At 50.4% G+C, this 144,179-nt stretch overlaps 2 protein-coding genes across 6 annotated transcripts; one reads left to right on the top strand and one right to left on the bottom strand.

The window, feature by feature from the left end:
• Nucleotides 1–805: 805 nt before the first annotated feature.
• AGPAT3 (1-acylglycerol-3-phosphate O-acyltransferase 3) lies at nt 806–88,965 on the bottom strand. 5 transcript variants are annotated; one of them, XM_061167478.1, is made up of 10 exons: nt 88,869–88,965; nt 65,999–66,060; nt 22,400–22,626; nt 16,661–16,830; nt 15,891–16,052; nt 14,950–15,103; nt 14,370–14,472; nt 11,680–11,755; nt 6,680–6,878; nt 806–6,080 (listed from the first exon to the last, which is right to left on the bottom strand). In XM_061167478.1, exons 3-10 carry the CDS (start codon nt 22,575–22,577, stop codon nt 5,992–5,994), a joined length of 1,131 nt encoding a protein of 376 aa, XP_061023461.1. In that variant the 5' UTR covers nt 22,578–22,626; nt 65,999–66,060; nt 88,869–88,965; the 3' UTR covers nt 806–5,991. The 5 variants fall into 5 exon arrangements, with proteins under 5 accessions (XP_061023461.1, XP_061023465.1, XP_061023463.1 ...); XM_061167482.1 differs by lacking the exons at nt 65,999–66,060; nt 88,869–88,965 and adding an exon at nt 52,442–52,463; XM_061167480.1 differs by lacking the exons at nt 65,999–66,060; nt 88,869–88,965 and adding an exon at nt 51,747–51,868.
• Nucleotides 88,966–137,665: 48,700 nt separating this feature from the next.
• Nucleotides 137,666–138,447, top strand: LOC133073665 (translationally-controlled tumor protein). Its single transcript, XM_061167483.1, has one exon. The coding sequence runs from the start codon at nt 137,777–137,779 to the stop codon at nt 138,293–138,295; it is 519 nt and encodes a 172-aa protein (XP_061023466.1). The 5' UTR covers nt 137,666–137,776; the 3' UTR covers nt 138,296–138,447.
• The last annotated feature ends 5,732 nt before the right edge of the window (nt 138,448–144,179 follow it).

Consider the following 144,179-nt stretch of genomic DNA (forward strand, 5'->3'; position numbering starts at 1 on the left):
GTGGAGAACCCTCAGTCCCGAGTGGTGACCCAGACCCCGGGGGGAGGAACGCCCTCAGTCCTGAGTGGTGACCCAGATCCCAGGGAAGGTGGAGAACCCTCAGTCCTGAGTGGTGACCCAGACCCCGGGGGAGAGGAGAGCCCTCAGGGCAGGTGGGCTGCGCCTTTGCAGACAGTGTTCCCCTGCCCAGGGCTCTCAGACCCCCAGCTCCCAGAGTCCCTCTAAGTCTCCAAGCCCTGGAGGCCTGGATCCTATGAGTGGACCACCCTTCCAGTTGGTGGAACTGGAGCCCAGAGACCGCCCGTTCTCGCCCCCTTCCTCCGAGCTACCACCAGACACTTCCAACACCCCACTGAGGTTTCAGCCTCTGGGGAGCACTTTCACACCCACTCCTGTGTGACTGCCTGGACCAGGCTGTGCTCAGGGTCCATGCAGGGAGGAGACAGGGGGCAGGGGAGCCCCCAGTGCAGGCTTGGGGTTTCATTCCATTTCCTAACGGGGCTGTTCCTACATGAGCATCTCAAGCTCTCCCCTTGCTGTCTGGGGTGTGTGCACACCTGTGTGTGTGTGCGCACACCAGTACACATGTGTATGGGGGGCCTGTAGGTATGCGCTGGTCCACACATGCTCTGACTTCAGGATACACTTGCAAAGCCAAGTCTTAGGTAGATACGTGTGGGTCAGGAGAGCCTATCGGAGCCTGGCTTTCCCAGGTTGCGGGGCAGATGACCCACTGCTGGCACCAGCCCCAGAGCAGAGAGGCATGTCTTCAGGGCTCTTGCCCAGAGCATAAGTGACACCATGAGTCTTTTAGCTCGATTTATTTTCACAAGACAGACAAATCAGACCCTGGAATAGCTCTTGGTTCTGACAAGAGTTTTTTTCTTTATAAAGAAGGGTTCCTGGGTTTTCTCCACAGAGTGAATTTGCTTTTACAAAAAAATAGTTTTTGATATATACATGCCTACTTTGGAAACCCTTTTGTCCTAGATGGCTTTTCAGACTGGTTTTTAGGCAGAGGGGTCAGTGAGCATGCTTTAGGCACCAGCTGATCTTTCTGCCTTGCTTTCGCCTGACCGTCGCTCTGCTTGAGTTCCCTTCCGAAAGCAACTTTCACGAGATGGGGAGGCTCAGAGAGTGTCATCACAGGACGGTCTGGAGAAACAGTCCAAGCCTCAGGGCACCTGCAAGGCGGGGAACCCAAGGGCCAGGAAGTGCCCGGGAAAACCCTCCACGGGCCAGCAGCACAGGGCCAGGAGGAGGCAGGCAGTCACGGTCTCATAGTGTGGATATTTTATCCCTCTCTTTCACAGCAGCAGTTTTAATAAACAAGCATGACGCCCACAGCATCCTATCTAGAAAATACCGCCACTCAGGCAGGCTGGAGCACACCCGAGTACAAAGCGACCTTTCCAGCACACGGCAAGTGCAGCCAGTTTTCGCAGGATACAGGCGGTTAGAGTCCAAGTTAGCTCCCACCCCCACCCCCCACCCCCAACAGGCTCCCAGAGACCAAAAATACCGCTCTCCTCCACTACACAAAGCTGTAGCAAAATTGTAAAAACGAAGTGTACAAAAGGAAGCATCCATATAATACATTTGCACCCTGTATACAATTTATCACCCTTTGAAGCTGGCCAGCGGTCAGGTACGGCAGAGGATCAATAATGGAAAAAAAGAACGCCGACATTTGTCCCACACATTTCGGTCGATGGTTTGTGTTGTTTTCCAAAGAGAGAAATTTTCATTTACAGTTAACAGTACTTGCTGACGATCGTGATGATTCAGAAGCCAGTTGAATTTCCTGGTATGTAGGCAAGGAACATTTGATTGTCACCACATACAATTCTGAGACAATAAATACGAGTAGATCAGATGCATTTCTTCATGGCATCAAGTAACTCCAGTTTAATACAATTTAGTGCATTTCAGTATCTCATTCACAGTTCAACTTCTGTCCAAAATAATTTGCAAACAAAAAGTTAAGAAACTGAAAAGTTTATAGGAAAAGAAAACTCCAAGTAAACTTGTCAGCACAAAGCTTCAAATTTTAAAGCAATTCAATTGTCTTTGAAAGGAGGGTGTGGCTGCCGCCAGCCTGACTGGAGTCAACTGCCCTGAGTTCCTGGGTTCCCCCGAGGGCTCTTATTTCCTTCCCCGGCATTTGTGGGAATACCTCCATTGCACTGAGTCAGCTCGTGGCCAGTGCTGGGGGTGAACTCAATTCATGCATGTCCACCCCTGCATCAAGCAGAATGCAGTGTGACATCACCTACCCAAAAAAGGTTCCAGTGTATTTGTGTCCTGGCCCTGACATGCAAGGATGCGGAACCCACAGGAAAGTCTGCCTGCCTGCAGCACCACTCACGACCCAGGACGTCTGGGGGTGTCAGGGCTGTGGCTGGCCCCAACGGCACTGGGGAGAGGCTTGCCTTTGCCTGGGAGCTAACTTGCTAGAGAGGGGCAGGCACGTGGAGGGGGGACATGCCGTCTTCAGAGGGAAGCAGGTGGGCACATTGGGCTGACAGTTTTAACCCCTAAGCCTGGTTACACTGCCAGGGGTTGGAAACCGCATGGCGCCACTGCCTGCCATGTTGCGTGCCAGGGTTGCATGCAGCTGTGGTGAGAAATTCACAGCACACATCACACAAGGGTCAGTCAGCTCGGCTGAAAATCGGTCGGGCTCCGAAGATTTATGTGGCTTGTCTCTAGGTATCTCAGGCAGAGACAAAGCAACATGCAGAGAGGGACTTGTTCTTCACTTCAAATCTGACACGAACAGGGGTCACATGGGTGTGGACCACTTGGAGACAGCTCCTGACCTGCACATAACTGCATGCACCACGCTTCTGGAGGTGGACGTCAGTGCTCAGCAACTGAGTTAGAGTGAGAAAGAGCTTGTGCCATGGTGCGCACAGGGGTGGGGGGTGACCGGGCGAACAAGGCGGAGATTCCAGACGGCCCCGGCAGGCAGACATGCCTGCGTCACCTTTACAGGCAAGTACTACTCATGTCACTGATCCAAGTCATTACTGAGCAGTTCATACAGAGACCATCTCTTCAATCTGACTCTGCTTCTCGGGGTGGGGGTGGGGGGGCTGTGGCTCAGACAGGGCTGTGCATCCAGCACGCTGTCACCAAGGAGCCGATGACCAGGGTCACTTCTTTGGGGTTAAAAACCCTGTCAGTGGTCTCCCCTGAGCAGGTAAGCCTTTCCCTGGCGTCTGCTCACCTGTTCCAGGGCTGTCACAGGGCCACACTGGCGCAGGCACCCTAGAAGCCCCTGGAACCCTGCAGAGGGACTGTTGGACACGAAAGGAGGGCCCAGGACCCAGACTCTACTTGCCAGGCAGCACCAGCACACGTGTGTCAGCGACAGAACATACAGCACCGGGGCCTGAGCTGAGAAATACACCATCCAGCAGCCTGGACTCAGGACTCACCCTTCATCCGGCACCTGTGGGAGGGACCCAAGGCCTGAAGCTGCTGCCTTTTGTATCTCCAGTGGGAGTGGGGCTGGCTCTGGAAGCTGCTGCAGCAACAAAACTACACCCCCAGAGGCTTAGCAGACCCCTTCCCTGCAGAGAGGCTCAGCAAACCCCTCCCCTGGCAGAGTGGTCAGCCAACACCATGGATTCCTGCTCCTGCTCGGCCCGACCTGGGGCCTAGTGTGTTGAATCTAGAGTGCACCCTCTCTGGTGGTGACCAGGAGGACTGTCCCAACATTCAGACTGATTTTGGACAATGACAACATCAGTAACAAAGGGGGTAAAGGAAAAGAAATAAGAAAAGCACTGTTCTGAGATTTATTAATTTAAAAAAACTAAAGGAACCTCCCCCTTTTCCCTCTGAAGTGGATGAAAAGCAGGATCCACCCCTCCAAAAAAGGAAAAAAAAAAAAAGCAAACATTTACGGTGTAATTTTTATTGCTCTCAAAGGGCTTGGTATTCAAATGCACAAGCTAATCTTCGTTAAATCAGAAAGAAGTCACTGAGATTTAAAACCTACATGTGGTCTCAATCTCCATTCACCCAGGAGTCTTCACAGCTGGTTACTGACTCAGTATAGAATTTACATATTGTGTATCAATTTCAAGGGGAGGGAACTTAGCTGGGAAGCAAGAGCTATTAATTAAATGGTGAAAGATCTAAATTTGCACTTTCCAGGTAATGTATCTTCACAATAGTGCCCTTCAACCTTCCTTTAAGCTCTTCAGGGATGAGTGGATTAGCAAATGACACACACACAAACACACACACACACAGGTGAGCAGCATGTTGTGTGAAGAAAAACAAGATGTAAGGGAGCCGCTCACCCCAGTGGAAGCGGCCCTACTGCGTACCAGGCTCCACGCCTGCAGGGAAGCGGGAGGCGAGCTTTGTGGCAGAGGGCAGCTGGCCTCCACACAGTCTCAGCGCCCAGCCTCGAGAGGACGTGCGTGCCTTTACAGTCACTGCGAATGAGCAGAGCTGCGGGTCCTGTCCCTGCGACCTTGGGGCCATCACCAAGGTCACCAATGCAGAATTTAGTAGTGTCACTGTAAAGGCAATCTGCTGTTTCCACAGGTCTCCCCAAAATTCAGACTTAGGGCCAATGCATAATTATTTTTTCCAATTTGGTTTATAATTTTGCTCATTCCTCTTTCTTTCATCCCCCCCCCCCCCCCCCCCCCCAGAAAATTCAACCTGCCTCTATTCTGAATGCTGGTTACAGGACAGCAGAGATAACACCCATTATTTTTCTTTCCCTTGCTAAAAAAGATGAGGGGAGTGTGACTTTAAAAAAGCAAGTTGAAAGTTTAAGAAGATAGTCGGATGCAAGCTTGTGGCCGAATGACGTGGCGGAGCTGGAGCGGCGGCCCAGGTCCACTCTGCCGGGCAACCCCAAGGCTTCCAGCCCGGCCAGGCCAAGAGGCCTGAGAGTGCACGAAACACCTCCCCGTGGCTGCAGGCTGGAGGAGATGCTGCCTGGACACTAGGGACTCCGCTGCCTCCCCCAGAGGCCAGCATCCTCCAGGACGCACGCACTGCTTGGAAGGGAGGTGGCGGAGTGGGGAAGGCTCCCCACCTCTGGCTTCCATCAGGTCAACTGTGAAAACAAAACCTCTGAACAGCTCCATATTAACAGCCTCCAACCACCTTTAGAAGACAGGGTAATGGTGACACCACCTTTTCAAAGCATCTGCCAGCCCTGCGGCAGAGGTCTCCCTAGCGCATAGCGCCCCTGGCGCACCGGCCCTGCTGGGGCTGGGGGGCCGGCCCCCTGCAGCCCTGCCCCCGGCGGGATGAAAGGCCGCTGTCCGCCAGGAGCGAGGGGGACAGAGGAGCTAAGCTCCGGGCATGGGCAGAATTCGACCTTCCGCCGCGTTTTCTCTGGCTCCACTCGCTTTAAAACGGATTCGAGGTGTCAGCATGCAGGCTTAGGGAGGCGCTCCGGGGGAGGGGGCGTGTCCCGCCGCAGCCCCGCCCAGTGTGCTTTTCGCCAGACCACGTTCCCTCCCGCCCGGAGGCCCGGTGCGGGTTGGTAGCGGCCAGTAGGTGCTCTGGGGGCCTGGGAACCCAGGCACACAGTTCTCAGCGGGAGCAGGGTAGAGCGTCCGCAGTGGGTGCAGGGGACGTGGCGAGGGGCAGGGGAAATTCCCAAGAAAATTGATAAAAACCGAAAACGGGATCTAAGCGCGAGAAGAGAACGTTTCCAAAGCCTCCCTCGGGCCGGGTACGCCCCCATATTCCGGGGGCGGGAGCGGCCGCCCTCCACCGCAGGCACCCAGCCCGGCTCTCCTGCGCAGGGGCGAGGCTGGCGTCTCCATCTGCAGGTCTGCTGACCGCTTTACTCTTGGCTCAAGTTTTATTGGTCAATATTAGTCACCAGTTAATAAGAAAAATAGTTTCTAAGTGTCTTTTTCCCCCGCACTAGGTGTGTTGTTCTGTTTTTAATTGAGTTAATTGGATACCACCGTCAGGTTATGTGTGTTCAATCACAGCCATTAATTATTCCTTTTTCTTAAATTCTTGGTTTCCATAGCTGGAGCCTTTTTCTATTTCAGTCACTCCTATTAGTCGGCGGACTCCAAAGGAAGCTTTAAAACAGGAAAAAGGCTAGGTTAGCTGATCGCCTTGCCATCAAGCCGGGAAAGTCATTATGGGGAGGCCTGCCTTTGACCTCAGACTTTCCTGGGGGCGAGGGGCGGGTCCTCTGCCCTTCTCCCACCCAGTCAGCCTGGGGGTTGGGTAGCAGGGAGCAGCAGGAGGTGTGGGCCCATTGAGGGCTGCAGTTCTCAGCCAGGGCTGCGGGGCTGCAGTGCCCGACACTTAGTGTCCGTGCGCGTCTGCTACAGCGCGAGCAACGGCAGTGTCCTGGGGAACCTCGGCCCAGCATGCCAGCCCATGCCCCCAACCGCCCACGTGCAGACCCAGTGGCCAGGACCCTCCCCACGCAGCTCTCCGCCCAAGATGCCAAGCAGGCGGCAGGCCGGCTGGCCAGCTTTCTGGAGAGATGGCCCTGGAATCTGGTGGACGTCGTCACGGCCCCGTGGCTCAGTGGTCAGAGCTGCTGTCTGAGGCTGGCAAAGCTCGGGCCTGATCCCAGCTGCTGGGTGACTGGCTCCAGGCCTGGGCGTGGCCACCAGCACACGGAAGGCTCCCACCCTTGAGTCGTGCCATCATTCCCCTTCATTACCTGCCCCGACAAACCCCAGGAACGTCAGGATCAGGAGTGGGGATCCACTGGCAAAGACGCCCAAGACAAAACTGAAGAGAGGAGATAAGAGGAGCGTGGCCCAGAAGAGGAAGTTGAGGAGCGTCCATGGCCGGCGGGTGGGTTTGAACTGCTGCCCCGGGAACACGCCCTTCTGGTTATATGTCTCCTGCAGCGCATCCTGAAAGAGTCAACCGGAACAGTGGCCTTCATGTGCTGTTGTCATAACCCCAAAGCAAGAAATGACTCGACATATACATAAAGTGGATGGACCACATGACATGGGCCACGGGATGAAGCTGACATGACCTTCATCTGTGGTTGGCTTATATCAAAAACTTGAAAAACATAAACCCTTCGATCAGGCAAGTTTCCTCCTAGGGAAATGATCAGCCAGTGCCTGGCGCACAAAAGGCACCTCCAAGCCCCAGGACTACAGCATCTGCCGGGCCCCGCACCATCTCTGGCGACACCTCCAGAGCAAGGGTGGCAGCCACCGCTGCTGGGAGTCCATGGCCTGCCAGCTGGGTCACCCACAGAAAGCTGCTTAACCTCTCCTTCCGCCGTGTCCTGGTGGCTAATGATGGCAGGACAGAGGAGCATGTGAGGACATGAAAGCATCCTCAACAGGGAAACAGGGCCACACTAAACACCCAGAGTGGCAGCTGCCTGACTGAGCAGCCGAGATGCTGAGATAGACTTCTCTGTAGCTATGACACGCCACGTGCCAGCAAGGAGATACACTCATGATAGTCTGAGTTTTCTCAAGTGCCTAAGTGCCATACAATTCCATATAAATAAAAATACGTATGACGAGGCGTGTGTCTGGGACCAAGTCTGGAAAGGCTTGGGTCTCACCTCTCCTCACCTTTTTCTGTTTTATTTTCTGCATTTAGCTTCTTCAGCTGTGTTTGGCATAACATGAAAAACAGGGCGGGGGTCTTGACAAATAGGCAGTGTCACAGCCTCTTCCAATGTGTCGTCAGACACCAGCTGCCCCTGCCAACCCAGGGGGCGTGGGGCGGGTGCCAGAGGCCTGAGAGCTCAGGCAGGAGCAGCTGCGACCCTTACATCTATGAGGATACCTCAGGGTGCCCACACGTGCACCCCCCCACCCTGAGGGCCCTTCCCCGTGGGGTTCTAGAACGTTTTCAAGCCTGTTGGTTCAGCCCGCTCCACTCTGCCCGCCTGCCCCTAAGCAGACAATGCAGACAGAGGCAGTCTGTGTCCCGACCTGTCAGCCATTCCTCACACACAACCGAAGGCCAGTGTGGTCTCCTTCCCCAGGAGGGTTTACGCCTGCACCCCGTGCATGGGCACCTCTAGGACAATGTCTAGGACCACTCCTGCACTGTCTGCTTTTCTGTGAGTAGCATCACAACATATGCCTACCGCAGTCTGCTTTTCATACACCTACTTTCTTAAGATTCAGTTAGACTGAGAATATGCATGCAGTTCATTCAACTGAATTCCAGCAAATGGATAAACATACATCATGTATCTACTTTCTAATAATGCACTTTTAGGTTATTTCCCACTTCCTGCTAAATAAGCAAATAGTGTTGCTGGGAGATGTCACTCTTTGTAAGAGGTTCCAACTTTTAAAAACTAAACCTGATCCTGAGACACACTCTCCTTTGCACCCTCGTGCACACGTCTTTCTGCCCATCCACCACGGGATGCACACACACCATATACCTTCTTTCTAATTAGTCAGCCTTGCCCAAGGTTTTCCATTTTATTAATATGTTTAAAGAAAATCTTTTGGTGCACTGGATTCCTCTTTTGTAGCTTGTTTTCTGCTTAAATAGTTTATGCTGTTATTATTTTCTTTGTTCTCTGTTTATTCTATTTCGTGTATGTTTCTGTAACGTATGTTTGTGTGCATGTGTACACATATATATGTACATACATTCTTTTTATCTATCCCATCCCTGACTTGTGTTTCTTGAACCTGATGAAACCCGTGTTCTTCAACTCTGGAAGTTTTATGGTTATCCCTGACAACTGCTCTTCATCATTCTTCCCGCCTTATCCTCTGGATGGTCTAATTGCTACATTCTGGACATCTGTTTAGCCTCTGGATCTTTTAACTTTCCTTTCATGTTTTCACTTCCTCTGTGCTACATACTGAGTAATTTCCTCAAAACCTTTGTTGTTGTTTAGTTGCTAGGTTGTGTTCAACTCTTTGGGACCTCATGGACTGCAGCATACCAAGTTTCTCTGTCCTTCACTATCTCCTGGAGTTTCCTCTCATGTCCATTGAGTCGGTAGTACTATCTAGCCATCTCATCCTCTGCCACCCTCTTCTCCTTTCGTCTTCAGACCCAGCATCAGGGTCTTTTCCAATGAGTTGGCTCTTCGCATCAGGTGGCCAAAGTATGGGAGTTTCAGCTTCAGCATCAGTCCTTCCAATGAATAGTCAGGACTGATTTCCTTTAGGATTGATTGGTTTGATCTCCTTGCAGTCCAAGGAACTCTTCAAGGGTCTTCTGCAGCACCACAACTCGAAAGTATCAATTCTTCAGTGCTCAGCCTTCTTTATGGTCTGAGTTTCACATCCTTGCATGACTACTGGAAAAACCGTAGCTTTGACTATATGGACCTTTGTCGGCCAAGTAATGTCTCTGCACTGTCTAGGTTTATCATAGCCTTCTTTTCAAGGAGCAAGCATCTTTTAATTTCATGGCTGCAGTCACCGTCCGCAGTGATCTGGGAGCCCAAGAAAATAAAATCTGTCACTGCTTCCACTTTTCCCCCTTCTATATGCTATGAACTGATGGGACCAAATGCCATGATCTTAATTTTTTGAAAGTTGAATTTCAAGCCAGCTTTTTCACTCTCCTCTTTCACTTTCATCAAGAGGCTCTTTAAGTCCCTTTTAACTTTCTGCCATGAGGGTGGTGTTATCTGCATATCTGGGTTGTTGATAATTCTCCCAGCAGTCTTGATCCCAGGTTCTAATTCTCTCTTCAGCTGTATCAAATCTTCTATCTAATCTGTTAACTAAGATTTTACTGTCAATTACTAGATTTCTCATGCCTGTATATCTTACTTGGTTTTTCTTCTAATCTGTTCCATTTTTAACAGGTCTCATTCTTTTGTTTTCAATCCCTTCTTCTTTTAAAAAAATATTTGTTAATTTTTATTTTTGGCTGTGCTGGGTCTTTGTTGTTGCACATGATCTTTCTCTAGTTGTGGTAAGTGGGGGCAATTCTCTGGTTGTGGTGTGCTGGCTTCTCATTGCGGTGGCCTCTCTCGTTGCAGAACACGGGCTCTAGGGTGCACAGGCTTCAGCAGTTGTGGCACATGAGCTCAGCAGTGGCACATGGGCATAGTGGCCCCAAGGCATGTGGAATCTTCTTGGGCCAGGGATTGAACTCATGACTCCTGCATTGGCAGGCGGATTCATACCCGCTGGACCACCAGGGAAGTCATCAATCCTTTTTTTTTTTTTTTTTGCTTAGTCATTTCAAGCAAACAGCTTTGAGTCTCTGCCTAGTAGTAGTTCCACAGCTGAAGTTTCGGGAGGGTTTAATTTTCTGTCTGCTTGTCATGCTCGCCTATGGCGGGTCTCGGTTACGAGCGCGTCTCCAGCAGAAGTCTTGGCAGCTGAGTCTGGAGTCATGTTCTTCTAGCTTTACATGTGCTTCTTTCAGGGACTCTACAGAGATTCACCTGGAACCACTTTTTTATGCTGATATTTTGATTTTGTTCTTGAACTATGTTGTTAGTATAACGTCAACCCCCCACCTGTTTAAGGACAGTGCTGCGATTATGAATCACCAGGGAGATGTTTCAAGACTCAGAGGGGAAAGGTAAGCTTCAAAGTCACTCCCTGTGCTGGCACGTACATTTTCCAGTTTAGCCTCCATGAGGATGAAAGTCCAACAGGGTCCCAGCTTCATTAGGGTCTTCAGTTCTAACTTCCAGCCCCGAGTGAGGTCAAGTCCATGTCTTTTGTTTGCATGTAGGCACCAAAACTCAAGACCACAGGGTGGGCGGACTAACAGACTCCATGAGCTTCCACTCACAGCCTTCCCAGCTGACTCCCAGTCCCACCTCCTCTTTTGCTCCTGAGAAAGTTCCCTTACTTTTTTTTTTTTTTGCACTTGTCAGTGTTTAAAAGGATATGCATTTTATTTCTTTAGTTTTAGAAGTTTGCTTGAATTCCTCTTAAGATTTATATGCTACACATTACTTGGTTGCTGCTGCCTGCGTGCTCAGTCCAGTCTGACTCTTCGCGACACCATGAACCCACCAGGCTGCTCTGTCCATGGGATTCTCCAGGCAAGAATACTTGAATGGGCTGCATTTCCTACTCCAGGGGATCTTCCCAACCCAGGGATCGAACCTGTGTCCCTTGCATTGGCAGGTGGACTCTTTACCCTTGCGCCACCTGGGAAGCTCCTGTCATCTGGTTAAAACCCTTGTAAAAGGGTATGTGTTTTATACTAGAAGGACTTTCTGATTATCTGAGCCTCTCTGTTGCTGAAGATGAGAAGCCAATCCCCTGTATGTTTGTGTGTATAAAACAAACCGAAGAGCCAGGAGTGAGACATGTCAGCGGAATGGAGGAGGGACTGGGTGGGGTCACTAAGAAGACTGTTGTGTCATCTATAGTGTGTCTCTTACATATTAAATCATATGTATACACACACACACACACATAAAATGTGTGTCACATACCTACAATTTCTTTTACACACAAAAAATGAAACAAATGTGATAATATATTATTGGCAATGGTTATACAAGCATGTGATACCCAGTACACTTTTCTCTAGTTTGTTAATTTCTTGAAAGGAAAAATGAAAGACGCAGAAAAGGACTGGAAAGAAGAATTTGAGAGGGGCACAGCACTCTGTCTCTAGAGGCAGTCAGCATGCTACCTGCCTGCCCTCTTAGCTGCCCCTTGGGAACCTCTGTGAGACCCCAGGGGTAGGGGTGGAGTGGAGGTAGGGGGGGCTGGGCGCCTTTACCTTCTCCTGGTACAGTTTATGAAGCCACTGAGCTGCTCCCTTCTCATCCATCGGGATCTCTTCCAGAGGAAATCTCCTGTTTCATTAAGAAGATTGAAAGCAAAGTGAATTACCAGATGACATCAAACTGAAACAGGGAAAAATAATTTCTTATGCATCAGGGTTACTTGTCAGTCCTGCCTTTTCTATTCAAATCTGACTCTCAATTTCTAAGAACACACAAACATCAAAATAACTTTTCCTTGAGCAGTGTCCGGTGCCTCGGAATTATGCAGGGGATCACAGAGGGCCCCGGCAGGCGCTTCAAATGTCCAGGAGCGCTGAAGCATTGCACGGGGACACTTCAGGAGTGTCCCCATGGACAGGAGCAGTTAGCTCCACTGGGAAGGCTGACCGTTCATGAGCCTCAGCAGCAGGTTTGGTCTTTCAGTTCGTCTTTGGATGTGATCATCGCTGAGAGTGTCTTTCATGAGGCAAAATAAACTTCATCTTTCGCAAATGAAATCTACTTGCCTGAAAAGCTGAAGAGATTTTGAAAATTTAATCTCACCTAACAAACTGCTGACTTCAACTGGGACAGTGGCTTATGTATAAACCATATCACCAGCTGAATTACCAGCCCCAGGACTGGAGGGGTCTACCTGGCAAGACCCAGACCTCTTTCCAGGGCCCTGCAATACTGAAGGATCGCCAGCAGGGGCCGCCAAGCGCACGCAGGAGCAAGAGTAACTTAACCAGCCGACCGGGGTCACTGCCTATTTCGGATGGCCCAGGGTGAGAAAAGAGACAGGAGAAATTTCCACAGCCAGAGGCAAATCTCCTCTGTTGAAGGAATATCAACCTTTTTTTTTCCTCTAAAAGTTGAGAACTTTGGTTTTTGTGGGTTGCACCTGTCCATTTTACCATATTCAAAATGAAAACAGGATTTTTACAAGCACACACAATCAGACATCTGACCACACATCACGCAGCCCCCGGGAGACTCCGCTGTGCACTCAGAGGACAGGAGAAGACTGCTACCCCCTAGTAAACAAAACGGTTTAGCTCTGTGGACCCGGAAGGTGTGGGGCACCTGCAGGAGTCCCTGACCACACAGAGAGGGGTATCATTTGAAGGACTCATCACAGGTACCATCTCGGGAAGGAAAGGAAGTCAGGAGAGGTTTGTCCACAGAGAGATGGCTGCCCACAGTGACTGTTCTCCCCTAATTGCACAGATACCACATACAGGTTCTGTTGTATGTCTGCTGTATGAAGCATGAAATATATAAGAATTTTAAATGATGAGATAAATACAAATATGAATACTATCTCCCAGAGTCGACTCAAGCCACTTTGAGGATGCTGGCCCCAACGGCCAGCATGGACACAGGGGAGCCTCAAGCCACCATCCCCATGGCCCTGGCCCTGCCTAACCACAGGCCCCTGGGGCATCTTCTTCAGTAGGGGAAAGGAAAGTGAAGGAAAACTCCAATGGGTCATGTGAACCTTGACTTGTTTGATTACAGGTATGTGCTGGACTCACTGGAATATTGCTTTTTCCCAAAACACCCAAATGGTACATAATACAAAGCAGTAAGTTGAAACTTTCCAAAATTCTAAGAATATATCTATTAAGATACTGAATACAGCCCCCCGTTTTCTGCAACAAAGGAGAAAAAGAGCAGATTACAGCACCAGTCCTCTCCCACTGGAGCTGAATGTCCAAGCAGAGGGCGGTGCAGCCTGGGGGCAGGTGTGAGCACCAGCCTGGAGCTGGACCAGGTAGGTCCCCCCCCCTCCACCAACCACTTTGCCACCTGCCGGCTCTGACCATGGGCATCTGGAACACCCGGAGCCCCTTACTACCCAGGGGCCAGACCAAGATCTGCCTTGAGGGCTCCCTGAGGAGGACTGGGACCTGCCATGGCCCCAGAAAAATCACCAGCCCCTGGTGGCCACTACTGTGTCAACTGCACCCCACCCCCTGCCACCGGCCCCCCTGCCCCCCCCCCCCCCCCCGCCCCCCCGCCAGACTTTTTGGGTGGTTTATCTTCTTTTCCTGGGGCAGAGAAACGTGGAGGTCAGAGTGTGGCTGTGAGACAGGGATGACCTTGCAACACAACTCAAGTCCCCGACCTTGATCTTTTGTTACAGACATGGATCCCACCATCCCAAGCAGCCCTGTGTTACCCAGCTTGATGTGCCTCGGTTTGGGCTGCCACTAAGCCAAAGGAGTTCAGGCTGGCTAGGATAGAACCTGCCGACTCAGCCCGCGGTCGCCAGGAGAGGGAGGCGGAGGACATGGCCCTGACCCAACCATCACTCCCAGGTGGTCTAGATGGCTGTACACCATGAAAAGGGGACCACATGGGCAGGCTGCTCAGGATGGGACTGCTTGTCCTTCTCCTGCCTATGAAAAGCCTACTCACTGCCCAGGCTTTAGCTCTCTAAAGCCTCTTCCCCAACAACTCTGCTCCCTCCAGCGGGCGGGGTCACGCCTCCCTTAGAGCTTCTGGAACCTTCTGCTGCACCTCGCGCCGCCTCCTTTGCTCTGTACGGCCCCACCGTGTGCGGGTCCTGGAGGGTGGAATGCCCCAGCACCTCCACGTGGGGGCGTCCGGGAGAGCTGAGGAGCCGCGCAGAAGGTGCGCGCGGGCTCGGTCCCGGTCCCGCCCCCCGCCGGCCCCGGCCCCGTGGGCAGCAGCTCACCTGACGCACATGTCCGCCTCGTACTTCTTCCCGTAGAGGATCCCCAGCAAAGACGGGTTCTTGTTTCCTCGGAAATTCAGCGTGACGTCATACACAGCTGCGACTGCAGGGAGGGCGCAGAGGGCAACAGGTGACATCCGGCAGCTTGGCCCGCGGCTCTTCACCTGGATGCCCGTTGTGAGGGTTCCCATCTCTTATTGGGGCATTTAGTTGAGTCACTTGTGTTTAAAGCCACTGTCTGGCTGTTTCCTATCCATCCTGCGCTTTGTCCCTTTCTTTGATTTTGCTGTCCTTTTGGATTAATTGGATATATATTTTTTCCTTTATAAGGTTTTCAGTTATATACTTTTAAAAAATGATCACTTTAGTTGTTTTCCGTTAACTAGTATTTATATCACCTCAAAAAATGACACAAGAATCTTACAACATGTGAATCCACGAACTCAGATCTCCTTTTAATGCCACTGGCATTCTATATTTTACACAGAACTCACTGATCTGGTTTCTGGCAAATCACTGATTTCACCTCTCACTTTGCTGGGAGTCTGGGGTGGTGGTGGTCGGGGCGGGCAGCTCTTACCTGTCCCGCGGAGGCACTGGACCGCGGTGGTGAAGCCCTTGGTCCGAGGCAGCAGGTGGTACTTGAGGACGGGCAGCCCCTTGGAGGCGGCCACCTCCATGCTGACGCGGTGCTTCTTCTCCGTGAAGCGCGTGCCCTCACAGTACAGGAGGAACTAGGACGCGGTGGGGGACAAAGGCTGGTTAGAGATGCTGCCGTCACATTCCGTACGTGACTCCTCACAGGCGGCGGCAGCACTGCGCCTATTCCCAGGGGGCGAAAAGACGCTTCCTGGAGAGAAGTCAGACTCGGTGTCCCTGGGCGCCAGCCTCCGGACGGCTTGTGGAAAACAAAATCTTCCATCCCTCTGCCTCAACGTGAGTTACAGACACCAAATAAATAAACAGCCGGTTCACAAAGAATTGCCGTCAGAGACCAGAAAGAAGAATCAGAAAGAACTGATTTCAAACCGATAGATACTGATCATTTCAGATGGCTGTCCATCAAACTCCAACCAAGGGGCTCAGAAAGGACCCCCAGGGCCTGCTCTGCCCTTGAAGGGTGGCTGCTTTAAGTGCAGTGCAAACCTTCTAGGAATTGAAGTCCATGCTGACCCATGGAACTGTGGCTCACGAGGGCTTGTCCTGACACCTGACTCCACAGAACAGCCTGGGTGCCTGGGCAGACTCTCTGCTAACATTCCAGGGGTGCCCTCAACTCAGCCCAGCAGGATCTCCTCTGTGTGGGCCCAGGTGTGCGGGGCCCACCTGGGGCAGGTGGGAGCAGGTGGCCTAAGAGGGGTTCCCAAGCCTGCAGTTGCATGGGGCTGGGCCGTGGCCCTGCTCAAACAGCCTCCCTGGAGCTCAGAGGCTCTTGTTGGCTTTACAACTAATAATCTGGGCTGCATTCCTGATGCCCAAGGTAACACAGCTTGTGTGGCCTCACCCCGCCGCCTCACTCACCCACATGTATTCGGGGTAGTCGGCCAAGGACTTCAGGCCTTTGATGACGGTGTCCCGGTCTTCCTCCCACTTCCGTTTGCAGAACACAATCTCCAGGAAGTACCACGTCCAGCCGATGAGGGGCACGTAGAGCAGCTCCCTTTTTGCCAGGACTTTGGAACTCTGAAGGGAGGAGGAGCAGCTGGTGCATCATGGCCACGAAGTCCCCACGGGTAGCACCCTGCAGGCAGCCCTCAGGACTGGCTGTCATTGGGAGACCCTGACATTGAGCATGATGCCACTGGGATGGGCAGGGCCCCAGAGCACGGGTGTCACTAGATGAGAATCAATGGGCAGATCTGGCTGATGCTGGTAGGCAGGCATGTGGGCAGGAGGGGAGCCTAGAGGGTGTACTGGGCCTTCAGGGCTGCTCCGGCTGCCAGGCTGGGGGCTTGCTGAGGATGATGCCAGGGCCACCACCCACTGGTGTTCCCTGCAGGGGACCCCTCAGCCTTTCTCATCTGAGGCAGCTGAGCCGACGGGGGAGGATTGCAAAGGAAAGGCAGTAACACCTGATCTCAGGAGGGAGCCCTGGGGCAGCCTGCAGTCCCAGAACCCATGTGGTTAGTCATACTCACATGCCAAGCTCAGAGGGACCAGGGGCTAAACACAGAGCAAATGAAAACCCAGAGCTCTTGGAGACTCCAGACCCTCCAGGGAGCCATGCCAGCCCCTCCTTGGGACCCCATGTCGCCCACCCCACACCCTCCTGGGACCCCTACGTTGCTCACCCCCAGCACGCCGAAGCGTTCGCACATGGTCCACCCACAGAGGAAGTCGATTTCAAAGTTGTGGTTGAGGATGATGACTACATGCTCCTTCCCAAAGCTGTCCACCGTGGCCTGGTCGGTGAACAGGGTGCACTCCGTGCACGACCACCACTCCAGCAGCATCACCAGCTCTGCGGACACATGCGGGGACGTCGGCCAGGTGCAGACTGCCGCACTCCGGCCCGCCCTCCCTCCCTGCTCCCTGACGGGGACGGGGCTTGTACAGTATCAGCCAGATTGGGACTTTCTGCTGGAAATGAGTTTTGAAGGTTTGTGTGTAATACATTAAGTTTTCTAAATGTATAATTATCTCTCTAAGCAAAAGCAGGGGAGAAGTCAAATGGAAGCAGAAAAAATGGGGGACTTCTCCGGTGGTCTAGTGGTTAAAAATCCACCTTGCAATGCAGAGGACATGGCCCTGGCACACAGCAACTAGAGGAAGCCCGTGTGCCACAGTGAGGACCCAGTGTGGCCAAAAACAGAAGAAATGGAAGAGGAAACCCATTTTAGGTGGATTTTTTTTTTTTTTTGTAATCAACATATCTAAAGGACTTAATTTAAAATATTTTTTTCTTAAAAATCAGATCTTCACTTTTCTTAAAAATTAAATAACCCATCGGATGAGATGGTGAACATGACATTCACTTATTAAGAGAATACAGCCTCATAATTATTATTATTTCATTACAAGGTATTGAATACCAATGGTATACCAGGCACCCTGCTTGTAAATGACATCAGATTCTAGCAGACAACTTGAGTTATTGTTATTATTCCCAAAGCTCAGAGAAAAAGTGGTGGAGTTCCAATCTCAGCCCCCCAAAACTGAGTCTGGAGCTCTGTGGAAAGTTTCAGAGGAAGCTCAAAAATATAGAAATAAGTGAATAAAACCGGGGTCCCCCCTCTGGGGGTGGTCTTTGGTTGACATGTGTTAAGCACTGTTACTCTTATTCACACTACTCTTTACAAAGAGTTGAGGTGGACACCTGTATCGTCATGTACGACTATGGTCTTCACGCGTGCTCTGGACCCACGGGGCAGCACACATTGTGTCCCCAGATGAGGAGGCTGGGGAGGCGGTGGGCACCCAGCCAGGCCATGTCACACCCACCATGGCCAGGCATCCTGAGAAGGGTGGCCTCAGGCCAGGAAGTGCAGCTCCCAGGCTCAGGATGGATTTCAGAGAGCCTGTCCTTTGCGTGCTGGACACCAACCCATCGGTTTTCAGAGAGGACCAGCCCTGGGAAGGCTGATGAGGCAGGACAGCCCAGCACTTAGACAGTGGGCTCCCGGCCTGCTTCCCTGTTGGCAGGAGACAACTGTGGCTTCCTGAGAGGCTGCCGGGGGACCGGACGGGACTTGGCACAGGGGCCGGCTTCTCCTTCCCAATGAGGATCCCCACTTGCCCAGACAGAAGTGGGGAGACACACAGCTCCCCCCACGTGCTGGGGTCTCAAATTCCTCTTTTACACAAGGTGGGACAGGATGGAAGGCCAGTTCTGAGATGACACCTGAACACTCTCAAACCATGGAGAGGAGGGGCCATGAAAGGGTCAGCTCCAGGACACACTTGCCATAAGCTCCATCAAGGGACCAGGGCCCTGAGGAGATGGAGGCCCATCAAGAGGGGCAAACTATGCCCCTGGGATAGCCTGGCCAACATTCAAGTTGTGGATAAAGGTCCAAGGAATGGAAAGACAAGAGGTCCTCCACAGATGTTGTTCAAGGATGATTTACAGATGGCCAACATGAGAAGATGCTTGGCATCTCTGGTCATCAGGAAAGTACAGGCCAAAGCCATAGCAAGGCACTGCGTCACACTCACAGGACGGCTGTCATCCAACAGATGGATGACAAATAGCACGTGCCAGTGAGGATCAGAGGGCCTGGGACGCCCAATGCTGCAGCTGCGTCTATCCTCCAGACAGAGTAACCAGATGACCCAGCAATTCCACCACCAGGGAGATGACCAGTAGAAATGAGAACAGATGTCGGTGAAGAAACTTGAACATGGATGTTCGTGGCAGTGTTATTCACAAAGCCAGAGAGTGGAAACAGCCCAGAAGGGCGACAACTGATGAAGCAACGGGCAGTACACATCCCTACAGGGCAGCATCGTTCAGCCGAAGTGGGAACGTGGGCCTGACACACAGCAGGACACAGATGAACCTGGGAAACACGGAGCTCTGAGTGTGGGGAGTCAGACAATGACCACGCAGTGCATGATTCCATCACATGAACCATGCAGAACAGGCAAAGCCATGTAGACAGGAAGTAGATCAGTGACTGTGGGGCTCGGTGGGGGAGAGATGGCAGGGGGGAACATGGGAAGGACTATTCCACACGCTAAGTGGGTGAATTTCACCTCTTTATAGCTGTTTAAGAAAAAAGAGGCCCAAGGCTAGGCTGACCTGTCCATCTGAAAGCATGGGTGGCTGCTGGGGACTTGCCAATGCCCCCACCCACACCCCCACCCCAGGCAGCAGGGCCCCGGGACTGGGACAGACCCAGGACCACAGCCTGGTGACGGCCTGCTCCTGTGCCTCCTCGGCTTCCTTCTGGGAAGCCTCCATGTGTCAGCTGGTCAAGTAAGAGCCGGTGGCTGAGGTTGCTGCCTCTAGAGCAGTTTGCTTGGGAATGAGGAGGCATCCTTCCTTATGGACATTCAACCTGAGGCCTCCTTCTGCACAAATGTCCAAGTGCACAGCGCGGTCCTGTTAACTGCAGGGTCCAGGCCCTAAGTGGGCTCTAGAACTCACTCCTCGTGGGTAACGGACACTTCACACCCATCTGACTGCAGCTCGCCACTTCCCCTCCCCCAGCCCTGGCCACCACCGTTCTCTGCTCCGCTTCCCTGAGCTTGGTCACATGGATCCCTCAGAGGAGGAGTCAGGCAGCGTTGGTCCCTCTGTGACCGCCTGGTTTCCCTCTGTGTCAGGCCCTCCAGGTTCATCCATATTGTCACAAACAGCAGGATTTCCTTCCTCTTAAGTAGTACTCCGTTGTCCATGTGGATGGCATTTTGCTTGTCTGTTGGTCTGTTGATGGACACAGACGCCATCTCCACATCCCAGCTACTGTGAACAGAGCCACGGTGAGTGCACACCCTCACCTGCAGCCTCAGGACCCAGCACCAGAGGTCTGGCCCAGGTGGGGGCCTGCGAGGAGGAATCAGCTTCAGACAGACAGACACAGGCAGCCTTCTGCAGATGTTCTGAGCCCCCTGGAGAGTGGGTCTAGCAGAGCCGCCTGTGGAAAGGCGGCGTGTTGAGGATGCTCTGTCCCACCAATGGCCAGCATGGCCTGAGGGTGGCTTGGCCCATTTCGAGATACATCGTCTCCCCGTGGATGGCAGATGACTACAAACGCAGACAGGACTGACGACATGATTCTGCTCATGGTCAATTTGGACAATATTTATTTTCAGCTGTGCCATGGGGCTTGCAAAATCTATTTCCTCGACCAGGGATTGAACCTGGGGCACAGTAGTTAAAAGTGGTGAGTCCTTAATTCTTAACCACCATCTCCTCCAACAGTGCTTCTCCTTATTCACTCCTCGGGGACAGGAATCCAACACCCGTTTCACAGACCTGCATGCTCTCCTTACCTCCTTTAGCTCCTGTTTCATATTCTTCATCTTGTCACTCTACTGGCAGTCAGGGTGAGCTCTTCATATTATTGTCCAGTTCACCCATTCGCTCACTAGCTGTGTCTAATCTGATGTAAGATTCACTAAGTCTTTACTTAAAAAAATTATTATAACTACAATTTTTATGCATAGAAGTGCTCCTTGGTTCTTCTTCAAATCTGGGTATTTTGGATAGTCTTTTGTCTGAATCTTCCGTTGTATATTTATTGTTTTCTGAGTTCATATATGATTTGTTTCAATCTATGTGATTCTACTGAATTAGAGACTAACTCAGGCCAAGAGCACATTTCTGTTTGCCTCTGTTGACCCCATGGGCACTGCCAGTCTGCTCATTTCAGCAAACTTCCAAGGTCCTGGCTGAGACCCAGCCCATCTCCTGGAGCTGCCAAGGCGGGGCCCTGGGAAGCAGTGCTGATACCCCTCTTAGTGCCCTCTTCTGCGGAGAGGTGGGGGTGTGGCTGAAGGATTTCCTTTATTTATGGCCTTGAAAAGCCAGCTTTACTCAGAGTCTGGCTGTGCGGAAGTGCTTTCACTTCAGAACACTACTGCCAGTGGAGGCTGTGATTTTCACAAGTCAGCATTTGCCCTTCAGGCATGCACTCATCTGCCCTGGTGACGCGTGTGAATAACTCACCCGCGTGTTCTGCATGGTAGTATTTCTAATTCTCCTTCTCACACACAGGAAGGTGGCCTTTTATTTAGGAAAAAAGCAGCTGGGAACTGAAACTTTCGCATGTTTATGGCTGGAAGCATGGGCGGGGCTGCTGTCCCCTCTTGGGGGCACGCACACCTGGGCTTGGACACCTCACTACCTGCTCAGTTGCCCTCCTACATTGGGGAGGGGGACATCTTGGGGACAGACTCATCGCTTCCCATAGGACATAAAATGTGTACTACCTTCTCTTCATTGTTAAAGAAAGGTGTTCTTATGCTAAGTAAATTGCACACAGTATGGAAAAAGTAGCAAGAGTCCCTCCCACCCCCACTCCTGGGACAGCCACATTTTCTGTTCTGCCTTCCACATTTTCTAAGGAGGGACAGCCACACGCCAGTGCAGACACATCACACGTGTCTTTAAAAGTAAATCATGGTAGCACCTCTATACTTTGTTTTTTAGCTTCTGTTTTCATCTAAAAATCTATCTTGAACTTGGTTCTCTATACCAGGAAAGAGAGATCGCCTGCTGGTCTTAGTGGCCGTGTGGGCCTCCATCCAGTGGACACACCACAGTTAGCGGGCATTTTGGCTGCTCATATTAGTTAATATAAAACTGGCATAATGAATATATCTGTGCATATACATACTTTCATAGATGTCTTTCTAGGTTGCCTTCTTATTTGGTGGAATAATTAGGGTCAAAAAATAGAACTGTTTAAGTTGCTGATTGTTACAGGTCCAAAGAAGTGCCTGGGAACCCTAACCCGCAGTGTGTTCCCCTGGCCAGCGGTGGGTGTTGTCACCAAGCTTCCTAGTCTCTGACAGGTGAGGGTGACTCTACACACACAAAGGCACGCACATCACAAGTGCACACAAGTAACATCTGTGCATGCCTAAACATTTAATTAAGAGACAGGTAGGTCCCTTTCCTTCAGAGAAAGATGCTGAAGTATTTACATGTGATAACAGGCCACTCGCGGGGAGTGCTCCAGTGCTGGGATCTGCAGGCCTGTGACCGGCCACGTGCCGGCAGGCGTCAGGCCTAGTCATGGTGCATTGACAGTATGACTGCTTGTTTTCAGGTATCCAGAGTACCGTGTGAAACCACATGGAACCACCTTCTCTGTGGGTCCAGAGGCTTGGGAATCGGGACACTGCGTGGTTCAGCCCAGTGAAGAGCTCAGGCTGAGCACCCCATACATTCCTCACGGCCAGGAGAGGCCCCCTAGTTCCCGGCTGTGGAGCCCCCGGCCATCCTGGCTCATCGTCACAAGCGTTAACCCCCACGGGCCCCTGCACCGGTTTGTTTGGGGCTGTCCAGCAGAAAGCTGGCTGTCCTGACTGTCGCCAGACCCCTCCCCCGCCATGCCACGCCCAGTGCACGCAGTACTCACGGCTCCAGAGCGAGTAGGCGAGGCGGCAGTTCAGCCGGCGGTACAGCTGCTTGTTCACGGGCCAGAGGACCAGCGTGCAGAGCTGGATGGAGTTGATGACCAGCCCACTCACCACGAAGACGAAGCCGATGAGGAGGTGCACGACGAACTGGGTCTTCAGGAAGGCGAGCAGGCCCATGGCCACAGCTCAGTAGCGAGTGCAGGGTCCTTCACTGAGAATGGCCGTCCTGCAAAGACAGGGCAGTGGTCAGGAGGGCGCAGGGACCCCAGGGTGAGGGGCAGCGAGTGGAAAAGGGGTTCACAGTGGTCCTGCCAGAGCCCAGATCCGCAGCTCCCACAGCACCCTCAGGCCCTTCCCTCCTGAGAGTGACGGATGGACGTGCGGGGAGGAGGAGGAGCTGATACATGGTTCACACAGGCATCACGTACATACACACCCACCCCAACACCAGGTACACACACCACGTACACACACACACCCCACGTACACACACACACACCACACATACACCATGCACATACCACATATACACACACCACATACACACACACCCCAAGTACACACACACCACGTACACATGCACCAACATCAGGTACACACACTACATACACACACACACCACGCACATACCACATAGACACACACCACATATACACACACCCCAAGTACACATACACCATGTACACACACACCAACACCAGATACACATACCACATACACACACACCACGTACACACACACACCACACATACACCATGCACATACCACATATATGCACCACGTACACACACACACACCACGTACACACACACACCACACACCATGCACACACCACAAATACACACCACACACACACACATACCATGCACATATACACACCATGCACATACACACAATGTGCACACACAAACACCACATACACACACCATGTACACACCCACACACCACACACACACCACACACACACATCATGTACACACAAACACCATGCACATACCACATATACACACACCATGTACACACACATACCATGCACATATACACACATACCATGTACACACACACACACCATGTGCACACACAAACACCACACACACCATACACACACACATCACATGCCACGTACACACACACCACACATACCAAATACACACACACACCATGTACACACACACAACAACACCAGGTACACACACCACGTACACACACACCCTGTACACACACACACACCACATACACCATGCACATACCACATATACACACACCACATACACATGCACCCCAAGTACACACACACCATGTACACACGCACCAACACCAGGTGCGCACACCACGTACACACACAGCACGTACACATACACACCACATATACCATGCACATACCACACACCATGTACACATACCATGTACATATATACACACACAGCATGCACATACACACACACCATGTGCACACACAAACACCACGTACACACACATACCACACACCATATACACACACACCACACATACCAAATACACACACATCATGTACACACACACCATGTACACACACACCACACACATACCATGCACACACCATATACACATGCACACATACCATGCACACACCATATACACATACCACATATATACACACCATGCACACACCCTCATATATACAAGAAAGAAAGAAAAGACTAGAAAAATGCATACAAATATCAATAGTGATTAGCTTCCCAGGTGGTGCTAGTGGTAAAGAACTGCCTGCCAACACAGGAGATGTAAGAGACATAGGTTCAATCCTTGGGTCAGTAACCCCTGGAGGAGGAAATGGCAACCCACTCCAGTTATTCTTGCCTGGAGAATTCCACGGACAGAGAAGCCTGGCAGGCTACAGTCCATGAGGTCACAAAGAGCTGGACATGGCTGAAATGGCTGAGCACAGCACGGGCATGACGGGTAATTTTTCTTGTTTTAGCATCTTATTTAAAAAATCAAAACTACACATGAAATCACTATAAAACATTCAACTAATGCCTTTCAACTCACAAGCTGTTGTGGCTTTTTTAGCTGAAAAGCTTTCGTTTTGGTCTAAGGTGGAAGGGGTGACCCCCCAGGGACCCAGTCAGCTTCTCCCCTGCTTCCCTTCAACACCAGTTTGGTTTCTTGGTTTCAAACGTGAAGCCAGAAGCTCACATTTCATGGCTGCACTTGTTCTGTGAGCTGCCCTGAAATCCCCCTGTGGACAGAAACAGAGTTGGGCACATGACAGCCTGGCAGTTGCTGGCCACCACTCCGGGTCCTCCAGAGAGGTGCCCACATTCTGGGGTGATGGTGGAGCAGGCTCAGGAGGCCCCCAGGGTGGGCCATGCCAGGCTCTGCAGGGCACAAGGGGCCCCACTGCTGTGTGGGAGACCAGGCCACATGACTCTAGAAGGTGCCCTCCGTCTGCCCTTGGGTCCCAAGTGGCTGCGTGGGGGCGTGGGGGGGGGGTGAAGTCTGCGGCCATGTGGCGGGATGCTAGGAGGACAAGGAAGGAGCTGAGGCCTGATGCCCCCTTCCCCATCAATGCCCTGCCTCCCAGTCAATGCTTCCCCACTCCTGCCAGCACCTCTGGGCATTCAGGCACTGGATCAATCTTCCTTTTCTAAAGGTTCAAATAAAGAGGCTCACGTGGTATCCATCCGTGGGCCCAGCCTGGCCGCCATCCAGCCTCTGATAGGAGCACCATCTCCAGTTTGTCCACTCACCTGTGCACCTGCAGATGGCAGCAGGTGTGCAATCTCTGGCCCCACACTTTCCCTACAAGCCTCTGTGTGAACACAGCCCTCCACTCAGGAATCCATTTAACACCTCCAGTCCCAGTCCAGCGCCTGAATCTCTGGTCAAGGACGTCCATCCACAGAGGCCCTATGAGCCACAGCTTTCTCTTGGACCGGCTGCTGCAAGTGCGCACCCCCATCTGGAATGGCCGTCCACCCCCGCCCAGGGCTCCTGGTTGCAGTTGACTGTCCCCCCTGCTGCTGGCCACTGGTCTAGATTGTCAGTCTGTCCCCAGTGCCTGGATGTGGGCCAGACCCTGTTCTAAGGAGCATCCGCAGTTGCAGTTAAGGCCCCCCACCTACCCACCCCCCATGAGAGCACACAGTGGCCACAATCTGTTTAGGCATCCCTGCCTCTCGCCCACAACCTCTGGGCCACCCGGGCCTGAATGCTTTAATAACACGTCAGTCACACATGCTAACTTAGGGGGCCTTCGATGACAGTGGGCTTACCAGCCCCGCCCCCTGCAGAAGAAACCCAGCTGCTCATTCAGTTCACACCCTCCCCAGCTCCCCACAAGGCCTGCAGACTGGCAAGGGGGGAAAGCATCAACTCAGTAGCACCCAAGAACACCAGCTTGTGCCTATCCTTTGAAAATATTTTCACAACGATATATATCACAAGACTTCCCTGGTGATCCGGTGGTTAAGACTTCACCTTCCAATGAAGGGGGTGCAGGTTCAATCCCTGATCAAGTAATTAAGATCCCACATGACTCACGGTTGAAAAACCAAAACATAAGCCAGAAACAATGTTGTAACAAATTCAATAAAGACTTTAAAAATGCTCTACATCAAAAATATTAAACAAAAAAAAAATCATGTATCACCAGACAAATTATAAGTCGATTTCTACATTTTTCAACCCAAGTTTAAATATGCAAGGGGAATAAATTCTGGTCCATTGTGAAGTTTCACTTTTTAAATATACAGATCTGGACTTCTCTGGTGGTCCAGTGGTTAACAATCCTCCTGCCAGTGCAGGGGACTCAGGCTCGATCCCTGGTCCAGGAAGATCCTACAAGGCACAGGGCAACTAAGCCCATAGGCCACAACTACTGAAGCCTGTGGGCCTAGAGCCTGTGCTCCACAACAAGAGAAGCCACCACAAAGAGAAGCCTGTGCACTGCAACTAGCGCGGAAGCCCTGCTCGCTGCAACTAGAGAAAGCTTACAACACAGCAACAAAGACCCAGCTCAGCCAAATGAATAAATAAATAAATAACACTTAAAGGAAAGCCTAAATATATAGATCTTCCTTAACTTACAACAGGATTACATTTCAGTAAACCCACCATAAGTTGAAAATATCATTAAGTTGAAATGTGTTTAATACATCGAACTTCCCAAACATCACAGCTGAGTCCCACCCACCTTAACTGTGCTTGGAATACTCACGTTCACCTACAGTGGGCAAAATCACCTGACACAAAGCCTATTTTATAACAAAGTGCTGAATATTTCTTGTGATTTACTGAATACTGTACTAAAAGTAAAAAACAGGATGGCCATCTGGGTCCAGCATGGGTTGTTCATCCTCGTGATGGTGGGGCTGCTGACGGGGCCGTGGCAGCCCCTGTCCAGCATCAGAGAGAGGACCTGACCGCATGCCACCAGCCTAGGAGAAGGTTAAAATTCACAATTTGAGGTAGGGTTTTTTACCGAATGTGTATTGGAAAGTCCAAAAGTCATGATCTGAATCACCATAAGTCAGGGACTTTTTTCTTTTAAGTGTAGACAGTGGGATCTAAATGCCACCATGACTTGTTAGCCACCACCACCATCCATTTTCAAAATACAAAAAAAGCAAGCTTTTCTTTAAAAGTCAAGAAACGCATTCCATTTTCTCCTTGATTTTGTATTTCCACTGTACCTCCTCTACAGAAGCTTATTAGAATATAAATTATGATCGAAAGTCTTTTATCAATCACATTAACCTAACATTATATAACAAAAATACATATGAATATTTAAATTTAATTTTTACATTTCATGTTTATGGGCTAAACTTAAATTTTTCTTCTGGAATATTTGATGAAAATGCACTCTGAAACAGTTCAGCCTATGTCTTCTCAGAATCTGGGCATTTGACTGACCATAAAATACCATGATCATATCTGAGAAATTTAACCCCGACATAAGCATATTGTCTAATATCCCATCTGTAGTCCAGTTTCACCCACTGTCCCCAAACCACCTGTACCTCTTCTTTCCATCCAGGCCCTGGTTGAGGGGCGGCATGACATTCGACCACATGCCCACCCCCCACCCCCACCCCCCACCCACCGTTTTCTGACCTAACACCCTTGCCCACCCACTTGAGAGCCAGGGCCAGCTGTCCTGATGTCTACGGGACATCCCTCTACAGGATGTCTGGCTGTTCCCTTGTGACCGATTCAGGTTCAGAGTGTTGTTGGGGGCTTCTGGCTGCACCCACTGGGGCACTGCACTTTGTCCTGTCCCTGCCGCCACCTGGTTAAAGGTAGGGCCACTAGGAGTCTGCAGGTGGAAGTACAGCTTGCTGGGCTGAGCCCACCATCTGACGGGAGATGCTGAGTTAATATCCATCTCCAACCACCTCTGACCCCACAGTTTCAGTCAACGCCTCCTCCCGCCTAGCTCTCACGTCATGGACCAAGCTTGTTCTGATCCAGAACCGCCCCCCTGTAATGGATGCTGTAGGGACCATGCCTGCCTATGTGATGTGGTTTAGCCTAATGACACAAACGAGATGCTTCAAAACCACAGCAATGCACAGCTCTTTCACTGAGGCTGGTACGTGCTTTTAGAAAACACACGGTATGTCCTGGAATAAAAGAATGCATGTAAGGTAGAGATCATGAGGCATAATAGGTATCCATTCATCCCCTACTGCCCCCAGAAAGAAAGAAAGTAAAGTCGCTCAGTTGTGTCTGACTCTTTTTGACCCTATAGACTGTAGCCTACCAGGCTTTCCATGCACGGGATTTTCCAGGGGAGTACTGGAGTGGGTTGCCATTTCCTTCTCCAGGGGATCTTCCCGACCAAGGTAACCACTATTATTCCATAAAGTTTTAAGATAAACTATAGTGGGAGATGGGAGGGAGGTTCAAGAGAGAGGGTACCTATGTATACGTATGGCTGAGTCACGTTGATGTATGGCAGAGACAAACACAACATTGTAAACCAATTATCCTCCAATTAAAAATAAAATATACTAGCACCTTTTCATTAATTCTCAGATGCTGTTGCTGAGCTGGAGAAGAAACCTGAGCCTAAGTCCTTCACTGGATAAGGGTTTAGGTTGCTCCAGAAGCCTGGCACCTGCACAGCCCAGTCCTGAGGGGTGTGTGGTCCCGGACAAGCTTCTCAGGGCAGGGGAAGGGCTGCATTCACACTCCTCAATGGGGAGACACAGGGTGGGACTGCCCCTCACTTCGGGAGAAGAGGCACAGAGCAGAGGCGGCCAGGTGGGGAGGGGGCGGGGCCAGGGGCTCGGCAGGGCTGTGCTCACATGGTTCCGGGCAGGTGGATCCCAGACAGATGCTGACCCCAGCCTCCCAGGAGCCGCCGGAGTTCTGATACAGCAGGAAGGGCTGGGAGCCGAACCAGACTCTCCTCCCAGCCCCTGCCCCGCCCCAGGCCCCTGGCGCACAAGCAGGCCCCTTGTGGTTCTGACACCACCCCTCCAGGGTTGTCCTGCTATTTCTGAGCCTGGGGTTCCTGTGGCCACATTGCTCAGGGCTCAGGGTGGTGGGGGTGAGAGCCAGAGCCAGGAGCACCGGGACCAGCTCACCTCCATGCCCGAAAGAGCCCGGCCCGCAGACCACTGCCAGTCCTGACCTTGGCACTCTGTTACAAGTGAACTACATCACCTCACAAGGGTGTGTTGGGGTCCTAACTGCCCCCAAGCACCCTGGTGAGTGGCTGCGTTTGGAAATATGGTCTCAACAAAGGCAATCAAGTTAAGTGAGGTCACTAGGGTGGGTCCTAATCCAATCTGACCTGCATCCTTATAAGAAGGATGACCAGGAGAGGACATGGGGGAGGCGGCCTCCACATGCAGTTTCTCCCTTCATAGTCTCCAACACCCTGGCCTTGGCCTTCCAGCCTCCAGGACGGGAGAGCTGACAATTGCCGTTTAAGCCCCCGGCCTATGGTGTATGTCACGGCCCTCCAGCAGAGGAACACACCCATAACAAACATTCAGGCCTCATACTCAGATCCTGCAATGCCCATGCTCTGCTGCCCAGGAGGCCCAGCCTCACCCTGCTCACATCCCCCGCACCAGCCTCAGGCACCACCAGATGCTCGACAGACTGGTATTGGTCCCTTTGTCTCTCTTCCTCACGAACTAGCCAGTCAGACAGCGCGGCCTTTCAGATTTCCCTCCCAGGCACCTCCCCACTACCACCATCTTTCCAACAAACCCTTCCCACAGAAAATGAAGTTGAAGTCCAGGGCCTGCTCTCTCCCACACCACCCAGAGAGCTGCTCTGCTCCATGCAGGGGGGTGAATGCCTCTCCGCATGTGGATGACCACTTTTCTACTCACACACAGGGCTCACGCCAGCCCTCCAGCCTCTGCCAATGCAGTCTACTCAGGCAGCTGGAAGAGTGGTGCCCGATAGGAAACTGCACCCCCAGCCTCAAACATCCGGTGCCGCCCCACAGGCAGGCATCTGGCTCTGTGTGGGGGCAGGAACTGGCCACAGCGCTGGGGGCACTACTTCAGCTGCCCTGCTGCCCCGTTCCTGATAACAACCCTGGACCAACTACCGCTCAGAGCTGCGGTCAAAGGCTGGCAGCCTCATCCTGCCCTGCTGGGGCAGTCTCTCCTGAGCAGGGCTGACTCTGAGCACAGTGGTCAGTAAAGGGAAAAGACATTAAGCACGCCAAAAGTGCCTCATTTTTGTGGTTCTAGATAGGAAGTCTGGATTACAGGATTAAAAAGAGCTGTTTAGTTATATGCCATCCAAATTCAAAGCCCACGATGAAAGGGAACTAAGGCTATTACCTTCCCTTCTTCCTTCTTTCTCTTCCTCTGTCCCATCCACTCACTTACCATCTACCCACTCACTCACCCATCTATCCATTATCCATCCATTCACTCATCCCTTCATCCATCCATCCACCCACCCAGCCATCCATCCATCATCCATCTACCCACCCAGCCATCCACCCATCCATTCATCCATCCACCTACTTGTCCATCTACCAATCCATCCACCTACCCACTCATCCACCCATCCATCCATCCATCCACCCACCCACCTATCCATCCATCCATCCATCCACCTACCCACCCATCTACCAATTCATCCACCTACCCACTCATCTACCCATCCATCCATCCACCCACCCATCCACCTATCCATCCATCCATCCACCCACTCATCCACCAATCCATTCATCCACCCACTCATCCACCAATCCATCCACCTACCCACTCATCCACCCACCCACCCACCTATCCATCCATCCATCCACCCACTCATCCATCCACCCACCCAACTACCAATCCATCCACCTACCCACTCATCCACCCATCCATCCACCCACCCACCCACCCACCTATCCATCCATCCATCCACCCACTCATCCATCCACCCACCCAACTACCAATCCATCCACCTACCTACTCATCCACCCACCCACCCATCCACCCATCTACCAAGGCATACATCCACTCATCCACCCATACACCCACCCACCCATTCATCCATCCATCAATCCATCCACTTACCCAGCTATCCACCTACCCACTCATCCATCCATCATCCATCCACCCATCCACCCACCCACTCACCCATCCATTCCCCTATCCATTGGTCCTGCATTTGAGTGCCTATATGCACAGCAAGCAGAGCAGACCTGGTCTGCTATGAGGCTGCAGGACAGAAAGGCCATGCTGGCTGACTGCATGAGGGGTGGGTTATGCTGGGGCAAGCCTTATATTTTTGTTTTGCATGTCGATAGTTCTGTTGTTTCCAGTCAGGAAATACTGAAGGAAAAAGTCTATGAACCAGACCGACTATTTGAAACAGGACAGTAGAGAGACATTATCTCAGGTATTTTTAAGTTATCTTAAGATAATTTAGGTGGCAAATTTGCCAACTAATTTTATCTTAAGTTGGCAAATAATCTCAATTATTTACTGTTCTGAACACAACCAAAACCAAGAATAAACCCCATTTCTTTCTTTGCAGCTGGCCAGGGTACCAGGGAGGCAGAACCCTCACTCACAACAGACGCCTTAGCTCCTTGATGGGCTCCTCCTCACTCTCGCTTTTAACACAGCTCGGACACTCAGGACTGGGTGGTCTCCTGGCCCACAGCCAAGCCGAAGTGCCAGATGAGAAAAGGAGGGGCAGGGGGCGCCGGGGGCAGGCATCCTGCTGACGGCAGCAAGAGGGCAGAGGCAAGCCCGCAACCTGAGACAGCACACCTCGGAGGGTGTCCGGTGCTGGGCCAGCTCGCAGACCCAGCGGACCCATGGTGACATCACGGATGAGAACATAATGTAGCAACTGTTGTCCACAGTGACCTTGCCCTGGCGCCGGGGGCTATGTCACGGTCACCATGGCACTGAAGGCAGCTGGGGATCAGAGAAGGCATTTTCAGAAGTCCAACAAAAATTTTAGATTAATCCTAGTTTTGAGATTTAATGGGGCTGGTTTCAGTTCTTGGGCAAATCCACTTACAGGGACCACCTTATGTTTCAATAAGGCTGAGAAATTCGACGTATTTCTTTGCTAATAATTGTCTGTTGCTGGTCCGACCCCCATCAGGATATGAAATCACCAAGACACCTAGGAACTGAAAAGGAGGAGTGAAACCAGCAGTGTCTGCAGGTGGAAGGTGTGTGCCATGTAGACTCGAGAGAACCCACTGTAACCAAAGTGCCGCTGGAACCAATATGTGGTTACAGTCACATTGAAAGGAATAAAACCAATACAATGCCAGAAGTCAATGTCTGACTTAAGAGATTCAGGCCACTGGTCCCAGATGGTCATTTGGGACAATGGAGCAACCTAGGAAGCCATGCACGGAAGATGCAGCCCGATAGCTCCTCCCCCAAGGTCATCTGGGGCCCAGGCAGCCTGGCAGCTCCTCCCCCCAAGGTCATCTGGGGCCCAGGCAGCCTGGCAGCTCCTGCCCCAAAGGTCATCTGGGGCCCAGGAAGCCTGGCAGCTCCTCCCCCCAAGGTCATCTGGGGCCCAGGCAGCCTGGCAGCTCCTCCCCCCAAGGTCATCTGGAGCCCAGGCAGCCTGGCAGCTCCACCCACTGTGGTCATCCAGGGCCCAGGTAGCATGGCAGCTCCACCCCAGTGGTCATCTAGGGCTCAGCGAGCCTGGCAGCTCCACCCTCTGTGGTCATCTGGGGCCCAGGCTGTTGGGAGCTCTGCCATCTTCAGTGCATGTCTCTCTGGGCTGCTCTGTGGTTCCTCTCTAGCAGAAAGGAATAAAATTGGAATTCCAGTACCAGGGATTCCCTCTAAAGCAAGACGGGTGGCAACAAGTGCTCAGTGACCAGAAAGACACAGAGCCCTGCTGTATGTCCAGGCTGCCAGAGAGCACAGCCCAGCGGGCATGCCTCCAGGTGAACACACGAAAACAGAAGATACAGTGGAGAAGGCCCTGGGTACCTTTGTGATGAAAAAAGATGAAAAAAAAAAAAAGATGAAAATACCTACTCACAAACTTCAGAAGAAATCAACAGAGCTCATATGAGTAAACCTTAGGACCAGAAGGCGACGAAAGCAAAGCTAAGCAAATGGGAAGATGCATGCCGTAGGGGTGACAGTGCCCCCAGTGCTCACACCCCAGTAAACCAGCACTGCTTCCCCATCCAGATGTGGGGGTCTGCTCCCCGGCCCCTGGAGCTGGGCTGGCTGCAAAGCTCACCCCTAAATAGAATGGGGTGACATCCCATGGCTCCTGAGCCTGGGCCTTCAGAGGCCCTGCAGCTTCCCCTGCACCCTCCAGGCACCAGGGGAAGAGACTTCATCTAGCCAGCTGGAAGGTGGGCCCACATGGAGCAAAGATGGACCCATGGCCCCAGGCAGGTTGCCAGCTGACTGCAGCCACACATGAGACCCCAGGTGAGACCAGCAGAAAACCGCCCTGCTGAGCACACCCCAAAGCGCTGGCCCACAGAATTGTGAGATAAGAAAATGGTGGTTGTTTTCAATTGTGACCTTTTGGGGTGGCTTGTTAGACAGTAACACATAAATAATACACAAGCCATGCTTTCTAAGTTAATTTAATAGATGTAGTCGAACCCTAAATAAAATACCAAGAGGTCCTCTGTCCCTCACCCCTGGAACTGGAAATGCTGACTCTATGGTCCACATGGGAAAACAAAGAGGAAAGAAAACCAAACAACCATGAAAAAGAACCTGGAACAGCCGCAAGATACCATCACATACGACGAAGCCTCTGCTGTTAAGGGTGTGTTTCTGGCCTGTGACGAGACATGCAGGCCAATGACACAGAACAACAGTCTGTGGTGGACAGTCGGCTGACAAGGAGGGGGCCTCCTGGAGTCCCTAGGCAGCTGGACCAGGTGACCCTGCAGTTGCCAGGGAGAGACCAGACAGCCGAGTGTCCTGAGTGTTGCTACTGACTAAGCAGATGACACAGGACATGTCTCACATGACGTCTCACATGGCAGACTTTCCTTTGCACTTGCCTTTAGGCAAACTTGTATTTCTACTGTGTGTACAATAAAGAGGATGCAAAGTTAACCTAAAACCATCACTGGGCTCATGAGACTCTTGGAATTCTGTATCTCTCAACCAAAGGGGTAAGAAAAGTTACCATGAAAGGATATACTGCGTGGCTCCTTCAGGGCTCCCTAACAATCCTCCCCAACCCGGGAGAGCTCTGCCATGGCAGCAGCGCCCATCCCTGGGTCCAGGAGGGGACCCCCAGCCCCAGATCTAAGCCATAAAGGTAACCTCACCCCCAGTTCGAGCGACTGCTCCAGGGATGGGCATGAGGCTATCTCAGGAGCATGAAGGGATCCATGTGAGAAGGAAGGACCTGTGCTGTGGGCAGTGGCATTTGTGAGCAGCTGAGACTCTGCCAGCAGCTGCCATTCCAAGAGGCAGAGGGGACACGAGTCACAAGCATTTCAGTGGGCATTCCTGTTACCTGTGACCCAAACCCTGTGGGTGCACTCTCACCACGTCCGTTCCTGCCATGCACACAGGTCTGGCGTACAACACACGGTGCTCCAGCAAGGCTGACTAAGGGACGCCTGTGTTTATTACGTACATGTGTGACGTGTGGCAGCATGACTCCTGAAGCTCGCACCACTCGCATGTCATTACAAGCCGCCTCAGGAAAAGCTTCCTGAAAGAATAACGTCATGGGACAGCCGATGAAGCCCTTCACCAGCCACTCTCATCGGAGACTTTCCACACCCTGTCACACTCTGGACGGGCGGGTGCTGCTGGCTGGGGAGGGGCTGTGCAGGCTGGAAGGCGAGGGCTTGGGATGCAGGACAAGGGAACTGTCATGTTTGCAGCCCCTGTGGGAGATGTCTGGGGCACCACTGCAGCTGGTGAAGGCTGGACAGACAACTCTGGCTGCCCAGGATGGAGGCAGGTGCCCTGCACAGCCAGCATCCCTCCTGACCACAGGCTGGAGGAGTTACATGGACTAAAGGGTCCCTGTGCCCCTGGGCCACCAGTGAAGGAGGCCAGAAGCTCCCGCCAGGCCCTAAAAGGGCCTGCAAACTGCACCCCAAGGACAAGGCGGGGGGTGGGGGGAAGTGCTGTCATGTCCCCAGGGGGCTTCCACTGTGGAAACAGTGCCCCCAGGCAGGAAGCGGGGTGGCTGGCCAAGGAGAGGGGAGGGGCTGGGACAGATGCCCAGGGACAGAGGCCTGAGAGGGCCCCCTGGGCCCCCCTACACCCCGCCTACCGCACTCTTTGAGCTCCAGAATCGATCGTCTTTCCTAGGGTGTCCTGATGGTCTTACTGGTCTGGGCAATGGTGACTTTTGGGGCAGGAGATGGGAGGGAGGTGAAGGGCTCCCAGCTTGATGACTGCACAATAGGCCTGTGACAAACCTCTGGGCCTGCGGACACTGCAGGCAACCCGCGCACCAAGGCAGCTGCCCGCCTGCATGCACACACACATGCACACGCACACACACGCGCACAAGCACACGCACACATGCACATGCACACACGTGCACACGCATGTGCGCACACACACACACACATGCACACACACACACAAAACAGGCGAGGCCACCTTGGATGTCACTTTGTGACAATGATCTGCCCTTTATAGTGATGACATTTTACTCTTAGAGAAACAGGTGTTTGCTTTATAATTATTGTGACCCCATGGACTGTACAGAATTCTCCAGGCCAGAATACTGGAGTGAATAGCCTTTTCCTTCTCCAGGGGATCTTCCCAACCCAGGGATCGAACCCAGGTCTCCCGCATTGCAGGTGGATTCTTTAGCAGCTGAGCCATAAAGAAAGCCCATTATTCAATGAATTGGTTGTTAATTCACTTTTCTACATGGACAATATATTTCATAATTTAAAAAATTATATGGAGTCTTGGTGTCCCCTTAGGAATGCAGAGAGCTTGTCACTCCCACCCTGCCACAAAATAATGCCAGACAAACTGCAAGTTCATGACTTTTCTTGACCCCATTAGAGATGTGAGGTTATAGGACAACCAATTAATAAAACATGTGGAGCAAGGTGGGTGCCTGCCAGGGGCAGGACTGAGACCCAGCCCCCAGAGCAGTCATGGGAGGAGTTGGTCAGCAAAGGCTGCTCAGCTGGGGAGTTGTGGGAAGGTCTCTCCTCCTGCAGACTTTTCCTCCATGACCCCCAGCGAACCCCATGCAGCAAGCCTGGGAAAGCTTCTCCTATACACTCTAGAGTCTGCAGGTCATTAACAAGAGATTTTTTAGTAAGCAGAACACAAACCTCAAAGGATGAATAAGGTCATTTACAAAGATAAAAAATCCTGTCACGTTTCCCATTAAAGACACATCATGACTCCAACAAGGGGTAAACTCAATGGGTTTCAAATGTCCATCTGGCCTCTGTCCAGGGCGGTGGAAGAGCCCACTCCCAGGTTCCTGGGCAGCCCAGATCCAGGGTGGTTTGGAAAAGGCCAGACTCACCCCAGTTCAGAGGAGGAGGGCCACCTGTCACTCAGCAGCTGCCTCTTACTTGAGTTTCCTGCCTGAACACCAGCTCAGAGCATCTCAGATACACACATGCTTCGAAGGACATAATCACACCTGTGAAACGTTAGGTAGAAAGTGAAACAAAAACTGCCACAAACACTGCCTGCCTACTTCCTGTGGGGGTTGGCGCCCTGAGGTGCCTCCTGGTCTGGTGCAGAGCCAAGGTGCCACCCTGGGATGTCAGGACCCCAGAGGGCAAGCCGTACGCTGCTCCTCTCTTTTCCTACCAGTAGCCCAACTGGAAAATGGTAAGAGAGGTGTGGGTGGGGGTGGACATGCTGCCCTCAAGGCCGTAGCACACTCCCCACCCCCAGGGCAGCTCCATCACTGCATCACTGGTATTGGGGTTTCAAGGACAGCAGCCCCACTGGGAAGAGCCGGTGACGAGTGGCTGTCCAGGGGAGGGCTGGGGGTGCTGGATGCTGGGGAGACCTCTCCTGTTTGTGCGTGTTAGGGGGGCAGGTGCTGAGAACCAATGGCCCTCCCCTCCTTGCTGCACCCCTACAATGAGCTTCTCACCCTGAAGTCAGCTTTTCCAGTAAGATGTGAAATGCTTGTGGAGTCTGATGAGATTTTATTGGGGGGGGGGCTCCCACCTCTGCTGGCTGTGTCTTCCTCGTTTTCCTCAAATCCACCTAGGTTTACACCACACCCCTTTGGTCTCCAGTTTACCCCTAAGGATGCCTCTCTGTAGCCTGCAAGATCAACAGCAGTGTCCAAGGATGGGTCCATGGCACTGGTGCCCATGACAGGCGCATCCTTGGGGGGAAGGAGACTCTGAGACCTTGGACGAGTTGCCATCAGAAGTTTGCTGGGAGCAGGGCTGTGTCTGAGGAACAGGTCTTGCTCTCTGTTCTTTTGGAGGAACCAAGCTCTTTCTGTGATCCCTTTTAGATCATCCTGCTTAGGGAGGACAGGTCAGGGGTTGAGGGAGGCGCTGCCTCCAGGGCAGACCTTGTTCCACAACGTCCTTCCCTAAACGTCAGGGCAAACCAGAGGCAGCAGCCTGACTGCCCCGTCCCACCCAGCACCCAGCACTCAATGGAAATGGCACAGGAACTGACAACAAATACAGTAGGTGAAGGTACCAGCCACACCTGGTACCAGGGAGACTGGTGGGCAGTACAGATCTGTCCAGCAGTGACAGAGTTAACACTGACGCCTGAACAAGAGGGCATGTGATGACCTCTCGAGCTCTTTCTAGCGCTGGACTTTTCTCCTTTTTCAATAGATGCTTACAAAGCACCTGCTATGGACGGTCACTGCTTCTGTATCCTAAGAGATGACGTCACAGACCACCTACGTTCAGGACACGATGCTCTACTTGACACAAAGACCAAGTATCAAAATAGAAAAATGAACTGAGTGGAAGAAAAGAAAATTAAATTCATGAAATGGCAAAGATTCACTGAGGACTAATTTAATCTATTAAGTGATCTCTATTACCGTGGCAATGATTTCGCAACATTTAAAATGTCAAATTGCTTACGAAGTTTTAGCCTCTTCTGGTCAGCATAGAAACTCCAAGCCCTCTACACTTGGCACTGCCGATGGAAGGTCCTGATGGGGTTGGAACGCTCCCCACCTCTCATGAATGGCCCCACACTCTGTCCTGTTCCCTTTGGGAAAAGAACCAGGAATGATTATCCTCTCTGAGTTGCTCTTTCTTCTTTCCTGCATGACTCTCTCACTCCTAGTCTACGGATTTTTCTAAATTGTAACATATAGACCAATGATGGGTCTATTGACTAAACCGAGAAATAATAATACGTTCGTACTACAGACACTTTATTTTCATATTAAACGTGCCGAAATGGTCACCTCACTGCCGGTAGCATTCTCTTCCTGAGTGCTTTCAGGTTGAAACCTTTATTTAGGTCAATAGCAATGGAACACAACAGGTTTTTTCTCTAGGATTTGAAGCTTAAGCACAATCCAAAATGTGGTCACTTTACAAATTTCACAGAATTTGAACCCTGGGACCAAGAACAGCAAAATTGAATTCCATGATTCTCCTCTTATTGTCCCCTGGACCATTTACTCCCCCTCACCCCCTGCATTCACACAGAAAAGGCTGAAAAAAGTCACACTATTTGCAAGAACTTGTTAACTCAAGCTATTTGTAACCTCCTTATTGCTTTCCTTAATCTCTGCCTACACTTCTGTAAACACCCCCTTTACTAATCCTGGCTTCACACCTTTGTTTTCTAGTGGTATGCTGACTCGTACAAAGAATGAAGACAAAGATTATGGTAACCTCATGATAGGCAAGGTTTCAGAAAACTTAACTTCCACTCATCCTTTGTGAAAAGATTACTTGAGGATGTAGTCCAGCAAAACAAGAAGGAACCTAATGAAGATTCCTTTTTTTAAGAAAAAGGAAAAACAGACCAGTTATGCAGCGAAAAGAATTGCCAGGATAACACCTTTAAAGATGGCCTGGAAAGAAATTGGTCAAAATTAACATAGCACATCTTTCAAGAAGAAAATAGAACTTGTTCAACAAAGAATATAATTAAGGAGCTGGAAGTTTTGGGTATTGAAGAAGGAAATGTTTCTTTTCTCAAAAAAAAAAAAAATACAATTAAGATTTTCAAGTAATAAAAAATGCTGTGCAAGGTAACTGTGATCCAAATGTAAGTCAAATTAACACGGGCACGATTTCCCACAATTGCTTCACAAGTTACCTAAAACTTCCTTCTCCAAGCAGCAAAGATTTAATGGCTTAGATTTCTAGTTTCTCCTTTGTGGCACTTATAGGAACAAAAAACTTTTTTAAATTTTACTGTGAATTCTATTTCTGGACCTTTAATATTTATAATTAACTTATAAAAGAAACATGGAGAATTTAATTGCAATATGAACAGAATATGAACATCCTAAACCCACATTTTTTACATAATGGAGGTCAAGAGATTTCTAAGTTGATCCAACAAAAAGTGGTAAGTTGAGAATATTAAAGTTTTAAGGCAACAGTAAAATAACTAAAAATAACAGTATAACTAACAAAACTTAGTGACAGCAATGGACAGAAGATGGGAGGCATGTAAGCTGACTAAATCCCTCATCACTCGCTGCGAGGACTGGACAGGTCCCGCTGCCGAGAGTGGGGCGTGATCTGTCTTACACATTGAGAACCAGTGCCTGGGACACAGTGGGTACTAAGTGGAAATCTATCAGAGAACTGAATGAAATTTAAGTGAAGAAACAGAGGCACGTGCAAACTGTGGCGTGAGCCCCAGGACTCAGTCTCGGGGCTCCTCCTCCGAGCAGCAGAGCTGCTGGGAGGCAGCTGGAGAACCACCTGTCTTTTCAGTCATTTCTGCTGCTTGATTTCTTTTAAACCAGTGTACGTTGCTATTCTTATCATCATAAAAAAGTAAAGAAACCTCAGTGCACAAATTAACATTGACTATTGGGGTTGAAAAGAGTCGGATACAACTGAATGACTGAACAATAATGAAATGATAACATCTTTAAAGATGAAAAACAGATCCTCTTGGCACTTTGTCAGGCAAAAAGGATCTGAAGAAAGCTTCAATCCCACCAGTGTCTCAGTGTTCCCCCTCAGCACCCAGGACCCCACATGCCTGCTGAGGTTTTTCCACCAAAAAGGAGGAGCCTGTGCTGGTGGCCAGTGTGCTGGGCCCGGGGCTCCTGACACTGGACTCTTGCCCCCTGTCTCCCCTGCCCGTGGCCTCGGCACATGACGTGGTCATTTTGAATGTCAATTTCTGGTCTGAAGATGAGAATAAAGCAACCTTTAGCCCAGTAGCATATGGTGGCTCTGAGGGTTGAGAAGGGTCCCTCTCATGCTTATAAATAGCTGAGATCTGAAAGATCCTTTGTAAGCCAAGTTTTAAAGTGTATTCAGGTTCCCAGGTGAGCAAACAAAGGTGCTATTTTCCCTACAAACAGCAGCAGATATTTGAATCATTTTGAGCATTTGTAAAACCGCATACTTCAACTGCTAATCCCAAGAAATGGCTTGTACAACAGGGTCTCACTGTCACATTACTTTGGGAAAGTCTGTGTGCCCCACTTCTTCTGGAAGGTAACTGATATGCGCTCTGAGGCTGGGCAGGGAAGAACAGGAAGTAACTGGTCTGTCTAGTTAGTGTCCCAAACTGTGAGCTCATGGGACCTTTTAGAGCCTCTTGCTTGCAAGTTTCACTAATTCAGACTCACTTTTCCTCCTCACTCTACATTTGTTGTTCTTGTTCAGTGGCAAAGTTGTGTCTCTTTGCAATCCCATGGACTGCAGCACACCAGGCTCCTCCACCATCTCCCAGAGTTTGCTCAGATTCATGTCCATTGAGCTGGTGATGCCATCCAACCATTCCATCCTCTGCTGCCCCCTTCTCCTTTTGCTTTCAATCTTTCCCAGTAGCAGGGTCTTTTCACTCTATATTAGTGGGGTTTTAATTATTATGTACACATTTCATTTCAAAGAGTATGGTTGAAATCTGATTATTTGACATGGTTATAAATCACCAACATGAAAAACAATTTCTGTTATAAGTTCAAACAAGGTTTTTGGTGCTAGAGTTTTTCCTCCCTGAAATACCCCAAAACCCCAGAGCGATAACCACACTTCAGCTAAGATGACAAGGAGGGAAACTTACCACCAAGCCAGGTTTGGGAGGCTTCCAACCACACCTGTCCAGACAGGACCAGTGGGATTGTGGGGCTGAGCACAAAAAGTAAGATTTCCACCAGGGCAACCACTGTGAGTCTGCATATGCTATACACAAGATGCTAAAATGTCTTTCTCCTCTCAGGGTATTTCTCAGTGGCAGGAACTTTTTTCTTTAAAAATGAGGAAAATTCCCGAGCTGATGGCTCAAACAGCTTTCGCAGTAAGGTCAAGGAACTCACAAAATATTTTCAATACGAAAGAAGGGCAACACAGCCTTCCTATTTTCCTCTGAAGACGAGGTTGCTCCCGCCTCTGCCTCCACCAGAGCCTCCCTGTTCCCGTGGCGTCCCCTGCATGACCCGCTCCTGGGTGGTGGGACACCGTCTAAATGGATTCATTGGGCCCACCCAGCATTTTCTTATGCATTGTAGTGGGGTCCTGGGAATTCGTCACCTGGGTCTGAAGTAAGGCTTCCTGAGAAAAGCAGGCTCCATCCTGGCCACGGAGCCCAGATGTGGTGACTGTCCCCCACCTCACTCCCCGGTCAGAGGTTCCATGTGGCATTTCCCATGACTGCACTGCGCTGCCAGACCAGACTCCCCTCATAAAGGGGCCCCCTCACGGGGTGGGGGCCCCTTCTCCCCCAGACCATGCTGGCCACATCCAGTGCCCTTGTCAGTGATAGGTTCACACCCGGCTCGAGTCGGAGCCCGCTACGAGCAGAGTCCCAGCCCACGGAGAGGATGAGATGAAGCGAGGCCTCTGTCCTGGGCTCTGGGATGCGGCAGGGCCTGCTGAGACTGCACCACCCAGGTCCCGCCAGGGGAAGGGCCTCCCGCTGGACTCCCTGTGCTGTCCCCAGGAGGGGTCCAACATGAGCATGGAGGCTGCCACCCTCCCCTTGGAGAGCACACCTACCCATGAAGATGCAGCGCCCTCTCACCGAGCGGGACCCCCCCTAACACCCTCTGACACGGAGCTGAGCTGTGGTCTGTCTGAGCAGTGAGCTGTGGGCCCCAGTCCCCCGTCTGCAGGGGGCCTGAGCCGGTGCCTGCCTGGAGCAGGACACAGGGTCACTGGGGAGAACTGCTGAGGAAAAGGCAGTGCTCACGCCCAGTGCTGACCAGGGAGGACAGTTCCGTAGACTCAGAGAAGGGAAACCTCGACATCCCTCCCAGTTCTGAGCCTCACGGACTCACTGGGGGCTGCCGGCCTCTCTGGTCGGATCACGGCTGCTTCAGGAATGTTCCTGGAACAGTGTCTCTGCCTGTTTATGGATCAAGTGACCTTTTGGTGGCTGGGAGAAGCGTCAGAGGAGGGCAGGTGGGAGGACAAACCAGACTAGAAGGCAGCCAGCTCCTCCCCTGTCTTTGCAGCCTCTGACCGGGGTGGCCACCAACCCCTACTACCCCCAGCCCAGTCCCATGCCCAGCAGGCCTGTGGCCTCGGGACCCGCACTGGCTGCCCCGTCCCTACCTGGACTCACCACTGACCGCCACGGGGTGACAGACACACCCACCCCCACCCCGGGGCACGCGGACGGCCCACGCAGAGGCTCCCTGGGCAGTGGTACGGCACACCTGTGCTATGGTTCTTCACCCTCAAGTGTTCCGGAGTCTGTGATAAAGTAAGTGGCTGCTGCTCCTACGGGGCCACTCCAGACCAGCGACTGCTGCTACTCACCCTCAAAGAGGCCAGAAACCCATTTAATAAGGGACACAAGTCTAATGAGGAATTAGGGCTAATTCCTCCCCGCACTAATGTGTTTATCTTTTGTTTCCGTGTAATCCTCACCTGTAAACAGCACCAGTCCTGTCTGCAGAAGCTCTGAGTGCGAATGCCTCCACGCATGAACTCACCCTCAGTTTGGGAGGGGAGGGTGGTGGCCTGGACGGCTGGGGTCACGCCTACCCGGCCCCAGGCCTGGCCCCTTCTCCTCCTCAGAAACAGAAGCAGCACTAATCGGATCTACAGGAAAGATACCTTCCAGATCAGGAAAACCAATTCCAAACCAGACTAAGGGTGTCCTGAGGAAACCAACCGGGATGGAACCTTCAGAGGGGCAACGTCTCTCCAGGGGGTGTTACCCCATTCTCAGATCTAGCACGTAAATAGCTCTGGATCTGGGGTCTGGCCTTGTGCACGGCCGCCCTGACAGCTCCCACCATCAGGCGAGTGCTGTCTTGTGTGGGTCGCTCCTGCCCCGAGGTGCCATTACCATCAGCCCTGTGCACTAAGAGGTCGTCGCCTGCTGGGACGGGACATTAGCGTGTCCTGTCTCTACAGACAGAAACAGGGCTCGGAGCTCCCAGGCCCCCAGCCTTGAGAGGGGCCAGACTGGAAGGGGGCACCCAGAACCTCCCTGTGTTCACCGCAAGAACTGGTAGGCATGCCCGTTGCAGCTGCACCCAGGGTGCAGGTGACCTGCTATAAACCAGCTCAACATTTACGGCTGCAACAAGTGGCGTCCCTTTGATGGAAACCACGGTTGTCCCACTTAATTTACAGACCACGTGTGCAGAGCTCCCACCTCAGGGAGACCACCTTTGCCGACTTGCTTCCCTTCGTCTGCCATGAGGGACCACTGGTCAGCGTGGAGAACACAGCGTGGAGAGCAGCAGCAAAAGCACAAGTAAGCATGGCCCCCCATCCCCCACCCTGACAGCCCGGCCTGGGCACCAGCCATGCTCACCAGTAGAAGTAGTAGGCCAGAGCCACGGCCAGCAGGGTGGTGCAGACGCCCCAGAACAGGCAGGCTGAGTAGCTGGCCAGCATCTTCAGGTCCTTCTTGAGTTGGTGAGAGGAGCCTGGCGGCCGGGGTGGGTCAGCCTCTGACCCGAGGATAACTGGAGGGATCACGGCCAGGACCGCTCTGCTGGGGTCTGTCGGGCTGCAGCCACTGGGACCATCTGCCCAGCAAAGAGGGCACACGGCTTCTGGGTCCCACTGCCCACAACAGCCTGCAGGTCTCAGTGGCCAACTCGGAGACAAACTGGAGCCGCATGGAAAACTTGGGCCTCTCCTCAGCCACCGCGGGGGCTTTGTGGGTGCCCACTAATCCAGTAAGCGGCTTGCAACCTGGAGCCGCGGTAAGCAGGTGGTGTCACGGGGCTCGGCCAGGAGACAGGTCAGTGAGCCCCACCCAGCCCCCCACCTGGACTGTGGATGGAGGACACACGCAGGAACCCCAATGGCACAACAGCCCCAGCCCCACTCAGCCTACGGCAGGTTGTGCGGTGAGCTAGCCGGTCGGGCTTGGCCTTCGGGCTGACGTCCTCTGTGTGGGGCCGAGTCCTGGATGCCAGGCAGGGCCCAGAGACCACACGTGCTGCCCAGTGTCAAGCGCAGGTACTGGGTGGGCATGGCTGCTCCAGCACTGCTGTGGGCACGGGTCCCTGTAAAGAACCATGGGGGAAGATGCCCCACTTATCCTTGGGGGGGATGCAGAATGAACCTGACCCCTGAACAAGCAAATGTGGGGGTCTGTCTTCTGACGCTGACACCTCCCCAGCCTGAGACATTTGAACCTGCTGTGAGCGGCCAAGGTGAGATGGGGTGACCCAGGGACACAGGCGGCCCTGCAACACAGGGCCTGCACAGACACAGGCGCATGAGGCACAGAAAAGGGGTTTCCAGAGGGCTCTTCACGCTGTGTTGGGATGGAAGGACAGTCATCGCTTTCCACATCTTTGTGGCACTCAGCATAAAAGACCGTCTCCTGAACCGGCCGTTGTCCCAGCCGCTCTGGCTGCCTGCCTGGCCCCCTCGCAGCCCTGTGTCCTGCTTGGTAAACACACAGCTGGAGAAGCCCGATCGGTCCGAGCTCCACCGTGAGGCTTCAGGGTGTGGACGGCCCCATGTGAACCGAGGCGGCTGTCCCGGGCCTCTGGAGGGGCTACTGTAGGGCTCCTTCTAGACGCATCGCTCTGTCAGTCTAGCCTCAGGCTCCAGGCCCAAGGAGCTTCAGGGGAGAAAGCGGTCATCGCTCGTCCGCTGAGCGCACAGGCGGGGCTGCAAGCTCTGCCCAGCACCACCCCACTGGCTAAGGCTTTCCAGCCCTTAATCCCCAAGGCAGAGGAACTGCTGACCTGGGAGGCTGGCTCCTCGGGAGACACTCAGAGCCCCAGCAGAGGACACAGTCTCTGCCCTCCTGACGAAGAACGACCCAGCCCCTCCCCCAGAGCGGTGCACTGACCTATGGCAACAGAGCAAGCCCCCAGCGTCTGGCAGGGCCCCCGGTGCATCTGTTCGTGTGATTGTGACCCGTCACTGAGCTGAGGCCTCCCTCAGGCCTCCAGGAAGGGCACAGGCAGCCCTGCCTTGACCCTTGATCAGCAGCACCTAGATTTGACCTTTGCCCTAAAGCCTGTTCTCATTTAAATAGCTATTTGTGAGGATCTTCTGAGCCTCAGTAGGTTCTGCCCTGCTCCAGAAAGGCTTCCCAGCCCTCTCCACATGCAGCCAGAACTAACCACACATCTGAAGCACAAATCAGGCCATGGCCCCCCAGATCACCACTGCCAGCATCCCAATGTGCCCCTTCGATTCCAGGCCTTGGAGACACTCCCAAGTCCTGTCCTGTCCCCAGCCTCCTGCTGCAGTCACAGGGCTGGAGCCAAGCTCGGAGGGTGGGTGGAGGGTGGTGTCCCTGAACACCCAGGGTCTGGCAGCGGCCCCTGAGGATGGCCACATGGCCCGCGAGGCAGAAGGTGAGACAGAGCCCTCGCGAGAGTTAGGCCCCTTCCCCGGCATCCACAAGCCCACAAGCTCCCACCCCGGAAACTAGGAGCCAACAGTCAAGTGGAAAGTGGACACGTGGAGACACGCAGTGGCAGGGGGCGGGAGGGTCATGTTAAGTGCTGGGCCCTGTACAGGCATTACTTACTGAAGGACCAGCATGCTGCTGCTGACTCCACTGTCCCAGGGCTCCATGTTACTGGCAGAGCCAGGATTGGAAAACAGTTTGGCTAACGTGGCCTCTGAGCCAGACACTGCCCCCCAGCTGCTGGCTGTACTCCAGATGCCCAGGGAGGAGCTGAGCGTGTTCTGTCCAGCAGTCCCCAGGGGCCGGGTGTCCTGGAGCTGGTCCACACAGCTCCACGCCTCAGACGCTTATGAAATCTCAGCCCACCACCCTCTACCCTACACTAGTTCCCCAAAGACACTGTCAACCCTGGTGCCCTGGGCTCAGGGCAGTGGGCAGCAACAGGCGTTGGTCTTGGAGGAGAGGCGCTCCAGGTTCTCTGCCCTGCCTCCAGTTCTCGGCTGGCCGGACACCTCTGCCCCAGGAGGGCCTCTCACTCACCGAGTGGCTGCATTTATTGGGTTAACAAGTTGAGGAGAGGCCGCCCCCCCCCCCCCCCCGCCCCCGCTGGGGAGGCCTGGCTGTTTATAAACAGCAGCCTGTTTATCCAGTGAGCTCAGCACCAGAGCTGGGGGAGCACCCTCAACAGGGGATGCGTTGCCAGAAGTGCTCACCCACGACTCCCCAGTCCTAAAGGCCTCTCTGGGCTCCCCTCCTCACAGAGCGCCCCAACGCACCTCATTCCCCGCCCAAGGCGACCTCCCTGCTGACCGCTTAGACATGAAGCTCCTGGCGTCTTCCTGCAGCACGAAACTGGAAAGGGCCTGAGTTTCTGGGGCCTTCTCCATGGGTCCCGGAGGAAGCAGGGAGGGGTGGCGTCTGCAGCCCCAGCATCCCCAGAGAGGATGCTCTCACCAGCTCTGGTCTGTGCGCCCAGAGGGCCCAGGGCCACGTTCTGCTGGGAACTGGCCTCGGACACACACGGTGGCGCCAGCGGCAGGCCACCTCCCACCCACACATCTGGAGGTTTTGTGTTTCACTCTTCAACCCGATCTGCCCTCCCACAGCTTTAAATACGTGAATAAATAACGTAAATAACAAAAATAACCCCCACACGTGAAAAGCTCCTGGGTAAACGAGCCGGCGGTGGCGGAGGCCCCAGGACAGAGGCCAGTGCTCTTGGGGACCAGCTGACACAACACCCTTCCAAACCACGCGGGGACCTTGGAGAACACGGGTTACTATGCAAACCAAACACAAGTAAACAGCCTGAGGCGCGAGCCCAGGAAAACCCATGGCCAAGTCTCCAGGGCCTCGGAGGAGCCCAGGACCTCTACCTCTCACCTCCCGAGACCTCCATCAGCGCCGTCCACACAGTGGCAGTGACCCGGCGGTGTCTGTACAGGCTGATCAGGCGAGCACGGGCAGAGGGGCAAGTGCCGTAGGTGGCCCGGGATAACATGGGATCCACCTGCAGAGCCTTCCAAAGACTTGGGACCAGGCTCTCTGGCAGCCCCTGGCCACCTCGGGCATTCAGATGAAGAGAACACACTTATTTTTCGGGGGCACTATTTGTCAGGCTTCAAGAGGCACTTGAGAGTCCAGTGCTTGGAAGCACCTGTAAAACTACCTGCTGGTCCTTGAAGCAAGATGACAGCACAGGAAGAAAGGAAACCAGCATGTGGACAACTTCAGTTCATTAGGAGATAACTTTAAGTAGCCCGGTATTCTGCATGGAGTTGAAACACACCGCTCTTAGTAAATCTCCTGGATTCTAGGAATTAGTACCACCCGCTGGACACTCACCCAGAAAGAAAACTCCTAGGATGAAGGCAATTTTTAAACAAAATACAGTTTCAATCATGAAATCTTTTTGAACAATTATTGTGATATTTAAAAACTCATATGAATCAGCTTGCTTTGTTCCTAACCATTTCAGCTAAAACCTGCTGTTAACATTTCTAACCTTCAGCTCAGTGACTGCCACATATACACCGCAGCCATCCCCAGGCTGGCTTGCACACGACCTTCACTCTGGTCTTCATGGTCTCCTGATGCAAGAAAACAGACATGGGAGGCTGTGAAAGCCATGACACCGTGAGCCTCAAGGCTCTTCCTGTGATACTTACAGATGTCGGAGCACAGGAACAAGCCAGGTGTCTACACCAAGGACCTGCCCAAGTGACCGAATAGTTTGCATCCATTCAAATGACAAGGAGAGACAGGGCAGCAGCTGGGCAGGCTTGCTCACCCCTGGGCGTGCTGAGAGAACAGAGCAAGCATGCGACAGCATTGCACAGACGCACTGCTCCTCGTGGAAGGATGCCCGCCCTGGGGCAGGGCAGTGTCTCAGATGAAGAGGAGGAGGGCGCCAGGCTGGACCTGGACCTCCCACCTCCCCGGGCAGCACCAAGGGCTGGAAACCCAGAGGGGCGGGAACCAGGAAGTGGGTTCTCACCAGACACCGAACCTGCTGGCACCTTGATCTTGAACTTCCAGCCTCTGGAACTGTGAGAAATGAAGGCCTGCTTGTGTCCACCCCCAGGCTAGGGGAGTCTGTGACAGCAGCCTGAGTGGCCTGAGCATGGTGGCAGGAGACTCTCGGGCCAGTACAAACCTCTCCTCTTCTTCAAAAGCAGTGGAGACCGTGGACAGCACCACCTGGGTTCAAACCTGGTCTTGTCACCACTACACTGCGTGCCCCTGAGGAGTGCATGTGCCTCCCTGGGCCTCCGTGTCCTCATCTATACAGTGGGGATGGCAGTTCCTATGTCACCAGGTTTCGAGGGCAAAACGAGCGACTCGTGCAAAGCACTTCGACTAGGGAGGTGGCGGGGGTGGGGTGGGGGTGGGGAGCCCAGGGCCCAGTACTGCTGGCGTCAGCGTCACTGTGTTCAGCCTGGTGAAGTCAGCTGCAGGGTATTTCATCATATGGATGCAGTAACCACGTCACCCTTCTCCTACTGAGGAAGGACACTTGGGTCACCTCCGACATTTCTCCTTGACAAGCGATGCTACATTGAGCCTCCTTACAAGGATCCTGGAGCCCTTGTTGAATATTTCGGTTAGACAGAGTTCCCAGAAAAAAAGGCTGGTCAAAGCATAAACAGAGTTTATATTTTAAAAGGTACTGCTATCTTAGTCCTCAAAAAAGCCGCAGCAGTTCCCTCTCAGACCAGTTGTGGACAGTCCTTTAATCAATTGACACGTGCCTTCTGAGGGGGTGTCTAATGGGACAAGAGAAACTGCCTTCGAATAAACTTCTGTGCGCTCACAACCTGGTCTCTGCGAGATGTGGGCCCTCGGTGGGACTGGGTGATCCCACAGGCTGTGGTCACACTGGCCACAGAGCCCGGCCCGCGTTCGCTCAGGTGCCAATGTGCCCAGGATGTCAGTGCACTCCTGTGACTCTCAGCTCTCTTCCCACCCCTGGAGGATGGAGAGCCTGAGGCATCCCACTGCTGGGGCGCCTGCCTGTCTCTGGCCTGAATCCGCTCCTGCTTAAGCCCTGCAGACTGTCCCAGGCTCGGTTTACTGCCCTCGTCCCGAAGCCCTGCGGGTGACGGTGTGACGGCGAGCTGGTCCTGCATCCCCCCTGCCGGCCTGACTCTCACCGGCCGACCGAGCATGGCAACAGTGGAGCCTCATCCTTCACCGGGGGCGTGTGAACATCCCGCCACCCGTTAGAGTCACAGCCAGACCGGCCCGGCTCCTCCTGGGAAAGGACAGGCTTCCACAGTTCCAAGGGCACGACCCCGCCTCCTGCACCCCACCATGTGTTAGCCTCCAGGCTGTCCCTGCCGCCACCTAGGGCCACAGCGGGTGGAGGGACACCGATGAGCAGGCTTGTCCCTGCCTGCTTCCTAGGACGCCAGACTACTAGGAGCCTTCTCTCGGGGACCTTCCTGCCTATCTGTGATCAAAAGATGTCTTCTCTGATGGGCACACACATGCTATCAAGTAGGAGCCCTCCGGTTCCCACCTAGGTGCCCCTAACTGTGGGGCCACCCTGGGGTCTGCTGATCTAATGCTCAGGCTCTGGGGACCTGTGTGGTTGAACTTGCATTTTCTGACCACTAGGAGAAACTGCCAGGCCCTCCGGCCACTCCCACTGTCCTCTGAACACGAGTGGTCTGGTGTCAGCCTCTCCTTCCCGCCCTGACCTGCAGACTGCCTGTCCTCAGGCCTGCCCAGCCCGAGTGTCCCGGGGTGGCCCTGCCCTACAGTAGGGGGCCGCAGTCGCCCACGGCTGGTGGGCTGGCCTGGGGCTTAGAATCAGGAAGTCCGGCTTTGTAGGACACCTAAGTCACATTCAACAGATCAGTGACACGCTGTCTTGTCTCGTCGCGATGGGAGCTACAGTCTCATCCTGCCCTGAGCACCCAGACACAGTGCATGTTTTCTAGACTTTGCAAGCTGGCTCACAGAACCAGCTCTGTCAGGAGAAAGATCTGACTCCAAATGCACACTTCACATGCTTGGTGTCAGACTTCTCAAGTGACCCTGACCTCCACGGGACTCATGCTGTTTGTGTGTCCGGGAGTGTAGGCCTCCAGGGCACCTCCACAGCCCAGGCCTTGGCCTTCCCCACGGCTGGCACCTAGAGAGGATGGGTACCTGGAAGAGCTCACCACTCCTTGAAACAATCAGATCAGGAAGTCATGGGCGCTGAGGCCAGGGGGAGTTCACGTGAGTGGATGACAAGATGCCCCGCCCAACACTCACCTCTACCCAGCCCACCTGACCAATTTCAGCTCCAGGGAAACTCAGCCACCAGCGAGACCACACAGAATGCTTCTCTCAACTGTCTCTGTGCTTCTTTTGTGGCACAAAACCCACCACACCTAAGTACTTACTGGCCCAAGTTTATCCTCTCCACACCAGAGCCCCTGGGCAGGGACCCACCCTCTGGCATCTGCCTGCTTCACACCCCTGATTCTGCCACGGGCATGAACACACCTCACCCTTCAGAACCGCTTCCTCCAGCCCTTGCATGTTAAGCTAACATAATCCCCAAGAAATGACTGTGGAGAAAGCAAAGGCAGAAGTGACAGCCAATCACCACCCCTCAACTCCAACACCCGCCCCGCTTGCCTGCAGACTCGGAGTCCGTCCTGGGCAAATCGGGGAGGCGGCACCCCAGCGGGCTGGCCCAGGATGATACTGTGAGCCTGGGGGGATCTTAAACTGCATTTAAAAAGTGAAAGGTAAAATTCACTTTAGTGATGTATTTTATTTAACCCAATACAGTCAAAATGTCATCATTTTAACAGGCAATCAGTATTAAGGAGGCAATAATGAGATGTTCTGTATTATCCCTTCATCCAAGTCTTTGAAGTCTGTGTGTTTTTAGCTCTCACGGCTGCTTAGTTTTCAAGGTCTGAGGCATCGCACGTTGGCCCGTCAGCTCTGCCGTTCGGTTACTCGTGTAATGTTTGCGGCAGATGAAAGCTTCTGATTACCCTGACTGGGAGACGCTACCGACCAGGAATCACTCAGTCGTGACAGCCTGATGCAAGCAGGGTCAAGTGTGGTGCGCTGGAGGCAGGCACAGGATGCGTGATCACAAGACCTCTGGGTCCCTGGTCCTTGCCCGTCTTTTGAAGCTCAGGATGAGGACAGACAAACCACGAAAAATTTCCGCACGTCAAAGAGGAGCAAGTTCTCAAAATTGGAGGCCAGCAGAGGCGGGGAGGGCCCCTGGATAGACCACTAACCCAGCCCCCTCTCCTGCAGCCAGAGCTCAGAGAGAGGTGAGCCCACAGAGGGTGCAGGCTCGGAGACCTGAGATGCCTGGCCCTGACCTCCTGTCCCCTCTCCCCAGGAGGACTTGGAGCCTCTTCCAGAGGGAAGGAGGGAGGCCCTGTGGGGAGCAGCTCCCAGCCATCCTTACCTGGGGTCTGGGTGCCAGCCTGCAGGACAAGTCCCAAAGGCCCTGGAGTCCCGCGAGATGGCTTTTATCCTGCCCTCAGCCCCGCCCTGTTGGCGAGGCAGGAGCTCCTAGGAGGATGGGAAAAAGGATCCTGCCTCCTGCCTGTGCCCGGAGATAGGGGCTTTTCACCCATGACTCAGACTCTCTGCGAGCCAGGGAGGCAGAAGCAGCCAGGAGGGTGGCCTGGAGGGCTGCTGCAGGGCCCAGGGGAGAGTGCGCTGTTGCCCACAGCTGCTGGCCTGGCCCCAAATGCGGTGAGGAGCCAGAGACTGTGGCTGCCGCCTTCTTTTTCTTATTTTCAGAGACTGGAAGCTGGGACTTGACCAGCCCCCACACTGAAAGAAGTACAAGTCCATGGTGAAGAGCCACCCACGCAGAGAGCAGTGCGGAGCGAGGACAAAGAATCCAAATTCAGGCCAAGGGTCAAGGACACACACAGTTCCTGGAAAATGACTACTCTGCCAAGTGGCAGAAGGAGCTGCTTCTGTACCAACTGGACAAACATCCTGTCCACGGGCTCAGGCCCAGCCAGGAAGGAGAGGGGGCCATTGGGAACCCAGCGTCTAGCCAGGAAGAGGGAGGTGGAGGCCACTGAGGGGAACTTGGGGAGGGCCCTTTAAAAGGAAACAGCCCAGATATGCACTCTTCCTTCCTACCTGGAATGAAGATGCAATGGCAAGGAGGGGAGCAGCCTTCTTGAGACCAGCAGGTCACAATTGGGAGGACAGAAGCTGTGGACTGAGGAGTCAGAGTCCTGCGTCCCTGTGGCTCCATGGAGCTACCACCCCTGCCGTGGACTGTCTTACTGTTAACAGGAGAAACACTGACCTGTGCTGATTTCTTAGAGCACCTGCACAGGGGCTGAACCTGCTCCCAGCAGATGTGGAAGTCTGGGGCAAAGGTGATTAAAGGGTAGACCTTGAAACTGTTACAAATTAACCTGAGCGGTTTACAACTCTCCAGGTTCATAAATGTGGCTCTGGCTTCTGTACTACCATTTCAATCCTGTTTACACTGGAACAGGGAGCTGTGGAGGCCATGCCCAGCATGCACCGGGTTCTCAACCCTACCCTTCCGAGCACACACACCCGTGTTCTCTTGGCCTCACTTGTCCTTTCACAGCATAAATGCCCAATGACAGCTGGTCCTCTCGGGGACAGTTGCATCATGGGTCCTGATGTCCCCACAGTGTTGGGAGGAGAGCAGAGGCTTGTGGTCGGAGCAGACGAGCTCATCCACCAGGGCCCAGCTGGGCGCATGGCACCCTGGTCCCAATCATGCCGACCAGGCCTGGGATCCATGCACAGTTGGAGGCTGGTCACCCAAGAAACTGCCACCCCATCCCCTCACTGGAGCCCCAGGGCCACCCTTCACCCTGCAACCCCACTCCCAAGGACAGGAGCCCCCAGCTACAGTCTCTGGGCAACACTTTACAACTTCTACCACTTGCATAGATTTTTTTATTCCAAAAAGTCAAATGCAAGAAAACAATGCCTCAGACACCCCTGTACCCACATTGCCAGGTAGCAGTGCAGGGTCTGAGACAGACCCCAAATCCAAAAGGGCAGCTCCAGGGAGACGAACTGTCAGCCTCGGACAGGCTACCACACACACAGACACATGTGCACATGCAGACACACATGCACACACAGACACGCACACCCAGCCTCCAGCTCCTCATCTGCAGAAGGATGGCTGGTGCAGGTACCCCTGAGTCCCTGATCCCAGAGCCTGTGACCCCCGCAGCAGGGTCACAGGTGGTGTCTGAAGACAGGGTTGAGAGAAGAGGCCCCTAGCCCCTCACTCCCACATAGGCTCCTCCTGCCAGGCCAAACCCAATCCTGGTAAAACACAACCACCCTGGGCCACCCTCCTGGCACCAGGCATGTTCCCACACATTCCAGCTCAGAGCACAAGGCAGGATCAGCACAGTGCCCTCCCCACATCTCCCGCGGCACTCGGCTGGGGGTGGGGGCTGAGGCACCGCACACCTGCCTCCTACCCTCCCTCCTCCCCCACACACTCATGTGTACCACACACATGCTCACAGATACATCCCACATGTGTGTGTACCACACACATCCCCCACACATGTGTGTACCACACATGTGTGAACCACACCCACACCCACACATGCACACACTCACCCCCTTGCAAGCCAAGCTGCTCTCTACCCAATGCTGCCACCCAGCCCACCCCTCTCCCGACCTTCACCTGAGTCCCCCACCAGCCTGAGTCATCTGGGGCCTCCCTGTTCAGCGAAGGCTGTGACCATGCCAGGCATCTGCTGGGGGCCCCGCTGAACCGAGAACTAATCCCCCTGCCCCCTGGCTGCTGGGCCTGCCATCCATACACCCCCTGCTCCCCACTGGCTGCATTGTGTCTACCCAGCTGTCCCTCCGTCCATCTGACCCTCCTCCAGCCCACTCCTGCTGGGGCCCACCGTCCCCTGCTGCCCCCCTGGGAGGGGCTGCCTGTTCTCCCGCAGCATCCACCCCACCTGCCACCCTGCCACACCCCAGTCAGGCTCCTGTCAGCAACTGTCACCTGGCATTTTGGTGTTCATCTGTTTATTACTGTTGCCTCAGCCCCCATCCCACCCCTGCCCACTGGAATGCAGCCCTGGAAGCCGGGAGGGGCCCCTAGAAATTGACAAAGGACAGAGGGTCTGGACATGGGTCTTTATCACGATTCATGTTTCTCTGTGTCACCTCCCCCAGGAGCCCCTGACCACCCAGGAGCCTCTGTTCTCACCAAACACTGAGGTCTGCGGGCCGCTCTCCCATCCCTGACCCCGAGCAGCACATGGGATGTGGCTGGCGCTTCACTGAGTTAGCGATTGTTGAATAAGATCTCAGCTGGACCTGTTCCCAGGCTCGGTGCTTCACCCTCCCCACTGGGCGACTGACCTCCGACTGTGGCGGTCTGTCCTAGGGGGCCTGGGCAGGTCCACGGTCATGGTGGCCAGGTCCCCTCCAAGCTGACAAACCCCAGTGGACACTGAGGGCCCATAGCCACAGAGCAGCAGCCCCTCCCAGCAGCCACGGGAGCCCGGACCAGGGCCTGTTCCGCAACCACTGAGAGGCAGGTTCTTTACAAGCAACCTGACCTCTGAGACAGACAACACGTGTCGCTGGTTACAGCATTTTTCTAGTGCGTATGACACGAAGTACCTACAGCAGAGAGAAAACATGCAAATGGTCCTCCCTGGCCCCCAGCTCACTGGCCACCAACGCTCCCTCCTTCCTCAGGCTTCAGCTCCTGACACCCAGATCCTAGGAGAAGGATTCTCGTTTCACCCCAAACAAAGAAACCTACTTTCTCACAACAACCCAGCAAGGGTTCGTTAAACCTTCACGAGAGTGGCATCAAGACAAAGAGGTATCCTCACACCTGCACCTTCTGCTGACCTCCCAAGATGTCCCCCCACCCCACCCCGCGCTCCTGGGATGTTCCCCACCACATGCACCCAGCACTGTAGCTGTGGGACATGCTCACCTCCCCTGACACCCACTGGCCCATCCTGAGGCTCCAGAGGCCAGGAAACGACAGGCAAGATCCCTGGAGACTCACTCGGAGAACCAATTGCCTGGGGCTGGTTACTGATAAACAGAAGCACAACCAACAACTGAAAACAAGCTGTCAAGGTGCCAAATAGTGGAGCTGCTCCAAGGTCCTTCTCTGCCCCAATAAAGCCAAGTTCCTGGTGTCCCCAGCATCCCTGAGCCCCACCCTCACAGAGGAAGACACACACACGGACACACATGCACACACACACACATGCACACACGTGCACACATGTACACACGCACACACACACACACGCATAAGCCAGTGCAGGAGCTGCCCCAAGAAGGGCCCTGTGCTCGGGGGTGTGGGAGGCAGGAGTGTGGTGGCTGAGGCTGGTGACCAGCATGGACTTAAGCACCTGCTGGGCTGCTGCGATATGAACTGTCAGCATCTGTGGCAGAGAAGGAAGGGGATAAAAAGGCCAGCTGACGGTCCTGGGAGGGCAGGGGTAGGGAGTGAGGAGCAGGTGGGGAGCGACACAGCTGGGGCCCACATGTCCTGCTGCCCACATCAGTGTCATCCTCAGGGCTCCCTGTCCCTCATTTGCAGATGATGCCCAGAGCCTGTCTGGTCACAGCAGGGACTCTCAGAGAGCATAGGGGCAAACACCCGGCATAGTACCACACGTGCCCAGAGAGCAGGGTGTGAAAACACCGTGTGCCCAAATCCTGGTCCTCAAGTTCTCACATTATTTGAGGCATGAATACACTTTGTCTCCGTCTCAGGCATCCCAGAGTCAGAAGGGTGGGTACCACAGGGAGGAGGGAGTGAACAGGTTCAACACGCAAAATTCAAGAGCAGACGGGAAAGCAAAGAAGAAGGATGGTAACAAGATGATTACGAGCAGGAGGTCCAAGCTTGTCGGTGATCGCGACAAGCATACACGGCCGTCTACAAGTCCAGTCGTGTGCTAGACCACAGGAGATGAGCAAAGCTAAGACACAGTACCACAGAAAGACAGAAGCTGAAGGCAAAGGAGAGACACACAAACACCCACAGGAAGAAGGCTGGCCTGACGGAGTAAGAGCGACACATAGGCTTGGAGCTGAGAGGTCCTGGAGCCGAGAGGAGGGTTGGCCCGTGGCGACAGGTGGCTCTGTGCCCAGACCTGTGCCTGAGACAGGACTGGAGGACACTCCCGGGCCACCAGGAGGCCCAGTGAGGAGCTCTGATGTGCTGCAGGGGATGGAGGAATCCAGGCACCGGGGGCTGACCCGACAAGACATGCTGTGCGCTCAACAGCCGGGCAGGGCAGGGGAGGCTGTGGAGGAGGGCTGGTGGAAGCAGGGGGACCCCGTCACTCCACGAGCAGCAGGTACACCGAGGGGGGCCCCGGTGTGCAGGGGTGTTGGGAGCAGGTGCCAGGGAAGGGAACGGCACGGGGAGGGAGGCCACAGGGCATCTTACTGTTGCTCTTAGGAGTAAAACAATAGACATTATCTGAAAGGAGGGGACTCGGGATCTGACATAAATCTACTCATACGAGGTAACCACTAAGGTCAAGCACACCGTCCTGACAGTTGGGTCAGCATCACCAAACACAAAACAAGATACTAGAAAGGCCAAGAACAGACACCACAAAGAGAACAGGTGAGTGTGTCTGTGTATGGGTACCATTCTATCTGCATTCACACCCCAAATACACAGAGTACTGACAGCATTAATCCAAACACATGGATCAGGTCAGTACAAATGGATGAAGATCAGTTACACAAAGGGAAGCATTCTTTTTTTTTTTTTAGGGAAGCATTTTCATACTGGCTTGTGAGTAGCACTGAATCATACACATTACCATATGTAAAATAGGTAGCCAGTGGAAATTTGCTATATGGAGCAGGGGACCCAAATCTGGCGCTCTGTGACAATTTAGAGGAGTGCGATGGGGAGGGGGGCTCAAGAGGGAGGAGACATATGTATACCTATGGCTGACTCATGTTGATGTATGGCAGAAACTAACACAATATTGAAATTATTCTCCAATTAAAAATGAAATAAAAATTTTCAAAAATTCCGCTCTGCTAGGTATAAGAGAATAGCTCAACCAAAACAGTTCAGCAGGATTAAAAACAATGAACAAATATACATGAGGAATGCTCAAAAAAATAGGGTGCAAAATCTTGCTATCAGAGAAGAAAGTGTGTCTACAGCCATACCACCCTGAACGCGCCTGATCTCATCAGAGAAGAAAGTGTCAGGCAAGTGAAATTAAATGACACAATGCAGGACTACTTATAAAGCTAGAAACTAAAATTCTCAAGGAAGATGTAAGTTTAGATCTATAGACCAAACAATGCAGCTTCACATTTCAGGAAGCAGAAATCACAGGGTTACCACAGAAATGAATCAAAGCATCTCCTAGTAATAGGATATGTCAGTACGTTGCTCTGAATCCAGGAAAGAACAGTGGTCCAGAACTAAGAGAGACCTCAGATGATGCCGCCTGTTGAAGTGCAGCTGGAGGACAAGCAGCCAGGCCTGTACTTGATAAGACAGGATGCACTTTCTCTCAGCTGCTCACAGAAGCATTCAGAAACAGTGCCCATGAATTAAGCAACAAACAAATTTTCAACAAATCCTAAACAGGAAGTAAGATGCAAACAATATTGCCTAGAAATGAATTACAAAATCAGGAAACAGAAAAAGGCCTGCTCCCTTGCCCCAAAATGTCAGTGTCCTCCCCTGACATGTTACTCTCCAGGGAAAGTAGAGACCCAAACTGCAAAATTCCTAGAAAACACACAATGAAAACAAAAGCAGTGCTTAGAGGAAAATTTATCACATCAAAAACTTCATATCTTTAGAAATGAAAACATGAAAATAAGACAGTTAAGCCTCCAACTCAGAAAGTTAAGGAAATTAAAAAGTAACTGAAGGAATTAATAAAAGTAAAAGCAAAAATGAGTTAGGAAAAAAGTACTCTAATTAATGACTAAAGCTTAAAAGCTGGTTTTGGAAAAAAAATCAATAAAACAGGTAAGTTCCCTATGAAAGTGAAAAGTGAAAGTGAAGTCACTCAGTCGTATCCGACTCTTTGTGACCCCATGGGCTGTAGTCCACCAGGCTCCTCCTCCCATGTGATTCTCCAGGCAAGAATACTGGAGTGGGTTGCCATTTCCTTCTGCAGGGGATCTTCCCGATCCAGGGATCGAACCCAGGTCTCCCGCATGGCGGGCAGACACTTTAACCTCTGAGCCACCATCTAGATGGTAAGTTCCCTATAGCAAGAAAAATAAACTAAGGAAAGGCAGAATAAAAATACACAAACTATGAGGGAATAACCGTCGAAAGAAAACAAAGTTTTTTTAAAAATCATGGAAATAACTGTACATCTCTATGCAAATAAACTTGAAAACTTGGGTGAAATAGAGAATTTTCTAAGACAAAAAATTTTTTTTCTAAAAACAGTGACCACAGAAAAGATAGAAAGTCTGAGCAGATCTAATTTTATAGAATTAAAAATTAATGAAAGATACCAAACCCAGATGACTCACAAGAGAATTCTACCAACCCTATAAGATCAGATTGTCTTAACATAATTTAACCTTCTCCAGAACAGAGAGAAGGAAGGAAATTTCCAAGTGCCTTTTTATGAAGGAAGTGTGACCCTGAATTCACAATGTGAGAATGAACACAGAAAAAAGGGAATCTGTCTAAACCAACGGTTCTCAGGAGTGATCTGGGAAGCCCAGGGGACCCTAAGACCCTGTCGTGGGATCAGACTTGTCTGTTTTCCAAGCACATCCTTGGTAAAGCGGAGTTTTCATCACTAGCTCCACCAAGCTGCCCAGGAAAGCAAACTGAACGCAGAGGCAGGTAGTCCAGTTGCTCAGTCCTGTCCGACTCTCTGCGACTCCATGGAGAGCAGCACGCCAGGTCTCCCTGTCCTTCAACATCTGCAGATGCTTCAGGGGTCTCCTATTGGGTCATATGTTTGAGAGATTTATTACATTGTAGGAATATAAATTTACAAATAGCTGAGGAAAGAAGAGAAGCAAAAGGCAAAAGAGAAAGGTATACCCAACTGAACATAGAGTTCCAGAGAATAGCAAGAAGAGATAAAAAGGCCTTCTTCAATGAACAATGCCGAAAAGAAGAAAACAATAGAATTGGGAAAGACTAGAGATCTCTTCAAGAAAACTGGAGGTAACAAGGGAACATTTCATGCAAGGACAGGCCTACTAAAGGACAGGAACAGTAAGGACCTAACAGAAGCAGAAGAGGTTAAGAAGAGGTGGCAAAAAATACACAGAAGAACTATGCAAAAAAGGTCTTAATGACCCAAATAACCACAATGGTGTGATCACGCACCTAGAGCCAGACATCCTGAAGTGCGAAGTCAAGTGGGCCTTAGGAAGCAACACTACGAACAAAGCCAGTGAAGGTGATGGAATTCTGGCTAAGCTATTTCAAATCCTAAAAGATGATGCTGTGAAAGTGTTGCACTCAATATGCCAGCAAATTTGGAAAACTCAGCAGTGGCTACAGGACTGGAAAAGGTCAGTTTTCATTCCAGTCTTAAAGAAGGGCAATGCCAAAGAATGTTCAAATTACCATATAATTGTGCTCATTTCACATGCTAGCAAAGTAATACTCAAAATTCTCCATGCCAGGCTTCAATAGCATGAGAAACAAGAACTTCCAGATGTTCAAGCTGGACTTAGAAAAGGCAGAGGAACCAGAGATCAAATTGCCAACATCTGTTGGATCATCAAAAAAGCAAGAGAATTCCAGAAAAACATCTACTTCTGCTTCATTGATTGTGCTACAGTCTCTGACTGTGTGGATCATAACAAACTGTAGAAAAATTTTAAAGGAAAGAGGCTTCCCTCGTGGCTCAGACTGTAAAGAGTCTGCCTGCAATCCAGGTGACTTGGGTTCAGTCCCTGTGTCCGGAAGATCCCCTGGAGAAGGAAATGGCAACCCACTCCAGTATTCTTGCCTGGAAAATTCCATGGGAGGAGACTGGCAGGCTACAGTCCATGGGGTCACAAAAAGTCATACACAACTGAGCAACTTCCCTTTACTTGTCTCCTGAGAAACCTGTATGCAGGTCAAGAACAACACTTAGAACCAAACATGTTACAATGGACTGGTTCAAAATTGGGAAAGGAGTATGTCAAGGCTATATGTTGTCACCCTGCTCATCTAACTTCTTTTTTTTTAAATTACTGTTATTTTTATTTATTTTTATTAGTTGGAGGCTAATTACTTTACAATATTGTAGTGGTTTTTGCCATACATTCACATGAATCAGCCACGGATTTACATGTGTTCCCCATCCTGAAGCCCCCTCCCACCTCCCTCCCCATCCCCTCCCTCTGGGTCATCCCAGTGCACCAGACCTGAGCACTTGTCTCATGCTTCCAACTTGGACTGCCCAAGCTGGAATCAAGATTGCTGGGGGACATATCAACAACTTAAGATATGTAGATAATACCACTCTAATGGCAGAAAGTGAAGAGGGACTAAAGAGCCTCTTGATGAAAGTCAAAGAGGAGAGTGAAAAAAACTGGCTTTAAATGTAACATTCAAAAAACAAAGATCATGGCATCCAGTCATGTCACTTCATGGCAAAGAGAAGGGCAAAAAGTGGAAGCAGTGACAAGATTTTATTTTCTTGGGCTCCAAAATCACTGTGAACAGTCACTGCAGCCATGAAATTTGCTCCTTGTAAGGAAAGCTATGACAAACCTAGACAGCATATTAGAAAGCAGAGACACTGCTTTGCCAACAAAAGTCCATATAGTCAAAGTTATGGTTTTCCAGTAGTCATGTATGGATGTGAGAGTTGGATCATAAAGAAGGCTGAGTGCTGAAGAATTGATGCATTCAAATTGTGGTGCTGGAGAAAACTCTTGAGAGTTCCCTGTACTGCAAGGAGATCAAACCAGTCAATCCTAAAGGAAATCAACCCTGAATACTCATTAGAAGGATTGATGCAGAAGCTCCAATACTTTGGCCACCTGATGCAAAGAGTTAACTCGCTGGAAAAGACCCTGATGCTGGGAAAGATTGAGGGCAGGAGGAGAAAGGGCCAACAGAGGATAAGATGGCTGGATTGCATCACCAACTCAATGAACATGAGATAGTCCATTGGACAGGAGATAGTAAAGGACACAGGAGCCTAGCGTGCTGCAGTCCACCAGGTCACAAAGAGTCAGATACAACTTAGTGACTGAACAACACCAACAATAAGGAATATATAAAACAATAACTCTCTCATATTTTTTTTCAGTTTTGGAAAATTGTTGTTTTTCAGTGTCCAACTCTTTGCAACCCCACAGACTGCAGCATACCAGGTTTCTTTGCCCTTCACTATCTCCTGGAGTTTGCTCAAACATAGTTTTTTATTAAAAACTATTCTTTATGTTAACATGTAATGGGTTTATTGCTGCTGTTTTAAGTGAATCATTAAATAAAGTTTTTAAATGTTCTGTGCCACTGTGGCATGTTGACATTTGGGACCTCTGTCGTGGGGCTGCTGTGGGGCTGTTCTATGCATCACAGGACATCTGCCTTCTACCCACTGGACACCTGTAGAAACACCCAACACATCAGCTGTGTCAACCAAAAGCCTCTCCTGACATCACCAAATGTACCGCTGTGTAGAGGAAGGATCACCCTCAGCTGAGAACAATGGAAATTATAACTCACAAAAGCAAAAGCTTTATACAGTTCTCAAGAGTTTTTTAAGAGTGTAAAGAGACCAAAGCTTTGAGAACCATTGCTCTTTACTTATGAAAATAAATACAAAACTTCCTTTAAAAATTAGCAAACAGACACTAACAGCACATTAAAAAGACAATATGGCAGGACCAAGTGGGGTCTGCTCCATGAATGCAAGGATGGTTTGATGGTTTGCTGCTGTTGTTGCTAAGTTGTGTCAGACTCTTTGCAACCCCATGGACTGTAGCCTGCCAGGCTCCTCCATCCATGGCCTGTTATTTAACAGATCAATCAGATGTGTGAACACAGACTGGACATATGCAATAAATATATCTTAGCAAATTGATTTCATCACATAGTTAACGAAAACAAAACATCATGACCAAATTTGGTTTAAGGCAGGACGCAGAAACTATCTACCATAGAAATTCAATTGATCTAATAATTGTCGATAGAGACTAAAAAAGAAGAAAACATGATTATGTCGTGAGATTCAGGAAAAGCAGCTGATGACACTCAGCGCCATCCATGACTGTTCAGGGACATCCACCCTTGAGGCCCCTAATCCCCAGAGAGCTCACTGCAGCCTCTGTGATGAGACAAGGAAAGAAATAACAGAAATCAGGGTGAAAAAGAAGGAAACCAGCTTTCTTTCTTTTTAGACAATCATAACCCAGAGGTGATATGATTGTCTACAAAATCCAAGAAGCTCTGAAGGCAAGTTATCGGTGACAGTGAGGGTGCAGGTGGGCAGCTGGGCAGGGCCTCCCTCCTCCCGGGTCCCCTCCCAGCCAGTGGTTCCCTCGAGAGAAGCCCACCTTGCTGGGGGGCCAGGAGGGCAGCAAAGGGGTGCTGAAGCCGAGAAGGGGCCCCACATGGACGACGTGATGGGCACGCACAGACCAGCCTCTTTCTAGCATCCACATGCCTCAGCCCTGGGGTCCCTGTGCTTCCACGGACATGCTCCTGAATGTAAATTAACGTGCAAGCCAGCGGGAGACCACTTCAGGCAGGCCGGAACCGAGTTGGGAAGGCGGCTCCAGACCGGACGCCCGTCCCTGGGGCAGCCAGACCCCCTGGAGCAGAGTGAGCCACGAGGATGCTCGGGCTCCGTGACGGCTCCAGAGACTCTCCAGCCTCGGCCCTGTTCACCAGGAGACAAGGGGCCGTCAGGCAGACGACGCCTTGGGGACACGGGGCCTTGTGGCCGAGCAGAGTCAGACCAAGGCCCCCGCCTGCTCGTGCCTCTGCTGTGCTTGCTCTTTAAATGCTTGAAGGAGACGGCTCTGTTACTGAACTCTGGTGACCAGGCGATAAGATGAACGTAACCACATGTGCACATACCCTACGTGAGTCCCGACGAGAGGAACACAGTGTGGAATGTTCCAGAAAACAGACGCTCCTGGGTAGAAAGGTAATCCTGCCTAGGCCACTGTTCTTGTGTAGCCTACTCCCACCCCCACCCCCACCCTACAACCAGCACCAGCCAGAGGCTCTACACGGGCCGGGGGCAAAGTCTACCTCCCAGCAGGTGGGCGGCCTGGGCCGGGCAGGGCCGCTCACGCTGACGCAGTGTCTGAGAGGCTGAGCCTTGCTCTCCGCCAACTGTCCCCACTGCGCTCACCCAACCCCCTCCACCCAGCCCCCGAACAGAAGGATGAGCGTGCCAGTTACACTTTCTGAGAAGACACACATATCTCAAGTCTTGAAAGCACACTCTGTTTCTAAGAAACTGAAAATCAGTACCAGGTACTGTGCTCTGGAATTATCAGTCAGACTTCTTACAAAGCTTGTGTGTGCGTGTATGCAAGTGTGTACATGTTTGTACATATACATATGTCCAATCATGCTCTTTAGAACATACATAAAAGAGGAAGCTACGTCTTTTTAAACGAGGTAGGTCTGTGTGTGCTAAAAGACCCCAAGCAGGTTAAAATCAAGTTCCACAGACAGACGTCATGACACATAAACATTTTCAGAAACTGCATGAATGTTCTCATGTGTATTCTGACAAGTTCTGGAAGGATAAACCACAAACCATTTACAGTGGCGGTTCCCTCCAGAAAAAAAAGTGTGGGATTTGGGATGGAGGAAAGAATGAAATTTTGATTACTTATTAGGTTTGGTTCTATGTTTAATTTTCAGAAGCATATTTCACTTCCTTAATTAAAATGTAAATGTTAACAAAAAATTACCTGCTGGCTTATAAAGCTCCAATCTTCTGTCTTTGCAACCATTACAAGGCCTAATCAATTTGGCTGAACCTGGATAAGATTGTGTTTAAGGGAAAAAGCTTGCCCTGCAGGACACCAGCCTCCTCCAGACACAACTTGGCCGGTCAAAGTCTGAGCCCTTTGCGCGTCCCCTTGTGTCACCTTTAGAACAAAGAGGACCCGTCCCCAAACATGGCCGAGTGGGGGGGCCTCCCACCTTATCTGCCCTCATAGCCCCTTCCTCTGCACCCCAAGCCCCCCCAACCCCATCCTGGACTGGGTTCTGAGGTCCATGTGGGCCATGGGAGCGGGCAGGGAACAGCATTGTTTCAGCATCAGTACCTAAGAAAGACTAAGGAAAACCTTCTAATCACCATAAAACTTCTAAGAAAAGCTAATGGAAAACTTGTATGAGCTAAAATTGCAGTAAGCTACGTAGGAGAGATGTTTTGTTTGTTTTACCATTCATCGGTGGGGGAGTGGGGCGCAGAGCCAGTGACCATAATTGTGCCTGGGGCCGTGTGGCAGGCGGGGTGCTTCTCAGGAGCACTCAGGCCCCAGGGCCCGAGAATCCACACAGCCAAGGTCTGAGCATGCTCCCAGTTTCCTGCAGGGCTGGGGCAGGATGGCATGACCAGCACCAGAGTCCACCAGGGCATGGGGGTAGGAGCAGCAGGGACAGGACCACACACACCTGCCCTCAGGGCAAAGGGATCATTGTGAGCCTGTGTCCTCTTCAGAAAAACACAGGTAAGACTCACTGTTCACAGATGGGAAGAGAATTGAATGATGAGGGGTTAAGTGCTCAGGTAGAAGCCGATTTGCAGAAAAACAGAGGTAAGAGTGACTGATGAGCCCCCTGCTCCTACCCTTGTCCACCTGCCTCCTCGCTCCACTCATCACGCCAGCACACTGTGGTCTGTAACTTCCATTTCTCTGATGACTAAGTCGCACATCTTTTCAGATGTTTATTATTATTAGACACTTAGGTATCTTTTGAGAGGTGCCGGTTCAAGTCAAAAACAAACAATTTGCTTTAACTTTCAATACTGATGACTACTAGCTTATTTTGGGGTGGGGTGGGGTGGGTTGCTATATCTTTCGTGTCTCTAAAAACTGCTAAATTGTATACAGATAACTGAAAGTCATTTCTTTTTGTAAACGTTGAGTTAATCTTGTTGAGTGCTTGGCTATCAGTCTGATCTGGGAATTGTCCAGTAGCTGAAGAGCACAGAGTCTCTGACTGGCTGCTCCTCTTCCCGCTCCTGTTCCCAGCCCTCAGTAGCTACAGAACTTGAGGCCCCGTACACAGAAAGAGGGAGACCAAAATGGACTTCCATCTCTGACCTCCCCAGCTCTGTCCTTCTGGGAAAGGCCTGGCTGATGACCGGTGCCCTTGGACACTCTCCTCCAGAAACAAAGCAGCGCTGACGACACACGGCTGCCGAGCACAGAGCAAAGTGCTTCACGGATCAGAAGGCTCTAGGTGCCCCCACAGCCCTGCTGGACCCCTTCAGGAAAGTCAACCAGCGATGCGTTAAGGCCCAACTGTGCCCACTCAATCGCTTCAGTGTCACTGAGGCTGAGCCCACGAGCCTGGCTCTCCAAGCGAGGAACTTCTGTGTCTGCCAACGGAGCCAGGTCCAGAGGACTGGGGTGGGTCCCTGCCCGGCTGGGACTGCTCCAGGGGCCAGAAATGAACACACGCACACACAACACAACACACGCGGCTAAAGCATCAGGCACCTCCCTCTCCGGACTCACCGGGGCCCAGGGTCAGCAGGGTCAGCGCGAGAATCGTCCTCAGAGGTTTCTAACTTCCAGGCCTGAAAGTGAAAGACACAACATGGTGTAGTTAGGCAGGACTGGAAAAATACCCAGTGAAGGAACTACACGCCGTTATCTTGAAATAAAAAAAGTCTGCGTGTCTGGGAGGCGGACGGTTATGAATGAACCTGATTTCCTGATGAAGTGAACAGTCCGCTAACTGAGGCAAACACCAGGGACACAGCCTCGCGGGGCCTTTCCGAGAGCTGCTACCACCCTCTGCCTTCTAAGGAGGCCTGACAGATGGCCTGTAAATGAACATACCCGGAGAGACAGAGAGGGCATACCCCAGGAAGGGCTGCAGAGCAATTTCAACCTCCCTGGGGGGCTGGCAGGAGCAGCCGAAGGTGGGCTGCCTCCTGCCTCGGAAGAGGAGCAGAGCAGCCTGCAGGTCTCTGGCCTCTGGGCAATGAGGCTCCGGCTCCCAGGACAATGACTGTGCTGACCTCAGCAGCTCTCACCTGCCTCCAAACCCACTAACCCTGCAGACGGGCTCATCTCTAGGTCAGCCGAGCCCTCCTCTAGCACGGCTTAACTTGTGATCAAGGAAGCCGAAACCAGGCCTACTGGCTAAGTTTAGTCCTTATTTTCGTGTGTTTGTTTTAAACTTTTAAACTACAGGTAAAAGTCACCATTTAAATCATTTTGCCATGTCCAGCTTGGTGGCCTTAAGAGCATTCACACCGTTGAGCTGCCGTCATCACCGTCCATTCACAGACCTTGTCCATCTTTCCACACTGAATCTCTGCCCCATCACTCACTCACTCCCCTCCCCCTCCCTGCCTTCTGTCCCTGGGACTTGACTCCTCTAGGGACCTCACATAAGTGGATCACTCAAGTGTTGGTCCTTTTGTGTATGATTTATGTCAGGGAGCACCCTGTCCTCAAGGTTCATTCATGTCGTAGCATGTGTCAGAATTTTGTTTTATGCTAAGTCACTTCATGGGAAATAGATGGGGAGACAGTGGGAACAGTGTCAGACTTTATTTTTGGGGGCTCCAAAATCACTGCAAATGGCAACTGCAGGCATGAAATTAAAAGACACTTGCTCCTTGGAAGGAAAGTTATGACCAACCTAGATAGCATATTAAAAAGCAGAGACATTACTTTGCCAACAAAGGTCCATCTGGTCAAGGCTATGGTTTTTCCAGTGGTCATGTATGGATGTGAAAGTTGGACTGTGAAGAAAGCTGAGCACCGAAAAATTGATGCTTTTGAACTGTGGTATTGGAGAAGACTCTTGAGAGTTCCTTGGACTGCAAGGAGATCCAACCAGTCCATCCTAAAGGAGATCAGTCCTAGGTGTTCATTGGAAGGACTGATGCTGAAACTGAAACTCCAATACTTTGGCCGCCTCATGTGAAGAGTTGACTCATTGGAAAAGACCCTGATGCTGGGAGGGATTGGGGGCAGGAGGAGAAGGGGACATCAGAGGATGAGATGGCTGGATGGCATCACCAACGTGATGGGCATGAGTTTGAGTCAACTCCAGGAGTTTGTGATGGACAGGGAGGCCTGGTGTGCTGTGATTCATGGGGTCACAAAGAGTCGGACTCGACTGAGCGACTGAACTGACTGACTGACTGACTGACTGAAGTTGCTTCAGTCATGTCCAACTCTTTGTGGCCCCAAGGACAGTAGCCTGCCAGGCTCCTCTGTCCATCGGATTCTCTAGGCAAGAATACTGGAGTGGCATAGTTTTCCTCTGCTTGGGATTTATTGATCTTCTTGAAAATCAGTTTTCACCAAATTCACAAAATTTTAGCCATTTTTTTTCAAATATTTTCCATCACATATCCTTTTCAATTTCCTATTTATTATCCCTCTTTATGGTTACACCGATGATGTTGCTTTTTTTCTGCCTCTTTCCTGTGTTTCATTTTAGAAACTTTCTGGTGCTATGTCTTCAAGAATACTGATCTTGTGTCTGCAGCGTCTGACCCACTGTGAACCCATCCAGTGCGGGGCTTTCCTTTCTGGAAGACTTGGGTCTTTTTTTACACCATTCATTTTCTCCTCATCTTGTGCATAGTTTCTCTGTGTCATTGAACACATGGGCCTTATTTATAACAGACATTTTTAACATCCTTCTATCCTAATTCTACCATCTGGATAGTGTGGATCCACCTGGATCTGTTTCTAATTGATTTTTCTCAACTTCTGGGTTACATTTTCCCACCTGTTTGCATGACAAATAATTTCTGCCTGGTTTCTGGACACTGTGAACATGGCATGTTGGGGGGTGAGTTTGCTGTCGTCCTTCAAATATTGTCAGGCCTCATTAATGGATGTCATTAACTTACTCAAGAGTTGTTCAACTCTCTCCAGGCTTCCTTCAAGCTTTGTGTCTATGGGTCCTGAGCAGGCTCACTTCTGGGGAGGAGACTATGGCCTTTGAGGACCCTGCTCAATGCCCTCTGAACTGTGAGGTCTTCCTACCTGGCTGCTGAGGATGCGACTTCACTCACAGCCCATGTGAACTGAGGAAACAGTGATACCCATGCTCTTCCAGGTCCCCTGACCTTGGGGGCATCTCCCACACATGCGATGGTCAACATGGTCTAAGTGCGGGGTGGGGGTTCTGTGCTCAGCTCCCTAGAGCTCCTGGTTCATGCACTCCTATCCTCTCCAGCATCTCCCCCACAGAGTCCAGCCTGCCTGGAGCCCTGGTCGCCAGGCTCCGCTTCCACTGCCCTCCCTGTGCTCAGCTGGCAGCTGCAGGGGAAGAGCTGAAGGGGGCGCCCCTCCTGTGGGGTCACTGTCCAGCACTCCTGCCATGCAGAGTTTGGTTTTTCCTGCTTCTGCTTGGTTTTCCATGGTTTTTCCATGCTTCTGTTTGGGTTTTCCTGCTGTTTAACCCAGGATGTGAGATCTGGTCCAGGTCACCCCATCATGGGTAGAAGTGGATGTTGGGATCCTGCATTTTCATTCCATTTCTCACTCATCCAAGTGGGCACCACTGCCCTTAGCTGAGAGGCGCTGATCATATCGGAGGCATAGGCTGCAGCTGTATAGAACAGTGACGCTCATGACATCTGGAGAGATGACCAGCGATTCTCCTGCACACAGGCGGATGGAGGGGTGGTCCAGGTGGGGTGACAGCACAGGCAGGAGGATGCGGTCAGAACCAGCAGCAGGTGGCAGGACCTCCCCACTCACTGTCCCTTCTCGAGAGCATCACTGGCACTCAGGTACTGGCCATACAGCCTCGTCAGAGCTCTTTCTACCTTCTAGTACAAGCCCCTAGTCAAATAAGTTATTTGCGTATTTTTTCTCATCCTGTCTTTTCACTTTCTTGATGGCATCCTTTGAAGCACAAAGACTTTTAATGTTGATGTTAAAAGCCAGAGAAAAAATCAGACTACCTGCAAAGAAGAGATAGCCTGACAATGGTTTGTTAGCAAACAAAGGATGTCAGAGGCCGGCACACAATGTCATACTGAAAAGACCCAACAGCCAACCTGGATTCCACAACAGGCAAGCCCATCTCCAGAGCAGCAGGGAAACCCAAACAAAAGTGGGGAAAGCTTGCCACCTCAGAGCCTAATGAAAGGAATTTCTAATGCATGTACACTTGAGCAGGAAGAAGTGAGCTCAGATGGAACGTGAGAGATGCAAAAAGAATAAAGAGCAAAGAAAGACGCAGGTACGTCTGCAAATCTGAACAAGACTAATACTGAGGATACAGCAGCAAAGGCTAGTGGGTTAAAAAAGTTAAATATTCAATAACACTCGGAAGGGGTAGTGGGGTGATCTCAGGTCCTTGGGTTCCCCCCAAGAGTAAAGTACAAGTTAGTTTTAGATGTTTGATAAGTAAGAATGTTGTAATTTCTGGAAAACCGTCAAAGGTGCAGAAAAAGTCTGTAACTTCCTAGTGGTAGAGGTTAAAAAAAAAAGAAAGGATCAATAATCAACTCAAAAAAGGAGAAGGAAAGAAAAAAGAAACAGCACAGATAAAATAGTAAAATATAAGATGATAGATTTAAACTCAAATCTATCTGTACTTCCATTTACAAAGGCTCTGGTTAAAAAATTCTTAATTGTCAGAATTTTTAGAAAAGAATATCAAACTTCAATTTAAAATACCATGTTAAAAAAACCACTTTAATTATATTGGGTTGGCCAGAAAGTTGAAAACCCAAATGAACTTTCTGGCTGACCCAAAATATATATGTTTACAAAGTACATCTAAGACTTAAAAATGAAAAAGAGTTAAAAATAAAAGAACAGAAGGAGTACACAAGGCAAATACTACCCAGAGGTTCAGCTACACAAATCTCAGACAAAGCCGACTTACAGGCAAGACACACTAGTGGAGACAGACGATTACTTCATATGACAGACATGTCATGCATGAAGAAGATACCGCAAGTTTAAACTGTGTCACTAATAACACAGCCCCAAACATATAAAACAAAAACTGACAGAAATACAAGAATTCATAGGCAAATCCACAGCGATAACTGAAGATTCTAACAGACCCTCTCTCTGTATTTGATAAAATAGATAAAATAAGTGACTGAAGCTATAAGAGTTGGCAAACATTTTCTGGAAAGGGCCAAAAAGTAAATATTTTAGATTTTTCAGGGCGAATGGTCTCTATTGAAGCTACTCAACCAAGTCATAGTGCAAAATAGCCACAGCAATGCATACACCAATGGATGTGGATGTGATCCCATATGAATTTATCTCTAGGGACTGCCCTGTAGGTCCAGTAGTTGAGACTCTGTGCTTCCACTGCAGAGGCCGCAGGTTTGATTCCTGGTAATTAGGGAACCATGATCCTACATCCCATGTGGCATGACCAAAAAATAAAAGTTAAAAGCAAAAAAGAATTTACTTCTAGAAATAGGTGGCAAGCCAGATTAAGCCTACAGGCTATACTTTTGCCAAGACCTATATAGAAGGTTTAAAACTAATCTCACCAACCACAGAATACAGTCTTTTCAAAGATGCACAGAGCATTTCTAAAATGTGACCATAATGCTAGCCATAAAACAGATCCTAACAAATTTCAAAAGACAGGCATCAATCAGGATATATTCTTCAACCAAAATTTACTGATGCAAAAGAAAAAGGCAACAAAAAAGACACTGGGAAAAATTCTCACACACTTAGACAGTCCATCAACAGAAGAATGGATGAAGCAGATGTGGTGCCGATACAGGATGGGATCTTAGCCCCAAAAAGGAACAGAACTGTACAACCTGCAGAGACGTGGGTGGACCTAGGGACTGTCAGAGTGAAGGAAGTCAGAAAGAGAAAAACATTGTATCATAGCGCTTTTGGAATTTAGAAAAATGATACTGATGAACTTTTTTGCAAAGCAGAAATAGAGATGCAGATATAGAGAATGGTTGTATGATATGGATATGACAGGCATATGGATGTATGAATACCAAGGAGGGAAAGAGGGGGTGGGATGAATTGGGAGATTGGGATTGATGTACATACACTATTGATATCATGTATAAAACAGATAACTAAAGAGAACCTGCTGTTGAGCGCTGGGAACTCTCCTCAGTGCTCTGTGGGAACCTGAATGAGAAGGAAACCCAGAAGAGGGGATGTATGTATGTGAATAACTGGTTCACTTTACTGTACAGCAGAAACTAATACAAACATTGTAAAGCAACTGTACTCCAACAAAAATTAATTTTTAAAAAGTTATTAACAACCAAAAAGTCAATTATGACACTATACTAGAAAAATCTGTTGAATGAAATAGTGGCAAAAACATGTCATTTTGCAACTTTAGGCTGCAGCTAAAAGTTCTTAAAGGGATCAAAGTTTATACTTTCGTGTGGGGGAGAAATTTTCAGAAGGCTGAAAACAAATGACATAAAACATGCTAGAAAAACAAAGTAAATTAAGAGGAAGGAAGGAAATAACTTAGAAAGCAGAAATTAACAACAAAATAAAAAATAGGCAGAAACCCACAAAAGTGGGTCTTTGAAAGATGACCCTTTCAAAGACCCTTTCATGGGTAAAATTGGCCGTGTTTTGGCAGGAGAATCAGGACACAGTGAGAGATGGTGTGGACGGCGTCAGGAGGGACGGGGAGGCACAAGCAGACGCCGCGGGATTTTTCCAGAGGGAATCAGGAGCAGCTTCGGAGCAACAGATGTGCAAACACAGCTAATGGGACAGATTCCTAGGAACAACAACTGACCACCAAATACTGAAGGAGCTACAGAAAACCAAAAGCGCACTATAATCTTTAAACCCCTGAAGCATCAGTTGCGAGCCACCCCGGGAAGCCTGGACACCAGGGCCCCTGCCTGTGCCCTCACCTGGGGGGACCGCCACCCTTGCAGAGGCCCGGCAGCCCCGGCCGGGTCTAGTTGGAGCCTTCTCAAATTGGCTTGTGTGAGAAACTGGCCACTGCAAGTGGAGAAGACATTTAACTGAAAGCGTTTACTCGAGAACCAAGTGTGAACTCGTTCAACACTTGGAACCTGAGCGCAGTGGAGACTAAGAGCGGGCTGTGCGTAAACGTGCTGTCCGGACACTGGAAGCTCCTGCTTGGGTCTGAGCCCCACCCCATGCGGGGCCCTCGGCGGGGGTGCCGGGGGGACACTGTCCAGACCCCAGTCCTGCTTCCATGCCCAGAACTGGGTCAGGACAAATCCTTGATCTGGAGACCAGAGCTCGCATTCCAACAAGGTCTCTGGGGCTGAAGGTTATGTTTGTGAAGGAAACACAGCATCACTGTTAGCCAATCGTTGCGGGGCACAGGGGAGGCGGGGGCGGGACCAGAGAGTCAAAATGCGCAAGCAGCCACTGCGGATCCAGGCCGGGCCAGCACTCAGGTCAGCCCTGGGTGCCCCAGAGCTCAGCCCGGCCACAGGCGTGTGTGTCTCACACACACACACACACACACACACACACACAGAGCAATAAGTGAAACCGCTGAGACAGGGAGATGATCCCTTCTGAGCCCAGTAGAGTCCCCGAGAACAAAGCGGGACAGGCCCAGTTCACCCAAAACCAGAAACTGAGCCCGTGGCATAGATAGCTCAGTGGGTAAAGAATCCGCCTGCAACGCAGAAGACCCCAGGTCGGGAAGATCCACCGGAGAAGGGATAGGCTACTCACCCCAGTGTTCTTGGGCTTCCCTTGGGGCTCAGAGACTGAACTCGTGGCATAAACAGTTGGGGGTCCCTGCAAAGCCCCCGCTTGGTCTTCTCCTCAAGACTCACAAACACAGCTTCGCACCCTGAGGAGCAGCCTTGGAGCTGCACAGGGACAGACGGACGAGGCGCCCTGCCCGCTCTGGGTGCACAGCTGGCAGATGCCTCCCTGGGGCAGGCCACCAGCACCTCTGATGCCCTTGGGGGTGTTTTAGAGGGAAACAGAGCTCCTTGCAATGTGCTGAGCCCTGAAAAGATCCAGCACCAGGGTGAGGGGGGTTGTCAAGCAGGCACGGAAGCCAGCACTTCTGAGATGGACAGATCGGCACCCGGGCTGGCCACAGGCTGGTGGGCGGCAGCCTCTCCCATGTTTCAGAAAAGGGCCGAACACAGCAGGACGTGGCTTCTGCAGAAACAAGACCCACCAGCCTCTTGCTTGGCACCTGACAGGCAGAGGGGACAAGCGTCGAGTGAGAGGTGGTTGCGACCCTTGTCAGCCACCCAAGGATGCGTGCGCCAGTCTGGGGATGAGCTGGCGTGGAGCTCAGCTGTGTCCATCTCTGTACTCCCCACACAGCTCACAGCCCTGGGTCTCTTGGCCACATGCTGTCATCCCCGGCAGCCCCACCGGGACTCACCATCACCCCCTCATGAGGCATCGCTGCTCTGACACACATGTGGTGCCTCATGTGTGACACCACTTTACAAACTGTCTTCACACGTGATGTTTTCTAACCTTCATGATTCCCAGGGGAGCAATGAGGCGCAGAGGGCCACTCCTGAGAAGTGTGAAGTCACCGGCTGAGGCCACTTAAGCCTGTGGCCATCCCACACCTCCACGGGGAAAATCAGTCTACCTGCCACCAACTTGCATTGTGTGTGTGTGTGTGTGTGTGCGTGTGTTTGTGTGTGTGTTAGCTGCTCAGTCATGTCCAGCTCTGCGACCCCATGAACTGCTCCCTCCAGGCTTCTCTGCCCATGGGATTCTCCAGGCAAGAATACTGGAGTAGGCTGCTATTCCCTTCTCCAGGGGATCTTCCTGACCCAGGGATTGAAACTGGGTCTCCTGCAGTGCAGGCGGATTCTTTACTGAGCCACCAGGGAAGCCCCGACTTGCACTGTGGACCTTAACAAACAGGGGACAGTGTGGGTTATGATGCCACCGAGGTTCATGGCAGAGCAGGGACAAAGCCTCTGCTTGCTGGATTTCAAAACCAGAAATAAAGTGGAAACAGAAGACTATCAGGCACCCACAATGGTGTTATTCTCTCCATCATTACTGGTGTGAGTGAAGACAGGCGTGGTCTCTTCACGGTAAAGTCTGCCATGTGGCTCTGCAGTGTCGGGACAGGCAGGACATGCTCCGCAAGCCACCCAGAGAAGCGTGGTGCCCGCAGGACTCACTGCAGAGAACAGAAAAAGCTCCAGGGCTGGCTGCTGACCTCACTGTCCACACCAGGAAGTGCAGTCCTGTGGTCACTACCCAGGGATGGGGCAGGCAGATGGTAAAGGTCAGCAGTGGGATGTGAAGTGAGGAAAGCAGCCCATAAAGAGAGCCTGCACGATGTGGTGTGTGTGCTTGTGTGTGTGTGTGAGCATCTGAGTGCATGCGTGTGCAACCCAGCTGGGTCTCAGGCTGGGGAAGGTGTCCTGGCAAACTGACAGCTGGAGGATGAGCAAGGATCCACCAGGCAAAGGTCCGGGGCACAGCCTCAGGGCAGGAGCCGAGACCGGGCGTGGGGGGGACAGTGAAGACCAGGAAGAGGAGAGGGCATCCTCCGAGCGTCACCACCATCAGGAAGGGATGGAGCGGGTGAGGGACAGGAACAGAACTGGGGTTACTGAGACGAACCCCAACAGCCACAGGGAAGGATTCTGATGGGAGCAGGACTGGAGGTGGTCTTAGGTGGGGCAGGGGGTGATGAGCAACATGGAGGAGGGGATTGTGGGTGGGGCAGGGCCTGGCCTGGACACATCACCACATGAGGCATGTTCACGGGTATGGGAGGGACGGACAGGAGAAGACTGCTGAGGTTGGGGTGCCTGGTCCGAGGATGCACAGGCTGCAGGGGACCGTGTGGGCCCAGGGTTTAGGAAGCAGAGCTGAGAGGACAGTGAGCTGGGGTCACACCTCACAGGTAATTAAAACACAATGGAGTCTTAGAGGCCCACAGCGGACATGAACTCAGGCAGACCCCGCCCCAACAAGACAACAACATTCCAAGTGCCTGACAGTCTTTCCATTCATGTTTAATTTCTATTAAGAGCTCTGAAATCTGATATGTAAGATGTACTAACCCCCTTTAAAAAATCATGTTCTTTCACCTCTACTGGTATATACCACACACTGCAGAGGTATGCCCAGAGAAGGCAATGGCAGCCCACTCCAGTACTCTTGCCTGGAAAATCCCATGGACAGTGGAGCCTGGGAGGCTGCAGTCCATGGGGTCGCTAAGAGTCGGACACGACTGAGCGACTTCACTTTCACTTTTCACTTTCATGCATTGGAGAAGAAAATGGCAACCCACTCCAGTGTTCTTGCCTGGAGAATCCCAGGGACGGGGGAGCCTCGTGGGCTGCCGTCTATGGGGTCACACAGAGTCGGACATGACTGAAGTGACTTAGCAGGAGCAGCAGCAGCAGAGGTATGGCAGTTTTCAGCTACCAAAAACATTGTCTGGATGGTCTGCCTGTTCTAAAAAAACAGACACCACCTCCGTTGCATGGACAACAAAGAAGTCAATGGGAAGTTAAGTTTATTGAGGACAAAATCAGAATCACGTTTTGCAACTGTATCCCAAACTGAATAAAGTGCTTAATGGAGATGTGCAGGGAGGGAGGGCCTCTGAGTTTCCGCATCCTGGACACTGCTCTTGTCCCTGACGAGGCAGTCCTAGGCCAGGACAAAACTCTCCCCAGGTTAGCTGAGTCACTCAGGGCTACTTGCACCATAGTATTCTTTAACTTCCACAATTGCTTTATTTACCAGGATTTGTGTAGGTTCACCTTGGCAATCTCTTCAAGCTCTGAGTTTTGTTTGGGGGATCAAGTTCCTTCTTTGTCAATGACACCTGTAGAAGTCCCCTCTTATGAGTCCAGGAAATAAGCCTGTAATGGTTTATTTCCAGATCAGCCCTACTCCCGGGCTGCTAGGAGATGCAGAGCCCCTCCAGGGAGACAAAGTCTCCTGAACACAAGATCACAGCCCAGGGTACAAAGCACATGAGAACTGGGCTTCAGGGAGTGAGAGGCAGCATAGCAAATCCTCAAGAAATTTAGACTTCGGTATTATTTTGGGTGTTTTTATTATGCTGGCATTATTCTTTGCAGTGTATAAAATAAGTAGGGCTTCCCAGGTGGCACTAGTCAAAAAGAATCTGCCTGCAATGCAGGAGACCTGGGTTTGATCCCTGGGTTGGAAAGATTCCCTGAAGGGGGAAATGGCAACCCACTCCAGTATTCTTGCCTGGGAAATCCCATGGACAGAGAAGCCTGGTGGGCCCACAAAGGGTTGGATAAAACTGAGTGCACATATAAAATAAGTATGCTTAGAGATAAAAGAAGAACTTGGAATAAGTGCAAAGAAAAGAACACCAAGCAAGAGAAGACGCAGGTTTGGAAAGAACTACCAAGGACATTTAAGAATGAGAAATAGGGACTTCCCTGGTGATCCAGTGGTTAAGACACTGTGCTCCCAATGCAAGGGGCCCAGATTCGATCCTTGGTCAGGGAACTAGATCCTGCTTGCTGCAACTAAAGATCCCACATGTGGCAACTAAGACCCGGTGCAACCAAATAAATCAATTAATAAAAATAAGATATTTTTTTTAAAAAGGAATGAAAAACAGAATCACTGAAATGAAGAGCTTAACGTGCAGGTTAAGTAGCAGATTAGACAGAGGTGAAGATGCAGCTGGAAAACTAGAGGGGAAAGTGGAGGAATTCACCCAGAACATGGTGATAAAAAAAAAAAAGGACTAAAAGACAAACACGAGCAAGAGTATGAGACTTGGAAAATGGTGTGAGAAAGTCAAGCATAAGGTAAATTGAAGCAAAAGTCAACAGAAGAATGGCTGAAATTTTTCCAGAATTCCCGAGAGACATAAAACTTTATCCTCAGGAAGCACATTGACTCCAAAGCAGGATAAGTAAGAAGAAACCCACTCTAGAGATGCCACCATAAGAACAGAGAACACTGGATGTAAAAGGAACCACAAACACAGTGGAGAGGGAACATCACTCACACAGGAAGGGCAGGGGGGCCACCAGATGTCCCCTGGAGACAGTAGGAGGTGACATGGTATAATCCTCATCTGTGCCCTCTGCCCACAAGCCTTCTGAGCATATATACAATAATAATTGTATATGATTATTGTATAGAATTGTATATACAATAATATATTATTATATATTATATAATATATATTATATGCATATATATGTATATTAGATGTATACAATAATAATTGTATATAATAATTATATACAATAATAAATGTATAACCTAAAATCCCCATGCACTTAGAAAATAAAAGTACCTTCCATATAGTTCATGGGTCACAGAAGAGTAATAACAGATATTTAAATGCTCAAAAGAAGAGAAGAGGGTGGCAGAGGATGAGATGGTTGATAGCATTACCGATTCAATGGACATGAACTTGGGCAAACTCCAGGAGATAGTGAGGAACAGGGAGGCCTTGCATGCTGCAGTCCATGGGGTCACAAAGAGTCAGACATGACTTAGCAACTGAACAACAAAAATGCTCCAGAACTGAACAACGATACTAAAGTAAAGTTGCTCAGTTGTGTCCAACTCTTTGTGACCCCATGGTCTGTAGCCAACTAGGCTCCTCTGACCGTGGAATTTTCCAGGCAAGAGTACTGGAGTGGGTTGCCATTTCCTTCTCCAGGGGATCTTCCAGACCCAGGGATCGAACCCAGGTCTCCTACATTGCAGGCAGACGCTTTACCATCTGAGCCACCAGGGAAGCTGAACAATGATACTGCTACACTCCAAACTATACCAGACACAGGGCTACAGAGCCAGGAAGAAATGTTTAACTTTAAATTCTTACGATAGAAATAAAGCTTAAAAATTAAGAAACTATGCTTACAAAAATAACAAAGAAGTTAAGCTTTCAACTCAATAACCTGTGAAGAGAGCACCAGGAAAAAAAAAAAAAAAAACCCAGAAAGAGTAGAAAGAAATGATGACAATGGAAGGATAAATTAATGACAGGAGAACGAAAAATGTGATGGACATGAGAGGTGACTGAGAGTCAGCTCTCTGTGAGCAGCAAGGAAACAGATAAACCTCTGCTGAGATAAATTGAGAAAAAAGAAAAACAAAAACAATTTTAGGAATGAAAGGTGGAGTTTAATGTCAGATACCATGGAGATTAAAAAATTAAGAAAATATTAAGACGTTTTTACCAAGAAATTGACAGTGTTATTGACATGGACCCTGGGGTAGAGAGGTCTAAGATGACTCCAAGGTTCACACCCTTGAGTGTGGGCTGGACCTAGTGACTGGCTTTCAACAAAAAGAATAAGGGAAAAGTAGTGGAAGGTGGCTTTCGAGATGGGGTTTACAGCACTGAGTCTTCGACTAGCTGGCTCACACTCTCTGCCCCTCTTGCTCTGATGGCAAACTGCCAGGTTGGACAGAACAACTGGCAAAGACCTGAATCCTGTTGACAGCGTGAATGAACTTGAAGAAGGACCCTTGCCCTGTCTCGCCTTTAGATAAGACTGCAGCCTCGGTGACACCTAGTCACAGCCCGTGAGAGACCTGGGCCTGAGGAGCCAGCTAAGCTGAGACTGGATTCCTGGGCCACAGAAACAGTGAGATGGAAAGTGTTGAGAGCCAGGAAGTGTTGGGGTCACTTGTTACATAGCAACAATGCAGGTCACTCCTTAGAAAAATAACACCAAATCTTATTTTAAAAAGACCAGAAAAGCTGAACAGATCAGTAGCTAGTAAAGGAATCAATCAAAATGTAAAAATCTGTCTACACAAAAGCCAGGCCCAGGCCAAGAAACGACATAAGGAACACATCGCCTCAGTCTCACGTGGGAGGTAATACTGCCCACTTGGACGATGAGATGAGTGTAACCCGGCCCCAAGCCCATTGGGACAGTACAACAGAGGACAGTTACAAGTCCTGCACACTTCTAAACAAAGGAGCAACAAATTCTAAACAAAATCTCAACACACCAAGTACGGTAATGCAGTAAAACACATCATGGTTGAGATGGGGTATTTCCTGAAAAGCAGGAAAATCTACTCATGTACTTTTACCACATTAACTGAAAAAAGGAGAAAATTTTATATGATCAGCTCAACACACACGGAAAAAGTCTTTGATAAAGCAACATCTTCAGTCAAATATTCACGACATGTATCTGGAGAAAACCATAATTCAAAAAGATACAAGCACCTCAGTGTTCACAGCACCACTATTCACAATAGCCAGGACACGGAAGCAACCTAAATATTCATCAACAGAGGAACAGATAGAGAAGATGTGGTAGATGTAAACAGTGGAATAGTACTCAGCCATAAAAAGAATGAAATAAGGCCATCTGCAACCACATGGATGGGCCTAGAGACTGTCATACTTAGTGAAGTAAGTCAGAGAGAGGCAAATACCGTATGATATCGCCTGCATGTGGAATCTTTAAAAATGCTACAAATGAACTTATTTACAAAACAGAAATAGAGTTACAGATGTAGAAAACATATGGTTATCAGGGGATAAAGGGATAAATTGGAAGATTGGAATTTACATATATGAACTATTATATATATTAATAAAATAGATAACTAATAACACCTACTATATAACACAGGGAACTCTACTCAATATTCTGTAATGGCCTATATGGGAAAAGAATCTAAAAAAGTGTGGAACTATGTGTATGTATAACTGATTCACTTTGCTGTAGACCTGAAACTAACACAACATTATGTATCAATTGCACGCCAAAAGAAATTTTAAGAAGAAAGTAGGGGGGGAAAGTATATGTGGTTCCTATTTTTCAGAAAAAAGTGAAATATTTGTATAAACAAGACAACTCTTTTAACTGGAAAGGGGAGTATACAGAAAAATAAGCATTCTCTCTTCTATTTTTTGTAACTTGTTTTAAATGGGTAGGGTAATCTGAGGAGATACAGTAATACGTTGTAACTCCTCCCAGCTACACTATCCCACCCCTTGTAAGAAGTAACCACTTACCCCTTGAGTCTCTTCCCAGTATGTCCTCATTCCAACACTACAAGAGATCTGGGAAGAGGTTCTTACCCCGTCATTCCATACGAGTTGCCCTAAACCCCGTGCTCTCCCCAGCAGTGTCCCTGGGACACAGAGAGCACACACCAAGTGCGCCTAGATGTGGAAGCCGCTCTGCAGACGTGGCCGTGCTTCTCTAACACCCCCCAGCTCACACTCACACCAGCGCACCTTGGCTCACATCTGTGCCCACACCTGGCCCAGGCACTCTCTTTACATTTTGGCCACCCCGGTGGAGCAGGCTGGCATCTCACCAAGCTGTTATTTTTGCATCTCCCTGATAATCAGTGAAGGTGAGTCTTGAATCTCTTCATCTCTTTATTTCCTTCCATCTGTTAGCTCCTTTGTTCCCAGGAGGAGCAACAGGAAGATTCGGAACTAAGCAGCCTCCATGTTTGTACCAAGACCAAACAGGAAAACTGAGCAGATTCCCTGAAAACCAGGAATAATGACCAAAATGCCCCATCACACTTGCATGCAGTACAGTCCTGACGGCCCTGGCCCAGGCAGCAAAACAGGATGGGACAATGCTAAAGGTGTAAGGAAGAAATGAACACTTACTGTCCATGCAGAAAATCCCCCAACTCTGCAAATAATTTATAAGAAAAAGAGACTGGCAAGGTGCCTGGGTAGCAATCAATATCCAAAATCAACTCCCTTTCTGCTCAACACCAACAAGAGTTAGAATTTTTTTAAGTAAAAAAATAAATAAAATGTGAAAACACCACTTATAAAAGTAACAAAAATAAGGACACCTGGGAATAAATTTAACCATAAAGTATGCGATAGTGTGCAGAATAGTATGTAGAGAGCTCTAGTAAAAGCCATGTAAGAAGACTGACATTAATGGAGACACACTACCTTCATGGCAGGAAGACTTCATACCACAGAGATGGAATCCAGCCCCCAGCTGATCTACAGAATTGGTGTAGTTTTGATCTAAATCCTGGACAAAGGTTTTCAGGAAACTCGACACACCCGGCGGAGGCTGGGATCAGGACAACTGTACTCTGCATGGGGACAGAGCCCCTACCTGTCACCACCCAGAAGCCACTCCTGAGGGACGGAGGGCTTCAGTGTGGAAACAAACATTCCAACTTCTATAAGACAACACAGGAGAACACACAAGTGATCCCAGGACTTCTCAACTGCATTCAAAAAGTCGAAAAGGTGGATAAACTCTACATTACATTAAGAATTTCTACTCATCAAGACAAAGTAAAAAGACCAGACCCAGCTAAGCAAGACGCCTGAAGCACACATTAGGACAAAAGATTATTATCCTCCGTACACAAGGAAATACCTCATACAGAACCATATGCAAGGAATACAGAAGGAAAACCTGTCGCCCAACAGGAAAACAGGTGAAGGAATTCACAGAGAAGGAAACGCATCTAGCAGTAAGTGCAGGGAGATGCTTAACTCCATCTACCAGGAAACAAATCCAGGCCACCACTAGCCACATTCTGTATCCAACCTACTGGCAAAACTTTTAAAAAATACTTACTTGGCACATGGGATCTTTAGTCGGGGCATGCAGGATCTAGTTCCCTGACCAGGGATGGAAACGGGTTCCCTACATTGGGAGCGCTAAGTCTTAACCACTGGACCACCAGGGAAGTCCCTCCACTTGCAAAACTTAATGACAACACCAGGAGGTGAAGAGCAGGTGGGTCCACTGAACACCCTGTGGGTGGCTTTGCAGTAGGAGTCTCCCCTATCTCTCTGCATAAACAGCGCAGTGTAGGCATCACTGCCTGGACTTTCCCGCCCAGTGGTCCCCTTCAGAGAACACTAGAGGGCTACACGGCTCCATGTGTGTAACCAAGACGTGTGGACACAGAACATTCTATCAAAGTATAGAGCAAGATTATACTTGGGGGATCATAGCTCAGTTGGTAAAGAATCTGCCTGCAAAGCAGAGGACCCCAGTTCGATTCCTGGGTTGGGAAGATCTGCTGGAGAAGGGATAGGCTACCCACTCCAGTATTCTTGGGCTGCCCTGGTGGCTCAGCTGGTAAAGAATCCACCTACAACATGGGAGACCTGGGTTCCATTCCTAAGTTGGGAAGATCCCCTGGAGAAGGCAAAGGCTACCCACTCCAGTATTCTGGCCAGAAGAATTCCATGGACTGTACAGTCCATGGGGTTGCAAAGAGTTGGACACAACTGAGCGACTTTCACTTTTAACACTTTCATGGAGCAAGACAAGGAGTGCCTTCTGCTAAATGCATTTGGTATCGGTAAACATTACGTTTTGCAGACTTCATCTTTACATGGACCTTGGGAGGGCCTCCTACAGGCACCTGGAGACACACAGAGTTCCTTTGTTCCCTGACTGACACCTCTCTGGGTACCAGCTTCTCCTTCCCCCCACCCATCCTCACGGAACCCCACCCTGTTTCAGCAGCCATGCTTGAGATAGGAAAGACAATTCTTTTGGTATTCATCTGGACATGACATCCTGGGGTTTTGTTATTCATCTTTTTGTTTGTTTGTTTCTCTTGCATGCATTTTGTCCTCATTTAACTGGCTCACTGACTTTACTTTGAAAATTACACAAATATTTTAGACAAGAGGTTGTAAAAATAGTGGCCCACAGTCTAAATTCAGGCAGGCACATTTTCCATTTGCCTGCACAGCTTGTTAAAAATAAATAATTGCATATAAAGATCTAGGTTTCTGGCTGGTTTCAGGAGCCGAAGAGCTAGTGACTTGGGTCTCATAGCTGCATGGCATGTCTGCTGGGGGTCCATGGCTGAGGGTCAGAGGCTAGCGGTCACTGGCTGGAGGTCAATGGGGTCAGTGGATGGGGGTCAGGCAAGACATATCTGACAGAAGAAGCGTACAGTCATCATTCATGTCTGCAAGGCCACCCTAGCCTAGCACTTGTCCAGTCTGTGTTTAGAATTTTCACATATAGCTTTGTTCACCAAAATAGAAACATTTATACCTGATAACAGGCTTCCCTGATGGCTCAGATGGTAAAGAATTGGCCTTCAATGCAGGAGACTTGGGTTCGCTGGGTTGGGAAGATGCCCTGGAGGAGGGCATGGCAACCCACTCCAGTATTCTCTCCTAGAGATTCCCCATGGACAGAAGAGCCTGGAGGGCTACAGTCCACGGGGTTGCTAAGAGTCGGACATGACTAAGCGACTAAGCACAGCACATACCCAATAACTCATTAAAATTTAAAGAAGCGAAATGCCAGGTACAGAGCACTTGGGGCTCCAGGAACATACCCTGCTGCCTTGGAGCTCGGAACCGAACCGCAGGCCACTGATGCACTTTCTACCAAACGTTCTAGAACTTGAGTAACAGTAGTAAGTGCCCAATTTAGGAAACTGAAACTCACACATGTGTGCTCTGACCTTCGTTATCTATCTGCACGCATCTGTTTCCTCTCATCGCTGGACACCACAGCACTCATGTATGGATGAGAGAGCTGGACCATAAAGAAGGCTGAGGATCGAAGAATTGATGCTTTTGAACTGTGGTGCTGGAGAAGACTCTGGAGAGTCCCTTGGACTGCAAGGAGATCCAACCAGATCAAACTAAAGGAAATCAGTCCTGAATATTCATTAGAAGGACTGATGCTGAAGCTGAGGGCTCCAATACTTTGGCCACCTGATTCCAAAAGCAAACTCATTGGAAAAGACCCTGATGCTGGGAAAGACCGAAGGCAGGAGGAGAAAGGGACGACAGAGGATGAGATGGTTGAATGGCATTACTGACTCAAGAGACATGAGTTTGAGCAAACTCCTAGAGATAGTGTAGGACAGGAGGGCCTGGTGTGCTACAGTTCATGGGGTCATAAAGAGTTGGACACAATTTAGCTGTTGAACAACAGCAACACTACTTATTGTAAAGGAGCCAAAATAAAAGCTCAAGGGAACCTACCAGACTGTAGGGCTTTTCCTAAAACTAAACCAAAACTTTGCACGGGCCAAGGGATCATTTTTACTGTCCTTCTACTTCTGTGGAGTCCAAGTCACTAAACGTTGTCTCTGAGGCTGTGACGGTGCTTTGACACACAGATGGCCCTCAAGAGAGAACCTGCTGCCTGGGGGTACAGGGGAGGGCTGCCTGCCATTCCTGGCTGCATGATGCAGGGTGGGGCTGAGGACCCCAGGCTGACCTTCTCAGAGCTGCATCTGAGGCCCATCCTCCCAGACCTCTGACCTGTCCCCCACCCCACCCAGGCCAGGTGCAGGATCACCCATCTTCCGCTCCATACAGCTTCCACAGCAGCCCCCTGCAAATCTCCTGCACTTCCCATCTTGGCATCCTCCTCTCACGGAACCCCGACAGGTGCGGTCTTCATCCAACAATATGATTTCTCTTAGTTTGGCGAAAATCGCTGCTAGTGAATTGTATTTTGCAAGGTATACCAATCGATTACTTTCTCTCTGAACCTAAGGATTAGATTACGTGTATCTTCCTAAGAAAAGGTGCATCCATTCATTCACTCACTCAACCAATCACTCCAGTTAGCCTGGGATGACAGTCTAATTATAAACCGAAGCATGAAAAGCATTAACACAACCATCAACACATTCTCCACATTGAGGGTTGACACCCATGGGCTCACAGGCCACTCCCCAACCCTGGAGGTGCACCCATGGGGCTCACAGGTCTCAGGAGAGCAGAACTGGTAAAGGTGTTCCTGCTGTAGCTTTTATGCTGCTCCCAGTAGAACTCACTACTAACCTTCTTGTTGCTGATTTCATTACCCGCCCACTTTCAGAAAGGAACCGAGGAGCTATATCAATGATGCATGGCCTCCCTGGGCCACCTGGGGACAGGCCTCTCGGCTGCTGGCGGGCAGCTCCTACCATGATCGCCCAGCTTCGGTTTTTAGTCCTATGCGATGCCAAGTTCTGCTGCCTGGGAGAAGACTTCTGCCTGTCACAGCATCAAAGGACACATTTCTTTCAGTTTGCTAACACCAGCATCTACAATGTATCCTATCCATGACCTTCTAGCTGTGCTTGGGAAAAGACGTGGCCAATTAAAGCACAGTGTCCAGGGCCAAAGGCCGCAGCCCTGCAGTGGGAACTTGGGCCAACTTTCCCCGGGAATCTGCTCCTCCACCTCCAAAGAGAAACACAGGCACTGCCGAGAGATTATCTGTGTTTCAGTTTCTGGCACTTTGCTCGACACAGATAATCAGGGCATGGTGAATTCTTCTAAATAACTAAATAAGATTCTGTACAAGGCTGAACCAGTATTGTGTTTGCCTAAAATCCAGCATTTTGAAATGAGCAATTTAGGGCTTCTTAGGTGGCTCAGAGGTGAAGAATCCACTGGCAATACAAGAGACATGGGTTCAGTCCCTGAGTCAGAAAGATCCCCTGGAGAAGGAAATGTCACCCCACTCCAGCATTCTTGCCTGGAAAATCCCATAGACAGAGGAGACTGGTGGGCTACAGTCCATGGGGTCACAAAGAGTCAGCATGACTGAATGACTAAACAACAATGGCAACAATTTAGGATTACTTTTAAGATTATTAGGACGTGGTTTCAGAAACAACAGACTAAGTCCAAGTCATTTCACTTTACAACATGAAGCAACTTATTTAAAACCTCAAGCATTCTTTGGTTAACCAAAAGTAAAATCTATGAAACTTCCAAGCAATTGTTTTATGAAATTGAGTCCAACCTTCCTGTAACTGTACATTTCTCGATGAGAGGACTGAGTAAAGATTCCACGTCATACAGTACAAATCATTAAGAAAGAAACAGATAAAATGCAGCCAACTGCATCCAGTGCTTTGCTCTATAAATATTAATCAGCCGCAACTTGTAACAGTGAAATATTAGAGTTTTTGATGAGGCCCAAGAGAGGAGAGAAAAAGACAGAAGCAGAAGCCACTGCTTTTGCCCCAGGTGGACTCTGACGGAGTCAGGGCCTCACTGGTGACAGCAGGGGTTGGAGTACTAACCTCCACTGAAGCTGATCTCTGAGTCTGCTCTGCTGGGTCAGGCCGAAGGCGGGTGGAAGGTGTGTGGTTTGGAGTCAAATGTGATTGGACATGTCGACGACACCCTCCCCACTCCAGAAAACCCAGTAAATCCAGCTCTTCTCAAACGCAGTTTCTGGTTTTCATTTTCCCTGTTGATAGGGATTTCAACATTTCCCTCCCATCTCTGATTTGACTAGAGATAAAAGTGTTCACAGATGTTTAGCAGACTGATAGGGCTGAGAAGACAGGCGTCCAAGGATCTCAGTTTAGATTCTGGTCATGCCGATCTGTGACCTACTCTTCAGGAGGTCACAGAAAAGCCACAAAACCTCTGGCTTTTCCCAGACCACTCTTCTCCAAGGCTGAAGTGCAATTCAGGGGTGTCACGTGTAAAGGCCTGATCCTGCATATCAGGAGCCACGCTAGCAAACGTGGGAAGCAGAAGTAAAAACGGACAGACCAGGGTCTTCCCTGCTGGTCTGGTGGTTAAGTCTGCCTTGCAACACAGGGGACTGCTTCGATGGCTGGTCGGGGCACTAAGATCCCACATGCCGTGGAGCAAGGTAGTCCATGTGTTGCAACTAAGATCTGATGCAGTTGGATCTTATATAAATGAATAAATAGTTTTTAAAAATCACTTTGGTGGATACAGTTTTTCTAACTTCCAAAATAAACTACGTTCAGTTTGCTGCCCTGGCCCTGGCACCCAGACTCGTGACAGACACACGGACTGTCAGCTGGCCCACCCAGGGAGGGTAGAGTTCTTGCCAGAGGCGGCTCCTAGAACCCATACCCTGGCAACTCAAGTGTCCCCTGGGCCTCTTCCTTCACCTCCTGCCACTTTACCTGCTCCCGTACATTCTCCAGGCCACACTGCTCAGCCTCAAACCTCTGGACAGAGATGCCTGGGCAGGGCCCAACACAGCCAGTCTGCATGCACATGGAACATTTGTCCCCCTCCAAGGCCACAAGGGCCACGAGGCCCTGTGCATGCTGAATCTCAGTCACACTTGCGCGCGCATTGTGGACGTCAGCCACATGGTGTGTATGAACCTCAATCACATGTCCTCTTTTTTTATACAATGTAATCAAGAAGGTTCCCTCCTGGCTGAGAAAAGGATACAGAAGTGAGTTGTAACAGGCCAACTCTGAAACTTTGAGGGAGAAGAAGAGTGGAGTCAGGATGGTCTAGAAAAGGGGAAATGATCCAGTTAGAGAAAGTTCAGAGTCTCCCTGAGACCCCCCCCCCCAGGAAGTTTTCAACAGCAGAGGAAGCTGATTACCAGCCTGGGGGTGACTACAACCAGCCTGCAGAGCTGTCATTTAGAGCCCCAGAGGTCCCTTGGCCTCTCCCACGGCACACAGCCACCACACACCACTCAGGATCTGGGGTCTCCGGGTGATTCCACCCTTAATATGGGTGTCAGTTCTCATTCTAGTCAGCCACAAGGCCAGCAGCCCCTTGTCATTTTGCCTTCTCATAAGATCGAATTTCCTACAGAAAGGAACCTAACTGCTCCAGTATTCTCTGAGAGGAGAAAAGTCTGGGGAACCATTTATAAAATCTTTTTCCCTATTTCACCCAACTTCTTTCAAAGTTTAAAGAAAGGAAGAAAGAAGAGAGAAGAAGGAGAGACAGAGAGGACCTGCACATTTTTTGCAGGCAGCTTCATCTGTTAGTCATCCTCCCTTCCTCAGACCCCAGGAGGGCAACATCAGGCGTCCCTGGGCCCTCTGGCCGGCTCTGGGGGTGAAGGTGGCTTTCCTCCCAAACGGCTCTTGTATCATTGACCGGCCCCATCACCTGACTGGAACCGTGGAAATTCACAGTCGGCCTTTGGTCCAAACGCCAAAGTCAAATCTGAACGCTCAGCCCCACCACTGCTGCGCGGTCCCACCTGCAGCCCTCCCTCCGGGCCGAGCAAAAAGTGAAACTAACCCGTGGCCGCAGCGCGCAGGGTCGGGGGCGCGCACGGGGTCCCCGTTGCCAGCTCCCCGAAACCCGGCGGGGGCGCGTGGCGTCCACCCGGAGCAGAGGGGCCCAAGGAAGTCCGCGGGGCGAGGGGCAGGGGTGTCGTTCCCTCGCCCAGCCCGGCCGCCCGCCCCTCCTAGGACGCCCCGGCCCGGGCCGCGCGCCGCCCACCCCGGCCCAGCGCGCCCGCTGCAGCGCCCCAGGCCGGCCGGCGAAGACGGGGACAGGCTTGGGCCTGGCCGGCCGAGGCCCCGGAGGCTGGGAGGGAACCCACGGCCCGCAGTCCCCAGTTCCGGTCCTCCAGCCCTCCCGCAGGCCCCGCGCCCGGCGGAGCGCGGCCGGCCTGCTGCGCCGCGGGGCCCGGGTGGGGGCGACCCGGGGAGGCAAGGGGGCCCGATCTCGAGCGGCGGGGAGGGGGCCGACCTCGGGGGCCGCGCCGCTCACCTGCAGCCGCCGCCACCTGCTCCTCGGCGCGCGTGGCCCCGGCGTCGCCTCCGCTCCGGGCCGCTCGGTCGCTGCGCTCCGGCCCTGGGCGCGCCCGGCCCTGCGTCGGGCCTCAGCGAGTGCGGCGCCCGCCGCCCCCGGCCCCCATCCCGCCCCGCCCGGCCCGCCGCCCTCCGCCCTCGGCCGCGCCGCCCCGCCACTTCCTGTGCGCGGCGATCCCACAGTTCCGCCGGCGCGCGGGGCGCGGGGACACGCGGGGGGGACACGCGGGGAGGGGACATGGGGCCCGCGGAGGGGACGCAGGGCGGGGACCGGCCGGGGGACGCGCGAGCACCAGGGGCGGCGGGGAGGGAATACGAGGGGGGAGGGGAGCGGGGACACGTGGGGGGGGCACGGGGGGTAAGCCGCGGGGCCAGCGGGGGGAACACGGGACGCAGGGAGACAGGGGGACCTGGGGGTGGCGGCCTGGCCGGGCGCCGGCTGTGAAGGGACGGCCGGGGTCCAGTAACGGACGCGGCTGGAGGACCCGGCGGTCTTGGGGCGGCGGAGCACGTGGGTGCGGAACCAGCGAGGCGGGTGGAGGGCGGGATTGGGGGTGGAGGGAGGGGACCCGTGGGGGGCACGCAGGGCATGCGTGCGGGGTGGGCCTCGGGCCAGGGGGGCTGCACGGTGGGGGCGGGGCACACGGGGCGGGGGAGACAGTACCACGGACAGTGCTGACCGCGTGGACGCCCCCTCCCCCCAGGGGCCCGGCGCGGGTACGGCGGGGGGCGGGGGGTGTTACCAAGAATGAAACCCCCCCGCCCCCCTCTCCCCGGTCCACGGTTGCCGCCGTGGGGGGGTCACGGGGGCTGCGGTGGGGACCGTCCTGGGAGCCACCGTTCCCACTGGTTTCAGACCCAAGTGGAGCCCCTTTGACTTATTTACAGTTGGCTCCCGGCTGGCAACCTTGTATCCTTGTATCCGCTTTTGACCATGGAGGAAGCTTCCCTGAATGGGGGTGGGGTTTGCCGGGGGGGGGGGGGGGGGGGGGGGGCCTCGGACCCGGCCTTGCTAGCCCGACCCCTCCCCGGTGGTCACTGACACTGTCCTCCCCTGGGAGGAGAACCACCGGAGCAGTTGGACAGGGCTGCCTGCGTCCCCTCAGGCACCTGGCCCAAGGGAGCGGCCAGGCTGCACAGAGGCAGAGGGTCGTCATCATCGCGGTGTCCTCCCAGTCCATGCTTCCATGTGGCCTGCCCTCTGCTTGAGTCCCCACGTCCAAGGTGGACCTCCTGAGCTGGGAGGAGCTTCATTTGAAAACTGCTTACAATACCAGGTGCTGTTGCTGTCTGCTGTGCCTTATTTTAAGCCTCCTCAAATTATTTCAGAAAACACCAACTAAAATAAAATAAACAGACCTGCACCTGTTCTACTCACAGTCCCCTATCCTTGAAAAAGGAGATATGTTTGCAATGTTCATGCGAATTTAATACCTGTGAAGCCTGGGTCCTTGCACTGCCACCTGGACGCTACAGTTGAAGCTCCACAGGCACCTACAGATGTGTGTCCAGGGGGCTGTGACACAGCATGTATTTACAAAAAAAAAGTAATAATAAACCTGAAACAACAAGACACCTCACTTAAAAAAAAAAAAAAACAATTCTGAAGTGTTCATTTAGCTATATTTTTCTTTTAAAACATTAAAATTGTAACTGCTTCTATACGTGCTGACAGTACATAATCTCTGAGATTTAGACAAGATACAGAGTATTAAGTATCTGACCATCCCTTTTCTGTATCAGAAGCAATGGATGAATATACACATTCAGAAAACTCCTGGAAGGAGAAACAAACTGTCGTTGGCTGTGCTGCAGTGAACTAGTAGTAAAGTTTAAATATATCATACCCACACACTTTATAATTACTTTTTAAAAACTGGATAAAATGTACCTCATCATTTGGACATTTGTGCATATATGTGCTAAGTTGCTTCAGTCTCGTGCAACCTTATGGACCGGAGCCTGCCAGGCTCTGCTGTTCATGGAATTCTCCAGGCAAGAGTACTGGAGTGGGTTGCCATGCCCTCCTCCAGGGGATCTTCCTGACCCAGGGATCAAAGCCGCATCTCTTATGTCTCCTGCATTGGCAGGTGGGTTCTTTACCATGAGGGCAACCTGGGAAGCCCTTAGACATTTAATGCCCCCTTAATAGTTACTCTGAGATTTTAGATCAACTCAAAACACCATATTTGTCTCAACAGCATAAATTGTCGGCAATCTAATCTATATTCAATGGGAATCTATGATCACTCAGACCCCAGCTGAGCAGAAATTTGCCTCTGGGAAAGCTCAGCTGAACACGCGAACAGGGTAAACATATAAAAGGAACTTGAAAGTGAGTGGAGCAGACCTGAGCTCCTGCTTGTGTTACCGGGAGATGTGGTCACCACTAGGGTTTACTGAGAGCCGTTATTTCACCTCCTTATCACAACAAGGCCACTGCTCTCATCCCATTTTACAATTGCAAAACTGAGGCCCAGCAAAGCTGCTCAACTTTTCCACAGGTGCAGAGCCAGCAGCCTGGCTCCAGGCCCCAAACCACCCACAGGGACGGAGCTTCTCAAGAGTGCAGTAAGGGTGCTATCTTGCTAGGAAAGAAACTCAGGTCCCCGGCCTACTGAATTAAAATGGGGAAAGGATGAGTCTCACCTAGAATATTATGTATTATTATGCTTTATAATTATTATGTATTATTATGCTACATAAGGTATGTAGCGAGAGGTGGGGGGATTTTTGCGATGAATAAGCCTAAAGAAAGTAGGGGCTGAGCACTGAAAATGGGTATGAGCCAGGCTCTGGGAGAAGGACTGTCCCGGTCATTATCTGCTCTAATTCTTAGAACGAACTTGCTGGCATACCATGTCACAGAAAAGGAAACTAGAGCCTGAGAGGGGATCCCAAATCAAATGGCAGACAGCTGCTCACCCCAGGCCCAGAAGGGATCTTTCCAGCTCTGAGACGGTCTCACTGGGACCCTTCCTGTCAAGCCCAGCTCAGGAGCCGGGAGCAAAGGTGAGGGGCCAGGCGGGTCTGGAGATGGGCCATACCGCCTGACAGGTGTCTCCTAAAGTAGCTGGACAAACCACCGGGGAACTGAGAGCCAAGGTCTGGACTCAGTATTCTTTTTCTGTAAAACCAGGAGCTCCACACCAGGACTTCCATGATCCCAAGAATGTGCCAGGAGAGCCACAAGCCCTGGGGCTAATTCAAGCACTTTTGAAAGTCTGTAAGGCAAAGGACTTCCCTGGTGGTTCAGTGGCTAAGACTCTGAGCTCTCAACGCAGGGGGCCTGGGTTCAATTCCTGGTCGGGGAACTAGATCCCACATGCTGCAACTCAGATCCAGTGCAGCTGAATAAATAAAGAAAATTAAACGTAAATATTAAAAAAGAGTGTTTGGGCTTCCCTGGTGGCTCAGTGGTAAAGAATCTGCCTTCCAGTGCAGAAGACACAGGTTCGATCCCTGGTGTAGGAAGATCTCACCTGCCACGGAGCAACTAAGCCCATGTGCCACAACCACTGAACTTGTGCTCTAGAGGCCATGTGCCCCAACTGTGGAGCCCATGTGCCATAACTACTGAAACCTGCACGCCCTACAGGCCATACTCTGCAACGAGAAACCACCACAGTGAGTATCCTGAGCACTGCAACAAAGAGTAGCCCCTGCTCGCTGGAACTAGAGAAATGCCTGTGAAGCAATGAAGACCCAGCACAGTCAAAAATAATTAAAAAATTTTTCAAAATAAAGAGTGTTGACAAGTGGGGAACACAATGCAAAGGGGCTCCGGGGAGAAACCTGGCCTGATCAGCCTGCAAGTCAAAGTCGAGGTCATAAGAGTCGTGAAGCCAGTGCCCAGCCCAGGACAGACCTCAGGCAAACCTCCAGCATATGGGGAAGCCGGCTGCAGCGGTGAAGCCCCAGGGTTGAATCTGGTCCCACCTTGTGCTAGCCGCTCAGCCAAGCGGGGCCGACTGGCTGCTCTGTGTGGTCATTCTGTCCTGGAGACTGAGGCTCTGTGACTTGAGCACAGGGCCTGCTGAACTGCCTGCCATGGACTGTCATGGGCATCCTTGTAGCGAGACCCACGGGAGAGTCAGGGCACCAGACAGAGGGCAGCTGGACCAGAGAGTCAGTGGGAGCAGAGAGTCAGGTTTGCCGGTGGCCAGCCACCCCAAACAGGCCATCCAAGCCTCGGTCAGGAGTTCTGAAGTCTGAGGCTCCATCCCCTTTTTACAGGTATTACAACGGCCCCCAAGCCCCTTGCACCCTAACCCTACTCTGTGTTCTGCTTGGAGGCCCCACCTGATATGTAGACCTTGCCTGCACATTTTGCTTAGAAGTGCTTCTTACCTGGGGCACCCCCGGGGCCTGCATTCCACAAGGGATCGAACCCATGTCTCCTGCATTGGCAGGCAGATTCTTTACCACTCAGCCATCCCTGTTGTGTTTGATGTGTGTTCTCTGTTCTTACAAAATCTAATGCTGCTAAAGACCATGCTTTTATATATATATGTATATTTATTTATTTTGGCACACAGTATCTCTTAGTTGCAGCATATGGCATCTAGTTCCCTGACCAGGGATTGAACCCAGGACCCTTGTGTTGGGAGCACAGAATCTTAGCCACTGGACCACCAGGAAGTCCTGAAGCTGTGGTTCCTTCCTTGGTGGAGGTTACACTCCCAGGCTAGAATTCTTGACTTGAATAAAACTCTCTTGCATTCTTATTATAGACTGCTTATTTTTGTGTAGCTATCATTTATTTTTAATATGTTTTAATTTTATTGAACTATAGCTGATTTACAATTTTATGTTTGTTTCAGGTGTAACAGCAAAGTAATTCAGATATTCACACACACACATAAGAATATCTATATGCTTTTCAAAATTCTTTTCCATTATAGCTTATTACAAGATATTGAGCAGAGTTCTCTGTGCTATACAGGAGATCCTGATTGCTTATCCATTTTATGTATTTAGTGTATTTGTGTTAATCCAATGCTCCTAATTTATCCCTCCCCCTCTTTCCCCCTTCAGTAATAAGTTTGTTTTCCATGCCTGTGAGTCTGTTTCTGTTTTGTATACAGATTCATTTGTATTATTTTTAGCTTTTACATAAAACTGATATCATATATTTGTCTTATTCTGTCTGACTTTGCTTAGTATGATAATCCCTAGGTCCATCCATCTTGCTGGAAATGACATTACTTCATTCTTTTTTATGGTTGAGTAATATTCCATTACGTATATACACTACATCTTCTTTACCCATTCATCTGTTGATGGACACTTAGGTTGCTTCTGTGTCTTGGTTATTGTACATAGTGCTTCTATGAATGCTGGGTTGCATATATCTTTTCAAATTTTTGTTTTCTCTGGATATATGCCCAAGAGTGGGATTGTAGGATCAAATAGTAGCTCTGTTTTTAGTTTTTTAAGGAACCTCTACACTGATCTCCATAGTGGCTGCACCAATTTACATTCCCACCAACAGTTCAGGAGGGTTGCATTTTCTCCACACCCTCTCCAGCGTTTGTTGTTTGTAGACATTTTGATGATGGCCATTCTGACCTGTGTGAGGTGGTACCTCACTGCAGTTTTGATTTGCATTTCTCTAGTAATTAGTGATACAGATGTGCCTATTGGCCACACAGATTATTGATTTTTTTTTTTTGAGATCGAGACAAAGGGGTTGTCCTGTGCACACGCACATCCTCCTGACCTGCAGCCACAGGCCTCCAGATACACGCAGAGCTGGGGGCTCCTTGTGAAGGTGGGAACTGCTGCCTTGGGCAGGCTTGTCCACACGGTGGGTGGGCAAGGTCAGTCTGCCCCTCACACCCACCCTTACCCAGATACACACCCTCAATCAAAAACTCTCATTTTTTTCTTTGCATCAAATTGTTTTCCAATTTGTTCTCTGACGTTTTGTTTGGTGTGTGTGTGTGTTTTTTTTTTTTAAATTCATGCTGTTTCTAAAAACTCACCAGTTCAGATTGGGTGTTTCTAACATACACAGGAAAACCAACTCATCTCACAGGCCCAGTATGCCGCCTGAATCCTGAGAAGTGGGGGAACGGGCCATTTGAGTAATGTTTGAATGGGTTCAAGGAAATACTTCCAGAAAAAGCCATCCACTGTCTTAGTATAAGGGGAGGGGAACCTGGGTGGGTTTGGGCGGGGGGAGGTGTGGAATGCCTTCTGCCTAGAGGTTTAGGCACAGAAGTAAGATCATGGCATGACTTGACTGGGAACAAAACAGTCTAAAAACCCAGATATTCAGAATAACAAAAGAGTTGTTTCTGGAAATAAGAAGAGAGGTGTGGATAGTGCCCTGGGCCCCAGGAAAGGAGCTGGTCTCTGCAGCACCCAGCACATTGAGGACAAGCTCAGGATCGCTTCCTGACAATGCATGAGAGGAAGTGCCCTTTTGGCTGACTTGCTAACATCATCGGTCATGACATCTCAGTGAAAATTAAGTGCAGGGACTTCCCTGGAGTCCAGTGGCTAAGACTTCACCTTTCAACGCAGGGGGTGTGGGTTAGATCCCTGAGGAGGAAGTTAAGATCTACATACTTCCAGGCCAAAAAAAATGAAACACGAAACAAAAGCAATATTGTTAACAAATTCAATAAATAATTTGAAAATGGTCCACATCCACTCCCCTTCCCAAAAAAAAAAAAAAAAACTTAAAAAAAGAAAATAAGCCCACTCTTTGCATCAGGATGGGTTGTAGCCTGGGAACCGAGTAGTTGCAAAATCCATCAGTTTATGTTCTTTGGCCTCAGGGATGGGAGGCTTTAGGTGGCAGAGGGCGGGGCGGGGGGCACGGAGTCCTCGGGTGCCCTGCCCTGTAAAATGGAGCGGCCTTTGTCAGAACCGGCGGGGAGGGGGCGAGGTGGTCCCAGGAGGACCTTGAGTCCGCTGTCACAGGGATGGCTCAGCTGGGGCACAGGGCCCAGCTCCAGCCACCGTCTGGGCCTGGTCTGCGTGAACAGCTGCAAACCTGCTTCACGCTTGGGCAGCTGCGCAGCAGGCCCTCTCCGGAGACCTCAGGACGGGGTCCATGGGGACAAGCGCTCTGTTCACTTCACAGCTCGCCTGGGTTTGTTGGCGCTGCAGCAACACACCACAGCCTCGGCGGTGCAGACGACAGAAATGCGTCTTCTCAGGATTCCGTAAATGAGAGGCTGGAGGTCAGGTGTGGGCAGGCCAGTTCCTCCTGAGGCCTTCCTTGTCCTGTGGATGGCTGTTTCCACCCCGTGTCCCCACGTGGTCATCCTTCCACGCATGTCTGCATCCTCCTCTCCTGTCCTCATGGGACCCCTGTCATACTGGAAAAGGCCCACCCTCATGACCTCTTTGTGCCTGAATCACCCCTTCAGAGACCCCAGACTGTCACATTCAGCATGTGCTGAATACATGCCTTCAATGTATGAATTTGGGGGTGACATAGCCCCCTCAAACACTCAGCCCCAAATATAAATGTCCTCTCTCACTTTACTTTTATTTTCTGCAATAAACATGTATCACTTATATAACGCTGAAAGGCATTTAAAAGTAACCCACATCTTACCCGATCAGAGATGCCGGGGAGGAGATAAGCTGGACCTTGAGCTGGTGATGTGAAAGCAGCAGAAGCGGCTCTCCAGGAGAAACAGAGATGCTTGCAGCCGGGTCAGGTCTTGCCTCCGCTCCATCATGGCCTCCCCAAAGTCCACTGCAGCCAGACTCTGCTGGGGCCACTACCCTCTGGGGAACAGAATCCAGAGGGAGTTCAGAATCTGGAAGGAAAGCGAAGACAGGAACATGAGTAAAGGTGGTTTGAGTCCAAGGGCATTACTCCAACACTCTCTAGGGATCACCCTCAACAGGAGGAGTTCCGGCCCCTCCTGCCCAGCTAGTCAGAGTCGGAGCCAAGAGCAAGCAGAGCTGTGTCATTATAGCAACGATGATGCTGATGGCAGGCCTCACACGCATCCCTGTGCTGCGTGCTCTCCCTTAGGCCCCAATGTCACTACGAGGCAGGGACTATTGTCCTTCTCTGTCTTCATGTGACGAAAGTGAGGCACAGAGTGGCTGAGTAACTAGCCTGAATTCACACAGCTGCTAGTGTCGAAACCAGGTCCCTTGGCTGGAGAGCTTGTTCGCCCAACCCCTGGTGGATAATTTGAATGAAAGGAGAAGGGACAGAACCTCCACCCCTTGACAGAAAAACGTCCCCCAGTTAGAGGTGGCCGGCCACTCACTGATCACGGAGACGTTAGGCAGAGAAGCAGAGGGGACAGGAATAGAAGCCCCAGCCGTTGGGGGCAGGGGGGGGTGGTCAGCCTGGATGTCTTGACAGCCCTCTCAGTCTCACAGCTCCAGACAGAGCTGGTTCCTGGTCGGCAAGCAGGATGCCTGCGGGGATGGGGTGCGGCTCTGTCACCCCCCGTCTCTCCCGGGCACAGGTCTCTGCTCCCTCTGCAGCCCCACCCCCTGTGCCAGGACCCCCGTTTCGCAGCTGGGCATGTCTAACCTCTGGGGGAACGCAGGGTCGGAGGGGTCGTGGGGGTGAAAAACACTGGAAGCATCCTATGCTGTCAGTGCCCAGAAACCCCAACAAATAGCAGCCCTATGCCGCCCGGGCTGTCTGCAGAGGCAGACCCTCGGCAGCAGCTCCCAGGCGCAGATGCCTGTCTCTGCTGTCACTGTGAGCGCCAACTCAGCCAGGGCCACATCGATAGGAGCTGAGAGTCCAGCCATCTCTCAGCAAGCCCTGCGGTCCTTTGTTCTACAGCCTGTGTGTGTTTGGGGGGTGGGGAGTGGCTTTCACGAAGATTAGGTCTGGAGTGTAAGACCCCCTGTGGCCCAGCTGCCCGCACTCAACAAATGCCTGTGCATCTGCCGGCTCCCCCAGACCGGGGAACACAGAGCCTGCCCACGGGGTAGGACTCCTGCCCCCAGGGCAGGTACCCTCATCCCACACTCTGACCCCTGCCTGGGCGCCCTGGTGGGTCTCTGCCTGGTGGCTGCCTCTGCCCCTTCTCCTTCCATCCACCCCAGCACGTGTCGGCTTTGCCTTGCTCTGTGGCTGGTGTTCACCAAGTGCCCATGAAGCCACTCCTTACAGCCAGGCTGGAGTACCCTGCCAGTGTCAGGCCAGCCAGGGACACCCTGACCACCTGCCTCACTAGGCCTATTCCCCGGGACACTGGGCCAGGGTCCATGCCTCCAGCCACTGGCTGAAGCCCCTATATCCACCCTGACCACCTGCCTCGCTAGGCCTATTCCCCAGGACACTGGACCAGGGTCCATGCCTCCAGCCACTGGCTGAAGCCCCTATATCCAAGCACCTGCCATCTACTACCACTCCCCAGGGTCCCTGTCACCCTGTCTCTATCAGACACAAGAGCCACGCTGAGCCACCTTTCCTCAAAAGTGACCCTCAGCTCCCTGGCCCACCCACCCTCTTGGGAACTGGCTGCACTGCCCTGCTTAGCACTGCCCTGGCCCTGCTGTGATCCTTGGCACCAATAGCCCCTGTAAGGTTCAGCTCCTCCATGACCTCATGACCTTAAACCTGGGCTGCTCTTGAGATCTGCTTTGGCAGCAGGACTACAGCAAAGGCATGCAAGGTAACTGTCTCTAAATGATGCCACTGAACTAAAACTTAAAGAGGCTAAAATAAAATTAATGTTATGTGTGTTTTACCACAACTGAAAATGAAAAAAATTTTTTAAAGAAGTGGCTTTAAGAGGACATGGGGCTGGCTATCTTGCTTCTCTTGGCAGCTCTGTGGTCTTATCACATGAACGGCTGACCTGTGGGTGCTCAGACGCATGCAGCCAGGTGACTCCCATCCCCCCAGGTGACCACCAGTCAACCACCAGTCAGAAGGCCACTGACCATCAGCTGACTTCAGATGCTGGTGAAACTCAGCCAAAACCAGCAGGAGAACCGCCCAGCTGAGCCTAGACTAACTTCCAACCCACATAATCATGGGCTAAATAAATGGTTAAATGGTAAAATTCTGTGGTGGTTTGTTACACGGCTGTAGCATATTGATAACCAGCTTATCACCCTGTTTCTACTAGGTCACACCAGAGAGGTCTCAGCACACTCTCCTTTCAAAATCAATGGAGAAGATAAAACTACTGTTTATGTTTCCTTGTTACTTTACAGATGTGATGAGCTGAAGTATTTCAAAGAGTTCTAAGCATCTGAGCTCCCATGATGTTGATCTAAAAGGACATGAAAACCAGTGGTGTTCATTTATCTTAACTCCACCAGGAGGCTGCCTGAATCCTCACTTTGAGGATTGCAATTTTACAGAATATAATGCAAGAAACACCCACCTGGGCTAGATTTTCAGAACTCATGGAAATAAATTACTGTATAAATAGCTGTGAAAAGAAGAGAAGTGAAAAGCAAAGGAGAAAAGGAAAGATAAACCCATCTCAATGCAGAGTTGCAAAGAATAACAAGGAGAGATAAGAAAGCCGTCCTCAGTGATCAATGCAAAGAAATAGAGGAAAACAATAGAATGGGAAAGACTAGAGATCTCTTCAAGAAAATTAGAGATACCAAGGGAACATTTCATGCAAAGATGGGCCCAATAAAGGACAGAAATGGTATGGGCCTAACAGAAGCAGAAGATATTAAGAAGTGGCAAGAATACACAGAAGAATTGTACAAAAAAGAGCTTCACGACCCAGATAATCACGATGGTATGATCACTCACACTCACCTAGAACCAGACATCCTTGAATGTGAAGTCAGGTAGGCCTTAGGAAGCATCACTATGAACAAAGCTAGTGTAGGTGATGGAATTCTAGTTGATCTATTTCAAATCCTAAAAGATGATGCTGTGAAAGTGCTACACTCAACATGTCAGCAAATTTGGAAAACTCAGCAGTGGCCATAGGATTGGAAAAGGTCAGTTTTCATTCCAATCCTAAAGTAAGGCAATGCAAAAGAATGTTCAAACTACCACACAATTGCACTCATCTCGCATGCTAGCAAAGTAATGCTCAAAATTCTCCAAGCCAGGCTTCAGCAATACATGAACCATTAAATTCCAAATGTTCAAGCTGGTTTTAGAAAAGCCAGAGAAACCAGAGATCAAATTGCCAACATCTGCTGGATCATTGAAAAAGAAAGAGAGGTTCAGAAAAACATCTATTTCTGCTTTATTGACTATGCCAAAGGCTTTGACTGTGTGGATCACAATAAACAGTGGAAAATTCAGGAGGACATGGGAATACCAGACCACCTGACCTGCCTCTTGAGAAACCTGTATGCAGGTCAGGAAGCAACAGTTAGAGCTGGACATGGAACAACAGACTGGTTCCAAATAAGAAAAGGAGTACATCAAGGCTGTATATTGTCACCCTACTTATTTAACTTATATGCAGAGTACATCAAGAGAAATGCTGGGCTGGAGGAAGTACAGGCTGGAACCAAGATTGCCGGGAGAAATATCAATAACCTCAGATATGCAGATGACACCACCCTTATGGCAGAAAGTGAAGAACTAAAGAGCCTCTTGATGAAAGTGAAAGAGGGGAGTAAAAAAGTTGGCTTAAAGCTCAACATTCAGAAAACTAAGATCATGGCATCCAGTCCCATCACTTCATGGCAAATAGATGGGGAAACAGTGGAAACAGTGGCTGACTTTATTTTTGGGGGCTCCAAGATCACTGCAGATGGTGATTGCAGCCATGAAATTAAAAGACGTTTACTCCTTGGAAGAAAAGTTATGACCAACCTAGATAGCATATTAAAAAGCAGAGATATTACTTTGTCAACAGAGGTCCGTCTAGTCAAGTCTATGGTTTTTCCAGTGGTCATGTATGGATGTGAGAGTTGGACTATAAAGAAAGCTGAGTGCCGAAGAATTGATGCTTTTGAACTGTGGTGTTGGAGAAGACTCTTGAGAGTCCCTTGGACTGCAAGGAGATCCAACCAGTCCATCCTAAAGGAGATCAGTCCTGGGTGTTCATTGGAAGGACTGAGGTTGAAGCTGAAACTCTAAGCCTTTGGCCACCTGATTCGAAGAGCTGACTCATTTGAAAAGACCCTGATGCTGGGAAAGATTGAGGGCAGGAGGAGAAGGGGACGACAGAGGATGAGATGGTTGGATGGCATCACTGACTCAATGAACATGGGTTTGGGTAGACTCCGGGAGTTGGTGGTGGACAGGGAGGCCTGGCATGCTGTGGTTCATGGGGTCGCAAAAAGTCGGATATGACTGAGCGACTGATCTGACGGACTGAAATGACCATAACTCCCTTACAGCAGAGTACCAGTGAGAACAACATGGGGAATCAGGGTGGGGTTTCTAGTTCCTATAAAAGTAGCTGGGCCCCAGACTTCCTGCCAGCTCACACTGCCTCCGCCCCCACCGGCAGGGGGCAGAATCCTGCCTGCACAGCCACCGCTTGCTGAGATGGATGGAGCACTTCCTCAGTGGTCATGTGCTGGCTACCCAGCACTGAGCCAGGAATTGTATGAGGCAAACTCAACATACTTTCTGCCCATGGAGGGTGCCATCCCATCCAGGGCATATGCACCATCCATCCATACAAGAAGTGTGGAGAAGGGGGCACAGAGGAGTGGCAGAGCAGGGCAGGGAGAGTGACCGTCCACAGGGCAGAGAAGGTCTTGTCTTGTTGGGAAGGTGGCCTGTAAGAGGGCCGTGAAGGATGGCTGGAAATAAGCCAGGAGCAAAGGGTGGCCAACTCAGGGCCTCTCCATCACCCCAGCCCCAGCTGTCTGGCCTCCCTTACCCACGTACGCCCCGCTCCATGCACACACACACGCCGCTCTGGCAGTGGGGACCAGGGACATCCAAGGAGCCAGAGCCCCAGACCCCGTCCAGGTGGGATCCTCCCACCACACTGATGCTCACGCCGCCAGCAACAGCTGCTGTTCCTGGAGCTGCTGAGAACGTGCTGGGTCCTGGGAGCCAGGCCAGCCCTGCCCTGCCTGCATGATGTCCATCCTCACGAGACTATGAGGACTGTATCACTAATCCCATTTCCCAGGTGAGGAAAGTAAGACCAGCAGAGGCTGACAGGCAGGCTCCTGTCCTCACAGCTAAAGAACCAGGTTTGAAGCTTCACGTGGAATCAACACACAGATGAAGAAGGAAGTAGAGGAAACACTGTCCCCCTGAGTCCAGCCCCTTTGACTGGGAGTTTGGAACTGAAACCTGTAGCCTCGTTTTTGTTTCCTGATTTTTTTAATATTGGAGGATAATTGTTTTACAATATTGTGATGGTTTCTGCCGTACATCAACCTGAATCAGCCACAGGTGTGCATGTGTCCCCCCCTCTCATCTTCCCGCATCCCACCCCTCTAGGTTGTCACAGGGCCATAATTAAAAAAGACGCCTGTACCCCAGTGCTCATTGCAGCACTTTTTACAACAGCTGGGACATGGAAACAACCTATATGGCCCCTGACAGATGAATAGATACAGAAATCGTGGTACATACATACAATGGAATATTACTCAGCTATAAAAAAGAGCACATTTGAGTGAGTCCTAATGAAGTGAATGAACCTAGAACTGATTATACAGTGAAGTAAGTCAGAAAGAGGCAGACAATATTGTATATTAACACATATATGGAATCTACAAAGATGGCACTGATGAGCCTCATTTTAAAAATTATTTATAATTTTATTAAAATTATAAATCTAAAACATATGTTATGTATCATACAATTTCCCTCACTTCAAATACATAACTCAGTGGTTTTTTAATAAATCTCCTGAGACAGGCGACCTTCACAAGCGAGGTGTGTAACTGTGTGCTCCCCTCACCCCTTCATTCCTGGGAAAGGGGAATGTCTGCAGTAGGGGACTTGCCCCCACCTGCTGGGCCAACCCCATAGGAATGAAAGAGAGCTGGGACTGCCACCTGCTTCCCATGTGGCTCATTTGATCCTCTCAGGCTTCAGGAGCTCGTCCTGAGTCCCACGGCCATCACGGCCTGAACCAGCCTCCCCTGGCAGGCAGGGCTCCATGCCTAGACCACACAGTACTCGACGCCTGGAGCCTGGGATGGAGGAGGCCAGGTGCCTCCCCTGAGAAGGACCATGATGGAGCGTGGTTCCAGGAACCACCCACAGACCACAGGGCCGCCCTACATCTCCCACCACGTGGGCACTTCAGTCAAAGCCAGGTTCAAACGTAAAGCAGCTGCTGACAAGGAGGGGCGTCCTGAGCACTTTGATCTGCTTGAACTTTATCCACAGATAAGCTCTCACTGGGCTAATCACTTCTCCCCAAGACACAGCAAATGTGTTTTCTGCCACAGAGGACATGGGCAGATAGGGCATGGCCCACGAGGACGGCCAGGCAGCCCAGCAGGAAGAGGGTCTGAGTTAGATGCACCCCTTGGGTCTGCTTCAGATCCATCACAGGACACTTCCCTCCAGAGTCTCATCCCCCCTTTACCCCTGTCCCCTCTTGCTGCTGTCACTCCTGCCTGGTCCTATAATGGTCATGGGGCCTCCTGTAGCTTCCATTTCAGCAAGTTAGTTTCCACTGCTGCTGGGTTCATCTTCACAAGGTGAAGGCTGGTTCCCTCCATGCACAAAAGCCCTCAGTGGCTCCTGGCCTATGGGATTAGGGATGAGCATGGCCAGCCTGGCCCAGCTTGGGGACAAGAGGAAACGGGGACACAGGCATACAGAAGGATGACCCTGCCAGGACACAGAGAGGGGATGGCCATTCATGCAGCCAGGAGAGTGGCTTCAAGGGGACCAACCCTGCAACCCCTGGATCTCACACTTCCAGCCTCCAGACTATGACAGAATAAGTGTTAACTGTCTCAGACCCCAGCCTGTGGTCCTTGGCCAGGCAGCCCCCCTCCCTACCCTCCCTGCCCCCAGCCTGGCAGGCAGCCCACTGCCCCTCACTGTGGTCAGTGGGCAATGCCCTCGGCCTGCACCCTCATTTCTCTGCTGAGCACCCATAGTGGGCTGAACCCTGTGCAGGGGCTGAGCAGGTAAGGCCAGAACCCCAGTACAGGGTAGGCAGAGGGACAGGCCCAGGCCTGCCCTCCCCAATCCTCGTTCTGTGACCTAAATGCTTAGTTGCTCGTTTGTGTCTGACTCTTCGATGTTTTGGACAGTAGTCCACCAGGCTTCTCTGTCCATGGGATTTCCCAGGCAAGAACACTGGAGTGTGTTCCCATTTCTTTCTCCAGGGGATCTTCCTGACCCAGGTATCAAACCAGAGTCTCCTGTGTCTCCTGCATTGCAGGCGCACTGCTTACCCACTGACCCATGGGTCAACCCCAAATGCCCCCAGCAGCTGAGCTCAGCCCTTTCCTGTTCATGTTACAGCCCAGCGCCAGCGGTCCAGGCTGAAGACTGGGGGTCTTGTCATCATTCCCTGGGGTACGGGGCTGATTGCTTCTACTTTATACACACTTTTATGTACTTGTTGCAGAGTACTGCAAGTTAATAGATTAATAGAGTAAACAAAACTGCTGAGGGAATGTTTAAAATATTCAAGGACTATTTTCAAGCAATTTAGGAGCCTGGTGGCTCAGAGGATAAAGCATCTGCCTGCAATATGGGAGACCTGGGTTCGATCCCTGGGTTGGGAAGATCCCCTGGAGAAGGAAATGGCAACCCACTCCACTCAGTCCAGGACACGACTGAGCGACTTTACTCACTTCTCGCAGAAATTTAAATGCTAGTTATAAATAATTATGATCTATTTACTAAGACAATCAACACTATTATACTGGTCTGAGCTTCTCTTGGCATCTGGAAAAAGAACATGGCACTCACTCTCCAGCCACCCGGCCAAGGGGTGAGCCTGCCTCAAACTCAGACAGGCGTCTTCCCGCCCCTCCCAGCTACCTCTGCCCTCCATCCTCTCCTCCCTCCTGGCTCCAGGGAGGATTAACTTGCACCATCTCTGAAATGTGCTCCCAAGAGCTTGAACAACCTGCTTCTGCCCTATCTGGACCAGTTTCTTGGGTTTGCGTCCTGACTTGGTAACTTACAGCTGTGTGACCTTAGGCAGGCTTCTTAAACTCTCTGTGCCTTAGTGTCCTCATTTCAGATGGGGATAATAAAAGTACCAGCCTTGTAGGAATGTTGTGAAGATTAGAAGACATCAGGCAAGAGGGCCCTGCACAGTGCCTGGCATGGGGTAAGCACTGCACAAAATTAGCTGTGTGGACCAGGCTCTGGATGGGGCTGATGACCATATCTGCCATTCCCACCTCCATTCATTATGGAAAGTCATGGGTCATCTTTTAAATATTTATTTATTTTTAGTCGCACTGGGTCTTTGTTGCTATGTGACAAGCGAGGGGCGACTCTTTGGTTGTGGTGCTTGGGCTTCTCATTGCAGTGGCTTCTCTTGTTGTGGAGCACAGACTCTAGGTACATGGGCTTCAGTAGTTTCAGCACATGGACTCAGTAGTTGAGGCTTGCAGGCTCTAGAGCATGGGTTCAGAAGTTGTGGTGCACGGGCTTGGTTGCTCTGCAGCACGTGGGACTGGCCCAGAACAGGGATCAAACCCATGTCCCCTGCATTGGCAGATTCTTAACCTCTGAGCCACCAGGGACGTCTCAGAGATTATTTTTATGATTTGAATAATTTGTGCATTGATCATTCTGAAAAGGTGGACCCCGGGCCCTAGCCCCGACAGCTAGATCGGGGCACTAAGCAAGTCTCTGACGTTGTCCTAGCCCCACTGAAGCAGAGACTCTGGGGTGGGGCCTCACCATCTGTATTCCAACAAGCCTTCCAGGGAATCCAGTGCAAGCCTAAGTTCTGAGAGCTGCTGCTATTAAGTCTCTTTATTCAAAAGTAAATAGAAATGAATTCAGTAACCTAGGTCACACAAGAAAACAGAAATGTCTGTCCTTTCTCTTCCTGCACTAAACATGATGATTTCTATATTATCACAGACAACCACACTCAGCCTCACTCTGAGCCCAAGACCCCAGTCCAGGGTACATGTCCTGCAGTGGCCCTGTCTGAGTTCCCTAGACAGGGCCCAGAGACAACCGAAGGTTACTCTCACAGTCTGCACGCTGGAGTCCCAGGTCAAGGTGTCAGCAGGGTTGGCTCCCTCTGGAGTTTCTGGGGAAGGGCCTGTCCCAGGCTCTCTTAGCTTCTGGAGGTTGCTGGCAATGCTTGGGTTTCCTTGGCTTGTCTGTGTGTGCACTCCTATCTCTGTCCAAATTCCCTTCTTTTATAAAGACGCCAATCATGTTGGATCAGAGTCACCTACCCCAGCCTGACCTCACATTAACTCCTTACGTCTACAATGACCCTATTTCCAAAGGTCCCCTTGTGAGGTACTGAGAGTCAGAACTTTAACATATGAGTTTTGTCGGAGGACACAGTTCAGCCAATATCTCCCAGTAGAACCCACCCTTCAGACTGGTGTTGAGACGGAGGCCACGCACAGGTGTCTATTATTTTACAAGTGAGTTTCCAGGATTCTGATTTGCAGGAGGGATCAGAGGCTGATCGTTTAGACTTTCCGCCCCTGGAGCTGAGCATGAGGAGCTGCCTGCTGAGAAAGGGCTTCGCTCCTGGGCCTGGGGGGCCCGAGCTGGGCTTGACGTGCCCTCAGCCCTGTGCAGGTACACCACCTGAGAGCGACCTGAGCTCCGTGCGCACCTGGTTGTCCTGTGAGCGGTAACAACTTGCCTGCCCACTTGCACTGCGGGCTGTTCCCCGAGTCAGCGCTGATCTGCCCCGGCTTCTTGCCCCAAAGCTTCACGTGAGTGTCACCTGTGGAGGTGTTTGTCTCGTTTTATTACAGAATCCAATGTGGAGATGGTGTTTGTTTCACAGAACTTACAACACAAACGACTTACAAATGGCTTTTAACTAAATAAAATGACAGATCTCTGCTAGATACCTGCTCTCACAAACAGCCTTGTGTTTAAAGTAATTAATGCTGCTTGTGAAACCAGAGAAAGACTCGATACAGAGAGGTTGTGGTGCAAACTTTCTCTACAGCTGCACCCCATTCAGGCTGGATGAAGAGAAGAGGCCAGGCTCTCACCTCTGTGTGTGTGTGTGTGTGTGTGTGTGTGTGTGTGTGTATGCATGTGGGGGGGGCATGCATGTGTGTATGTGTGTGTGTATATGCATATGTGTGCGTGTGTGCACCAGGGCATTTGTGGACATGAGCTCCCGGAAGGACGGTATCTGGAGGGAGTAAGGGCTTATGTCCTAGGGTGACTGGCCTGATGCCCCTTCAAGGTCAGAGCGGCTTAGATATCCCTGGACCATGTTGGGGTCATGGTCCTCTGGTCCCACCTAAGCCCCGAGGGGAGTTCAGTTGTGTGTTGCACATGGGGTCTGTGTCAGGAAGGAAGAGGCCAGGGTTCCAGGCTCACAGGGGGAGACAGCAAGTAAACCCCTTCCCCCGTCCAGGGCCAGGGTGCCCCCTCAACTAGGATGCAGCTCCTGGCAGAGGCCCCCTTGTCTCAGCTCCAAGTGGATGCTGCCTACCCTCCCCCACTGGCAGTCCACTTGTGCCCTCAGACCCCCCATCCCTGCAGTCCCCAGCCAACTTGGGGTGACATGGGCCCAGAGCACGCTCCCCTCAAGGCCAAGGAGAGTTTCCTGACAAAACACCTGTGACCCAGCTTGGTGCTGGGGGTCAGGACCCACCCACCCCATGTAGACAAAGGGGTTGTCCCCTCCACTAGACTCAGCCATACAGCACCAGCCTGCAAGGCAGCGGAAGTGGGGGACCTGAGTCTGCAGGGCCCAGGCCCGCTGAGGATGGAGAAGGTCGCCAACCAGGGGCCCAGTGGAGCCTAGCTGGCAAGGCAGGAAGGAGGCCTCTGCAGGTAGGTTCTTTTGGACATGAGTCCAAGTCTACACCGCCAGCTACCTGTTTCCTTGGCTGGCTCCAGTTCAGCCTCTTCCGACTCTGGTGTCCTTGGGGTAACAGGACAGGCTTGCAGGATAAGCCCATCAGGTGCTTCAACATTCCCAGGAATGTTTAGGGTCCAGGGACGGCTCAGGAAATGCCAGAAAAGCCTTTCCCATGAGGCTGATCACCTGAGGTCTGAATCCCCTGGGGTGGCTGTAGCAAACACCAGTAGCTGGGGCTTAGGGTCATTCTGCCCAGTCCCGGGACCAAAGTCTGGAGCCACCGTGTCACAGGACTGAAATTCACCAGCAGCCCTCCAAGTGCGGGGACTCCGGGCATCCCATGGCTCATGGCTGCATCGCCCCAGGCTCGTCATATGGCCTCCACCTGGGTCCACGTCTTCTCACGACCCTTTAAGGAGGTCGATCATGGATCAGGGCCCACCCTGCCCCCCTCGTCTTAGCTAACATGCCTACAATGACCCAGTTTCCAAATAAGGCTACAGGCACGGGGACAGGGGTCAGAACCCACCTTCTCAGGCACACAGTTCAACCTTTAGCACCTGGCAAGTGATAGATGCCTCATCACGTGAGCCTCACCCCAGGCCTAGGCTTCCAGGGCCTCCAGGGCACATCTGTGCTCATAGGTGACAACAAGCACACATGGGACCCAGAGCCCCAGGGTGACAGCCTGCGACGTCATCAGTCAGCAGTACCTCTGGCCCAGATGTCTGGCCAGGTACCTGAAGCAATCCTCGGCCGGAGGCAGGGCTGACTGTGACCCAGTGATTCAGACCCTTCTCCAAGTGTCCCAGCACGGGGATGCAGAGTAAAGACACACAGGTAGTCGGCTCCTAGGACAGGGTGTGCTGAGCATCCCTGGAGAGAGCGGTTCTCACATCCAGTCCCCATCTCTTCCTCTTATCCCCGCTGACCTCCCCCAGCACTGCTGCCCTGGGGTGAGAGGCTCCCCCCTGCCCTCTCCTGGTCCAGCCCCCTCACCTGTGTCCTACACTCTTGGAGGGCTCCTCAGCCGTCGGGTCTCTACTCCAGCCCCTAGGTCCCCTCCAGGGTGAGTAGCAATCCCTGGGCATCGCCTGTCTGCTCACAGTCCCCGGAACCAGGGCCTCCCGGCTCACCCCGAGACACGGGTGAGGTGCGCAGAGCCAGCCAGCAGGTGCTCGCTGGCATCACCTGACTTGGGGCCCCAGGAGGGATCCTTGCAGCTGGCTGGGGACACTGTTCACTCCTCGGGAACCACAGAGACCCTCAAGTTCAGCTTAAAGTTCACCGAGCGTGTCGCCCTCCTCCCGATGCCTGTTTCCCTCGAACATCTCTTTTAGGTTCAAGGAAAGCTGTTGCATTTAGGGACAGTGCTGGCCCTCAGAGTACGATCCCGCAGGAATGTACACAAGGCAACAGACAAAATAGAAACCCTGGCTGGGTGACGTCACCCTAGAGACGCATCCGTGCATGTGCGCAGGGACGGAGCGGCAGGAAGTCAGAAGGGAGCTCGATTCTGGGCTGAATCTGTCGGCGTCACTTCAGATATCATTTGGTATTTGACAGTTCAAGAGATCTCCAAGGACGGAGTTAAATAGAAAAAAAAAAAAAATGCAAATGATAGGTGTTATACGAAGCCATTTATGGGTGGAAAAAATCAGCCTGCAGAATACTGTATGTACTCTATGTATCCATTTTTATATCAACTCTGAAAGAAAGACCTGGAAACATACACCCAAGCTCTCAAATAATGGAGTGGAGAGACCAGGGCTGGGGGGCGATAGAAGAACTAGAACTCTGCTTTGTAACTGTTGGGGTTTTTCCATCTTTGTCACTTTATTGTTGTTGCTGTTCAGTTGCTCAGTTGTGTCTGACTCTTTGTGAGCCCATGGACTGCAGCACGCCAGGCTCCCCTATCCTTCACCATCTCCTGGGGTTTGCTCAACTCCATCGAGTCGGTGATGCCATCCAACCATCTCATCCTCTGCTTCCCCCTTCTCCTCCTGCCCTCAATCTTTCCCAGCATCAGAGTCTTGTCCAGTGAGTCGGCTCTTCGCATCAGGTGGCCAAAATATTCGAGCCTTCAGCTTCAGCATCAGTCCTTGCAATGAATGTTCAGCGTTGATCTCCTTTAGGATGGACTGGTTTGATCTCCTTGCAATCCAAGGGACTCTCAAGAGTCTTCTCCAGCACCACAGTTCAAACCATCAATTCTTCGGCGCTCAGCCTTCATTGTAACCTTATTACAAAGGGCACAAGGGAACAGCCGGATGAAAAGGCACACAGAACGAGGTCTGAGCGCCCCGAGAGTGGAGGTCTGTGCCCAAGGAGACAACCCAGTCTCTCCCTGATCTGCCATTGTTCACTTGTAAACTTTTACAAGGAGAACAAATTTCTGTACCACTTGGGTAATAAAAAAATTACTTTTTTTGAAAAAGTCACATCATTTCCAACAGTGAAAACGCTCCAACAACTGTAAAAACGAAAACAAAAAGTGCTAGAAAAAAGCATGTAAAGGAAGTGTTTCTAGTAAAGAAAGCCTAGGAGACCTGAGCTGAAGTAATTGGGCATTTTCCTTGGCTGGGCCTTTCCTGGCAGCTAAGACAGAAAGAGAAACACCAACAGCTGCATGGATTCTGCTTCCTAATTTCATAAGGGAAACACGTACATCTCATGAGAAAAAATTCTCTCCTGGAATTGAATCAGCAGGAATTTATCTTGAGGGTCCTTGGAAGAAAGATGGACGTGACGCCGGGGGACCTCAGTCCCGCCTGTACTACACGCCGAGGACCCCCCTCCACCGGTGCCTGTAACAACCTGCTCCCTGGGCCCCACGTGCTCTAACCTGTGACAGCAGGAGGCTGGGGAGGGGGTACTGGGGTCTCTCCCACAGCTCAGGGCCTGCCGCACGTGAGGACAGGACCGTAGATCCAGATATACCAAGCAGGGTGGACGTGAGCACGCTCCCATCACAGAAGCTCTGCGAGTAGATATTACTCAGTTATTGCTCTCATACTTCCATCTGACAGCTGAGGAAATGGAGGCCAAAGCATGGACATAGCTTGCCTAACCTCTTGAGGCTAGTGAGTGCCAACATGGGGATCCTTTGAACCCAGGCCTCTGAGGCCAGGGCTCTGTGCTCTTCCCAGAGTACATTTTCCACAAATACACGCACCTACACGCCTCTCTCCTGTGTTCTTGGGGCACTTGTAAACACGCAGCCCCTGGGGGTCAACCTCCCCCCACGGCCACCCCACCTCCGTCAGACTGGAGATGCAGGAAGGCGGGTCTTCACGGCTGTGTCTAGACCAGGGCCAGTTCACGGGAGGGGTCCACACCAGCGATCAGCATCCCACAGGTGAAGGAAGAAGACCTTCTGCGCTCCAGGGAGAGCCCCAGAGCAGCCGCAGGCAGAGCCCTCCAGGAGCGAGTCCACACCCGCGGGGAAGGCTCTCAGGTGCAAAGGCTGGGTGAGGCCCCTGGGGTGGCTTTTTCTTAGGGAGAAAGAAATGCAGGGGCCCCACAAGCTTTCATGAAAGCCAAGCTGTTTCGGGGTTACGGGGGGGCGGGGCAGCAGTCCTGGACACGACCGTAAGCAGGGGTTTAACACCCGGTTTAAGTAGATGGCTCTTGCCAAGAGTTCTTACCACTCTCGACTCTAGGAAGGTAGAATTTTGTAAAATAACACGAGTCACCCCAAAATCAGCCCCTAAATATGACCAATATAAAATACAATCATGATACTGAGCCCACAGACCTTTTAAGTGAAGTTTTGCATGTGCTATCGTGTCCTAGAACCGCCAGGATTTGTGTGTAGGTTTGACAATACCCTGTGGATTTTCCATAGCGATGCCTGTGGTCAGCAAGGAATATTCCTGTCTGAATAACCCCTGATACGGACCAAGTCTTGGGAATGGAGACTCGCTGGTTTGCTGTGGCTCTGTCCATGTGGCTGAACATTTTACAGAGAAAAATCAGCCTTTCTCTGGAAGGTGGAGCCAGGCATCCCTTCTCGGGGAGAAGGCCTTCCCAGCCTGCAAGAGGACAGAGGAGAGCCTGGGCCCAGGGGCAGCTGAGCCGGTCCAGGGACTGAGCCGGACGGTTCATCGCTCCTGGGTCACAGAGGCAGCGGCAGGGCAGAGTCTGGGCCAAACCCTGTGCCCTTTGGTTCCCCTCGGGGGTCCCTGCTGCTAAGCTGATCCGATGCCTGTGTGGTTCTGGCGAGGCTGCTGGCTGGGCGCACACAGGGCACGTGGCCCCTGGGCTGAGGTCCGGATGTCTGCAGAGAGCTCACCCAAGACGCTGGTGCTGACACCAGCGCCGAGGGGCTCAGCTGTGGGGCAGTCTTGTCTGACCACATGTGTCATGACGAGGTTGGGGACAGGACTGACCTCTGGGCTGACGAAGCCCCGGGATCTTGGGCGTGTCCAGTGGAGGGTTGGTGACAATGCGGGGAAGGTCCACCTTCCTTCTGATGGGGCAGCCAGCAGCCACGCCCATCCGTGTCTCTCAACACTTGCTTTGTGGTTCCCAACACCATCAAGGCTGCTAGAATTTTCAGGTCAAAGGAAAAGGGCATTTAAAGCTTGATTCTGGTGCCTCCCTGGTGGTCCAGCGGCTAAGACTTTATGCTCTCAGTGCAGGGGACAAGGGTTCCATCCCTGGTCTAGGAACTAAGATCCCACATGCAGAAACTGAAGATCCCGCATGGCACAACTAAAACCTGGCACAACAAATAAATAAATATTTTAAAAAATAAATAAACAAAAATAAACCTGACTCCACAGCCCCACAGAAGCCCCGCGGTAACCTTCCCCACCTCTGAATTATTGAGGCCCAATGACTGCTGCCCTGAGTCCAGTCGTTTTCAGGAGCCCCCCGCCCAGGAGCTGCACATCTCAGACCCCTGTCTAAGCTGGGGAGGCAGTGTCTCACAGACCCAGTCCTCATGAAAAGCCCCCAACGGGCCAGAGCACTGAGACCAGCCACCTCTCCCCCGCTCTCCTCTCCTGGGCAGAGCTGCAGGCTGGAGGTCTGTGCTCCCGCAGATTCACAGGCTAACCCTGAGGCCCAGGGTGGTGGTGTCACAGTGGGGCCTCTGGGAGTAACCAGGTCAGGAGGGTGGAGCCCTCAGGAACGGGGTCAGGGCCCTTATAAAAGAGACCCCCGAGAGGCCCCTGCCCCTTCCTCCAGTGAGAATACACAAGTCGGTCACCCACCGGGCAGAGCCCTGATCTTGGCCTCTGGGACTGAGAAATAAGCGTCCACTGTTAGAGCTGCCTGGCTGTGTGCTCCGCTGTAGCAGCCAGGGCCAGCTGATGTGCTTACCTGCCTGTTTCATGCCCACGGTCCTCAATGCCAGCATGGCTCTCGGGGCCCCTGAGGATTTCCTGGGTATCAATACCCGGGTCCTACCTCAAACCAGCTGCATCTGAATGCACCAGGACTTCTGGTACCAGGAGCCAAGAAGCCCCAGCCTGGGGCCTCAGCCATCTCACATCTGGGGACCCCAGCCCTGCCCACCTGACATCCTGGGATGTAAGATGGGAGACGGCTTATCCACCCAGTGGGCCTGACCTGAGCTCGAGGACCTTTGAATCTGGATGCAGAGGCCAGAGTGGAAGGGTAGAGGTGGACAGGTGAGAGGGGCTTGAGGAGGGCCAGGTGTTCTGTGTCTGTCTTTGAAGATAAAGGACCACTCAGCAGAGAACTCGATGGACAGCCACAGAGGAGCTGACTTCCTCATCAGCCGTGTGAGCTGGGAAGAAGGCCAGGCTCTGGGTGACAAGGCAGCCAGTGGCCCCCCTTCCTCCTGCCCAAAACTTCAGGGGCTGCGTGTCACTCATGCCCAGGAAGTTGCGAGCACAGGGGGCTGTGTCCTCAGGGCCTGAGAACAGGGAAGAAGGGCTGGTGCCAGGCAGGAAAGCACCTTTTGAACCTTAAATTAAACGATGGAGTGGAGGCATGGCTGTGAGAAATCATAAGTTCTACTTTCAGGACTTTCCTTGTGGTCCAATTAAGACTGCGCTTGCACTGCAAGGGATGCAGATTCGATCCCTGGTCTGGGAACTAAGATCCCACGTGAGTCGAGGTGTAGCTCCCTCCCCTCCAAAATTATGGCAGGACACCAGGAATAAAATGATATTTTTTTTAAAAGGAGTTCTATTTTCTCTGCCACTGTTTAGGCAAGAGTCAGTCCTTGTACCTCGGTTGTAATCCAAATGGGACTCAGATTGGTTCCACCCCAGGAAGCCAGTTCCAGGGGGTCCCAGAGTCAATTCCATCCAAAGGACACCACGGTCCTGCTGGCAGGGCCAGGGTCCAAGTCCACACTTTGACCTCTTCTTCCTCAGACAGCCTGCATCTGAGGCCTGGCATCATCTCCTTGGCTAGTGTGACGGAGAGCAGGAGCCGGGGCTCCCAGGCCTCCCCCACGTGGGAGGTGGGGACGGTAATAAACCCTACAGCCCTGAAAGTCTGTAACCCTTCCCCACACCTGCTGTTTGGGTTTCTTTCTCCTTTATTATTGTGGTAAAACAACCTAACACGACTTTTACCATTCTATCTGCTCAGAGATGTGTGTCCAGGCCAACGGCATTAAGTCCATTGCCATGTGACCATCACTACTGTCCACCTCTTCCCCAACAGACACTCTGCCCCCAGGAAACAATGATTCCCCATCCCACCCCCCAGCCCCTGGCACCCACCGTCCTGCTTCCTGTCTCTATGAATGTGACTCCTCCAGGGATCTCAGGTAAGTGGATCACACAGTATTTGTCCTTTTGTGTCTGGCCTATGTCACTGAGCATTGTGTCCTCGAGGTTCAGCCTTGTCATAGCAGATGTCAGAACCTCCTTCCTTTTTACAATGGAGACTATTCCCTTGTGAAGGTGGACCACATCTGTCTGTCCATCTGTCCCTTGATGGACGCTGGGCTGTGTCCCCTGCTTGGCTGTTGAGAGTAGGGCTGCTGTGAACACGGGTGCATGAATATCTGTTTGAGGCTCCACTCTCACTTCTCCTGGGTTCTGCCCAGAAGTGGAATTGCTGATCATATGGTATTTCTATGTTTAATTTTTTGAGGAACTGCCATACTGTTTCCCACAGGAGCTGTGATTCATTTCTGCTAACATGTTTTGAAAGATCTTTAAAAAGGAAGTGAGACAGCAGGAAGTGAATTGTTTGGCCTGAAACACATAAGGGAAACCAGTTCTTCAGATCCTACAGGGCCAAGCCACAGTCCCTGGGCTCTGGTTGCGGCTGGTGTCCACACCTACTCTGCCCTGGAGGCCCCACGTCTGGGCAAGCAGGGGCTCTCTCCCTGCAGGCAGGAGGTGGAAATCATGCAAGCCCCTGTCCACACACAAGCAGGATCTCCCCCAGCCCACCCTCACCTGCAGTAAACCCCAGTCAGTGCCTTCCTGGCTCTGAGCTGTGTTCCTACCAGCTAAGGAGCCTGCTCTGTTCTGCTCGGAAAACCTGGTCCTGCGAGGAATGAAACCTGGGCATGTGAGGAACGAAAATTCCCCCACCTCAGATGCAGCTGTGGCATCTTTAGTCTCCGCCTCAGAACTGAATTTGGGGTGCGGGTCCATCCAGCCTCTGGGGATGACTGCCCAGCGCTTTTGCAGCAGCCCTGCTGGGCCCCTCCAGCTGGGGCCTCGGTGCTGGAGCACCTGGGTCTCCTCGCGTCCACAGGATGCTATGAGACTGGGCTGTGCAGAGCCATGCAGGGTGGTCTGAGCCATAGGCCTCGAATCCTCCACTTGTTTCTTTTACACCCGAGGTGGCTTCCCGCATCATCTGTCCTAACTCCAGCTCATAAGAAGTGACAAGGAGGGGGACAGATCAGGCCAGCCCCTATGTCCCCACCCCAGCCCTGAGCCCATGGTACCTGCCAGCCCTTGGCAGCAGCAGACGGAGGTCAGCTGGAGGTCTACCGAGACCCCGCCAGGGGCAGAGAACAAGCTCCTCAGATGCACTGTGACATTCTGTCTCTCCCTCAACTGCGGTCCTGACTGAGGGCCAGAGTCCAGGCCAGGCCCTTCCCAAGGCGCCTGGCTCAGGACAAACCATAAGGCCCTGGGCACTTCTCTCTGTTCTGGGAGATCCCACAGGGGAACTTCACTCCTATAGTGGCAGGGGGTCTGTAGGCTCTCCTGAGATTCAAGTGACATTGGGATGATCCTGTGGATAGAAGAGATTTGGTGGATTCTTTAACCCGGATCTTCCATTTTTATTCCATCTCCCATAATAGGGCACCTATTTGGAAGATCAGATGTCAGAAACACGGGGGTGCTTCTAAGCTGTTCCCCCAAATTCCTATGCAGCTCAGAGAAGTTTAACTAGTTTGTTAATTCCATGTGATGCTCCTTCAAGTGAAGCTTGGAAGGTGCTATTTAAATCCAAGCTTTAATTTTTATCCTTATCTGAAAAAGCAGCTGTGAACAGTACCTGCTCCTGCAAGCTGCCATTAACTTAATTGTCTCTTAGCTTGTGAGTTTTCCTGTAAAGAGGTTTGGTGCTGGTGCCTGGGATGTAAGTAAATGGTTAAGCCCACCAGGATGTCAGGGGAAGGCAGAAGACTCCAATCATCCTTTCTTGGGGCCAGAACATCAGATGCGGCATCTGTTTGCCCTGTCCAGGCCTGACCCTAGGGCAGTCCTACTGCGGACTCCACTCTACACTCCCCTTTGGTGGCCTGGAGCCCTGACTTCAGCACCATGGCCAGCTCTGGACTCTCCCCTCTGGGGAGACGGTTCCAGCTCCTCTCAGCTTAGATCTTTTGTTCTCTTCCCACATCTTCCGGACTCTCACAATTAGTCAGGAGGTCAAATACCCCACAGTGTGAGGGGCTTTGGGACTGGGTTTGTTTAGGTGGTGCAGTGACTAGATCAGTCCCTGGGCCTCCACCATCCCTCTGGCCCCTGGTCCTCAAGGTAGCTTCTCCCTGAACATCACTCTGACATGCCCTCTCTCTCTCTAAATCATGAACCCCACTCTCACTGTCTGAGACATTTATTCACTCTGCAGATTTGCCGAGCAAGCTTTGTTCTCACCACGGATGAGTTCAGGGACCAGGGATGAACAAGACAATCCCAGTAGATGCTGGAGTCTGGGGGCAAGGCTGGCACCAGTGGGGAAGTCCCGAGCCTCAGGCCACCCACAGCTGTGACCAAATGGGCATGAGGGACAGAGAGGCAGAAGATACTCCCAGGAGGGAGGTCATCGTTCAGGTACCACAGTAGCAAGGGGACTCAGGTCAAACAGCTGGAATGCCGCAGGCAGGCTGGCAGTAGCAGACCATGGAGCTCTAGCATCAGGTCCAGGGCTCAGGGTTGGCAGACGGGCTCCTGGAGGGGACGTCAGGAGCAGGCCAGGCAGCCAAAGCCGGCCCGTCTGAGCAAATCCATCTGTAGTTCTACCTGGAGGTAATTATCAGCATTTCCAAAAAAAATTTATACACAAAGATGTTAGTCAGAGAATTTAAATTGTAAACAGAACACATCAAAAAGGAATAGTTTCATCAATTTAATAAAATATATAGTCATTAGAATTATTAATATTGATGTGCTTACCATAAAATCTCAAATGATAAAAGAAGGCCAAAATTTGTAAACATACTTGCTTATGTTGTTGTTATTCAGTCGCTCAGTTGTGCCCAACTCCTGTGACCCCATGGACTGCAGCGTGCTAGGCTTCCCTGTCCTTCACTGTTTCCCAGAGTTTGTTTTCAAACTCATGTCCATTGAGTCAGTGATGCCACCCAACCATCTAATTCTCTGTCGTCCCCATCTCCTCCTGCCTTCAGTCTTTCCCAGCATCAGGGTCTTTTCCAATGAGTCAGCTCTACACATCAGTTAGCCAAAGTATTGGAGCTTTATTTTCAGCATCAGTCTTTTTAATGAGTATTCAGGGTTGATTTCCTTCAGGATTGACTGGTTTGATCTCCTTGCTGTCCAAGAGACTCTCAAGAGTCTTCTCCAGTACCACAATAATTTCTTACAATCTTACAAAACAAGTTCTACATATTTGGGGGAAAGATTGAAAGAGTATCAGCCAAAATACTCAGAATTATTGTCTTCATGTGGTCAGACTATCTACTTTTTTTTTTTAGTTTTCGAATGTCTCCAATTTTATTCAATTAAAAATTTATTCTTTAATCTAAAAATACTTTTCTGTGGCAGTTACCCTGTTTCTGAGAGGCAGCTCCGAACACATGATGAAATTAGCTTCCATCCACAATTCCAGTGATGTGCATGGGTGGTTCTGGGTCCACAATGAAAGGATGATAATTATGTACCATTAAATAGGAAACACAGTTATTAATATAACCTCAGTGATTAATCCTCTATCCACCTCGCAGTTGTGTTGGTAAAAATCAAATGGAAGGTAGACAGGAAGGTACCCAGGAGGAAATTAAAGCCCAGCTCGAATGCCAGGAGCTCATGCTCTGCAGCAAAGCCTGATGCCCACTTGTTAAATCCTAAACAGGACAAGGAGGCTGCAGTTTATACTTAACTAGACCAGATTTGCCGCTAATCCTGGAGAGCAGCTCTACCACAGTGAGAAGTGACAGATGTAAAGCAGGGCTGTACGAACCTCCCCTGGAGCCTGTGAATGTCCCCTGTGAGGACCTGAGGTGGGTCCTTCAGCATCCTGCAGTGAGGACAGAGGTCTGTGGTGGAGGAACCCCTGGTTTCAGGGAGCTCTGTGGCACCTAGGACCTGCAGTCACTGTGTTCACCATCCCCTCCCTCATCAGCTGTGCTCCCGTGGAGTATGATTCCCGCAGCAGTGGGAACTGTGCTTCCAGCTCATTCCATCCCCCAGTGCCCAGCGCAACAAACACTGGGCATTGTGCTCGGACTTTTGTGGTAACCGCTGCCTTTGTTTGAATGCGATTCAGGATTTGTTTTAATGAGGTGTGTTAAGACACAAAGACACAAAATGATGCCAGGAAGGAAGAGGTTTATACACACAGCTCCCTGGAATCAGGAGACGTGTCAGAGCAGGCAGGGCCCCATGAGCAGGCACCAGGGTTATCAGGAGATAGAAGGAGTAAGAGGAGAAGGTGGGCAAGAGCTAGTTACACAGAGTTTTCCACAGGAAGGAGCTGGCAAGGCAGGGTCAGCAGGCTTGGGACTAGCTGGCCTGAGTCATTCCAGCAGGCTCTGGGCCCAGTGGCTGTTCCCAGGTATTGGGTACCTTCCCTGGGTGATGAGGGACAGTGGCCCAGAGTGACAGTCCTGTAGAGGAGGGGGTGGGGTGTGAGCTCTCTGATTGGTTGATCTATGTACGAAAGAAGCACTCGAAGGTGAGTGGTTCACTGTCTCTAGGAATTAGTTAACCTGGGCAGGGCCATCCCTCCAGGGTCAGCAAGGCCCCAACGTGACAAAGCCATCAGACACAGAAAATAAACAGATGGGGTGATGCAGTCTCCATAGATGTGTGTCTTATGGTCAGGGAGTCTGAACTGTGGTTTGCTGTACATTTACTGGTTACATGCCTGTCTTGTGACTCCTGGGCCTTGGCGTTGGCTCCAATCCTTAAGACGTTTTCCAAATACTCCTTCTTTTCTGTGGGAGTCTTTAGCGCTACCTGCCAAGCATCTGCATTTTCCCACTGGGAGGGAATACACAGTAGGATTGTACTTCTGGCTTCCCGTAACAGGGAGGGGAAAGGGACTTTTATAGGGCTCTTACAATACATGTGAAGCAGAATAAAAACATTGGAAGGTGGAATGTGTGTGTTAAAGGGGTACGGAGTGTACACATAGCAGCTTGGAGGATATGAGGGTGGGGGTCCAGGAAGAGTGAAACAGGAGGGAGAGGGGACCCCAGAGCATGGCCTGACTCTCTGCACTTCTGTGGCTTCCCTCCAACACCAAGCATAGCTCCACCCCACAAGCCATGGCAGAGCAGAGGTCTCCTAACAAGCAGCTTTGGTTCATAACCACTTCTGAAAAAACAAAATTCTTTAGTGCTAGTGAATAAACTAGAGTCCAGACTCAAGCCTTACATATGACTGTAGGAAGGAAAAAACACCCCATGAAAAATTCATCTTGGATTAATTGATCTGAACATAAACTGAATGGCAGGTCCTTTGGGACACATTCCACATAAAAAGAAAACACCACTGCTTTGCTCCAGCCTTTAGCCCATTCTGAATAAGATGGAAATCTACTGGCTTCCTTAATGAAATGATGGTCCCTCACTCCCAGGTTGGTGATGGGTTTCCCTCATTGTCATCAATTAAAAAAAAAAAAAAAAAAAACACCAAAGCTAGAAGCTGCCTTTGCTCTGCTTGTTGTGGGCTAAGTTTTGAGACATCCTTCTCCCAAAGGACCAGGTGCATCTGGGGCACAAGAGATGGACCTCCTGGGGATATGTTCCTTCCCAAGCATCCTTGAGCACCAGGGTTTGATTTCATTAAAGGAGTCAGAAAAAGGTACCTTACAGACAGACCCTCACACCATCACCAAACTGGCAGCATGATGACCCATCTACACTCTCATGGGCTCCCAACACGACCATCATCCACCAGCGAGAAGACAGCATGGCCAGGAGGTGCCAGAAAGACCTACAACCTCTAGACACACAGCCACAGACCATCGCCTTCCCCAGGTCCCTTCCCCCAGCTCCACAAGGCCAACCACCATTAATTGAGCTGAGAGCTAGCACCCAACAGCAGTTGTGGGCTATTGACAGGGAGAGCCACCATGCATCAAAATTGGAGAGAGGGAATATTTTAGCAGGAATAGCTGCTTTCAGAATGGCTGAGTAAGGACTTCCAAAAAATTGTTCCTCCATAAAAGCAGTGAGAACACTGGCCAAAAAAAATTATGAAAATGAACTTTTTCAGAACTGTGGAAATTAACCAAAGGCTTGCAACAATCTGAGAAACATTTATTCAAGAAAACAGCTGAATCTCAGAGAGAACAGTGAGCTTTGTGGCACTTTAGCTTGCCCTAGTCCCATTCCCCCATTCATCTCTGCAGTAGTTTGAAGACCAACACCATCAAAATTTAAGTAGCCATGAAAGGCAGAAATCTAGCATCCCTTGGAGGGGACAGATTGTGTTTGGGGCTCACCAAAAGTCCATCTCCTGATATGTCATTGGTTGCCCTGTGTGATAGACCCTGGAAACCCCACTGATTGCTTGAAACAATTAGCGGCAATTGTTTAACATGGCAGCTGTCTGAGACACTGTTTGCAGTTGAGGCAAAGAAGTCAACCAAAACATAAAAGGAAAAGCTTGAGAATGAGATGTCCATAGGGCACTTTGAAAGGCTCTGGTAGAGCCCTGGGAATGTAGAAATTAAACGTCACTAATAGAAGTATATTTAGGAGATTCATAAATAGGTGGAAATTAAAAAAACTCACTCCTAAATCACCAATTGGTAAAAGGAGATACCACGAGATGAACTAGAAAATGTTTGAGATGAATGAAAATGAAAATACTAAAATTTATGAGATGTAGTGAAGTAATGCTTAAATGAAGTTTATAGCTTTAAATACCTATATTAGAAAGAAAATTGTAAATCAATAACCTAATCTTCCACCTTGAAAAGAGTAAACCAAAGCAAAAAGAAGGAAGAAAATAAGATTGGAGCAGAGATAAGTGAAATAGTATAGAATGGAAAAAATTTAGAGAAAACTAACAAAATCTAAAGTTGACTCTGAAAAGATCAACATGTTGATAAATTTTTAGCTAGAAAGAGAAAGAGAGAGAGAAAATTCAAATTACTAGAATAAAGCATGAAAGAGGAGACATTGCTACTGACCTTGTAGACCTAATAAAACAGATTTATGAAATGCTTGAACAGTTATATGCCACAAATTAGATAACTTAGAGGAAATGGACAATTACTAAAAAGGCCCAAACTACCAAAACTGACTCAGGAAGAAATAGAAAATGTCAATATAAGTAAAGATAACGAATTAGTAATTTAAAAAAAACTACCCACAGAGAAGCCAAACCAAGATGGCTACACTGGGGACTTCCCTGGTGGTCCAGTGGCTAAGCCTTGGCACTCTCAAGGCAGGGGGCCCAAGTTCAATCCCTGGTCAGGGAACTAAATCCCATATGTCACAACTAAGACTCAGCCCAGACAAATAAATAAAAATATTAAAGAAAAGAATACTATTAGGGTGTAATGTAATTTTTTCAGGCCACCCCTTGCAGTTTGCAGAATCTTAGTTCCTTGACCAGGAATTGGAAGCCCAGGAATTTAACACAGAGTCCTAACCACTGGGACACCAGGGAATTAAATTAGCATGTAAATTAATTATATTTTTCTTGTATAGCTTTTTGTTTGGCCTTTATATTTACTAAAAAAAAATTCTCTTATTGAAAAAGTGATGTAACAACATTAAAAAGAAAAATGATGCTATCTTAACATAACTATTATAATATAACTTAACCTAACTATTCTCATTTTTGTATATGGCCTCCCAGATTCTGCTTATATAAACACACATTTTAGAATTACCTGAGTGACACTATATTTAAAGTGATGAAAGGAAAGAAACTACAACCAAGAATACTCTACCCAGCAAGGTTCTCATTCAGATTCCACAGAGAAATCAAAAGCTTTACTGACAAGCAAAAGTTGAGAGAATACAGCACCACTGAGACCAGCTTTGCACCAAATGCTAAAGGAACTTCTCTAAGTGGAAAAGAAAAGACTACAACTAGAGACAAGAACATTATGAATGGAAAAGCTCACCGGTAAAGGCAAATATTCAGTAAAGCTAGGAAATCATCCACACAAGTGTGGTGCCAAAACCAGCAATCGTGAGAAGGAGAGAATGCAAAGGCAGGATGCTGGAAATGCATCTGAAATGAAAAGACCAGAAACTTAAAGAATCTTGTCTAGATACAGGGTGCAGTATTGAAACTTCATGGTAGCCACAAACTGAAAATCTACAGTAGAAACGCACAAGAAAAAGAAAAACAAATAGAAACACAACACTAAAGCTAGTCATCAGATCACAAGAAAATAGCATTACCTGTGTGAGAATTACTGATTTCTTGAGGTTGCAGGCCAACAAAGATTTTTTTCCTTTTCCAACACAGTCTTCATGATACTGATTTTGAATATAGTGTTTGCCACAGTTTCCACTGTGCTGAAGAACTTTCTTGTACTAAATGACTATTTTTTAATAACTTTAGGTTATTTTAGATTTTGCCATTGTTAATACCCTGCAAAGAATTTTCTTGTGCCAAAGGATTTTACCTCAGTTAAACTCCCATGGAATTAATTTTCAGCCAAGGAAGAGAACTTCTAAAAATGGTTTTGGTAATGTATTCTGTGTCTGTCATCTCATTTTTTTCTTTAATATTTTTGTATAAAAAGTTCAAACCTTAACAGAAAAGCTGAAAGAATTACACACTGTGCACCCACCAACTTGATTCCACAATGGACATTTCTCATAGTCAACCAGCTCCCTATCTATCTCATTTTTATGCATTTCAAAGTAAGCTACAAGTATCAGTGAATGTCTCCCCACAAAAGATTTCAGCATGCATTTTGTTAACTAGAGTTTAAGTTCAATATTTATCTATGGTTATTCAGAAGTAAAACTTACAATAAAATACATGGATTTGCTGATTTCTGGCAAATCCACACATCTGTGTCACCCAAGTCCTTATTAACGTGCAGAATGTGAATGTTATTCCAGAAGTTTCCTTCATGCTCCCCTTCCCGCCCCACCCCTCCTCGCCCCCCAGAAGGCACCTTTGTTCTGATTCTCCCCTATTACAGCTTGGTTTTGCCTTTTCAGAACTTCATATGCATGGGATAATACAGGAGGCATACTTTTGGTTAAGGTGTAGCAGGTTTTGGATTCATTAATAATTCTTTCCTTTTTGTTGCTGAGTTGAACTCCATAGTGTGGATATAACACAGTTTATCCACTTTCCTGTCCATGGACCCCTGGGCTTTCCCCACTCTGGGGCTATTATGAACAAAGCCCTGCTGTGGACTGAGTGTTACTGTACCCCTCAGAGTTCATATGGTGAAATCTAATCTCCAATGTGCTGGTGTGTGAAGATGGACCCTTAGGAGGTGATGAGCTCCTTGCTCACAAGTGGACTCAACAAGAGATCAGCCCAGAGGAGGGCTCTCTCAGAGCCGGACCTGACCTCAGCCTCCCCACCTCCAGAGCTGAGAAAAGAAAAAGGTCTATGGTCATGACCCCACACAAGCCCTTCCCCATCTCTGGTTCTTTCTTAAAGCAGCCTGAACTGGCAAGGACAAGCTGCTGTGAAGATCTTTCACGGGTCTTTCTGTGAACATCTTTTCTTGTTTTTCTTGGTGAAAAACCTAAGAGAGTGCTTCCCTGGTGGTACAGTGGATGGGAATCTGCCTGCCAATGCAGGGGACCCGGTTCAATCCCACTCTGGGAATATTCCACATGCCACGGAGCAGCTAAATCCATGCATCACAACTGCTGAGCCTGAAGCCGCAACTACTGCAACCAGTGCGCCTAGAGCCAGTACTCCACAAGAGAAGACGCCACAAGAAGCCTGCTCACAGCATCGAGGAGGAGCCCCCTCCCCACCCCACCACAACTAGAGACAGCCTGCACACAGCAAGGAGGACCCAGCACAGCCAAAAAAAAAAAAAAATCTTAAAAAGAAATAAAAACCTACAAGAGCAATTGCTGGATTATCAGTTCAGTTCAGTCACTCAGTCGTGTCCAACTTTTTGTGATCCCACAGACTGCAGCACGCCAGGCTTCCCTGTCCATCACCTGTCCACTGAGTCAGTGATACCATCCAACCATCTCATTCTCTCTCATCCCCTTCTCCTCCTGCCCTCAATCTTTCCCAGTATCAGGGTCTTTTCTAATGAGTCAGCTCTTCACATCAGGTGACCAAAGTACTAGAGCTTCAGCTTCAACATCAGTCCTTCCAATGAATATTCAGGATTGACTTCCTTTAGGATTGACTGGTTGGATCCCCTTGCTGTCCAAGGGACTCTCAAGAGTCTTCTCCAACACCATAGTTCAAAAGCATCAATTCTTTTGGCACTCAGTTTTCTTTGTGGTCCAACTCTCACATCTGTACATAACTACTGGAAAAATCATGGCTTTGACTATATGGACCTTTGTTGGCAAAGTAATGTCTCTGTTGGGTTATAGGGCCATTGTATATTTAGTTTTATAAGAAACTCCCAGCTCTCTGACCAAAGAGTTGTAGTGTTTACCCGGCTATCAGCATTTGCTCTACATTGCTGCCTAAACTCCATCTTGTTAGTTTTAGCCATTCTTTTTTTTAAATGGGTTTCTAAGTTTTTTTTAACACATACTTAACATGTGGTTTTTACTAATCTGAATATATTGCTGTCCTAAATTCACTCTGAGCCAATTTACTGAATCATATTCACTTTGATATGGTTTTTTTTAAACTGGAGTATAATTGCTTGTTGTGTTAGTTTCTGCTGTACAACAAAATGAATCAGCTCTATGTATAGTATATCCCCTCCCTCTTGGCCCTCCCTCACACCCCTGCCCCCTACCCCACCCCTCTAGGTCATCGCAGGGCGCTGAGCTGAGCTCCCTGAGCTACACGGCAGCTTCCCCCAGCTGTTTATTTTACACATGGTGGTGTATATATGCTAATGCTACTCTCCCAATGCATTCCACCCCCTTTCCCCTCCCCGTGTCCACATGTCTGTTCTCTACGTCTCTATTCCTGACCTGAAAATAGGTTCATCTGTACTATTTTTCTAGATTCCACATGTATACACTAATAAGCGATATTTGTTTTTCTCTCTCTCACTTCACGCTGTATGACAGATTCTAGGTCCATCCACGTCTCAACAAAGGACCCGATTTTGTTCCTTTTTATGGCTAATATTCCATTGTACATATGTGCCACATCTTATTTATCCATTCCTCTGTTGATGGGGCTTCCCTTGTGGCTTAGCTGAGAAAGAATCCACTTGCAATGCAGGAGACCTGGGTTCTATCCTTGGGTTGGGAAGATCCCCTGGAGAAGGGAAGGACTACCCACTCCAGTATCACGGCCTGGAGAATTCCATGGACTGCATAGTCCGTGGGGTCACAAAGAGTTGGACACAACTGAGTAACTTCACTTTCACTTTCCTCTTGATGGACATTTAGGTTGCTTCCGTGTCCTAGCCAGCACATTAATTGTTGTTGCTTAGTCACTAAGTTGTGACCAACTCTTTCATCGCTAAGTTGTGACCCCAAGGACTGTAGCCCACCAGGCTCCTCTGTTCATGGGATTTTCCAGGCAAGAATACTGGACTGGGTTGCCATTTCCTTCTTCAGGAGATCTTCCTGACCGAGGGATCAAACCTGCCTTCTGCTTGGCAGGTGGAATTTTGACCACTGAGCCACCTGGGAAGCTCCAAGACGTCAACACTATTGCATGAATACATAGTGCTGTAAGTTTTAGCCATTCCGATGAGTGTTGTAACAGTAGCACACTGTGGTTTTTACCTTTATTTCCTTGATGTTTAATGATGCTTTTAAGGAACACATTTTCATGTATTTGTTGGTCATTTATATGTCTTCTTTTGTGAAATGTCTGTTCCAATTATTTGCCCATTTCTTAACTGAGTTGTCTGTCTTTTTATTGTTGAGGTGTAGGAGTTCTTTACATATTCTGGACCCCAGTGCTTAACAGATATGCATTTTTACACATATTTTCTCCCAGTCAGTGGCTTGCCTATTTACTTCTCTTTTAGATTATTTATTTATTTGGCTATGCTGGGTCTTTGTCACTACATGCAGGCTTTCTCTAGCTTTGGTGCGTTGGGGCTACTCTTCCTTGCAGTGCACAGGGTTCTCATTGCTGTGGCTTCTCTTGTTGCAGAGCACAGGCTCCAGGCACGCTGGCTTCAGTTGCTGCAGCACGCAGGCTCAGTACTTGTGTCTTGTAGGCTCAGTACTTGTGTCTTGCAGGCTCAGTAGTCGTGGTGCTTGGGCTCAGTTGCTTCAATCATGTGGCATCTTCCTGGACCAGGGATTGAACCTGTGTCCCCTGCATTGACAGGCGAATTCTCATCCACTGTTCTACCAGGGAAGTCCACCTATTTATTTCATAATGAAGCATTTTGATGAGCAGAACTTCTTAATTTGAATGAAGTTGAATTTTCTTTTAAGGTTATTGTTTTCTGTGTACTTTGTAAGAAAGCTTTGCCTACCCCCAAGTCAAAGAGATATTTTCCTGTGTTTACTCCTGGAAGGTTGATAGTTTTAGCTTTTACATTTATGTCTAGGATCCATCTCCATTTAATTTTGCATAAGATGTAAAGTAGGGACCTAGGTTCATTATTTTCCACATGGATGTTTAGTCATTTAAGACTTTCTTACCCGCATCAGATCACTTTAGTGTCTTTGTTGGAAATCAGATGGTGGTGTCAGCGGGAATCTAGCTTCTCTACTTTGCCCCCATGATGTATCTGTCTACCGTTTGCCAGGACTTTGCTGTCTGAATACTGGAGTTTTATGGTGAAACTTGAGACCCAGTAATGAGTCTTCCAGCTGTTCTTTTTCAGGAGAGCTTTGGCTAGTTCAGGTTTTTGTGTTTCCATATATGTTTGAAACCGGTTCATCAACTGCCTGTTCATCAATCCCAATATCTGTGGGATTAGGATTGGGATTTTGTATTAAAGCAATAGATCAATTTGGGAGGGACTGACCTCTTAACAATATTGGGTCTTCCAAGTCATTGAACATGGTATATATTAGGTCTTGTTTAATTTCTCACACCATGTCATTGTATGTGTGTGTGTAGATGTGTGCAACTTATTCATTATTAAAATCACAAAGTTTCATTGTTAAAAAAAAATGGATACTGTATATAACACAGGGAACTGTGCTCAGATGGGAGGAGAGTTTGGGAAGAATGGATACATGTATATGTATGGCTGAGTCCCTTTGTTGTCTACCTGAAACTATCACACTGTTAACTGGCTTTAGTCCAATTAAATTAAAAGTTTTTAAAAAATCTAAAAATGGAAAGTACAATAAAGTCAATGTAATGAACAGAAAAGAAAATGCCACACTGTCTGTGCTATTGCTCAGAGACCACGACTGTTAACAGTCCAGTGTATTTTCTCCCAGTCCTCTTTCTATGCAGTTTTCGTCTGCTTCGTGTGGCTGTTAGTAGTGAATAAAGAGTTGTGTACTTTGCATTTATGACTCAAGCATGCTGTAGCAGGCTCTGCTGGTGCCTGCCACGTGCCCTTGGTTTTCCCCGAAGATGGATCCAACACGTGTTTCTTGCCTCTCTGCCTGAGGGTGTGCGTCTCCAGCCCCAGAGACTGCTTGGATGGTGGTGTACAAAGCTGCTGGAAGCCCTGGGGAGATGATGTAACAGGAGCCATCCTCCAACAAGGAGACAGGAGGTTGCACGGACCTCCGTGGAGTGTTCCGGCATCCCCAGTGGGATGGAGCTCCCAGCTCAGGAGGGCGTTCTCCTCTCCTACAGGTCCTCTCCCATCTCCCCCAAAGAGGACCACCCCATGCCTTGGACCAGCTTTGGCAAGAATTCACACTAAGATGCCTAGACAGCATATTAAAAAGCAAAGACATCACTCTACTAACAAAGGTCCATCTAGTGAAAGCAATGATTTTCCAGTAGTCATGTACAGATATGAGAGATGGACCATAAAGAAGGCTGAGCACCAAAGAAATGATGTTTTCAAACTGTGGTGCTGGAGAAAACTCTTGAGAGTCCCTTGGACAGCAAGGAGATCAAACCAGTCCAACCTAAAGGAAATCAATCCTGAATATTCATTGGAAGGACTGATGTTGAAGCTAAAGCTCCAAAACTTTGGCCACCTAAATGGGTAGAGCCAACTCTTTGGGAAAGACCTTGATGCTGGGAAAGACTGAACTCAGGAGGAGAAGGGGATGACAGAGGATGAGCTGGTTGTATGAAATCACCAGTTCAATGGACATGAACTTGGGCAAACTCTGGGAGATGGTGAGGGAAAGGGAGGCCTGGTGTGCTGCGAACAATGGGGTCACAAAGAGTCATACCCAACTTGGTGACTGAACAACAACAACAGAACACTAATATGCATTTCCCTGGTATCTTAATTCTCTTGGAAACATCAGCTTTAGTTGCCATTTAATATTTCATCCAATATGTTTACAGTTGTTTTCTCAACCCTTCCTTCCTTTTTGGTGAGCTTTTCACTCTCAGGAGTTGTATTGTGATGCTTTTTTTGGTACTAAGAGTAATTTCCTTCAGATCACTCCCTGGAACAGGAATTTTTTTAAGGCTCGAATTCATTCTGCCAAAATGCCCTTCTGAAAAACTTAAACCAATTTAGAGTCCTCCTCGTAGGATATAAAAGTGTCTGCTTTATCATATGCTAAGTGGCCCATATTTTTTAAAAGGAATTAGCATCTATTCTTAGTTTATGTAATGGAAAGATTAAAAACCTGAGTGGTTTTCTTTCATTTCAGGTGATTCAGGAAGAAAACAGACACACCGTTGATTTTCACAGCTTCCTTCTGTGTTTCTCTTCTATGCATGCATGCTAAGTTGTGTCCGACTCTGTGTGACCGTATGGACTGCAGCCTGCCAGGCTCCTCTGTCCATGGAATTCTCCAGGTAAGAATACTGGAGTGGGTTGCCATGCCCTCTTCCAGGGGATCTCCCCACCCAGGGATCAAACCCGTGTCTCTTATATCTATCTGCATTGACAGCAGCAAATGGCTATCATGGCCATCATGGAGTGCTGGCCAGAAGGCCCACTGGAGCAGAGGCAGCAGCATCCATAGCAGTAACAATTTCTGGGCTTGGAGTCAGGTCTGTCCTCCTTTGGAGCAACTCAAGGACCAGGTTTGGAGAAAAAAATTGATTTTTCATTTTACAGATGCTTTTCATTTGGCTGAAGAAATGTAATAAGGTGAGAAGACATGTATAGCTGAGAAATGTGGTTTAGGAGAAAAAGATTATTGAAAACTAGCTCTTTACTTGGTCTCCGAAGAATTCCACTGGGGTCAGTGTCTTGGCATGGACCTCCTGGATAAGCTAGATCGACTTCATGTTTAGCTGGTTTCCATGGTAAACCGATTGATGATCCCAAAGAGGTCCATGTTCTGATCCTCAGAACCTGAGAGTGTTACCTGATGAGGCAAAAGAAACTTTGCAGATGGGGTTAAAGATGGAAAGATGCCAAGGTGAGGGGGCCTTGATATAATCACGAGGGTCCTTTTGAAAGGGAGGCAGAGAGTCAGAGTCAGAGGAGACGAGATGCTACAAGCAGGTCGGGGCAGGCCCTGTGCTGCTGCCCGCGGGGGAAACGGAGGGGCCACGAGCCAGGAAGTAGTGCCTGTAGAAGCCGAAAGGAAGAAAAGGCTTTTCCCCAGAGGGCCCAGGAGAAAAACAGCCTTGCCCAGACCTCCAGTTTATGACTTCTGACACCCTGAATCGAAAGATAACACATCTGTGTTGTTTCAAGCCTCTGCACTTCGGGCTCTTTGTTCAGTAGCCGCAGGAAACCAGGGCAGCTACGGTCTGCTCTCCTGGTCACCAAAGACCCTCACAATCTCATCTCAATGCTAAAGTCTCCCGCGCAAGTACCACTGTCTTAAAATGTCCAGCAGAGTGAGGACATTTTACACGCATACATGCACAATATGTGTAACTGCTTTAGAAAACTCCAACATGGATGGACCGAGAGGTTATTATGTTAAGTGACGTAAGTCAAACAGAGAGAGATAAATATATGATATCACTTAAATGTGGAATCTAAAAAAATGGTACAAATGAACTTATATTGCCACCAAAGGGGAAAGTAGGAAGCAATAAATTAGGAGTTTGAACTAACTAACTACTGTGTATGAAACAGATAAACATCAAAGACCTACTATATAGGACAGGGAACTCTACTCAATATCTTATAATAAACTATATGGAAAAGAATCTGAAATAGAATATATATCAATGGGCCTCCCTGATGGCTCAGCAGTAAAGAATCCACCTGCAATGCAGGAGACACAGTCAATGTGAGTTCGATCCCTTGGTCAGGAAGAGCCCCTGGAGAAGGAAATGTCAACCCACTCCAGTATTGCCTGGGGAATCCCATGGACAGAGAATCCTAGCAGTCTACAGTCCATGGGTCGAAAAGAGTCAGACACGACTTAGCATACACGCACAATATGTGTAACTGAACTACTTTGCTCCACTTGAAACTTCACTTGAAACTAACACCACTGCAAGTCATTTATACTTCAATTTAAAAAAACAAACAAAAACAAAAACAAAAAAACCTCAGCCAGCCTCCCAGAGGCAGCAACTCTGCAGAAGCTGCCCAAAGATCCATGACCAGGGATAAAGCATGTTGTATGTGGGAACCCAGGACCATGTCCTCTGGCAACCCCTCTCTGTGCAAACACAGTGGGGGAAACGGTGTCAGATGGTACAAACTGCAGTACATTTAGAAGAACAACTAATTCTACTACATATTAAAGATAAAATGGGCATCTTTTCTCTAGGACAGGGCCAGCCAGTCCCCTTTCTGGGTCTCAGCTGTGAAAGCCCGCACCGTGCAATGGAGGGCGTGATGTAGACGCCACCTCCTGCATCCGCCCAAGAGACGCACCTGCCCTCTCCCTCGGGAGATGGAAGGGGACCAGGTCGTGCCTGTCATCCTTCTGTGGGTCTCAGTGCTGTCTCATGTTCACGTGGTCGTGTTCTCAGGGGACCTCCACCCACAGGTTCAGTTTGATTCCTTTCAGTTCAGTTCAGTAGCTCAGTCGTGTCCGACTCTTTGCGACCCCATGAACTGCAGCACACCAGGCCTCTCTGTCCAACACCAACTCCCGGAGTCCACCCAAACCCATGTCCATTGAGTCGGCCATCCAGCCATCCAGCCATCTCATCCTCTGTCGTCCCCTTCTCCTCCTGCCCCCAATCCCTCCCAGCATCAGGGTCTTTTCCAATGAGTCAGCTCTTTGCATCAGGTGGCCAAAGTATTGGAGTTTCAGTTTCAGAATCAGTCCGTCCAATGAACACCCAGGACTGATCTCCTTTAGGATGGGCTGGTTGGATCTCCTTGCCATCGAAGAGACTCTTATGAGTCTTCTCCAACACCACAGTTCAAAAGCATCAATTCTTCGGCGCTCAGCTTTCTTTATGGTCCAACTCTCACATCCATACATGACCACTGCCTTGACTAGACGGACCTTTGTTGCCAAAGTAATGTCTCTGCTTTTAATATGATTCCTTTAGCCAACCAATTAAGCACCTACTGAGTACAAAGCCTGCTGGTCACCATTTCTGCCAGTGCAGGGCCATTTACGGGAGACTGAAACATGAGTCATACTGCCAACACCTTGGCTTAATTTCCGTTCTATTTTTTTTACTTTCTTTAAAAATTGATTTTCATTGTAGTATATTGATACTTGCTTTACAAAGATGGGTTAGTTTCTGCTGTTCAACAAAATGAATCAGTTATATGTTTACATATATCCACTCTTATTCTTTTTTTTTTTTTAATATAAATAAGCTTTAAATTTCCTGAGGTCTGACCTGGCCCCCAGGTCTTTGTGGAAATGAATGTGTCAGGTGGGAGGATAGAGCTGATATTGTTAGTGGCTGGTTGGCTCAGTCATGACTCAAATATCAAGGCACAGCCATCTGGCCTGTGTGTGGTCGCGTCCCCCAGGCAGGCCCGTGACTGTGGGGGGCTGGAGGAGGGGGGGCCGATGCTCAGGGCCCTTGACTATTCATACTGTTTCTCTCCCTGTGTCCAAGAGGAGTTAGGAACAGAGGGACGTTCCTGGGCCCCAGAGACAAAGGTGGAGCCAGAGAGCCAGCAGAATGAGCACCTGGGAGGTGCTCAAACGTTGGGGAGGGGAAAGGGACCTGCACACATTGAGTGCCTACTGTGTGCCCTGGGTGAGTCACCTCCAAACAGCCCCTTTAAAACGATCCCCAAAGATAAGCCTTCCTGTGCTAAGGTAGTGTTATCCCCACTGCCCTGTGAGAACACTGGAATAGATTGGAGGATGAGGCTAGAAGACCCCTCCTCCCTAGAGCCAGGTGACTGCTCTGAGATAGAAATGACCGCAAGTGCGGGCCTGCAAAGGCGCTGAACCCAGAGCATGCACGGCCCCCCGAGACAGTGCAGACTAACAGGCTGCTATCACTAAGACTATCACGACCTCCATTCTCCAATTGCCTGTTTCACAAACTCTCAGGGCACAACTAAACACAGCGGATACAAGGGCAGGGATGCTGAATGTGAAGGGGTTTGTCTCTGATCACTCGAAGTGCTTTGACCTCCAGGGACGTGGCTGCAAATGGTCCACCTTGAATCCAAGATGAGAGGGGGGCCTGGCTGACCGGGCTTCCTGAGCACCACACACGATGATGTGCCTATTCTGGCTGGCCAGAAATAGGCGCGCGAGGGCGCATGGGCTCGAGGAGGGGGACGCGGTAGGAGGGGAGTAATCTACAGCTTCTCATGCCAGCACTTCTAGAAACAGATATTTCAGGGTCGTTTTGGGAAGCAGCTTCCAAAGAGGGCTTTTGACCCACTGTCACGTACCCAGGACAGAGAGGAGAGACACTCAGGGCTGAACTTGAGATAGAGGGGAGGCAGGAGGGGACTGAGCCCTCCTTCCTTCCTGGGGGCCGAGGGCCTGTGAGCCAGGTGGGGGCATGGGGTTGGGGCTCCTTCCACAACCACCTCGGGGCTCCCAACACAATTGAGAAAGGATCCCAAGGAAGAGGGGGACCTTACTGAGGGTGTGCTTCTAAGGTGGCAGACCCGGCTAGAGCAGAGTTGAGGGGCTGGAGCCAGGCAGCCACTCTCTCTGGGCCTTTTTCCTTGTTTGCATAAAAGGAGCAGCAAGAGGAAGTTTGGAGGATTCTAGAAGATTCTGGAAGACTAGTCACAAGACCCTCTGCACAGGAGCCATGGAGCCTGACCCCTCAGGACTGAGTACTCAGACCCTTTATCATCAGAGAGCAAGTCACCTCTTGGCACTCACTTTCCAGACACCTGTCCTTGGAACAAAAGAACTGATTCTGCCCAAAACAACCTGAAAACAGGTCAGCAGGGACAGGGATGCTGGGCAGCGCCCCTTCTGGAGCCTGAGAGTCGAGAGAAAACTGCTTCTGGAGATGTTCTCAGGCCTGAACACAACAGTGTGTGGGGAACGCCTGCTACTGACCCCAAGCTGGGGCCTGTGGGCCCGGGCCTTTGACAGAGGATGGGCTCCTTCACCCCCAAGTCCTCCTGGAGGTGTCAGAGGGTCCTAGGAGCCTGTGTTCTCATGGTAGAAACTGCCGTCAGGAGGCTGTCTACCCCATTTCTGATGACAGTGTTATCTTGCTCAGTGTGGACGCCCTGCGGTGCAGGTTGGATGGTCTATCGACTCAATGGATATGAGTTTGAGCAAGTTCTAAGAGTTGGTGATGGACAGGGAAGCCTGGCGCGCTGCACTCCATGGGGTCACAAAGAGTCAGACACAACTGAGCGACTGAGCAACCATTGGCAGGGTACATTCTTCATAGGACTTCCCTGGTGGCTCAGATGGTAAAGCGTTTGCCTACAATGTGGGAGAACCAGGTTCGATCCCTGGGTCGGGAAGATCCTCTGGAGAAGGAAATGGCAACCCACTCCAGTGCTCTTGCCTGGAAAATCCCATGGACAGAGAAGCCTGGTAGGCTACAGTCCATGGGATCGAAAAGAGTCGGACATGACTAAGCAACTGAACAACAATTGGCAGGGTACATTCTTCATAAATAAACCCTGACTCCCAGTGTGATGGCATTAGGAGTGGGGGCTCTGGGAGGACAACACTCGGGGAGTGACCCCCCAGAACTGGTTGACAGGGGATCGGGGTCCTGCCGGGGCCTCTCTGTCACCTGAGCCCATGCTGGAAACTGGGACAGTCTTGTGTCCCTCTGCCCTCAGTCCTGTCCCCTTACCCCCCAGCCTGGCTGCTATCTAAATGGCTGCTGCTCCTTGCCCTGTGACTATCTGCAGCTCTGCCCAGTGACAGAGGTCTGTTGGGTCACCCCACACCCCTCTGCTGCCCCTGAGGCTCCCCGAGACTGAAGCTGCCTCCCCTCCAAGCTGCATCCCGTCCCCATGTCTGTCTGTGTCTCCCTAACTCCTGCCAGTCCACAGGCATTGCCCCTCCTCAGGGGCGCCTGCCTCCTGCCCCTGCCCCGTGGAGTGGTCCTGGTAGCCTCTCCCGTTGCCCCTTGCCCCAGGGTGCGGGAACCCACAGCCCCCTTCAGCCATGCTCCTGAGGAGGGGGCTTCCCTCCTGTCCCCAGCCTCCCCGGAGCCCAGCCCAGAGCCGGGGCAACAGCTTAGACAGCAGGGGACCAACAGGAGATGAAGACAAAATGCGCACGGCTATTTTTTTTAGAATAGCAGTTACTCTTAGAAATTGAGAAGAGATGGGGCTTCCCTGGTGGTCCAGTGGTTAAGACTCTTTGCTTCCAATTCAAGGGGCTCAGGTTCCATCCCTGGTCAGGAAACTAAGATCACACAAGCCACACGGCACGGCCAGAGGTAAAAATAAAGAAGAAATAGAGGTGAGGATGGGTATTTTTATTAATAAACATGGGTGAATTTACTAAAAAAAAATAAACTGACATTGACATTATTTGAAATGTGAAGTTCAGTTCTGTGACCAGACCAATCTGAGCTGCAAGATGCAGGCTGCTTCCCTCCCAACCGCTCTTACAGAGGGCCATGCCCCTGACACCCCAGGAGCATCCTGGCCTAAATGAGTCAGGAGTGATAAGCCCCCACTTTATTCCACATTCTCCTCCTTTAGAGTTGTGGACACTTGGGCTACATACACATTTTTGCCACGAAGTATGAGTTTGCAATGGTCTGTGGGTTTCAGGGAGCCCTGCTGTCCTTTATGCCAACTTCTAAGACCATGGAGACTGATCCCAATTGGAAACCTGACCCAGCGCGGGGAGGGAGGGGCGTGTGCAGGGCCGAGTCGGGTGGGGTGCCGCCAGGGCTCAGACCCCCCTCCAGGAAAGACTCACCCTGCACTCCTCTGTGGGCCAGTCAGGGCCGGGGCCAGGATTTGGGGACAAGTCAGCCCGGTCCCTGCTCTCAGGGAGCTTGTGCCCTTATGGGGAGACAGACAAAGCCTGTATTACAGACTGCAGTTAGTGCCATGAAGAAAGCAAACAGGGGCTGAGATAAACAGAGCCTGGGGCACCCCCTTCAGTGTTCCAGAGAGGGTGCCTGCCCCTCACTGCCTGTCCACTATCCATTCTCCTGGCCTCCCTTTTAACACAACCTCAGTGTTGGTGGCATGGCCATGATGACAGCTCTGAAAATGTTTCTCAGCTTCCCTTGCAACAGGGTTTGCCAGTGAGATAGAAATGATGGGCTGAGACTTCCAGAAAAGTTCCTTAAAGAGGGCAGCCTCCACTGGGAAATGCTCTCTTCCCTGTTCTGTTCTCTTTCTTCCTGCTTGGAATATGATTGTGATGGTTGGGGTTCTAGTAGCCATTTTGTGACATGAAGTGATCTTCCCAAATAGTATTTGGGAATCCAAAGTTTAAACAGAAGGTAAGTTCTAGAGCCAAGCAGTAGACTTTTGATTCTAAAACCTATATTCCTCACCCCTTCCAAACCCTTCCCTCTCAGCACACACACCTGAGATGGAAGACATTTTAAGGGGAGCTTCTTGTGGGAAGGAAGGCCCCTGTGAGTGCAGGGAATGTTTCTACTCATGTGAGTTCAGCTTCAGGCAGAAGGAGCAGACAGATCAGATGACAGCAATTCTTGTTCTCCTGAGAGCTCTAAAATCAAACTCTCAGTTCTCCTCTGTGACTACAACCAGATAGAATTACATGGTGCCAGCAACTTATAAATAGAATGAAATAAATGGGGAGAAATGAGCAGATTAAGCCGCAAGCCACCAGGAGAAATCAGGAGGAGGAATTTGCTCGGTTGCTTTTTCTCGCATCCCGGGACACCGTGGCTGGAGTGCTCCATCTCTGCATCTGCTATATGGTCCCCCATGCAGCTCTGACTCCATTCCCCTCTCACGTCAGCAGAACCTGAGGTGACAGTGCAGAACACGGTGCTCGGGAGTCCCGTCTGCACTCTTGGGTCTGCTTAAGACCCTGAGTTGGTAGAGTGAGACACACCTCAGGAGACACATGTTCAGCGCGATGGTCTGTGTTTGTGGCTCCATATATCTGCAGGTGAGGGTCCCGCAGAGAGCAGCCCCAGGCAGATTCCAAGGCAAGCTGGGTGGGGGAGCACTGGCTCCATGGCCAGGTCAGCCCAGGGATGCTTTCTCCTCCAGCATCTTCACCAGGATTCAGATGCTCACTTGTCTTTGCAAACTCACCCAAAGTCCAAAGTCCACATGAAACAAACTGAAGAGGAGATAAGATTAAAAGTAAGATATATAGAGCTATGTCTCTGGAGCTGCCAAACTCCTGGGATGTGCAGGAGAGGCACAGCTGTGATCTGCTCTTGATGGTGGTGCCGCCACACAGAAGGTGATGCTGAAATATGTCAGCTGGGATGGCAGGAGATGTGCTGAGAGGCAGGAGCAGCTCAGCCTCCCTGCGACACCCCCACCCCCAACCCAAGCTCTGCCCAGAGAGAGGTCTGCTAGGGCGAGTCTCAAGGAGCCCAGCCTGCACTTCTGGCCTGTGAGTTTTCTTTTTTTTCCATGGAAGAATAAAGACTGTTTTCCTCTCTCTTTTTCCTTCTTTTTCATTTTTGGTCTGTGAGTTTCTAAGCAGGACAGAGAGCCTGCCTCATAGAAGCCTTGGGCATGGGTGCCAGGAAGATGTCCAGATACCCATGTGCAGTGACACCTGTCCTGGCCCTTGCTGTCTGCTTTTTTTATTATTATCACATTTAAAATTTTGAGATGGCTTTTCCGCCCGCTCCCCCCTCCCCCCGAGCGCCGCTCCGGCCGCACTGCGCTCGCTCTGAGCTCCGGGCTCCTGCTAAGCCAGCGCCGCTGTCGCCTCCCTCCAGTCGCCATCATGATCATCTACCGGGACCTCATTAGCCATGACGAGATGTTCTCCGACATCTACAAGATCCGGGAGGTCGCGGACGGGCTGTGTCTGGAGGTGGAGGGGAAGATGGTCAGTAGGACAGAGGGTAACATCGATGACTCGCTCATTGGTGGAAATGCCTCCGCTGAAGGCCCCGAGGGCGAAGGTACCGAAAGCACAGTAATCACTGGTGTCGACATTGTCATGAACCATCACTTGCAGGAAACCAGCTTCACAAAAGAAGCCTACAAGAAGTACATCAAAGATTACATGAAGTCAATCAAAGGGAAACTTGAAGAACAGAGACCAGAAAGAGTAAAACCTTTTATGACAGGGGCTGCAGAACAAATCAAGCACATCCTTGCTAATTTCAAAAACTATCAGTTCTTTATTGGTGAAAACATGAATCCAGATGGCATGGTTGCTCTGCTGGACTACCGTGAGGATGGTGTAACCCCATATATGATTTTCTTTAAGGATGGTTTAGAGATGGAAAAATGTTAACAAAGTTGGCAGTTACTTTGGATCAATCACCTGTCGTCATAACTGGCTGGCCACTGCTTTTCATCCACACAACACCAGGACTTAGACAGATGGGACTGATGTCATCTCGAGCTCTTCATTTGTTTTGAACGTTGATTTATTTGGAGCGGAGGCATTGTTTTTGAGAAAAACGTGTCATGTAGGTTGTCTAAAAATAAAACGCATTTAAACTCAAAAAAAAAAAAAAAAATTGAGATGTAGTAGATTGACATGCAGTTGTAAGAAATAACACAGACTGTGCTTTAATTCCGCTTCCCCCGTGGTGACATGCTGCAAACTGCAGAGCACTGTCACACCAGGATGGTGACACGGACACAGAGCCTCCCTTCCCCACGAGCTCGCTCCCGCTGCCCTCATCTCTTCAGTCCCAACCCTCCAGCCCCACCAGCTGCCAATCTGTCCTCTCTTTCCATAGTTGTGTCATTTTAAGGATGTTCTCTAAAAGGAATCCTTTGGGGCTTGGCTTTTGCTTCCTCAGCTTAGTTTTCTGGAGAGTCGTCCAGGGGACTGTTAGGTAGTTAGAATAGGGAGAAAGAGTCCAAAATGGCGGTGGCTAAAAGACCTGGAAGGGAAGGCCTGCGAAAATAGAACAAAGGAAGGTCCGAGGACCAGAGTGAGAATCTCAGGTAAAACAAACAACACTCCTGGCTGGCCCAATTTACATAAGACAGGCCCAGGGACAGAGAAACATATCAAAAGAGGAGCCAAAGCCCTCTTCTCTCTCTCTCCCCCCCCCCCCCCCCCCCACGCGCGATGGGGCGCTCTTCTCTTCGCGTCTTTGGATCGACATGTCCTCACACCTCAAAGATGGATTTTCCTGCTATTATCTAAATAAATTGAGCTGTAACACTGATTTATTTAAGAGCTATAACAAGGTCTGTCCTCCGAGAGCTGTGACACACCAAGGGGCTTTAATGTCTGTCACTCCAAATTTTTGTTGTGACGAGACAAAGAACCGAGGAGCATACACTCGCGTGACATCTATGGTGCCGTGACTCGGGTTTAACCTGACTGAAACAACCTCCACGTGGAAGAGGCCAAGCGCAGCAGGAGCCCAACTCGGCGAAGCTCCTGCGGTAGAAGCGGAATGCGAAGAAAACCCAGCGCAGGGGAAGGCCCGTCGTGCTGGAAACCGGGGCAGCAAAAACCGAACTCAGCAGAAAACCCACGTGGCTCAGCCTCAGATTCCAGAAGATCTCCAGTTAAGGTAGGAGGTCCTCGCTCCTATGGCTGGAAGGACATGCCTAACAATTACAATCTCCCGTTTCTTGTTTCCTTGAACCCCCCGCGAACAGGCAGGCGGCAGTGGGCGCCAGAGGGACTCTGGAGAGGCTACTCTTCGGTATGTCCCAAAGGCACTACTGCTGAGCCCCAGTAGCGGTAACCCAAGCCGGTGGGGGTTCTTCTGTCCTTACTCTTTGTGCCAAAAATCAGACCAATAAAAGCTGTGAGCACCGGTCAGATATCTAGCAAATTTTCCAGTAGGCTATGAAGGGGATTCCTTGGCACGTTTTTCCCACTGCTTTTTCCTCCTTTCCTTCAGCTCTTTCTCCCGGGACTCGAGCCCAACCAAAACCCAGGATGCCTAGGCTCTGAGGTCCTATTGCAAAAATTCAGTGAGACAAAGCGATAAGTGGGAGGTGTATTTGCTAGGATTCAGAGAGAAGCGCCCATTCTACAGGGTACCGGCCGTGGAATGTGGCCTAAGTTTTGCGAGTGGGGCGAATTCATATGCTAATGAGTGGGAGGGTCATCCCAGCCATTGGCTTACAGATTGGGGATTAAAGTTTGCTCAATTGGACCCAATTGACTTTAATCGTTTACGCTATGCTCTGGTGCTATGTTATTCTTCCAAAGGATGTGCTCTGCCCCCTTCCTTCCTGTTTCACGCTCCTTTCCTCAGCCCCATCTGGGTCCACAATGTTGCCTCTACTAGAGGGATAACCAGAAAATAGCTGGCCTTGGGAGGGAAGAACTGTATAATATCCAACCCCTTAGTCCTACCTAGCATTGGTCACACTGGAGATCTTGGGGACGCCCAAACTCCAGTCAGGGGGTCCCAGGAGGTCATCACGCCTTGATCTGCCTAGGGATCTTGTCCTCGAAAGGTTGTCACCCCTCAGCCTTTCGGGGATACTCTAGTCCCAAGAGTCCCAGGAGGTCGTCACGCCTCTACCTGCCTGGGGATTTGATCTCTAGGAGGTTGTCACGCCTCAGCCTGCCTGGAGATCTGTATCCTGACCCGGGGATGCCTGGCTCTCAGGTTGCCACAATACTGGGTAAGATAAGCTTCAAAAAGCCTGTTAGTTTTTTCTTTTCCTTTTCCTCCTTAACATGACTGTTTTTCAGATGGGAAATAACCAATCCACTTCCCGGCAGACGCCCTTGAGATGCATCCTTGACAACTGGAAGCTGTTCAATCCTCTAACTCTGAGGAAGAGTCGTTTAAAATTCTTTTGTGCCACTGCGTGGCCACGGTATCCACTGGGGGACGAGGAACACTGGCCCGAGGATGGGACTTTAAATTACAATACCATTCTGCAATTAGAATTATTCTGCAAAAGACAATGGAAATGGACAGAGATCCCCTATGTCCAAATTTTCTTCAGACTGAGAGATATGAAAGAACTCTGATTTAAGTATGGGATTGTTGTACGCCCTAAAAGGGAGCCCACTAGGCAAATAGTGTTAGGCACAGGCAACCAAGAGAAGGAACCCCCCCATGAAGGCTCACCTTCCACAGCTCCCGAGTTGCCTGGTGCTTCTTCCTTGTTTCCAAGCGTGCCCCCATACCCAGGAGCACCCCCTGCACAAAAGCCAGCTCGAGTATGTCCCTTAGTTAAAACTGGAGAATTCGGACCAACCCGAGTCCATAAACCCTTCTTAGAACTAAGACAGATCAAACAAGACCTGGGAAGCTATACAGATGACCCAGGCAAATACATAGATATGTTCCAACATATTACCTTGGCTTTTGACTTGACATGGAAGGACATCATGGTCATATTTAGTCAAACTTTATCTGACCCTGAACAGACTAGGGTCTTAAAGGAAGCCCGGAGGTATGCAACAGGGCTTCACATGTCAAGCGATAGATACCCAGTAGGGGAAACTGCAGTCCCCTCCTCCGATCCTAACTGGAATTATAATGACCCTGAGCACATCTGGGAAAGAGATCATTTTCTAACCTGTATAAATGCAGGACTGAAAGCAGCCCAGCAAAAAGTAATCAGCTATGCTCGGGTCTCAGCAATAACTCAGGAGTCCAATGAGAACCCCATTGCCTTTCTAGAAAGGCTAAAAGAGGCCCTCCAAAAGTTTACCAATTTGGACCTAGACTCTTACGGAGGACAGGTGATTTTAAAGGACAAATTCCTGTCCCAGTGTGCATCAGGTATCAGAATTAAGTTACAACAGCTACAGCAGCAGGACTCTGCTGCCTCTCTAGATGAGATGATCCAGACAGCCACCAATACCTTTTATAACGGAGAACAGGAGAAGGAGGCCAAGGCCCAGGAGAGGGAGAGAAGGAAAGAGACAAGGCATGCCCAGATGCTGGCCGCCCTCCAGGGAAGCCCTATGGCACACCCCGAGCCCTTGAATGACAAGGCACGAGGCAAATGCCTAATCTGTAGACAGGCAGGGCTTGGGCCAAAGAGTGTCCTAACCGTGACAAGTCTCCTAGAACAGCTTGCCACAAATGCCATCAACTGGGACATTGGGTGGCACTCTGCCCTCGGGACCCAAGAGCCTCAAGGTCAAGCGCCAAGCCTTCCCTCACGATGGTTCAAGAGGACTGAAGCGGCCCGCTCCAGCCAGCCCGCCTGTCACAGATAACCATCACGGGGCTGGAGCCAAGGGTGCAACTGGATGTGGCAGGCAGGTCTGAGAATTTCTTGGTTGACACAGGGGCTACTTACTCTGTCTTGATCTCCTACTCCGGAGCCTTGTCCCAAACCTGTACCATTTTGGGTGCTACAGGAAAAGCAACTACTAGAAGATTCACCCAAGCACTTCTTTGTTGCTGGGATGGACAGATATTTTCCCACCAGTTCCTGGTGGTCCCTGAGTGTCCTTCTCCCTTAATGGGAAGAGACATACTCACTAAACTGGGGACCACCCTTGTGATGGGAAGCTTTTCAGCCCCTAGGGCCCTACAGCTTCTGGTTACTACTGAAGAATCCATTACACCTTCTCCAATAGAGAGAGAACAAAGACTATGGGAAGACAAAATTAACCCCCAGGTGTGGGATCAGGGGATTCCTGGAAGAGCCCACCAAGCTGAACCGGTCATTATTGTCCTCCGAGATCCCACTTGGTTTCCTAACTGGAAACAATATCCTCTCAAAAGAGAGGCTCAGGAGGGACTACAGCCTTTAATAAATAAATTCCTTGCTTGTGGGCTATTGGTCCCCACCAGTTCGCCATGTAACACCCCAATCCTCTCAGTAAAGAAAAAGGATGGAACCTGGCGAATGGTTCAAGATCTCCAGATCATAAATGAAGCTGTAGTCCCCCTCCATCCCACAGTACCCAATCCCTAGGTAATCTTGGGAGAAATCCCACCCAGTGCCAAGTGGTTTACAGTCTTGGATCTCAAAGATGCATTTTTTTGCATACCACTGGCTAAAGAATCCCAATATCTTTTTGCCTTTGAGTGGGAGGCCCCAGGAGAAAAACACCAACAGATGACTTGAACAGTATTACCTCAGGGGTTCAGAGATAGCCCCCACTTGTTTGGACAGGCCCTTAGCTGGGATCTCCTAGATCTGGACCTGGGACCTAATGGGAAAATATTACAATATGTAGATGACCTACTAATCTGCTCTCCAGATGAGAAAAGTGCTCAACAACATGCAATTCAGGTTCTAAACTTTTTGGCAGAACAGGGATATAAAGTCTCCCATTCTAAGGCACAGATGGTCGAGACAAAGGTCAGTTACCTGGGAGTTCAGATTACACATGGGTCCAGGAGGCTGTCCTCTGATCGGGTACAAGAAATCCTCCAGTTGCCCTCCCCCACGACTCGAAAACATTTGCGAGCTTTCCTGGGGCTAACTGGGTACCGTAGAATCTGGATACCCAACTATGGTCTAATTGCCCAGCCCTTATATAAAAGCTTAAAGGGACGACATGATTCAACCCCACTAATGTGGGGAACTCCTCAAAAGAAGGCAGAGGCTACACTAAAACAGGCCTTAACTCAGGCACCTGCCTTGAGGTTGTCAGATCCAAAAAAAGCATTCCAACTTTATGTCCATGAAAGAGAGGGAATAGCCTTGGGAGTGTTAACTCAAAGGTTGGGATCTGAGCCCCAGCCTGTAGCTTACTTATCCAAGAGACTTGATCCAACCGCCCAAGGCTGGCCCCCCTGCCTTCGAAATCTTGCAGCTATTGCAATAATGACAGAAGATGCTTTAAAGCTCTCCTTTGGGGACAAACTAACTATTTTTACCAGCCACCAAGTAAAACAACTCCTAAATGGGAGAGGCCATTTATGGATGTCTGATCAAAGAATCCTCAGATATCAAGTAATACTGATGGAAAATCCAGGCCTCACTATATCCCCTTGTGAGGTTCTTAACCCAGCCACCCTCCTGCCTAGCCCCGAGGGGTCTCTCCCCTTTCACTCTTGTCTAGAAACCTTGGACCACTGGACAAAACCCCGAGAGGGATTGTCAGAAGATCTTCTGATCAATCCTGAAGAAATCTGGAACATTGATGGAAGCAGCTTTGTCTTGGATGGAAAAAGAAGAGCCAGATATGCAGTAGTCTCCAATTTTGAGATCATAGAGGCCAAGCCTCTGCTGCCAGGTACTTCAGCCCAATTAGCTGAGCTCATAGC

Source organism: Dama dama, chromosome 19 (genome assembly GCF_033118175.1).
Source record: "Dama dama isolate Ldn47 chromosome 19, ASM3311817v1, whole genome shotgun sequence".
In the NCBI taxonomy this organism is placed as follows: Eukaryota; Metazoa; Chordata; class Mammalia; order Artiodactyla; family Cervidae; genus Dama; species Dama dama.

Coding starts and splice junctions, on each gene's coding strand:
- LOC133073665 (XM_061167483.1), top strand. CDS start 137,777: ATGATCATCTACCGGGACCTCATTAGCCATGACGAGATGTTCTCCGAC.
- AGPAT3 (XM_061167478.1), bottom strand. CDS start 22,577: ATGGGCCTGCTCGCCTTCCTGAAGACCCAGTTCGTCGTGCACCTCCTC. Junction 16,053..16,660: donor AACGCTTCGGCGTGCTGGGG/GTGAGCAACGTA, acceptor TCCTCCCTTCAG/AGTTCCAAAGTCCTGGCAAA. Junction 6,879..11,679: donor ATAAACTGTACCAGGAGAAG/GTAAAGGCGCCC, acceptor TGACTCTTTCAG/GATGCGCTGCAGGAGACATA.